Below are 141,940 nucleotides of genomic sequence, written 5' to 3'. Positions count from 1 at the left end.
TCATACAGTACCCCCCAATAATAGTGTCTGATCCTTATTTGGTGAGCACGTAACATGGTATTTAAACAGTGTGTTCAATGATCACATCAAAAACTCCTGGCCCAGAAAGAAAGGAACCGCCCTCCCTAAATCAGAACCTGCACAAAGTGTCACCACTCATTGGTTAAATGTTGAGAAATCCCCATGCTTATCTGAAATATTCATAGATGGTTCGATAATTGATTATTATTATGGTACTCTGCCAGGCTCTTGACAGATTTCAGTCACCTCGTTCCTCTGCACTTAAACGTGCATGTCTGTGACAAACAATGCACAGCGAGTGGCTGTTATTAATAATACTTATTAATTGACAAGATCACATCTTGGAATCATAAATGCACCATTCTGTGAGTTTACATGTTCGCCTTTCTCCTAAAAACTTCCATCTTTTTGTTTTGCCCAGTTCGGTGAGGTATTCCAATATGACGTCGGCGGTCAGCGGCGCTGTGATTGGTCGGCCGGTGTCAGGAAGTGAAGCGCTGGCTGTTGACAGCTCTCCGTTAAGATGGTGTAACCTCCCTGACTGCTGATGGCGTCGCTGTGAATCGTGCTGCTCTCTGCTCCAGCTTCGTGTGGTCTCGCCGGGACGCTGTGGGTAACACACAACGTTGGCAGTGGCTGATAAAGGCGCTGTGTGCCGCTGTACGCCGCTAACTAGCAGCTTAGCTCGCTAACTAGCTTAACGCTATTAGGTAACGGTGTCGAGTGAGCTCTTATCTTTGCTAACGTTTAGCAATAGTTTGACTGTTGGACAAATGTGTGTGTTTACAAAGCTAGGTCATTTCAGACTGCTAGCCTCCGTTAGCCATGACATGATCAACACAAGATTAAGCTAGTTAGTTTGTTATCTCTCTAGTTAACCTGCGGTAACCTCACGCGATGGAACTTGTTAAAACATGAATATAATTTACCTGAGATTAAAACAACTTCACCAATGGACTGCTTGACAACTCGGGTTCAGTTTGTCAAAAAAATGGACAGAACTTCATTTATCATTGACACATACTTGTTGAATCCAGAACTGTGTCTGTGTCATACAGCAGAGTCGTCAAACGGACATTTGTGTTAAAAACGTGAATCAATATGTGAATAGTACAAATGCTGAATAAAAGACTAACTCTTGTTTATTGATTTATACTGCATGTGAAATAATGTTCTGTTGTATATCCGTGTTCATGAAGCATCAATTCATTTTCTATGGAGTTTGGAGCAGCTTTTCTTATATGCAAAGAAGTTCTGATGAGGGTGGTCTACTAGTAGAACTAATGTGACCAATGATTTTTGGCCTGTTCACATTTAACTCCCACCTTTTATGATTCATCGACGTTTCTGTCTGTTCACTGGCAGCCTGGTTGTCTGTAATGGATAGTGGCGAGGAGGTGAGAGTGGAAACTCCTCCGTACTGCTGCTCCACCTGTGATGGAGGGGAGGTCGCCCGCCGCAATCTGGCTCGACGCAACAGGAAGGCCCGCAGCCTGAGCACCTCGTCGGCCAGCAGCTCCTCCGACCACAGGTGGGTTTGGGAGGGGGGCCCACACGTGGTGATAAACCTGTTATTGTGTGAAGCGTTAGATAACTACATGTTACTATATCCATCCTTACCGAGAGCATGATCCGAACCAGGACCACATGGACATTTTTACTGATGAGTCTGGTCTCACTGGTAGATTTGGAATCAGCCTTCAGTCAAATCTACGTATGGACTTAATGTGAACTAATCTTACAGCAAATATGTCTGTGTTTACATTTCAGTACCATGGTTTAATATCCATGTTAGAATATAGGACAAGATGGTGAATACGCCTCGTACATTTGATGGTCCTCTGCACAATTTAAGTTACTACTTGTTAACTACCAGTAGATGTTAGCAGGTGTTAGTGGCCACCAGCGGGTGTTATGGACATACCTTGAGTTGTGAACCTTAGCCTCATCAAGTGTTTTGGCCTTGTTATCAATGATACAGGCCAAACTTGAGGGTACACTGAGGCTAAAGGTAAATGAAAGCCCGCTCAGTAGATCAGACGCCATTACCTCTTTGCCTTTTTAAACCAAACGCTTTACCATTTTAGAACATAGGACAAGATGGAGAATATCCCTTAAACATTCTACCGCACTAATTAATACCAACCACGAGTAGATGTTAGGGACATGTCTTCAGTTGTGTACCAAATCAATAGGTCATGTCAGTTTTGCATTATGTGATGACAGGATAGTCAGACAACATAAATTCAACTCTTGGACCCTTTTATGTGAAATGTAAACAAACAAAAATGCCTTTATTCTCAAATTTCGATTTTCTTATTGACAAACACAGACGCCGATACTGATATGATATGATGTGTCTGTAAAGGAGTTTACTGTCGAGTGTCACACCCAGGTTCCTAGCAATCCGGGTGTGGTCTACCATGGAATTGTCAAAGGTAATAATCAGGTCATGTTGGGAGAGCCTTTCCCTGAAAGTAAAAGTAGCTCGGTCTTGAGGGCAGTCTCAGTTGAGTGGCCTGCCTGGACACCAGACTGGTGAGGATCAAGAAGAGAGTTGATTAAAGATAGCTCCAGAGCTTTGGAAAGAAAGGGAAGAAGAGAGACAGGTCTGTAGTTTATTTACTTCACAAATCCCTTCAAGGAAGTAGAAACTTTGAGGGTGAAATGTTTGTTCACTCTGGGTGTGGTTTGCAACACTGATAGAGTTTCTCACAAAGAGAAGTAAAAGAACAGGCACCTTTGTCAACAGCGTCAATAAACCACCACTCTGCTCTGTCCCCATTACCTATGAGGAACTGGGGAAATAAACAGCTACCCAGAAATTACATTTTTCCAGGATGTTGAAACACACGCCCACAAGTAATGTTGTGTTACGTTTTTCCCCCTTTGTTCATGACACTTCTTGTTGTTGTGACATTTGACAGAAAGGGTTGGCTGAAATCGGAATATGAAGTGAATGAATTCTCTATAGAGCAGATTTATGAACTGTTTTTAGTGACGGGATCAAGTCAGCACACACACACACACACAGCACAAACAGCACAAACCTGTCTTGGTTTATAACTGAGAAGTCAACAGTCAACACTTGCCAACAGCCTTTGTTAACAAAACATTTGTTTTGTCCAGCCTCATACATTTCATTCGCTCTTAATATGAAGATATCGATGAATGCAGCATTAAGGACCTGCACACAGCAGATGGTGAATTCACTGAATCAGACTGCTAAGAGGATTTGTCGGCCAAGTGTTGTGATGCGGCGCAAAAGCTTCTGTGGTCGTGGTCAGCCATTTTGTTTTGCTTGACAGCTCGGTGTCAGTGACCTGTGACACAGAGCAGCCCTCCTGTGGACATGTGATCCGATTGTGTTAATGGTTGTTAAAACTGTTGGGGTTTGTTTCATCATTGACTGACGCAGTGTTTGCTCCGCAGGTAGGACAGATAGAACTGTGTTTGTTTTTCAATATTTCACAATGGATTATTAACATTTGCTGACTATTGTGTAATACAGTCTGGTACAGTGTCTAATCCCAGACCCGTTGTTCACTATGAAAGGTCACAGACGGCTGCACAGTTGATTACATTCAAATGTTAGACTGGTGGTTTTGTTATAGCTGGGTAACCAGGGTTACCAACTCTCTCACAGCGTATGAACTCATTTCTTCACTTCTCTTTTTTTCTCCGTTTAAAAATGTGGGAATTTTAGAGACAGTAAATCAGCCAATAAGGATGCAGAACACAAACTGTGCAGCTCACAGTGAACACAGTCACTGTCTTATACATTGCACCTGAAATCAAATTGAACTTTCACTTCTTTTTTTTAAATAACATCCATTTTAAAGTCACTGTGTTTTTCTAAAATAAATGATGGTCTTCATTTATAAACTTGTCCAGAACTTTCTGTAAGTTAAACCTGTATGTCTGTCATGCCTTTGTGTCTTTTAGGAGAGCTCAGTCACTTCATGGACCAAGCCCTGTGACTACGTTTGGCCCAAAGGCATGCATGCTCCAGAATCCACACACAGTCATGTAAGTTGGACAAAAACAACTTAACAAAAACAATATATTAAGTGTTTCTACGGATGTGTTTTAATGTGTTGCAGTCATGATTCAATGTATGATTTTGCATTGTTGTGAGGGTTTAGTCTCTGCAATACTGAAACCTTTAGTTCTTGATGTCAACACCAGGGGCCTCAATCCTCATCAACAGTGCATAGGATTTATACTAAAAGTGTATGCACGCACCGAAAATGTAATACAGAAATTCACAAATTCCGATTAATAAAATGGTGCGCACGCACATCTAAAGGAAATGTTCACTTTATATATAACCATCCAACTGGAAACGTTTGTCCGTGGATCTGCCTCATATTCCGCCCTGTACATGACCACATTCAACCCTAAATGGTCAATGAAAAGCACCTCATGAATATTAAACTATCTTGGGGACCAATTGTTATCAATTGTAACTTCTTATGGAACATAAGCACGACTAACTCTGTTGGTTTTAATGTTAAATGATGAAATGGATCAATAATATGCTTCAGTTCACCCTCATACGTCTGCATCGTGATTTTCCCGTCTCCAAATGGTCTGCATGCTTCGGTCAGCGCTAGCGTACAAGTCTGCACATTCTCCCGTCAAGCTTGTTTTTCTAAATCCCAACATTTGAAGAGCACATACCTCTGCCAAGCTTAACTGCCCCCTTTATCATCATATTACATACATATTAATATAATTATTTAAATTAACTATTAATAGTGCATATTGAGGGTTTTTTCACCCGTTCAGTTGATCGTTGGCTCATTTCTGTTTGGTGTATTTTTATGTTGTAGCTAACCTATAAACCAGCACACATAATATCCTCTGAACTCTGAAAAGAACATGCATTATTTCTAACATGATTTTTTTTCATTGATTTCCACTCAGTTGTTCATGAGTGGTAGGTTGGCGTGTTAGTTATATACACATTGTGGACACAACCGTATGAACTGTTGTCATTATCTGGAGATTATTATTTCGCAACCAATTTTTTGAGCTATAAAAGTAAAAACAACATTTTGTTTTGTTATCCACAAATATATTAAAGGTTGAATGTTCATTCATAGTTTGTCAACACCGTCTTAACTCAAGGTTCACTTACTAGCTTTTTCCAAAATACCTCAAAGGATCAAGATGAGGTCAAAAACAGTAAGAACAATACAATCTGTATTGTTCAGTATAGAGCCTAAACCAAATATTTTGATATGAACCGATAGAACGGACATGTGTCATCATGACAGTTTCTGATAAATGGAAAAAGTAGCTAACATCAGGGAGCTAAATCCAAATTGTTTTAATTACCAGTAAGCAACATTGTGATCAACATTGTATCTGTTTATTAACTGACTAAAAAAATCATTAGCATCTGACGAGTCGTGTGCAATTTACCGCCAAGCTGAGGCTACACCAAAATCCGATGAGGAACTAGAAAGTTCATGTGTTTTTTGGGGTTCAGAATAAGAGGACACATGACAGACATTTTCCTAGATAAAACAAAAATTTTCCAATATGAAAAATTTCAGATTTGACGCAGATTGAATTGAAGCTGAGTAAAGTGTGACACCTAGTGGTGACATGCAGTACAGCGATTTATTTATATAAAGAGCACTCTCATGCCTCCACAAGGGCCCAACCAACCACCTATGAAACCCCATTCAAATTCACTACATCCAGATTTTTATTTAGATCTGCAACAAATCACATCCTGCCCCCGGTTTTGTGCTAATCCATCGCCTGCTAACAAACAAACAAACACGGAGGAAAACCCTGGTGGAGGTAAGTACAGTGTGGAGCGAACAACTTGCTGATCCTTTTAGATCTAATGTAAAGGGATTTATTTCAATAACCCTGCAAAATACCTTCATAAATCTCCTTACATTCACTAACAGATGTGTATGATCATGATCAAATTATCAGAGCTTTATCAGCACCATCCTGGCTGATCTACATAATCCATTAGTTGGCTGAGATATGAAAGACTCCGTGTTTTCCAATTAAAGCCTCATTAGACTACTGACCTTTGACTCCCGTCGTCACATAAGTGGCTGTTTGTCTTTAGGTGACAGTTGTTGAAGGATTATCTTCCTCAAAGCTGCTAGACAGGTTAAAAGTAGTAAACCAGGCTATACTTATTCCTAAATGAAATAGGGGAAGACCTAGGGCCGCAGAGAAATATGCACGTTTCTCACTGGCAGGCAAAACACATGATGTTTTAGTAAATTAAGCAAAGAAAGAGGTGACATGGGACCAAATATCAATGTAAAGTAGTTTCTGTTTTATCCTTTCAGAGTAGAAACTGTCATTGGACACTTGTTCTTTCTCTGTTGAAGGGTGTGGTTGTTTGTTTTTATGTATATCTTGGGACATTATTGTTGGAAAGCATTTGTTTTTCAACTTCAGAGAGACATTTGCACCTTTCACCGACGCCCTGAACTCAACAGAACCAAGCAATCACTGTTACGACACCAGATACTCTTTTATTTTGTCTGCTATATAAAGAAATGCTCTGACTGTCAGTGTTGTCATAGCAGACGAGGATCTAAGGGATCGACTATATGATCAGAGTGATCGCCTATAGGCCAATGTCAGGGCAATGTTAAGTTTATTTGTCCCTTCCCTGTTTCACATCTGCATCTTCTCCATACAACCAACTCTTTCTACACACAAATGTTCACACACACACACACACACACACACACACACACACACACACACACACACACACACACACACACACACACACACCGGCCAATGAGACTGATACTGGGCACTGCAACAAACAGCTGTTTCTATGTACCTCCCCCTGCGAAAGTGCACAAGAGCGAGAGAGACAAGTTTTACTCAACTTATGGAGCCACAAATGCATCTCGCTGTCTTGCTGAAGTAGTGTATACGTCATCTGACCCGGAAGTCAATGCTGATTGTATCCATTCCAATTGCAGACAATAGCCAGATGTTAGTGTTAGTGACCAGTGAAAAAGGGGCTTTATTACACTGTTACACAGTTCTTTCAGAACAGAGGATAACATATTATTCAGCTACTAAAGTTTATCTTCCTCAGATAAAGTAAATACATCATTAGGATCACAATAAAGAAACATCAGGAAGCTAAATCACTTCCTGTTGTATTCCCTTAATAAATAGTTACATAATTTAGTCACATATTCATGTTGTCACCCTGGACTTCCCCCTCCTGCAGGTCCCTAGACCTCAGCGTCTCTTCCTGAAAAGTGACGTGAAGCTCAGGGCCCTTTGTCTGTGTACAGTCAGTGAGTGTAATCATTGACATTATTATGTAACTGACAGATACTTACGAAGACCTACCCAGAACAATTTTGGAACAATACATCACTCACTGAGGTATACAATACCTTTCATCACCATGGATAAAGTAGTTTTAGGTACAGCCGTGTCATCATTGACGCTTCACGGAATCACACCTTGCCAATGAGGAAAGCCCTTCCCCCAGAGTGGGCGTGTTCAGATCAGCAGAGGGGGCGGAGGCTGGGATAAAGTCAACCTTAAGTTGAGCTAGAGCTTTAATTCAGCAGCGCACTGCACCGGGAAGGTTTAGTGTTGAGTCCTGACGGGAACGTATGTAAACAGAGGGAATCCAGCCTGAGGGTTATGAAGCTGACTCTGGAACCTGACCACGCTGCACAGAGAGACTCACTCAGTCTGTCACAGTCACAGCTTGGATGCAGAAAGGAAAGGGACTGCGCTCCTGGAACTTGTTAGAGGCACGATGAGTAGTTTTGTTTGACTGAGACTCCCTCCGAGAGAAACCCGAAGTCGCACCTGTGTTTCATGTGCGCATTCATGAAGTTCAACCAACTGCAGGACTTGTCTGCAAACCAGAGCGACAACAAAGTGTGGAAATGGTGAGAGCCGTGTCTTCCATCTTCCATGAATCTTTCTCAACACAGTGAGCTTGTTTCACAGGTGAAATATTAACTGGCAAACACAGACAGTGCAAGGATTACTGCCAACTAGAGTGTGCTGCCAAATTTGAACAGAGTACAGAATGTTGTTTTCCTTGTTTGGACTGTTTATATTCATTTATAATGGTGTATATGTCTCTGAGTTTGCAGGTGGGAGCAAGGTGGATTTTTTAAATTTAAGATACATACAATTATTTGGTTGTTGTAGGCCTTTAGAAGTGGCAGTGTTTGCATGTTTTCATATTTTGTCTGGTTCTGTTTGATCTGTGATCCGGCTGCGGATGCTTTGAGGTGGTCAGAGGAGAAAACATTGAATAGATCACAGGTCGTTGCCTTTTCAAATGCTAATGTTTGTCTCCTGTATTTGAGAATCGGCCTCTCACAGTTTCAGTTACCTTTAGTAATCAACCACGTTTGAGTCTTTCAGTCGATTTTGGAGATGTGTATACCCCCAACTTTAAAACGGTTCTTAACTTCTAGATACAATACAACCTGATGCCTGCTTTTGTTTATCATCTCTGGCATCATCTAAAGCTTTGGTTTTTGGTGTTTCTCTGCTTGATTGCATACATATAGATATTTTGTGGTGATATTCTACTGTTTCAATGAACAAAAATGAAAAAACAAGAACAGGATATGTGATAATGGTTCTTCCTTATGTGGTTTGTTTGCTTCGAAGACAAAGTTGTGTTTGTTCATGTAGTTTTTATATGAGTTGCATGTCGTTAAATCAGGTTCCCTGGACTCTGCAGGTTGTCATTTCCAAAAACTTGAGTCTCTAATTTGAAAGGATCCATTCACAGCTTACAGTGCTCAGATGGAGAGGAAACCTGCACCGTCATGTCACTATACCGTAGGTCATATCAGGAGACGTTAGAGAGGGAGGGATTATTTTTTTGTCGCTAAAAAATCATCTCAACTTTCATGTTGTTGCTCTCAACGTGTTTGTCTGATAATTCAAATATTTAATTATCATGGACTATCAAGGAGTGGAGATGCTAATATAACCAGCCGATGCTGACAAACTACAGCAAAAGTCATGGGAGAACGTATGTCTTGTTAGTCGTCTTATTCCCATAAAACTGACGTGGGATTTATTGACGCATCAAAATAACATGTTAAGGTACAAGATGGACAGTTCTTTGACAGAGAAGAAAAGAGGAGTGATGCTGCACAAACCCTGCATTAATGTACACATTTTTTTATAATTGCAAGATTGGGCATTTTTACAAATTTTCGTTGATTCTGGGTCTTGATGAAAAGAATCAGATATGTTTAGAGGACTGATATTTATGTGTGTGTTCACTTTGTTAAAGATCCGATCAATAATCCTGATCAAGTGAATTTATATGTTGTTTCATAAAGGGGACTGTTGGGCCTTGGCGGAGGTAGAGGCTCTCTTATGCTAGTTGAGATTTAGTAAAGTAAATTGGTAAATCATTCACTTTCATTGAAGTGACCAAGATGATGTTGTGTTTGCTATAGCTTGTGATTTTCTTGGATTTCCTCCTCACAAATGAATGAGAGGAGTATATTTCAGGGTTAGGGAACTTTACCTATCCGGGGCCTGTTCACAATTTTTTACATTCTTTTAGGGCCAAACTACATTATTCAAATCATATATCACTCTAAACTCTCTAATGAGATGGCTGGAACTACTTCTCTTTAATGAAGCATGTGATGCTAATTGTAGTGAAGATGACCATGATGATGCTATTCACAGGTGGTTATCCAGGTTTTTGTCAGTCTTGTTACAAACATCATCACATATCAGCAGAATGGGAAAAAGAGTTTGAAAACGTGGGAATGTAAGTTCAAGTTGTTGCACCTACTGTAGCTTTGAGCTTGTTGTTGCTTTGCAGCTCAGTGACTTTGTTGTAGTTTTTTCTGGTTCACCAGCTGATTCCAAGTTTAATAGCTTAACAACCACACTCTGGTCCTTTTTTTTACTTCACATTCCATGGATGCTCTCGACAAATACCTGGAGGTGTTTTTGCAAACTCAGTAGCATGTTCAGATGTCATTAGGATTTTTTTCGTCAAATTATTTGATTTAATTATTTTATATTTGTTCACCTACAAATGACAAGTATAACATTTTGGTACAAAATATTTTTTTTCCTCTTTGTTTGAGATGAATCTATCGTGCTTTCACCATTTCTTAATGACCCCCGAAAATTTTTCTGCAGTATCTGCATCACACGTTGTTGGATCTGTGGATATGATGTCTAATGTGTGCTGATATATTCAATTACCAACGACCTAGGCCCTTACTGGCGGGTATAATTGGTCGACTGATATAATGGTCGTGTTCTAGTGATGTCCACCGTGAAGGCAAAATGTTCTATCACTCCAATCCAGTTAATTTGTTTTATAGATCAGCCATGATCGGGGCTGCATCTGTCGCAGCTCACTAAACTGTTCAAATGATAAAATATTTAAAACATGTTCATTGTCAAAACAATTAGGTAAAACAATTTGGTAATGCCAATCTTGTTCTGCAAAGGCAGTAATTCCTTATTTATATTAAACTTTGCACTGATCCCACACTGGTATTTGTTACATCTATTATTCCATTACAGGCCAGAGAGAAAAGCCGGTAATTTCTTCAAGCACCTCAGTGTGTTTCCACTATCTAGTGCCATGTCAGTATTACGCTCTGTGATGGTTCTTTGGATCAAGTAGCTCCACAGCCACAACAATTCACTCAACTACAAATTCTCCTCCTGAATGAGGTTTCGTCTTCTTAGCTGTCAGCTTGCTCAACACAGAACTTGCCTGTGTAACTTTGTCTCTGTCAAATTGTGGTCTTGTGAAAGCTGCTTGTTGGCCACTCGACCAAAAAGAATGTTAACTTTGTTCAAATTAACATTCTTCATTTGTCCTTACAACTCATCCAGTTTATCTGCATGTTTCCAGCTCTAATGACACAGTTGTCTGTTTTCAACACAGTGAAATGACTGAGTTGTCTTTGACTTCACCAAAGATTAATCATTTGTTAATTTCTCTTGCAAAGTGCGACATTTTACTTCTCTTTTCTTGACAGTCACTATGATGCTTGTCAGCGATGATGTGTAACAGCTAAAGTTATTTTGTTCACCCTGACGTGATCTGCAGAGTCGAACTGGCGCATAGATTGTATACGACCAGGACACCAGATATGACCCATGTCTATTAGAATTACCTTTTTTACTTCTCGTTTTGACTAATCTTTGCATCACTATAGCTGTTTAATTGTGACACACGTGCAATAACGGATACTGACAATGAACCAATATAAATATGTGTGAATGCTTATTTCAGTTTATTTGGGAAACTCCTGCTCCCAAGCTGTTATCAGACATCACACAAATAAACCCTTGTGAAGCTGACTCTAGTACAATCTGTAACTATCTTATACTGTATGTAAGACTAAGCCATAACTAGCTTACGTCAACAGACTTCTGTGTTTATGGTCTTGTGAACCTTTGCCCTCCAAACCTGTGGCTCCCTGTCCATCCCAGAATCCATTCGGTTCATGTATGTCTCTCACATTTTTATCTCGCCTTTCGCTGATGTCTTTATTTGTAAAAACATTTTACGTTGTGCTATTAATATCCCACAGTGTCTGTCAGGAGTTAAGGTGACGGCCCTGCAGCTGACACATGGGGGTCAGCCATACAGTACACTATGTGGCAACAGAGTTAGACTTAAGCCGATGTCTCTAATTGGATCAGGACTAAGCAGGCCTGGTTATGACAGATCTTACATCAGCAGAATTCTGAGGCACAAGGCTCAGGTCTTACTTTGAATTGGATGGGTTTTTTCTCCTGGAGAATCACGACTTGACTGTTGATTCTGTTTTACCCTTCATTGAAAAAATGTTTGTTTTATGTGCTTGTCTGCTCAGGCACATTCAGGACCCCGCCAGCCAGAGACTGACGTGGAACAAGCCACCAAAAAGTGTCCTTGTCATCAAGAAGATCCGAGATGCCAGTCTGCTTCAGCCTTTCAAAGAGCTCTGCATATTCCTCACAGAGGTATGATCATAAACTGTTCTGCCCTTAACAGTCAACTGTCCCGGGCGTTAGGTTGAAATCCAGCTAAATTCTGTGCTTGCAACTGACCACATCTCCTGAATACACTCGTTCTACAACTATATTTTCTTTTCCCATCGGTGCTGCTAAGACTTGATTACACCGAAGACTTAACCGTAGATGTGCTATTATGGATAAAATATCTGTCATCCATTGAGAGTGAACTGTAAATATTCCCAGTTAAAAAGGACATTAGGTCAACCGACCACTTTATTCTTGGCATGGATATAGATATTGAAAAAAATTGCTGCAGAGGACATAACTAACCATGTATGATTTTGTGTTGCTCCAGGTGAAAGACATGATTGTTTACGTAGAAAACAAAGTTCTGGACGACCCGGCCATTTCAGGAGATGAAAACTTTGGGGCCATTACCAAGAAATTCTGCACTTTTAGAGAGGGTATGAAAACCAGCCTGTCTATATTGTGATTAACACACATATATATATATATATAACACTGTATATGAACAAAATCATATGTAGTTTTCTATAAGATATTTAAATGATTTATAGACTGTTTTCTGGGTTTTCTTTCCAAGATCTTGACGACATCTCAAACCGTGTAGACTTCATCATCTGTCTTGGTGGAGATGGAACGTTGCTGTATGCATCTTCGCTTTTCCAGGTATTTAACAGCTGACACTTAAACAACATCCCATGTGGTTTTGCACATTTACTGGTATAAAGTAACTTTTTGTACCTTATAATCTAAGCAGTTTACTGTCCTTACATTTTTATCCATGCTTGTGTTGTCTTTCTTTTCCATGATTGTAAATCACTTTAGCTCAACCACTGTTGTTTTTAATGTGCTGTATAAATAAATCTCTGTTCCTCTGTTATTTGAAGGAGAGCGTTCCACCAGTTATGGCCTTCCACCTGGGCTCCCTAGGCTTCCTGACACCTTTTAAATTCGACAGCTACCAGTCTCAGGTCACCCAAATTATTGAAGGTATTGAATCTTCAGCCTCCATCTTTCTTCAACATTAAACTGCCTGCTCAGCTTCCAAAACGTTTTTGTTGTGCTCCAGTTTTCCTTTACAGAAGAAAACACCATCTAAATACATGTGTATTCTTTACAGGTAACGCTGCCCTTGTCCTGCGAAGTCGCTTGAAAGTGAAGGTGCTTAAAGAGAACTGGGAGAAGAAGGCCAGAGTGGACGAAAAGGGCATCATCCTGACCAATGGGGACAATGAAAGTAGCCGCAAAGCCATTCAGTATCAGGTATTATGTTCATCCGTTCATGTTGGAGGATTTACAAACCACCACTAAGTGGAGTGGTTGGAGGCAAATAACATCCACGGTAACAACAACAGTAAAAAATATTTTCTCTGCAGACTATGAAAATGTCCCTGAGAAGAACAGCTCAAACATGTGATGTCATCATAATGACTTTGCTGTCGCCTGTGGGCTTTAAACCTGTTGTTCAAGACTTCCATGAGCAAACAGTCATTAGAGCTGCTTTCGAACATGCACTGAACTCTGCAGTTCCTCTCTACTTGCTCCTGGGGAGGTGCATGTGTAGGTTAGGAAGCGGACCAAAGACCTTTTGTGTTACATACGTACGTCCTGTCATTATCACCTGTGTGGACTGTGTCTGCCTATACGTGACATTAATTGTGTCGTAGATGGACGTTTGTCTGACATCTGTTTGATAAGCCTAACTGGATAAACCGGTTTATATCGTTATGGTTTTACTACCAGCATCACCAACTTTAAGCGCAGTTCTTCACACTGGTCTAATGAACAGAACCAAAAATGAACATCCTAATCTTTCAAACAATTCGAGCAATCCCGGGAGCTCCTTCCACTGCTTTTTCTTCTACTTAATGTTGTCTCAACTCACAGCAATTGGTCCAAACTATCCAAAATATCCAAAATATTATTTTAATGCTAGAAACAATCCAGACCAAAGGTTCATTTAATCCAGGCCGAGACCACCTCTTTGGTCCAGACCTTATTTTGGCCCCTTCGTCTGGACCATGATGCACCTTTCACCCCAAAGGCAAAGCCAAAATTGAAAGGCACTGCATTTGTTTTCTCACATTCTCATGCAAAACCTTCGTTATCAGCGATCGTTTCTCTTTCTTACTTAAGTTACTCTCCTTCACACTGTGTGTCAAGCAAGGTCTTCTGGTCCAAACTGGTTTCTGCAAAAGTAATTATGTGAATATGTTGTTTTCTGTGTGTGTGTGTGTGTGTATGACAGGTACTAAACGAGGTGGTGGTGGACAGAGGACCTTCCTCCTATCTCTCCAATGTCGACCTCTTCCTGGACGGACACCTCATTACCACAGTGCAGGCAGATGGTGAGTGGGCCGATCATCTGTCTTTCAGTTCAAGGGTCTGAGACAATGTAAACGCCTAAGACACAGAGATCAGATCAGATAGATCAGATCAGTGTTGTATGTTATTGAGGATGTCAAGGATGAACTCTCCTTTCCAGGAACCCTGTTCATTGTGAAATCCGACTCTAAACCAGATATGGATTCATACGGAATAGTAAACTTTTACATTCATGGACTAAACAATGAATCTGTCACTTAAAGAAATAATCAACAGATAATTTTGTATGTGTTAATAAGTATAGTCCTACCCAAGACTTATTGTAAGAGTGATATTTTGGAACTCTGACGTTGACACTGATACTAACAAATAAAAAGTATTTATAATATTGTAAATTACTTTTTTTGTGAAAAAAAACTCTCAATAACACTTTTGATGCCTCTAGTCGTGGTATTGTGTCTTCATACAGTTTTTGTTCGTGTGTCCTCAGGTGTGATAGTATCTACACCTACAGGAAGTACAGCGTATGCTGTGGCAGCCGGAGCCTCCATGATCCATCCCAATGTCCCAGCCATCATGATCACCCCCATCTGCCCCCACTCGCTCTCCTTCAGACCCATCGTGGTGCCTGCAGGGGTGGAACTCAAGGTATTTACACCCACTGAGTCTGACTGAGTCACAGAGGTGTAACTGTTTTCACTGAAATCTCAATTTGTGGCGGTTCTCCCTTAATAATTAGCATTTATAGTAACTTAGATGAAGATGCTACATATATGCCTTAGCTGCTTTCAGACTTGGGTCCGGATATTTTTCTGAAATTTTCTTTGGGGGCGCTGTATGTGAGAACTTAAAAGATGATTTTCGAGTGCGCCGCTGTAAGAATGCAGCAGAACATTTTCTGGACAAATCACAATATTTGCTTGTATATTTATTTCCAATGTAGATCATGTTGTCTCGTGAGGCCAGAAACACAGCCTGGGTGTCATTTGATGGAAGGAAGAGACAAGAGATCTGCCATGGAGACAGGTTAGTCCACATACACCACTCCATTAAAGAAAATGAACTGACATATTAGTAGCCATTGTTCCTTTCAGATTATGAAACATGGATTTATTTTAAGACCCGTTTGCTACTAGCTCTGTATAGTAGTAAAAGCAGTGCTGATGCCATCATTGTTGTTTGGCGTGGCCCAGGTTAAATCCTTTGAAAAACATATACAGAGAATGAATCTCACAGAACTTCTGTAATTATCCAGTTTGACAGGCGGAACTGAAAAACAACACAAATAAAACACAAGAATTGCAAATGAGATATTAGCAAATATCGGACATATAAGCTAGCTCTGTCTAAGTCTACAATCATGTCTTCCTCACCGCTCTAAAAACAGGACTTGCCACTGACAGTACAGAGCACCTGCTGTTTTCGAGCGGTGAAGAAGAAGTGATTTGTGGGAAAAGAAGGTTTTAGTTTTATGCTGGTAAAACTAACATACTCTAACGTGGTATCGGATCGATACATAGATTTGTGTATTCACTGATCCTGGTATTTTCGGCAGAATCAGAGGCATTTCAGATGCTGGTATCGGTATTGGAATATCTCTAGATATAATAGTTGAAGAAGAGTTGAGGGGAAAAATGGATATGTGATATGGATAATAAGTTTAAATCCCTCAGCACTTGCAGGCTTTGTTACGTAACCTCTTCAACCTGCTTAACGGGCTAAAGGCCTTTGTGAAACTCATCCACAGATAATCACCTTCCTGCTTTTTGTAAAACGTCTGCCTTTCATTTAGAGTTATTGAAGCATATTTCAACAAACAGCCAGTGTTGCTACAGGGGGAAGTTGTGTTGCTGCATCTGGTGTCGACACCTCCTTCTTTGTTCTCATGATTATGAATACCTGTACTTTCCTTTGGGTTTGGCCTTTGCAACACAAAAGCCCCCTCACACTTTTTTCCATCCCTCTTCCAGTATTACCATCACCACTTCCTGCTTCCCTGTGCCCTCCATCTGTTTCCGGGACCCGGTCAACGACTGGTTCGAGAGCCTGGCACAGTGTTTACACTGGAACGTGAGGAAGAAGCAGAACTACCTCAGCTCGGAGGACGAGGAGTTCTGAGGCCTGCTCCGGGATCTACAGGGTCTTTCCCAAGGTCTCCATGACTCCAAAGTCCTGTCTTAACTCGACCGCGCTCTGTGCCGTTTTAAAAGTCTCACCAAACTCAATTCAAATAGTCACTACGACGTCGCCCCTCATTCAAATTAATTTGACTCCATAAAGTGTTGTGTTATAATAATTGGTTAAAAATAACTTTGACTGCGGTTCATGTTTAAGTCTGGCAGAATGAAAGTGTGAGAAAAAACAGGAAAACTATGAAATCCCCAAAGTTTTCAGTGAAAATCAATCAAACTAGATAAATAAGGCATTTTAAAAATAAGAAATCATGGTTAAACTGAAACAATTCAAGATCATTACTGTACTATCAAATTTTCTTCCAGCATTCTTGTTTGTTTCGCCACGTTTAATGTAAATTATAATGAAGGTGTGTGCTAATTGCAATGTTGAGGCTGAGACCGGACACTTGTGATTGGCTGAAACTGCAACTTGGTTGTCTTGAAAAGTGACTTTCAAGTGAGTGACTAAGAACAAAATTTGGAAAATCGCTGAAGCAAAAATTGAATATAAACTTCATGAAAGTAAAATTATAAAGTATAATATAACAATTCATTTTTTAAATGTTATTTTAACTTACAAAACTATTTACAAAAACTATTTCTTGAACTCTTTGGGGCTCCATAGTAAACAAATCTGATCATTGAAAGTCAGAGACTCAGGATTGCACAGCCTGAATTTAGAAATATGCAGCGGTGATGAGGAGTCAAAAGTTCCCTAAAGGCTCAGGATCTGATGTGTGAGCTCATTAAAATAGTCTATTTTTTTGAATGGAGTTTGGAATCACTGTCAGTCCAGGATTGTCCCCAGTTGTGTTTTGAAAAAGTTTTGCCTTTTTTCTAATGGGATGATCTTGGACTGCAACACACCGGGACAGTTGAGGATGAGAGTTACTACGATGCTCCTGGGGGGCGTTATCAAGTCTGCTCTTGCACTTTCTAATCTTTGAGACAGACGGCAGGGACACAGCCACAACAACAGGATGTTCTCTCAGTAGAGGTGAAGGACGAGTTTCACTTTTGTGGAAAATTCTCTAAAAAGAATCAGTTAAAACCTGTTTTCTGTTCGTCAAATCAGGAAAAACTGAAAACTGTTTGTTTTACACAACATGTAGGTTTATCTTGATTCACACATCTACTTGCCAATCGTGGCCCAACTGTACAGACTGTGCCTTAAACACTGGTATCATTAATGTATAGAAATATAATTTTTCAAGGTTTACATCATGGTAATTTTTTAAGAATCACACGTGCACAGATTTGTGCATTTTCTCTCTGATGCTTCATGACGACTTTTGTCCTCGCTGTCTGCAGAATGTTTTTGTGTCGTCGAGTGTGTTGGACAAAATGTTGAGTGAGACTCATTCCAGGCAAAGAGACAATAGTTCAGGTGTCTTCAGCATCTTTTTAACATTTTTAAAAATGTCTTTTAAAGCCATAGCTGATCTCTGTGTAGTTTTTATAGATGGTGTCTGTGGGTTGTGGGTGGTGTTGTGTGTTTGTCCAGGGACTGATCATAACAGACTTTGGTGCATCCTTGCTTCTCAGTTTGCTACCTGTCTGCCTCAGCTGAGGTGGCCTACCTTTCATATCTTAACAGATATCATGTGTAGATGTTAATATATATATATTTACCAGTATATAGTCAATTGGCTCAACATAATGTGTTTGGTTAAAAAGATGAAACTGTGGAGTCGACCTGTTGAGACTATCCAGCGGACCAAGCGAGCTCTGAAAGGCAATCATTCCTTTAACTCCTGTACATACAGCCATGTTTCAATAAGATGTTTATTAACCAGTTTACAATGTGTATTTGCGGAAAATAAATCTATTTGGTACCTGCTTTTTTTTTCTTTTTTTTTTACATTAAAAAGCTATTTACATGTTACTGCTATGTTGATGAAGACAAGTTTTGATTCTATAACTACATTTTTCTGCCATTTGTAATTGGTCAGAAGAGTACTTGTTGTACCGTCAAGTACTGAAATAATCAAATAAAGCCAAAGTTACTCTAACAGTCTGGTTTTCACATGAAGTTAATTTAATGTGTGAGAGTGGAAACTGCCACAAGACCCGTTCTGATTCCAACGCTGCTCTGATCTGTTTGGTCCCAGTGAAACTTCTGGTTCTTCTCAGCTCTGGCAACTCTTCTCTGAAAGTGCTTTTCACTTCTGTAACTCTAAGAGCCTCTTTTGTATCAGTCGGTTTGTGAATGTTTCTAATATGAACTCTGCTATTTTGCCTTACAGAGCACTTGAATAAAACAGAGAGAAAGTGCTGTTTCTCACCTGAATCCATCCCGGTCCTTAGGCTTGTGTCAGTCAGTTCGTTGGCTCTGTCCTCTTAGTTGAGGAGAATTTAAATAATATTCAAAAATATAAATAAAACCAATTGTAAAAAATTTAAGAAACATTGGTTCTCTTGTGTTGCAGTGTTGTGTTGTTGTGGACAGTAGCACACTAAACCATTCACACTGATGTGTTTAACTCCAACACTGTGCTAATTGATCAGTGCCATGAATCCTGTATCTATATTTAGAAAGACATACACAGGTAGACGTTATCTTACTTGTAATATTTATTTCCAAGATTAAACATGTTTCCAATATTAAAATCATTAAAATATTTTGGACAAACCATTATCTTCACATCCCTCTCTTAGTCTTTCTTCTAGACCTTCACTGTCCCCAGATGCTGTTCCTCTCTCCTCCACATCCTCTCAACAATCTTCAGGTCTCTCTCTGTGTCACTGAGCTTTTTAAAGATCGAGTCTGCTGCAGCTTCACCTCCTGCCTCCTCTGTCCAACCTTCAGCAGGTCGACCTCCTTCAGAGCTGGGTATTCCTTGACAACCTCCTTCTCTCTACTCCAGCTCGTCTCTGCCTCCACCCCTCTGCAGCTCAGTCTCTCAGATCGAGTCTGCTGCAGCTTCAGCTCGAGCGTCTCGGCCCGACTCTTCTTCAGCTCATTTTCTTTAGCCTCGAGCAAGGCCAGGCAGTCAATGTAAGCGTTGCTTTGAGCTCTTTTTTCCTTAGTAGCACTCACAATGAGTTGGTTCTTGTGTATCAGCTCATCCTCCAGCCTCATCCTTCCGACCTTCAGCATGTCTACCTCCTCCTTCAGAGCCTGGTTCTCCTCCTCCACCTCCTCCTCTCTGCTCCAGCTCGTCTCAGCCTGAGGTGGCTCCTGGTGCAGACTTGCCTCAAGTCTCTCACACTTGGCCTGACACTCAGTGAGCTCGTACAGGCAGTCCACGCAGGCTTGGAAGCAATTATGTTTTCTCCTGGTCTCTTTTTTCATGAGGCCATCCTTTTCTCTCAGCTGCTCCTGCAGCTTCTCCACCTGCTCCTGCAGAGACGAGGTTCCATTTTTGAGAGCCTTTATCTCATCCATGGCTCGGATAAGTTTGGCTTTGAGGCTCGTCACAGTGTCTTGTTGCATATTTCACAACGGAGACAAGAACTTCTTCTTGATTAAGCACGGAAGAAACTCGAGTTCAAAGAATTGATCCACAGTTTCCTCTCGTCTGTTCGGTTGGTTGTTGACTTCTGCTCGAATAGTAGTTGTTGAGGATTTGTTCTCGCAAGAATATTCTGCTCTCGTATGGATCTTGGCTGCAAAAAACGATTGTCTGCAGGTAACAAAATTAAATAGTGTTTCAGATTTAGGTGAAATTGATCTATTGACAGACATTCAATACAAAATAATTGGCACAGAGAGAGAGACACACAGAGAGATGGCTGGTTTGTGAGAGATAGTATCACTTTACTAGACTAACAGATTTGTTCAGGTCAAAAACACTCTTTTCTCTCTTCAGACCGTATAAATCTTTCATCTTTGCATCTAAGACATTATAGGATTCTAACATCACTGACACTGTGACATTAAAGCAAACTGACAACAAAGAATGATTTGCTTAATGAATCCTGAAGTGTTCTTTTATATGTACAGCTCATTTCAGCTGTATACTGTAAAGCAACTAAGAGCAGTTCATCAAAGTTTGATACATGTCACTTCCTGTAGCCAGCAGGTGGTGCTGTAATGATGAGTCCATATTGACACATGGATCTGATCAGGGCAGGATTGTGAATGTGTGAATGAGGTTTCAGGCTGAAAGAACAATGCACAGAGGAGTTATAAGAAATCCCTCTTTTTTGGCGAATCATCAAAATGTCACGCCACGCCATGGTCACACCGTGAGATGAAATCATATATACCGAGGTAGTTTATATCTCCATCTTGTTGAGATTACATTCACAGAACTTGAAGTTGATCTAATGAAAGCCCAAGGACTAGTTCATCAGACTTATTTGTTTGTCATGAAAAGACAAATGTCCCTATATATTCTTGTAGACGTCGGCCAATCTTAGTGCCGGGGCTTCACTTGTATTTTGAGGGAGACTGAACCATGAACACTGAAGTTACAGCAATTTTGTGTTTAACAGCGAATTGATGAACTTTGACGCCGCGCCACTAATATGGAGTTTGACGAAAGGTCCCAATCTCATGCCATTATCAATGTCTTGACATATTTTTGACAGTTTGACATGGTTGCAGTCAACGATGAGGAGGAATACGTCCAAGTGTAAGATGTTCCAAAAACAAGACATTTCCTGTTGCCACCAGGGGGTGCTGTGATTTTAATTCATAATTTCTGTGCAGATGTCATCAGGCCGGGACTCTTGTCTTACATGTCTAGTTTGAGTCGATTGCACCAGGTATGTCTGAGATACAGAACATTGTGTTATGATGGTGTGTAATCAAACTTTTACGTCATGCCACGATCACATCGTGTGATGAAAACTTGAAATTCGGGGTGGTTTATGTCTCCATCTTGCTGTGATGACACTCATGTCCATATGAAGTTGATCCAATGAAAACCCTGGGACAAGTACGTGAAAGAAAACATTTAGAAAAGGGCCAAAATGGCCAATATATCCAAAATGGCGGGCTTCCTTTTGCGTTTTGTCCATTGCATCTTTAGACTTTTTTTTGTCTAGTCATGTTACCTGGACTACAATTTTTGTGAAGATCGGTGAAAGATGACTGAGGGAGGGGCTTTTTTACTTAAATAGATCTGTTGAGCCATTTTGCCACGCCCATTTCAAATTACTCCAGAATACAATTACTTTTTGGGGATTTGAATTTCCTGTAAACTTTGGTAAGAATTTGAGCATGTCTAGGCCCTGAAAAAGCCCAAAAGGGAAATACAAATCCTTCAAAAATACAATAGGGCCTCCCACCGTAAGTGCTCAGGCCCTAATAAAGAATTGTTTTGCTGGTTACTGGTTGTTTCTGAATACGTTTGTAAAACTGTTACGGCCAAATAACTTGCAACAACAACAAATCCAAACAATCAAGGTTTTTAATATGTTATCAAGAACCTTCAATAAAAAACACTGACAATTTGTTAAGGTGCAGAAGAAAGTTTAGAAAAAACAATAGAATAAAATAAATCAATAAAAATTTCCAGTGTGTAGACTCACAAGATATACGTTGCAATTTAAAAAAGCAACTTTGGCTTCAGCTCCATGAGCTGTTTTCAGACATGAACTCTGCAGGAGCTCCACACAGTGACTTTACCTTTCACACATGAGCAACGAAGCCGGAGATTCTACGCTCGGACACGTTAACAACACAGGAACTATCCTCTGGTTTTGTTTACATAGACCCGCGTCGGCTCTTTCATTAAAATCTCTCTTTGTTTTCTTTTTAGCTTTTTTAATCTGTTTTGACTCTCTCCCGTGTTAGAGACGTCATCAACACACCTTCTCACTCGCAGTGAATCCTCCAGAGGATCTCATGCATTCGGAGTGTTTACCAGGGGGCTGGGAGGAGAACCTTTGGAGAATGTCCGGAGGCGCTCACTCGGACATTAGCGTTCTCACATACAGCCAGTCCCGAGAATGTTCGGAGGTTATCCAGAGTTCAGTGCATGTACAAGCAAATTTTACCCTCTTGATTCTCGTTGTTCTGGGTTTGGAACCTCTTGGTTCATTGCACTTATTGTAAGTCACTTTGGATAAAAGCGTCAGCTAAATGAAATGTAATGTAATGTCTAAAAGCAGCTCTAGTAATAAGTTAAAAACCATTATGAGTCCAAGCTACAAACAAGTAACTTCATACAAATCCGTTTGCGGTCATAGAGCTGACGTGTGGGGTTTTACATTGTGTGCAACAGGCACAGTGACAAAAGAGATGTTAGCTAAATACAGTTAGATCTTCACATTAGGCTGAAAAATACAATTAAAAGATTATAAAATCACTGATTATTTGGTTGGAGTTAATGTTGAATAAAAATCTGCAGAGCTGATGCTTCATGATGTCATGCCCTCAGCTGATATTCTCCTCCTCGACCACTGGGGGTTTTCTCACTTGCTTGGTTCAAACACTGCAAATGAAAAAAAAAAAAAAAAATTAACTACAACACTCTGGTTTTCTGCTGCTTTCCAACCGACATAAGCAGCAGAAAGGTCAGTGATGTCCACGGTTCAAGTTCACCACATGGAGACAGAGGTAGCTGAGGAACCTCTGATGTCGTTCTCGTTTTGTCTTCGACTCAGAGAAACTCCTGAAGGACTCAAATGAAATGCGGCTGTCGGACTCACTTCTCTCCCTCAGACCTTGACCGAAGCTGTGCACGAGTCTGACGAGGCCCCAGATTAAAACCACTTTAATCACCAGTGAGATCAAAGCTCCGGTGACGGCGGCGGCCTCCAGCGTGTACGTCTTGTTCTCAAACCATTTCTCTACCACCTGGAATTAAAGCACACCATCAATTTCCTGCACAATGTTCAAATGATTTTTCAGTGACTTGTTTTGAACATTATTTCAGGATTTTTTTGTGTTTTAGTGGCATTTTACAGTGGTAATGTCAAGTAATGTGCATCAGTATGATTTCGAGGTACTTGGAACTTGCGGTACAATATTTATGTTACATGTTAATCTATATCTCTGCTAAAATAAAATACTCTACTGTTAATTTGACACTTACTAGTTTTCATGATGAAGTTTAGCTGTAAATGTTTATGTTTATATATATCATACTACTTTATAAAATAAGGTTATAAATAGGTTATATTGTGCTACCCTACATGTGGTTAGCTTAGCACAAAGACTGTAAACAGGAGAAAAAATCTGCCTTCAGAGGAAAAAAACTGCTGATATTCCTTTTTTTTTATCTAAATAAAAAAATTAATTTTTGCTTTTCTTGGTCTTATCGACAACTCAGAGCAATTTACAGTAAAAGTCACATTCACGTCATGTAATGTTCTCTTGAAAAATGGTGGAAATGTTGAAAAACTCAATCTTGCAATGTTAGATTGATAAATTCCTTGATCCCCTGATCTGTACCCACAACTAAATGTAATGTCTTCTTCCCTGACCCACCCTGCATCCTTCCACCAAATGTCATGGCAGACTGTTCAGTGGAGTCTTGTGGAATCTTGTAAATTAAACATAAACATACAAAACAACCAACAACAAAACAGAACTTGTTTGATGGAGGTAGTAAAGAAAAATCCTGTGAGGTCACTAGTAAAGTCACATTTGTGAATTGCAAGTGCACTTTAAAATAAATTGACGCTTTGCTTCTACAGCTCCTCAGAAACACACACACACCAATTTTTATTTCAACCTTCACACTGTAGCAGAGAAATGTAAACATGGACATTAACAAAGGAGAAGTCTTTTTCCTCTCACCGTGTACATCAGGTAAACAAAGAAGGCGACTTGAGGAAGGTTCTGCAGCATGAAAACCCAAACCAGAACCTTGGCTTCCTTCAAAACCTGCAAAAAACAATGTGTATACATCCTCAGATTCTTTCTGAATTTTAATAACAATAGTTTGGACTTCTTTCTCATCGTGTGAACAGACGGTGAGTATAGAGAACTCACTGCGACGGCGCCTACAGCAGCGGTGACACAGGCCCAGACCACTCCAACTCCCAGGATGATGCTGTTGCGAGCAGACATGGCCGAGTCCACTGTTGTGATGAGGATACACAGACACAGCTGAAACACAACAACAACACATTACTCATGAAGCCGTCAGCAGGTCCCTGACATCGGGATACTGGCGTTGGCATTCGTTTCTCTTTCAAACACACACCCAGGCTTTTATGCACAGTGGCCATTTTGTACCAACTACTGATCAACAGACGCAGGAGAGACAGACGCCAGTTCCTCCTCCAGCAGCCACAGCAACACCCCCGACCTGAATGTAAGCACAACACGTGCCGAGCTCTGGGTGCGAGGCATCTGACCTGACCAGAAAAACTCGCCCTCGTGTTGTTCTCGCTGTCGACACTCTGATCGTAACAACTCCAGCCACACGCAGCAGGTCTCTCATGCTCTCTGGAGACTGTTCAAAGCACCTCTGACACAGATGGGTTCATCTCTGACTGAGCCTGGAGGAGGAAAAACCAGCTCAACAGGCTGAGGATATATTTACCACACAAAAACATTTATGTATTCTTTTATAATACTTCTTTTAAAAAATCCTTGACGCACCAGAAACCACAAAAAAGCAGCAAACCGTTAAAGTTCAGTCATAAACCTTTAATTTACTCCAACAAAATCAATGTTCATGTCTTCTCACAGTGTTGTCACCAGGGTGTTAAGAATCGGAAAACACTAAATGTTATTCCTGGCCTTGGCAGTGTTGACGTGTTTGCAAAGAGGAATGTGTGCGTGTACCTGAGCTTGCAGGTCAAAGGTCACCATGGAGAAGCACAGGTTGAGCAGGAAGTACTGCTCCTGCAGACTCTCCAAGGCCCCGCCCACACGGAACGCCATCATGTTGGGCCTCCGGATGAGCAGCGATGTGCAGAAGACGTGAACAACGCCCAGACACATGATGCACACGAAACGCACCTGCAACACACACACAACCCAGCTGGTCACGCTTTTATGTGACGTGATGTGATGTTACACTGATCAATCAATCTGTCTGTCTCGGTGTCCGCCAGTCCCTCCCTCTATCAATGTGTCTGTCTGTCTATCTGTCTGTCTCATAATCTGTCTGCCTGCCTGTCTCTCCATCTGTCCATCTGTGTATATCTAGTATCAGTGAGTGAAAACTTTAAAAACAGTGACACCAAGTGGTGGAATCATGAATTCCTTCACAGGACTGAAGTGGGAGGAATCATCAGCTGGTGTGAATCACTGTGTGTCAGTGAGGTTAATGTATCAGAGCTTTTGCTCCTGTTGTAATCCTGATGTGGGTGATTTCTCTCTTAAACCCAGTGATGACCTTGTGTAACACTAAAACTACTATTAGTTTTACAAGTTAGTGTCAGCACTCATGTGTTTGCCTGTTTTACAAAGTTACTGATGTTGATTTTATATTTGACTGGAATCATTTCCACTCCGAACAAAACAGAAGCCAGCCGGAACAACCTCTGTCAAAAAGACAGGCCGACATTGTTGAATTTCAGTGAAGCCTGAGAAGAAAACTAGAGAAACTATGTAGGATGAAAGAATTATTCTATAATGACCGAATATTAGGCTTTTTGATTAAAAAATCAATCTGTCAAAGAATTAACAAAGTAGGTCATCAAAAGATCTCAAGAGAAGAATTTAGGGTGAGTACTTCTAAAGTTGTACTTGCAGGTATTTTTTATTATAATTATGAAAACCTTTTCTAACTTCTCTGCATCTTTTTGGTGATAAAGAATGACACATTTAAAACATGTGGATCTAAATTCTCTAAAATAAAACCTTGACACAAGCATCATAAAAGATCACGTCTCTGTCACTGACACCAAATATGATTACTAAATGTGAGACTATTTGTGTTTGTCTTGTAAATCCATAACAAAAGTCAATCAATCTGTCAAAGAAAAAAGGAAGTAGGTTATGAAATGATCTTAAAAGAAGAACTTAGCGTGAGCACTTCTATTTACAACTTCTCAGCTTGTTTCTCTTTTTGGAGGGGCGGGGGGAGCATATAAAAAATATGTTGGATATATATATATATATTCTCTAACAGAAAACCCACGCATGAACATCATATAACTTCACTTCTCTGTCACTGATATCAAACACGATGACTGGGACACTGAACTTTCTGAACTTTGATACTGGAGAACAAGTCAGCAGAAACTCTGGAGGATCTCCGGAGTTCAGTGCATGTCTGAGAGCAGCTGATTCTGGGTCTTTAATTATAAAACTATTATAAAAATAAATCTGTCAAAGAAAATGTATTCTTAAAAAAATCATTTAGTGTCAGTACTTCAAGCACTGTCTTTTCAGATATGTTGTAATCATAATTGTGTCCTGCAGAGGGCGACCTACCAGCAGCTCTTGCTTGCTCTTTGACCCCAACACAGAGAAGTTGACCACCGATCGGATCATGACGATCAACACGCTGAGCACGAACACCACCAGCTCCTGTCTGTTCTCCTGCAGCACGCCACGGCTGATGTAGTAGATGCAGAACACTGCAGGAGACACAACACTGATGATCAGACACACACACACACACAGTTAATGTTCTCATCCAACCCATCACCTCTGATTAGGATCCTGATTCTGGGTCAACTGCATTTGCTCCATTTGCTGTCTGTGTATGTTGCATGTGTTGGACTGCAGCTAACAATAACTCCCCCTACTGATCTAAAAGTCATGCAACACAAAAATGTATTGCTTATAGTTGAAGTGCAAAGTGAGTGGAGGTCAGCGGGGGAGAGGGGAGGGAGGACAATCATGGCACGGTACAAGGCAACCCGGCCTCATGCCGGCACCCTCATCCTAAAACTGTGGCTGCTACTACAACTACTCAACTTGTTTCATGAAACCAGATTATCATGTTTGCACGGACACTCCCGTAACCATCGGTAATGATGCAAACTCCTCCTTATCACAAGGAAGCTCGAGCACACGTGTACATGCATCTCATCCTGTGCTGTCGTCAGGCTGCGGGCACGAGCGATGACATCTCTCCCCACTCATGAGTCTGATGACAGTCAACTATTCTGTTAATGGATCGACAGAATATTTATAAAATTTTTGTATTTGTTTGAATAATTTTCCTGAAGCAAATATTTCAGTAGTTTTAGCTTCTAGCTCTACTTTTTAAGATAATACTGCTCTTCTTAGTTTTTAATAACTATATGTTGGTTTTAGCCAAACAGCTAAAAAAAACAAGAGATTTAAAGAAGTTACCTCTGTGAACTTGATTGTAATTTCCAGCTTTAATACTTTATAGATCAAATGAGAAAATAATCTTTAACGATAGTGATAGATTTACAAAATAATGTCAGGAAATTAATCTCCAGAAACACCCACAGCATGCATCATGGGATCTTTTCAACACAGAGTGGACACCACTCCACTGTTGTCTTCTCTTTCATCACATGATTACACCAGCAAACCTTGTGTAACCTTGACCTGACACAAGAGATGTAACTCACGTATTCCCACCATCTGGATGAGAGACACGGAGAAGTTGTCCTCATCGGACACGTCGGTTTCCGTGCGCTGCTTGTAGACGCTGGTCAGCGTGAGGCCAAGCAGCGCCAGCAGAGACGCTATGGTGAAACAGAAGTAAAGCTTCAGCAGACATGACAGCTCCGACCACCGCTTTATCTGCAAGAGGGTGGAGATGGAGAGAACGAGGATTGTGAAAATACTTGTCATCCAACTGTCGCCCAAACTGGCACATTAAGCAAGAAAAAGACTGATTTCACAACTGAAGACACAGTTGGGCGGAGAGAACAGGATTTCTAAAAGGTTCAGTGTGGAGGATTCACTGGATTCTGGCAGTGAAGTCTGCCTCATCCCTCTCTTCCAAATGTTTTAAAGAACCTGTGATAATATACAATATACAATAACAAAATTCGACTTGTCCATTGTGGGCTAGTGTAAAAATACAACATGGCGGCCTCCGTGGAAGAAGAGGCAGAACAGCTTCTGTTGAATTGGAGGGCTCGTACTAAGGTAACGAAAACACAAGGGTTCTCAGTTTCACGTGAAGTACATGTATACTCTAATAACTACATTATTATATCAGAATATATAATAAATAAAAAAACATAAAATGTCTTCTAATGGATCATTCTAATCCATCAGAAATATGAAACTCTCATGTCGGGCATCAATGGGGACGCAAATCGATCCCCTTTGATGTCTTTATCACTTTTTGGTCCCTGCTAACTGAAAGCAGTTAGGTTGTACTCCCACTCTACCAAGTACTGTTTTTAGATCAGCTGATTTCAGGAAGTGCAGCGTTGGCCAGAGTTAACAAAAATACCAGCAATTTGGTCATGGAACATGTACTATATGCAAGTCCTCAGTTTCGAGCTTTTTAAAAGGAAGGAGTTGTTGTTTACTCCTAGATGTATTTCTTTGTGTCTTTGTGCAGCTCTGAGTGTCATACTAGATAATAAAAGATGTTCTACATTATTCAACCTGAGCCAAGGCATACATACTTACATACAGGGTTAGCAGCATACAGCGGTTTAAATAGGTTAAGGTATTTTTCTAAATGCACTGATCAGTACTTGGTAGCAGCCAATACGCAAAGGTCCAGGTATTGGAATCAGTATCTGGGAGAGAAAATCTCATTAACTTAACACCTCTTTCTAAGCTTGTATTTAATGAGATACAGAATTCATTGAAAGATGATTTAGATTTGATATATTACTGCAGAATCTCAGTTTTTCCTGTTACACTTTTCCCTCCGCTTCATTACACGGTGTAAATAAAGCTGAAGTTGAACGGCAGACACACGGATGTTTCAGCATGGTTTTGTCATGACACTGGGATGCAGGCTCGAGCGTCTCACCGGTCCACATGGCGTTGGGATCAGTTGCTGGTGTCTCGGCTGCAGGTTCGGAGACGGAAGGTCTTGCCTCTCCTGGGGTCTGTTGCCCAACAGAGGACTGCAGTGTAAATTAAATAAAATTTAAAAAAAACAATTAAAAAGCACATGCAACAGTATTAATGGAGCCTTTAAACATTTTAAAGATCTCCACTTGAGTCGGCATGAACATGCAGAAACTGGCTGATCCAAATATGTACTCTCAGATAAAGTCACATGAAGATGAAGGGAAGAAATGAACATGAGGACGTGAAAATGAAAGTAAACCGGTTCCCACAGAGCAGAGGAGGCTGCAAAGAGACATCCAAACACAGAGTCAGGCAGGAAACTGTGGGAGTTTCACATTAAACTGTTCTGAGCAGGGAGGCAGAATAAAGCCCCCCCACATGACTGCAGCAAGCACATGACTGAGCAGCCAACAAGCCTCTGTGCTGTTACTGCTCCTCTGTTCTGCTCAGGCACACACTCTTATTTTTAAATTATTTATATTGGTATATAAAAATAAAAGACAAATCAGGACATGCCTCTGTGGGAAATCCTGAGCTGTAAATAAAACTAAACTTATATTATATATATTACAATATTCTATCTGCGGGATTAAGTCATGTGGCCATTGTTTATTATTGATCTATTTAGGGCCCGAGCACTGCCTGACAGGTGAGGCCCTATGGAAATTGTAAGGATTATTATTATTATTATTCAGGCAAATTAATTGACTTTTTGAGGGCTTTAACATGCCCAAATTCTTACCAAAATTTGCAGAAAGTTAGAAAGTGGTGAACATTTATGTATTCTGGAGGAATTTTCAATGGGCATCGCAAAATGTCTCAACCGTGCCCCCCGAGACCCCCGGAACGAGTTCACATTGACCGATCTTCACAAAATTCGATACACAGGTGTCTCATGACCAGACAAACAAAAACGTCTTAAGGTGCAATTGGAAAAACACAACAGGAAGCCAGATATATTGCATTTAATGGCCATTTTGGCCATATTCCACATTTTTACTTTGAGGTACTTGTACCAGGGCTTTCATCAGACCGATTTCAAATTGAGATGAGTGTCATCACAACATAACAAGACGGAGATTAAAAGTTATTCACAGATAGATTTTTCGTCACATGGTGTGACCGTGGCGTGGCGTCGAAGTTTGATTACATGCCAATAAAACACGATGTTCTGTAACGCGGACATACATGGACCATGAATCCTTCGATGCTGAGCCGTAAACAAACAACTCCACTCCTGCAGTGTCAGTCTTCATAGATCAAAGGAAACTTTATGTCTTGCAAAGGTCACGTCTCTTTCTCTCTCAGAACTGGGACATTTCCTCAAACCGTATCAACGGCGAAGGTTCATCCTTTGCCAAAGGAGACGATGTTGTCATAACTCCACTGTGCATTGTCCTATCACCACCAAACTTCTGTCTCATGATCAGAGTCAAAGCCTGAACAGCTGTATGTGTCAAAATTTCCTCAGTCATTATTTCTTTTTTTCAGGCAAAACGCATGCAACGCTTCAAAATGCATGTGCTCGGGCCCACCCAGTGCTGCTTTGCAGCTCTAGAAATTTTATTCTTATTAAAACACGATGGTCTAAATCTAAAATCAACACTGTGATAATCGAAGGATATTCAGCTTTTTACTAATTCTATTTTATCATAGTAATATTAAAACATTATAAGCATTATCCCATATTATTTCCTGTTAATATAATTTTATCTGTTTAGTATTAGTTTCACCTTTCAAAAAAAATCCCTATTTGACATTTAATTAGGAATGTTTCTTCATATCACTAGTTTGCATGAGCAGGTTAAGGTCCATTCAGTTATGTTTATGTGGATATGGAGACCAGTAGATGCCTAATGATCCGATCTCTAAAAGTCCACACAAAGTGTGTCTGTGCCCTGCATTTTGCATTTTAAGGCACTCTCTAACACCAAGCCCTTTTATAAGTTTTATCTTGCTGTGCGGGTAGTGTTAGTTAAACATTAGAGGAGTGAGGTCCCATGACATGAAAGAAGAAGCTGAAACAGGAACAGCTGAGCTGAATCTGCTTGGTTCACTAACCCAAGTGTGTCGTTAAAGGGTTTTTGTGTACTTTAAGAAGCCTTTGACAACTTGTAAGCAATGATGGCAGAGTTTTCCCTTCTGTACCTTCCAATATCATAACCAGGACTATAAGTTTGTTGCTGCTCTTGTTCTTAGGGTTTTTAAACTAAGCTTTTTCAATAGTTTAATAATTGTATCTTTTACAAAGAACATGCTCTAAAATAGAACCAATGAAAATCATTGTCACCCAGAAGCTGGCTATGATCAAGTATTTGTTAAGTCAGGAATCATCACTTCTGTAGTGTTGAGACACTGCCCTTTTATCACTCCGGTATAGGTAGATGATAGCGACACATAAAGATAGACGCAGGGATCAAACCCCACTGGAGGAAAACTATGGAGCAGCGGCGCCCCCTGTCCTGGAGACACCCTGCCCTGGAACCTGTCCAAACACCAGAGGGTCAGACGCTCTAAGTCGGCCTCAGGGGACGTCCTGGATCCAGCAGAGAGGGCTGTGATTCGCAAAGCAGGTAGGATAAATATACTCGTTTCGACTGTATCTAAAAGCAACTAATATTTGACCCCCAGTGGTTGAAGGTGTCACTTGTTGTGTGTAGTACAACTTGACCTCACTGTCTAGGCTAGAAAACACGTATTGTAAGTGTTAGTGCAAAATTATAAGGGACACAAAATTTAAGTAGAAATTAATAAATAAATGCAGGAATTAATAATTATATACATGAATAAATGTATAATAAATGGATCCACGCCTGCGAGCTAGTTCAGGCAGCTAACTCGAGCTGCGCTGCTCCAATCATGTGACATACCTCACTCTCCACAGTCATCTATAATACAAACCCAACTTATTATTCTGTTTAAGATGATGAATCACTCCCATCACTCCCTTTGCTTGAAATGAAAAAGGAAATGAAAATTTTTAATTTTTTTCTGTAATAAATCTTTTATTTATTTATTTCTACCTATGTCAATTTGTCCCTCTAACAAAAGAGGCAATGGTCAAGGCAAGATAATGTTGGGACTGTAGCTGGCGAGCTAAATGCTAGCATGGTGGGAACAAGCTAGCATCAGTCACAAATCTCTGTACTGTTAGCTCGCAACTTACAAGTTGTCCTCAGACTTGTACACCTTCAGAAGTTCCTTAAGAATGAAAAAGAAAATCTCTCTGAGCTGCTTACTTTCATGTAGCAAGCTCATTAGTGTAGTTATAAAAAAGAAAATAGGTTCACATTGTGTCCTGAAGAAAGCAAAAGATGAATCTTCTGTCAGATTCATTGTTTGTTTGTGTTGCAGTGAAGGAGGTAAGGATGAAATAAATGATTCTCCCTGACTATCCGTCACATCAAATTTAGCACTTTAAGATGGACTAGAGTCAACTCCACAAACTGGTATGTAAACGTTTGACTCAATGTGCAACATTTATTATTAATAATATTTCACCCATATTATATTTAAATTTTTGAATACAGGGGGATACGACATAAAGACCTAGAGATAACACAAAACACAATGTAAACCCACTGAATAAGAACAAATAAACAACAAACTAGTTAAACTAACTGTTATTTACACAAATGTGTAGTTTCAATAGTTCCTGTCAGGTTTAGAGCTGCACAGGCAACTTGGGGAGTTTTAAAAGAACATGAACTCAGTTCTCATATCCTGAGCTGTAGTTTGAAATGTTCGAGTCTTAGGCGACTTGTCACATGTCGAGAAACTGAGAAACATCTGTGAACACAGTCTGCTCCTTTTCTCACGACGCAGACAGGCTGGAAAACGAACATCAATAAGAGTTGAACAGAAGCTGCTGACCTGATCTCGTCCATTTCCTTGTGGAGCAGGAGCTCAAGTTTCTGTCTCACATTCTGACAGTCTGTCTGTGTCTCTGTCTGTCTCCCTGTCTGTGTCCACCTCCAGCTGACTGCACTCCAATGTAAACAGGATGTAACAGCTTCTCTTCTTCTGCTTCTGTGGCTCTCTGTTTTGTTCCTGCTCTTTTCCCTCCGCTGCTGTAAAGCGCTGCTGCCCCCTGCAGGACCAGAGACTGTGCTCAGTGATATTTCAATCCTGAGGGCCCCTGAGCGCTGACTCCAACTCTTCTATATTTGACTTTTCAGACATGAACTCCATGAAATTACTGTAAAGTATGTTCTGGACACAGCAGGAGATTTTTTGGGTCAGATAACAGGAGAATATCCGGAGCGTCCAGGGGAGGGAGGTGTCTTGGAGGAGGAAGCAGGACATGACATATACAATAAACTGTGGTAATCCCATTTTTATACAGATTTTATGCCTCTTTTTTCTTCGATTTCTTTTAATATAGTCTCTGTGTTATTTTAATGTTTGTGTACAGCACCTTGAGTCTACCTCTGTCTATAAAATGTTTTAAACTGCCTCACATCCACTTTTTCCTGCTGTATTGTCACTCTGCCACTTTTGATCACATGATTCTTCTTTAACTTGCAGTTAGTTTATATTACTTTGAAATTTCTTCACATCTACGGAAAACAAAGACAATATCTGTTTTGTTTCTTACAACTTATGCACATTTTTGTATAAAAATATAATTCAGCTCAGGATAGAAGGAGATTTCAAACCTAGGCGTGGTTTTTTTGCTTTGCAAGGGCATTGATTTGAATAATTCTTATTTCATATTTAACTATCAAAAATAATATCTGACCATATTTAATTTGATCAGATCATTTTTTGGGAGAGAGTTGTATTTTAAGAGGTCGCCTTAAATAAATGAGGCCCAATGTGAGTGTGTTACTACTGCAGGCTTAACTGTCAATCTTGCTTTACAAACATCTGTGTGATATCTTTAAAGTAGAGTTAACGATTCACTATTGTTTCACCCATGTACACACACACACACACACACACACCACTCAGACAAGGCAAACAATGGCAATGCAAACGAAAAGCAAAGCAGTGATAGAACAAATAACCAGAGGCCTAGATGTTATTTTTGAATTCACTTTGAACTTTGTCCCTCATCTCACAACCCTTCAGATTGAATTAGTCCTGGAGTGCAAATCACAAAATACAACAACAAATCACAAAACCCATAAAGGAAACACAACAGCTAATAAAAACAAAACAAAACAGCAGATGGGAATCACAAAGGCAAATAGTTTAACACAAAGCTAAATCACAAATCATGTTGTTATATTTCCATCCAGTTTGAATAGACCAACAATGCGTTCCTCCAGGCACCCAGCTTTTCCATTAGAAGTTAATGTTGCTGTATTTTGCCATCGGGTGCACAGAGCGACTGCGGTCAAGCCAGCCGACACTCAGGTCTATGTGGTCAAATCAGCCGACACAGAAATTCTACTGCGCGCATATACTGACATTTACGGTAAACTCACACCTTGTTAAAGACCTATGATACAAATTGTGATTTGTGAATATGGAATATACTAATAAAATTTGATTGATTGGCTGATAATGTGTTGTGTTGTTTGTAATGTGTTGTGTTCAGAGGTGTCAAAAGTATTCACATTCATTACTTAAGTAGAAGTATAGATACTAGGGTCAAAAAATACTTCTGTAGAAGTTGAAGTATCAACTCAAGCTTTTTACTTAAGTAAAAGTGTAAAAGTACTGGTTTCAAAACTACTTAAAGTATAAAAGTAAAAGTAATGTAAGGGGAATTTTTTCCCCATTAAGGACAAACTCTTAAGCCGCGTCTCAGGGGCCTAGTGCACTACCCCACCTCCTCCAAAAAAACATTTTTCTAAAGGCCATAATGACTACATGATAACTAGTTGCCAATAAGTATTGTAATAGTGCAAAAATTCAAACTTCAGCGGAATTTGCCGTATTAAACTTAAGTGATACCTGGCACACAGCTGGGAAGGACTTCAGTACATCTACTGTGTCTCCTGGGAACCCCAGGTACGCATCCAACTGCTGGGTCGTTTCAAGAGGGCCGGTCTTCTTCAAGGAGGAAAAGAAGTCCTCTTAAAAGGCAATTAAAAATGGATGGCGGGCCGCAGTTGGCCCGCGGGCCGTAGTTTGGACGCCTCTGCCGTAGGTAAACCTGCGGAAGGATCATTACCGGTACAACCTGATTCCCCTGATTGTGTGGCGGCCTCGGCCTGGCCGTCATGCTGCGTGTGCAGCGGGCTCCCAACTCAAACTCTCCTCTCTCCTCCGGAATGAAAACAAGCCAAAATGAAATAGGAGTAACAAGGCTATTTTTAAAATGTAAGGAGTAGAAAGTACAGATATTTGCGTGAAAATGTAAGGATTAGAAGTAAAATGTCGTCTGAAAAATAAATACTCCAGTAAAGTATAGATACCCAAAATTTCTTTTTAAGTAAGGTAACAAAGTATTTGTACTTCGTTACTTGACACCTCTGGTTGTGTTGTTTGTAATGAGGGTGGCAATACTGACAGATGCATAAATACTTTTGAAAGATTTGCACAAGGGACAGACTATCGCACACAGATTGATATTAGAATAGTTCCATTTCCAAACCTGCCTGTTTCGAATGTGCTGTTTGTCATAAGCAAATATACACAAAGTAATTGAAATTAACCAAGTATCTTTTGTTTATTCTCAGAGGCCACCTCCTCTTATAATTTGTCTCTGCACCACACATTTGAAAGAGGAACATTTGCAACCACGCGGCAGATCACCAGAATTTGAATTCCTCCTACAAGGGGGCGATGTCCTGGAAGTTGAGGTTAATGGCTCATATAGAAAGATGAGTCAGCAATATGGCTGAACCAATGTTCAGCTCTAAGGTTACATTTATAAATAAGTAAATCTCAATGTAAAATCTCAAATTACACATTTCTGACACTTTTTCAAGATGAAATCATAAAGAAAAAAGGAAGAAAACAATTACAAATACCAATAGAATCATTGAGCCTGAAGAATTATTAAGATGGGGAAAGTGAAAAAGTAAAGACGAGCTGTAGAACAACAGGCATGAGAGCGGCATCAATCATTTTATCTGAATCTGACAGAGAAAAGTAGCATTTCACACATTGCCAAATTATTTCTTTATTGAGAAGTGTACAGTGGAGTGGTATCAAAAAAACAGACATATCTTACTATTAAAGGAAATTAGCATATGCCATTACTGATTAAAGGTATCAGCCATTTATGATACATAAAGAGAATCGTTCTCAGAATCCTGTTCAGGACAAAGTCAGTAGTAATCTCTGTAGAGTACCTACCTCCTGTTACATTGTTTATTTTACTGCACCTTACTTAAACCAAATTAGAAAGATAGGTGAATAATATACCTTTCCTGTAACTACTGTAAATAAAAACACTAAATAACTATTTTATGAAGCCAAAAGACTTCTGTCTGCTGTGACATATTTTCTACAGTCAGCTACTGGCTAATAGTTTTAGTATAGTTCTGAATGAGACCTGCAAAGTACTGCTGTGTGTTTTTCTTGGGTTGGAAAATGATGATGTAACATTTTGGCAGGAAGTACCACAGCAGAAAGGAGTAGAGACTGGAGAGCACTGCCACAGCGTTAAGAGTTTGGATGTATCTTCCCCGGTAAAGCAAGTATGCAGTGACAAAGATGATCCAGGTGAAGATCAGCAGCAGCAGACAGAACGTTATCGCTTTGGCCTCGTTGTAATTTTTGGGGAGGTCTTTCCCCATGTAGGAGAAAATAAAGCAAAGACAGCATAGACATACAAGTAAAGATATAGGAGCAGAGAAGGATTCCAGACTGAAGTCACAACTGAGTATGATTTTATCTGGGTACCATACGGTTTCATTATAGGGCCTGGGGGATGTATAAGAATAGCCAATGGTAATAAACAGTGCCTGAGTGACAAATGCCGCAGTTATGACCAGCCACTGTCCATGATACTTCATCCACCAGCTGTGCAGCTTGGGAAACTTGGCAGCCATTTTGAAAACGCAAACAATTTGAAATGAGCGCACAACAAAACATGCCATACAAACAGTGTAGAACAAGAAGAACGGTAAGAGTCTCAAGATACAATAAGAAAGAGTTGGTTTGCCAAAGTAAAAGTAAATACTGAGACTACACAGACTGAGGCAGCCTAAGATTAGGAAGCACATAGGTCCCCCAGCAGATCTGACAACAGGGGTGTTGTAGTTCACGGCAAAGAGACCAGACATGGCGAGAGAGAGGCCCACCAAGGCCGAGGCCCCGAACATGATCAGTATAGCCCCACTGTCTGTGAATGGGATGTACTCCACCAGCCGCAGGGTGCATGAGGTGCTTCCTTCTGCAGACCACTCTGTCTCCTTACAGTCCATGCACTTATAGGGATCCTCTGTTAAACAAGAGAGAGGGACGATTTGTTAATAAAGTTTTGAAAAGATAGTCTGACTGTGGAGGAAGTTGTCTAACTCTTTGCATCTTTCATAATGTGTGTTATGCTAAGACAAGGTTTTGTTTAATTCAAAGTTGCTTAACATCTTCACCTTAATGAATATCTAAGAGTTGAGCAGGAAGCTTATACATGTGTCCATTTAAATGTTATAAAGCTTTATTTACCTGTGCTGTTAACATAAGTTCCATCGGGACACATTTGACAACTGAAGCAGCATTCGTGGCTTCCATCTGACTTTTGGGCATATCCCATAGGACACTCTGGGGAACACAGGGAAGTAGGCACCTGTACAGGATGCATATTTGACTTGAAAATATAATATAAGTGAATAAAATGTGAAGTGAAGCAAAACTAATGCAGTGACAGGTCCACACAAACATACACAGGAAAGTATAAATAAAATGTAACCATCCTAATAGGCACTTTCTAGACGTGCCTGTAGATTACACAATGACACAAACAGCTATTGTGAAATAAAGTTTGTACACATGTGCACACAATAATAAATACTGCACATACTAACCTAAGGATGTACAGTATACACATGTACACATCAATAGTGGAAAGAGCGAGTAACAAAACAGATATTTTGTGAAACAACATAGAACTTATTATCTTATTTTATCACACATGATCAGTTATTAAATCTACTTACATCTCCATCCTTGTACCACTCTATTTCAGTGCTGTTGATGAAAAAGTCGACTGATGGGTGGACACGATAAAAGCCGATCTCCTGCGCACTACCACTCTTGTTCCAGAAAACTATAGAATAGGATCCAAACTTGGGGTCACCGTACTCATCGAACTGAACACTTTGATTTAACAGCGTAAAGTTTGACTTCTTCAGCTCAGCGAGAACCTGATGTGGACACACAAAGATCAGATGAGCATCACTTGCACTGAAGCCTGCATAGCAGCTCCCAGTCTGACACTGTGGGCCTCCCCTCAGACAGCTGCCCATTTAATGCTATTTTACTTTATTCAACTTCTGCATCTATAATGTGATCATGATGAGAGAAGAGAACTGTGGGTGGAAATCACACAAAACAAATGTACAATGAGTTTTGATGGATATTAACAGATTACATTTTACAGGTGACAATAGATATAAGAGAAAGCCCCGACAAATATCTCTTTAAAGATTGAATAAATGGTTTCATCAAATTAGATTATTTTCCATCATATGTAGAGTGTGTGGATCTATTACTTGTGTAAAAAGGCCCTCTAGGGTCGGCTTTAGGTCTAAACGTTCTGTCTCATTGTCTGGACTGATCAGACTGCCCTCATTAGTTCTTTCAGTGTTTCACCAGAGCAGGAGGAACCAACACCTGGAGAACTGACAGAATCAGGTCAATCATCTGGTGTATATTACAAAACCACTGCTTCACCAGAAAACTGTACAGTGGAATTTTAATGTGGGTGGCAAATAAACAAGCTGGACTAAATATGAATCTGTGTGATTTTGACTGAGCTGTTGTAAACCATTTACATTGATTCAGCACATGGCGAAGAGGGAAACTTGATTTTACCCACACTTGATTTTGCAGTTTTTTACTATTACCATTTCCTAAATTATATTACTTTCAAAACAAACGTATTTCTTATCAATGACCAAAAACATAATTTATGAGATTAGTTGTATACTTACCATGTGAGGGTACACTGCAGTGCTGTCATTACATGTGCCGGCTCCACATTGTAAAACATTGTGTAAAGCATGTGCAATTGCGTACACAGCAGAATAAACAGTAAAAGAGAAAGTTGGGTCTGCTGTGATGACATCTTCTGCACTCAGGCTACTGCAGTTGCAAACCTGATTACAAAACGTCTGCTGTCCTTCATTTCCACAGTGAGTGTGGCTTTTAAAAGACGCGATGAAATCACTGAAACCAGGCATCCCGACGACTGTCTGAGACACTCCGAGCACAGTTCCAATATTTCTGATTCCTTTCTTCTTGGGGAGCTGCTGGTTCAAGGCCCATCCATCATCTGCTATCCACACCTTGTTGGAGATATGCAGATGTATCGCTGATTCAATGAGAGCTTCAACATGCACTTTTTGAGCAAAAACAATAATTACGTGTATATTCTGTTCCTCTATCTGTTTGAACATTTGGGAGTAATTCATTCCTTCAAGGATAACTTTGGTGTACGCCAGGCAGATCTCAGAGTCCTCAATCACATTTAAGAACGTTTCAAGTCCATCCATGCCAAAATCAGTTTGACTGTTAAGGAAGGCCACCCAGCGCCAGTTGAAGTGTTGCAGAATTCTAACAATTACAGTTATGGTGTCCTTGTTAGGATGGACTGTGCGTAGGAAAGAGGGAAATTTAGCTTTCTTTGAAAGGACAGAACTAGAAGATCCATAACTGACCTGCCAAAAGAGTAACAATGAAATAAATCAATTTCAGTTACAATAAAGCCTCAAATGTAATGTTCCATCAACTTTAGATTTAAACTTACCACAGGAACGAGATCCACCATGAACATTGGGGCCACAACTAAAGCCTGAGATGTTGTGAAAGGACCGACCACTGCGATCACGTCCGACACGTGGGACTCGTGTTTTTCACCCCAAGTTTCAATCACGCCACCGACTGACATGAGGTGAAAAATCGCTGGGAAATTCTGTGTATCTGAGCAGTGGTCAAAAATCTCATAGCCAAGAGACACATTCGGCAGCAGCTCAGTGGAGTTATTGATTTCCTCCACGGCGAATCTCATCATCTGAAACCTTCGATAATTTGGCAGAAGGAAGGGTTGACTGTGGACAGAGAAAGTACTGTAAAAACACTTTGCTCAATAAGTTCAGAGAGAGACTGATATGCCTGTGTTCCTCTCTGACTACCTACATACTGAATATCAAACATATTTACTATATAGATTAAGAGATTTTTCAAAGTAAAGTCCAACATTTTCCCTGTGGAATAGATCATTTCAGGATACTTCAAAGTACTGTAAAAACATTTTGCTCAATAATTTCAGAGAGAGACTGATATGCCTGTGTTCAGGACCTCTCTGACTACATACATACTGAATATCAAACAGTTTTACTGTATAGATTTGGAGATTTTTCAAAGTCCAAAATGTGCACAATCAAATCAGTTAATTTCTGGATATTTCAAAGTTCTATAAAAACACTTTGAAAATGTTGGACTTTACTTTGGAAAATCTCTATATTCAGTACATTGATGGTTTGAGAGGTCCTGAACACAGGCATATTAGTCTCTCTCTGGAATTATTGATCAAAGTGTTTTTACAGTACTTTGAAATATCCAGAAATTAGCTACTTGAAGCTAAATATGTGTTACTTTTATTTTGTAAAATCTCTAAATTGATACAGTCAAAATGCTATTCATAAAAATTACACGTGAGACTATATATACTTCTTGTGAATATAATACAATCCATTTCCTTTCAATTATGCATTTTGTATATGCTCCATGTCAGCAGTTTATTTTGAAAAACAATTTGGATGCGTTTACCATAAATGTCAGTATATGCGAGCAGTAGAATTTCTGTCGGCTGATTTTACCAAAGAGACGCGAGTGTCGGCTGGCTTGACCGCAGTCACAGAAAGCAGCTCCCTTAATGGGCCGGGTCGTATGAAACACGATCGATGATTTAACTCCGGAGAATTCGGTGTAAATGTCGAAATACAATCTCGCTCCTAATTTTAAAGAAAATATAGGATCCGCCTTAATGCTCGGTTCCGCTACAAAATTTTGTAAGTTCTTTCTTGACCTGTAATGCACCCTTCCACTAAATTTGGTGTAAATCCGTTCAGGAGTTTTTGTGTTATTCTGCTGACATACAAACAAGCCAAGCAGCAAACAAAACAGCAACAGGGCTGAACATATAATGTCCTTGGCGAAGGTAAGTTTATTTTACCCTGAACGTTCTCCATTAGTGTCAGTGTCGTAACATATTCATTCAAATTCATTGTAAAACTCACCTGGAGCAGTCGATGGCCTCTGGTCGGACATGATAATCAATGGTGCTGAGGTGATGAATATCAAAAAGTCCACCTATCACATAATCTCCTTCCAGCTGAAACTCCGAGGCTGGGACCGAACAATGAGTCGAGGCGGCGGGTAGAAGAGAGCCGAGCAGACATAGAGAAACAAGAACATCTTTCATGGTTGTACACATCATTTATCAATCTGAGTGATGAGACACTGGAGCTGTTTTAATGTGCCACTGATAATTTCCATGTGGCAAGGAAATGCATACCTATAAATGGTAGGAGGAAAATTTACAAATCAGTATGCAAAAGCTTTTATAGTGCTGCTGTACATACTTCCTGTATTGTATACACACAGGGTGTCACAACCAAGTGAGTGAAATGCTTCTACCGGGAATAGATAAATGGTAGATGGTAATTATTTAAAACAAGCTCCTTCCTATAGCAGTATGATATTATTGTTAGATATAAGTATGACAAAAATAATCTGTCTCGATTGTTATAATATTAGTCTATATCATCCCCAAGGTTTTTAAGGACTGATGCAAAAAGAGCACAACAAAGGTCATCAAGGAGTAAAAGTACATTGATTTAATTTTCACCTACAGATGTCATGGTGGAAATATCAAGACTAACACTGTGTGTACACGGGAGAGTTAGCGTGAGAAGCACATTAGCAGTGCAGCAGCAACTTTTTCAGTCTAACAGACATTGCAAGGTAGTGTCTAGATCGATTTTTGTTCCTTTATTCGCAGAAGAAATGAAAGAGAGAAATGTGTTGTGTTGTGTGTAATGATGTTCTCCATTACACGTGGCACCTATTGCACTTCTGTCCATCCTGGGAGAGGGATCCCTCACATGTGACTCAATCTGAGGTTTCTACGTTATTTTTACCCTGTTAAAAGTTTGACAGATTGCATAACTACTTTTGAAAGTTTATGTAGACTCAACATTTGCACAGGGGACAGACTATCGTACAGATTGATATTAGAATAGTTCCATTTCCAAACCTGCCTGTTTGGAATGTGATGTTTGCCTGGTTTGTGTAATGCTCCAGAGTAACATCAGAATTATTTAATATTATTCCTAAAACAGAATATTGCCATACGCAAATATACACAAAGTAATTGAAATTAACCCAGTATCTTTTGTTTATTCTCAGAGGCCATCTCCTCTTATAATTTGTCTCTGCACCACACATTTGAAAGAGGAACATTTGCAACCACGCGGCAGATCACCAGAATTTGAATTCCTCCTAGAAGAGGGCGATGTCCTGGAAGTTGAGGTTAATGGCTCATATAGAAAGATGAGTCAGCAATATGGCTGAACCAATTTTCAGCTCTAAGGTTAGATTTATATATAAGTCAATCTCAATGTAAAACTTACAACATTGAATACATGTATGTAAAGAAAAACTACATACGCATGGTGTGAGATGTTATTTACATAATAAGTAGCCTAGATTAAACAACACACTAAGACCAAATAAATCTCATAAGAGGATTATGGTTTATTTCTATCACATCAGTCAGGTTAAAATCTGTAATAATACAAATAACATGGGTACAGGTGGGCACATAACAATTGCTGCTTTGCTGGTTGCACATTGATTCAAGGGGTTTATTACAAAGTGTGTATGATACAGTCATGTTGTAACTCTTTGGATGTGACGATTAACTAATACAGATAAAGCTATTTCCGTATCTCAAATTACACATTTCTGACACTTTTTCAAGATGAAATCATAAAGAAAAAAGGAAGAAAAAAATTACAAATACCAATAGAATCATTGAGCATGAAGAATTATTAAGATGGGGAAGTGAAAAATTAAAGACGAGCTGTAGAACAACAGGCATGAGAGCGGCATCAATCATTTTTTCTGACTCTGACAGAGAAAAGTAGCATTCACACATTGCCAAATTATTTCTTTATTGAGAAGTGTACAGTGGAGTGGTATCACAAAAACAGACATATCTTTACTATTAAAGAAAATTAGCATTTGCCAATACTGATTAAAGGTATCAGCCATTTATGATACATAAAGAGAATCGTTCTCAGAATCCTGTTCAGGACAAAGTCAGTAGTAATCTCTGTAGAGTACCTACCTCCTGTTACATTGTTTATTTTTACTGCACCTTACTGAAGCAAAATTAGAAAGATAGGTGAATAATATACCTTTCCTGTAACTCCTGTAAATAAGAACAATACATCACAATTTTATGAAGCTAAAAGACTTCTGTCTGCTGTGACATATTTTCTACAGTCAGCTACTGGCTAATAGTTTTGGTATAGTTCTGAATGAGACCTGCGAAGTACTGCTGTGTGTTTTTCTTGGGTTGGAAAATGATGATGTAACATTTTGGCAGGAAGTACCACAGCAGAAAGGAGTAGAGACTGGAGAGCACTGCTACAGCGTTAAGGGTTTGGATGTATCTTCCCCGGTAAAGCAAGTATGCGGTGACAAAGAGGATCCAGGTGAAGATCAGCAGCAGCAGACAGAACGTTATCGCTTTGGCCTCGTTGTAATTTTTGGGGAGGTCTTTCCCCATGTAGGAGAAAATAAAGCAAAGACAGCATAGACATACAAGTAAAGATATAGGAGCAGAGAAGGATTCGAGACTGAAGTCACAACTGAGTATGATTTTATCTGGGTACCATACGGTTTCATTATAGGGCCTGGGGGGTGTATAAGAAAAGCCAATGGTAATAAACAGTGCCTGAGTGACAAATGCCGCAGTTATGACCAGCCACTGTCCATGATACTTCATCCACCAGCTGTGCAGCTTGGGAAACTTGGCAGCCATTTTGAAAACGCAAACAATTTGAAATGAGCGCACAACAAAACATGCTATACAAACAGTGTAGAACAAGGAGAACGGTAAGACCCTCAAGATACAATAAGAAAGAGTTGGCTTGCCAAAGTAAAAGTAAATACTGAGACTACACAGACTGAGGCAGCCTAAGATTAGGAAGCACATGGGTCCCCCAGCAGATCTGACAACAGGAGTGTTGTAGTTCACGGCAAAGAGACCAGACATGGCGATTGAGAGGCCCACCAAGGCCGAGGCCCCGAACATGATCAGTATAGCCCCACTGTCTGTGAATGGGATGTACTCCACCAGCCGCAGGGTGCATGAGGTGCTTCCTTCTGCAGACCACTCTGTCTCCTTACAGTCCATGCACTTGTAGGGATCCTCTGTTAGACAAGAGAGAGGGATGATTTGTAAATAAAGTTTTGGAAAGATAATCAGACAATAGAGGAAGCAGTTTTACTCTCTTCAGCTTTCATAAACCACCACTGCAATGCCTGCTCTTAACCCGTCTGTTTGGAATGTTAATGAAAATAATATACATTCACTTTTATTGTCAGTGTGTTGGATGTTGTGTTCAAAGCTTTATATAAACAGACTATAATGCAGAGTTACGTGAGAAAACCCTGTGATCATCTTACCTGGGTTATCTGCAATGAAGAGCTTTAATCCATGTTTTCCATTAAATGAAACTGAATTAGCTTTATAACTGTTCACTAATGTGCCTTATATATATACATTTGCTGATTTACTTAACTGGTGTTTTTTTTTTTGTGAAAACAGCTTTCCAAATGACAGGACTCATCTTATCAAAATAAAATGGCGGTAGTGTTTTTTTTAGAATTGTTCCTTATTTTCCGCCATAATAATTTACCTGTGCTGTTGACATAAGTTCCATTCCGACAGAGTTGACATGTGAAGCAACATTTGTGGATTCCATCTTGCTGTTTTGCATATCCAACTTCACATGGTGGGTTACACTGTGAAGTAGGCACCTGTATTGTTCAGCAGAAAGTCATTTAAGATAAGAAAATACCATTTGCACTTACAACAGTCTTTATATGCAGCTTTTAAAAATCTTGACATGTTTTGTAAAATATGAAAATCCTTTTTAGACACTGAGTAATTATTCCCTCGTATGCTACCGTGTTGTACCACCATCTGTTTGTGATAACAGTTTGTCTGCTCTTTCCACTGACGTTTAATATGTGCACAACTTTCTCAAACAACATAATGTACACAAAGCCTTGACATATTGTATTATACTAAAAATGATTAGGGAAAAAACATGACTTACTTCTTCACCTGAGTACCACTTTACTTTGGTGCCGTTAATAAAATAATGGACCATTGGGTAAAAATCGTAAAAGCCGATCTTCTGGGCGTCACCACTCTGGTTCCAGAAAACTATAGAATAGGATCCAAACCTGGGGTTGCCATTTTGATCAAACCGAATAGTTTGATTCATAAGCACGAAGTTTGACTTCTTCAGCTCTGCTAGAACCTGATGTGGACACACAAAGTTCAGAGGAGCGTTACTGCTTCTGGTGGTTGTAAAGTGGGTTGTATATGATGTGTATGTAATAAAACACACGTGAGACAAGTATTTTGGATCATGCTCAACTTATCTACAGGTGCTATCATCATAAAATATCAAATATAAACCCTCTTATCATTTTTATACTCACCATGTAAGGGGACAGTGTAATATTGTCATTACATTGACCAGCTTTACATTGTAAGGCATTGTGTAAGGCGTTGGCAAGAGCATGCACAGCACAATACACAGCAAAAGAGAAGGATGGGTCCATAGAAATTAGTTCCTCTGCAGTCAGATTGTCACAGTTGCAAAGCTGATTACACAACGTCGGTTGTTTTGCATTACCACATTGAATCCTGCTTTTGGAAGAATGGATAAAATCACTGAAACCAGGTACTGTCACTACTGACTGAGACACACCGAGCACAGTTCCAATATTGTGGATTCCTTTCTCCTTGGGAAGCATCTCGTTTAAGGACCAGGTGTCCCCTGCTATCCACACCTTGTTGGTGACATTCAATCGTATTGCTGATCTGATGAGATCTTCAGCGGTCAACTTAGGAGCAAAGACAACAATGATGTGTATCCTCTGTAGGTCTATCTGTTTGAACATTTGGGAGTGATTAGTTTCGTCAGTGAGCTTTTTGGTGAACGGCAAGCAGATCTCAGTGTATTTAATCCTCTTTATGAACGACGTCAGGCCGTCAATGCCAAAGTCGTCACCACTGTTGAGGAAAGCAACCCACGTCCATTTGAAATGTAGTAGGATGCTGACAATCACTTCTATGATTCCTTCATTGGAATGCACTGTTCGCAGGAACGAGGGATATTTCGCTTTCTCTGAAAATGCAGAGCTGGCAGCTCCATAGCTGACCTGTTAGAAGAGTAATAGAGAAATTGATAATATTTTCATTGGCAATAAAGAACAAATAAATTCACAATGTCATGACTAAGTCAAAATGTAAATTCATTGAAATTGTATGAGGGAAAAATATTTAAAAAGAAGACTGATTTACCATCGGGATGAGATCCGTCATGAACAGTTGGGCGACATTTACTGTCTCAGTGCTTGAGTAGGGGCCGACCACTCCTATCATCTTAGTCATTTTGAACATATTCTTATGTTTTTCATCCAAGACTTCGATTGAGCCCTTGAATGAGATGAGTTTGAAAATTCCTGGAAAATTCTGAATCTCAGAGCAGTGGTCAAAAATCTCATAACCAAGAGACACATTAGGCAGCAGGTTGGTGGAGTTATTGATTTGCTCCACAGCGTATCTCATCATCTGAAACCTCCGATAACTGGACACAATGAGGGGTTGACTGTGGACAGAGGAAAGACAACAGGAGAGCAGGAGCAACTTTAAATCAACATTAAGTCATCAGACGTCAACACTGATATGTTTACATGAAGAGAAATTAAAGATTGAGATCAGATGTTACACAGTCAACTTGATCATGTACAATTAACTGGAGTGAGTGAGAAGGGAAATGTCTTATGGAGCTTTAGTAACTGGCTTTACATTCGAGTATAATCCATTACACTAAGACCTGATCTTATACTTTCCACTTCATAAAATATCAATGCAAATGTATAATAAAAACTCACCTGGAGCAGTCGATGGCCTCTGGTCTGACTTGATGTACAGGCTCGCTGATATGATGAATATCAAAAAGTCCACCTATCAGATAGTCTCCTTCCAGCTGAAACTCCGAGGCTGGGACAGTGCACTGAGTCGAGGAGGCGCGTAGAAGAGAGCCCAGCAGACACACACAAAAGAGAAAATGTTTCATGGTTGTAGGAATCATTCATCAATCTGCTGTGATCTCTTTAGGGATGTAGCCTCTGCTTTTAATAAGCAATGTGTGGCTGGTAACGGCAAACCCCCAGTCTTTATTTCCATGCATCGGTATGCAAACAGTATCTGAGCTGCACTAACCCGTGTGATGGCTACACAATGAGGTGAGCGATAATTATGAGCAAGCAAGTTGCCTCTATGCTGAGTGTATGGCAAATGGTATATACATATGTGTATACACAATTACACACACACACATCGTGGTAATAAAACACACAGGTTTAGGCACAAAATGATTTTGTTAGTTTTAGGAAAACTTAATGCCTTGATACTTTCGGGGGGGGGGGGGGGGGGGGTGTCAATCTATGGACCTTGCAGTTTTGTGCATAATAAATAATTTCTCCTTAGTGCATAGTGGCTAAAACCTTTACACCTTTAACTGTAACGTTTTCTATTCTTATCAGGATCGCAGTATATAAGTCAACGTTGACCTTTTACTTTAGGTCCTTGTCTTACACCTGTTGCACCAATTGTGTGTTTGCTAGTTTCACACTGATGCAGTTGTCAGTTTCTCATCCAGCGGCCCCTTAATTTAAACAGCAAATGCTCTTTCACCTATCTGAGCACCCATGGGTGTGTTGGTCTAAAGATTTGTGGTCAGTGCAGTGTTCGCACATTGCCATTTTGAAGCATGGTTGTCTTTTTACTTTGTATACAAGTGAACTTGTTTCTTCAGCAAAGAAGCGTTGTCTCTAACCACCTGACACTTTCCCCATTTTAACATTTTAATTGCACTCCACCAAGGTACAAGACTTTGAATGTTCTGCTAAAACCCCACATCACATGGACACAACCTACATACTCTTGCACCATATGCTTGTAATTAATAATGGCTTTAACTAGTCACAACTGTTAAATCAGTCATTATAATGTAAAATGCTTTTGTAAGTTAAGATTCATATTGAATACAAGTGTTGCTATAGGGATGGTGTATGGATGACAGGGATGAAGTAAAGACGAGGCTGTGAGGTTGTGTGTGGTCTCAAGCAAATACAAACAAATTAATTAATTCAACCGGATATCTTTGGTTAATGCTAATAATGCTACATCCTCATACAAATGAGATCTGCATGAGTTAACCTTGGACCACACCGGTCATTTGGGAGCAGATTATTTGCAATCTGTCTGAGGATTGATGATGACTAAAGATCGTGAGCTGTACTCTCACGGAAACCAGACAAACTTGTAATGACACAGCTGAACCCCTTGTCTGTAGGTGATATTAAAGGGTGATGTAAAAGATAATTAAAGTATACATAAAATGGTTTGTGGGAGCCACATGAGGTGGATGAACTACTAAAGAGCAATTATTGCTGTCAAATGTTTGCACTTCCAAAAGATCATACATACCAACAATGTGCATGGTCGTTGTTTGTAACATTTTGTTTTCTTGTATGTTAACAGGAAATTCGAGTTTCCAAAGGCACTGGTTTTCTTTTTGTTTCCATCTCAGTCTTAAATTACAAACTGCCAATGCCACATTTAGTAAATAATTTCAACTTCATGTAACAGAGTTATCGTGATCTTGACACTATCTTCCTAAATACACTGTAAAAGTAATCAAGGTTAACTCAACTTCAAGATAAGCTTTGTTTCAACTCACAAAGTTACGGTGTACAAGTTGTTTAATTAATGATAATTTATTGTTTGAAATGTTTTTTTAATGAAGTTAAAACAAGTAACTATGTTACATTATCCATTCATGAAAACCTACTTTGACGATCCATGGCGAATCAATGATCTTGTTCAAGGTGGCAGCTGATATTGGATCGTTATGGAGGATCCTGAACATGGATAGTCGTGATGGATTGAGATGGTGGTGGTGGATCGTGATTGTGGATTGTGACTTTCTTTTGTCAATTCATACCCTTTCAACTCACATTTTCAAGTTAAGATAACTAACTATATTCATACAATTCCCTTTTCAGGTATTGCTAACTCTTGTTTTTAAGGCAACGATAGAACTTGAATTTTCCAATTAAGTAGACTAAAGTTTTGGGTTTTTAATCCTTATCTTCACTAATCAGGGCAAGTTTACTCATTTCCTTAAACATCACATTGAATCACCTCAAACATCTCACATAAACCTATAAATAGCTTACCAAGTACTGGTGCTGTAACTTTAAAGTAATCAGTGGTGACAGCTTTGTGAAATTGAAGTAAATGTGGTCAATGAACTTAACACATTAACAGGAGTGCAGAACTAAAACAAGTCACTATTTGTAAAGAGTTAAAAATTAAGAGAGAAAAAAATCCTCACCTACAAACACAAATCACGTCTGCCTTTGACATCTCTGATAGTCTCATAATGTTGTCGTTACAGCTGTAGAACTGTTCAGTGATGACATTGTTCAATACCACACTGATACTGTTGGAAAGAAATGAGGATATCTAAAATGTGAAAGTATGGGCGTGTTCGTAGAAATTATAAAATGAGGTGGACCAATAGAGTTAGAGATTGGACTTTATTTTCTTTATTGGAGATGAAAGAAAATATATATGACAAGCAATAGACACATAAGCAGAATCATTTGAATGCATAAAAAAAGTTCCCAGGTAAATTCAAGATATATCTGTAGTCTCGTCTATGAACAGCATCATAGTGAGTTGGTGTTTTCATGTTGTGAGAATAATGTAATAACCACAAAAACATTAAGCTGAAAAGAAAAAAACATTCCATTTATTATTATTTGTACATTTTCCTATTTCTGTTGTAAATGCAAACGTATACAATAAATCTCAATTGAGTCAGCTACATGTCATAAAACCTAATGATATTTCGAAATGTGTGTTTAGAATTCCTCGTAGGTGAGAACACAGAGGAAACAAGAGGTGTGAAACTGCAGAAAATGCACAGATGGTTGAATATGTCAGAGTCTGATACTGTGCTGGAAGATTGAATGATTATTGCAAGAATCAGTTGTATGAGTTATGTGTAATATTGTAGTACATCAACATTTTTGGAGACTTCAGATGTTAAAATATTTAGAGGACCTGAAGCACATATGGTCCATCAGATATTACAGTAAGCAGCTACTGGCTAATAGTTTTGGTATAGTTCTGAATGAGACCTTGGAAGTACTGCTGTGTGTTTTTCTTGGGTTGGAAAATGATGATGTAACATTTTGGCAGGAAGTACCACAACAGAAAGGAGTAGAGACTGGAGAGCACTGCCACAGCATTAAGAGTTTGGATGTATCTTCCCCTATAAAGAATGTATCCAGTGGCAAAGATGATCCAGGTGAGGATCAGCAGCAGCAGACAGAACGTTATCGCTTTGGCCTCGTTGTAATTTTTGGGGAGGTCTTTACCCATGTAGGAGAAAATAAAGCAAAGACAGCACAGACATAGAAGTAAAGATACAGGACCAGAGACGCATTCCAGACTGAAGTCACAACTGAGTATGATTTTATCTGGGTACCATACGGTTTCATTGTAGGGCCTGGGGGGAGCGTTAGAATAGCCAATTGTTATTAACAGTGCCTGAGTGACAAATGCCACAGTGATGACCAGCCACTGTCCATGATACTTCATCCACCAGCTGTGCAGCTTGGGAAACTTGGCAGCCATTTTGAAAACGCAAACAATTTGAAACGAGCGCACAACAAAACATGCCAAACAAACAGTGTAGAACAAGGAGAACGGTAAGAACCTCAAGATACAATAAGAAAGAGTTGGTTTGCCAAAGTAAAAGTAAATACTGAGACTACACAGACTGAGGCAGCCTAAGATTAGGAAGCACATGGGTCCCCCAGCAGATCTGACAACAGGGGTGTTGTAGTTCACGGCAAAGAGACCAGACATGGCGAGTGAGAGGCCCACCAAGGCCGAGGCCCCGAACATGATCAGTATAGCCCCACTGTCTGTGAATGGGATGTACTCCACCAGCCGCAGGGTGCATGAGGTGCTTCCTTCTGCAGACCACTCTGTCTCCTTACAGTCCATGCACTTGTAGGGATCCTCTGTTAAACAAGAGAGAGGGACGATTTGTTAATAAAGTTTTGAAAAGATAATCAGACAACGGAGGAAGCAGTTTTACTCTCTTCAGCTTTCATAATCCACCACTGCAGTGCCTGTTCTAAACCCTTCTGTTTGGAATGATCTGTTCTCTTGTCCTGTGTTAATCCTTCGAAGCTACTCCAGAATTATTCCTTGTCATTAGTGAGTCCTCCTCAAACAGTTCTATAATATACAGTCACTTTTATTGTTTGTGTGTTAGATGTTGTATACAGAGCTTTTTTGATAAACAGACTATAATGCAGAGTGATTATCTGGGTTATCTGCAATAAAGACCTTCAATCCATGTTTTTCATTAAATTAAACTGAATTAGCTTTATAATTGTTCACTTATATGCTTTATATATTTATATTTGTTGATTTACTTAACTGGTGTTTTTTTCATGCATGTCGGCTATTTCAAAAGTCAACACAATCTTCACACCAAAGGTCACAGCTCTGTAATTCTGCTCAGTATCAAGCAATACTGCAACAAAACATATAATTTTACTTTGAAGACTTGCCAAAGAGGAAGTGGTTCTATGATTGTTATTGCCATATAGGAGATCAGCACCTGTGAATGTCTGTCAGTCCGAAATGGTGAATTTAGTTTATTATCAAATTGATCTGGCGGCGATATTGTCGCCCCCACTGATTGCTAACGAGCGCTGGTCCCCTGTTTATTTAAATGTTATTAATATTGAACATATCATATGTATTAATCCCACCAAAATTGTCACTGCACTTTCCTGGGCCACAAACAATACAGATGCTTATTATGAAGCTTCTTAAAGGAACGGCTCAGGAGATATGCGTTCCACATACAAACAGACGTTTATGGTATTAGCAGGTAGATGTTCTGTCATGACGATATTCTATTAATTTAAATTTGCTTCAATTTTTATATATAAATATGTCTGAAAAGTTTAAGAAGAGTACATTGCATTGATAGAACGGGTTCAACGTGCAGCTGAAGACAACAGTTTATCTTTAAACCAAAACCAATTCATTTCACCCAAAAAGCTCTGGATTCATCGGCCACGTTCAGGGGTCAGAGTGAAAATGGAAGCTTGTAGGTGTCTGAATGTGAAACAGCTTTCCAAATGACAGGACTCATCTTATCAAAAATAAAATCGCAGTAGTGTTTTCTTGAGAAATGTTCCTTATTTTCCTCCATAATAATTTACCTGTGCTGTTGACATAAGTTCCATTCCGACAGAGTTGACATGTGAAGCAGCATTTGTGGATTCCATCTTGCCATTTTGCATATCCCACGTCACATGGTGGGCTACACTGTGAAGTAGGCACCTGAATTGTTCAGGGGCAAAGTAATTTAAGATAAGAAAATACCATTAAGGATGAAATTTGCACTTGCAACAGTCTTTATATGCAGCTTTTTAATATTTTGACATAAAATGGGAACATCCTTTTTAGACACTGAGTAATTTTCCCTTGTATGCCGCCGTGTCGTACCACCATCTGTTTGTGATAACAGTTTGTCTGCTCTTTCCACTGCCGTTTAATATGTGCACAACTTTCTCAAACAACATACTGTACACAAATCCTTGACATATTGTATTATACTACAAATGATTAGGGAAAAAACATGACTTACTTCTTCACCTGAGTACCACTTTACTTTGGTACCGTTAATAAAATAATGGACCGATGGGTAAAAATCGTAAAAGCCGATCTTCTGGGCATCACCACTCTGGTTCCAGAAAACTATAGAATAGGATCCAAACCTGGGGTTGCCATTTTGATCAAACCGAATAGTTTGATTCATAAGCACAAAGTTTGACTTCTTCAGCTCTGCTAGAACCTGATGTGGACATACAAAGTTCAGAGGAGCGTTACTACTTCTGGTAGTTGTAAAGTGGGTTGTATATGATGTGTATGTAATAAAACACACGTGAGACAAGTATATTGGATTATGGTCAACTTATCTACAGGTGCTATCATCATAAAAAATCTAATATAAACCCTCTCATCATTTTTAAACTCACCATGTAAGGGGACAGTGTAATATTGTCATTACATTGACCAGCTTCACATTGTAAGGCATTGTGTAAGGCGTTGGCAAGAGCATGCACAGCACAATACACAGCAAAAGAGAAGGATGGGTCCGCAGAAATGAGTTCCTCTGCAGTCAGATTGTCACAGTTGCAAACCTGATTACACAACGTCGGTTGTTTTGCATTACCACATTGAATCCTGCTTTTGGAAGAATGGATAAAATCACTGAAACCAGGTACTGTCACTACTGACTGAGACACGCCGAGCACAGTTCCAATATTGTGGATTCCTTTTTCCTTGGGAAGAATCTTGTTTAAGGACCAGGTGTCCCCTGCTATCCACACCTTGTTGGTGACATTTAGTCGTATTGCTGATCTAATGAGATCTCCAGCGGTCAACTTAGTAGCATAGGCAACAATGATGTGTATCCTCTGTAGGTCTATCTGTTTGAACATTTGGGAGTGATTCGTTTCGTCAGTGAGCGTTTTGGTGAACGGCAAGCAGATCTCAGTGTCTTTAATCCTCTTTATGAACAACCTCAGGCCATCAAAGCCAAAGTCGTCGTCACTGTTGAGGAAAGCAACCCACGTCCATTTGAAGTGCAGTAGGATGCTGACAATCACTTCTATGATTTCTCCGTTGGAATGCACTGTTCGTAGGAACGAGGGATATTTCGCTTTCTCTGAAAACTCAGAGCTGGAAGCTCCATAGTTGACCTGTTAGAAGAGTAATATAGAAATTGACAATATTTTCATTGGCAATAAAGAACAAATAAATTCACAATGTCATGAATAAGTCAGAATGTAAATTAATTGACATTGTACGAGGGAAAAATATTTAAAAAGAGGACACACTCACCATAGGGATGAGATCCGTCATGAACAGTTGGGCGATAGTTACTGTCTCAGTGCTTGAGTAGGGGCCGACCACTCCTATCATCTTAGTCATTTTGAACATATTCTTATGTTTTTCATCCAAGACTTCGATTGAGCCATTGAATGAGATGAGTTTGAAAATTCCTGGGAAATACTGAAATTCCGAGCAGTGGTCAAAAATCTCATAACCAAGAGACACATTAGGCAGCAGGTTGGTGGAGTTATTGATTTGCTCCACAGCGTATCTCATCATCTGAAACCTCCGATAACTGGACACAATGAAGGGTTGACTGTGGACAGAGGAAAGACAACAGGAGAGCAGGACCAACTTTAAATCAACATTAAGTCATCAGACGTCAACACTGATATGTTTACATGAAGAAAAATTAGGTATTTCATGGTACAAGGATTGAGATCAGATGTTACACAGTCAACTTGATCATGTTCAATTAACTGGAGTGAGTGAGAAGGGAAATGTCTTATGGAGCTTTACTAACTGGCTTTACATTTGAGTATAATCCATTACACTAGGACCTGATCTTATACTTTCAACTTCATAAAATATCCATGCAAATGTATAATAAAAACTCACCTGGAGCAGTCGATGGCCTCTGGTCTGACTTGATGTACAGGGTCGCTGATATGATGAATATCAAAAAGTCCACCTAACAGATAGTCTCCTTCCAGCTGAAACTCCGAGGCTGGGACAGTGCACTGAGTCGAGGAGGCGGGTAGAAGAGAGCCCAGCAGACACAAAGAAAAGAGAAAATGTTTCATGGTTGTAGGGATCATTCATCCATCTGCTGTGATCTCTTAAGGGATTCAGCCTCTGCTTTTAATAAGCAATGTGTGGCTTGTAATGGCAAACCCCCAGTCTTTATTTCCATGTAGCTCCCAGATTGGTATGCAAACAGTATCTGAGCTGCACTAACCCCTGTGATGGCTACACAATGAGGTGAGCGATAATTATGAGCAAGCAAGTTGCCTACATATATGCTGAGTATATGACAAATGGTATATACATATGTGTATACACAAAGACACACACACAAGTTGTCATGGTAATAAAACACACAGGTTTAAGCACAGAATGATTTTGTTAGGTTTAGGAAAAGTTAATTCCTTGATACTTTTAGGGGGGGGGGGGCGATCTATGGACCTTGCAGTTTTGTGGTACGTCTGATTAAATAATTTCTCCTTGTGCATAGAAGCTAAAAATCTTTACATTTTAACTGTAACTTTTTCTATTACATCAGGATTGCAGTATATAAGTCAACGTTGACCTTTTACTTTAGGGCCTTGTCTTACACCTGTTGCAACAATTGTGTTTTTGCTAGTTTCACACTGATGCAGTTGTCAGTTTCTCATCCAGCGGCCCCTTAATTTAAACAGAAAATGCTCTTTCACCTATCTGAGCACCCATGGGTGTGTTGGTCTAAAAATCTGTGGTCAGTGGATTGTTGGCACATTGCCATTTTGAAGCATGCATTTCTTTTTACTTTGTACACAAGTGCACTTGTTTCTTCAGCAAAGAAGCGTTGTCTCCTACCATCTGACACATTCCCCATTTTAACATTTGAATTGCACTCCACCAAGGTACAAGACTTTGGCTTATTGAAAGTTCTGCTAAAAACCCACATCACATGGACTCAACCTACATACACTTGCACCATATGCTTCAAATCATGTGCCTGTAATTAATAATGGCTTTAACTAGTCACAACTGTCAAATCAGTCATTGTAAAGTAAAATGCTTTTGTAAGTTAAGATTCATATTGAATTCAAGTGTTGCCATAGGGATGGTGTATGGATGACAGGGATGAAGTAAAGACGAGGCTGTGAGGCTGTGTGTGGTCTCAAGCAAATACAAACAAATTAATTAATTCAACCGGATATCTTTGGTTAATGCTAAAATTCTACATCCTCATACAAATGAGATCTGCATGAGTTGAACCTTGGACCACACCGGTCTTTTGGGAGCAGATAATTTGCAATCTGTCTGAGGATTGATGATGACCAAAGATCGTGAGCTGTACTCTCACGGAAACCAGACAAACTCGTAATGACACAGCTGAACCCCTTGTCTGTAGGTGATATTAAAGGGTGATGTAAAAGATAATTAAAGTATAAATAAAATGGTTTGTGGGGGCCACATGAGGTGGGTGAACTACTAAAGAGCAATTATTGCTGTCAAATGTTTGCACTTCCAAAAGATCATACATACCAACAATGTTCATGGTCATTGTTTGTAACATTTTGTTTTCTTGTATGTTAACAGGAAATTCGAGTTTCCAAAGGCACTGGTTTACTTTTTGTTTCCATCTCAGTCTTAAATTACAAACTCCCAATATGCCACATATAGTAAAATAATTTCAACTTCATGTAACCGAGTTATCAAAGGCAAATTAATGTGATCTTGAAGCTATCTTGATAAATACACTGTAAAAATGATCAAGGTTAACTCAACTTCAAGATAAGCTTTGTTTCAACTCACAAAGTTACGTTGTACAAGTTGTTTAATTAATGAGAATTTATTGTTTGAAATGTTTTTTTAATGAAGTTAAAAAAAGTAACTATGTTATATTATCCATTCGTGAAAACCTACTTTGACGAAGGATGGCGAAGCAATGATCGTGTTCAAGGAAATGAGGATATCTAAAATGTGACAGTATGGTTGTGTTCGTAGAAATTATAAAATGAGGTGGACCAATAGAGTTAGAGATTGGACTTTATTTTCTTTATTGGAGATGAAAGAAAATATATATTACAAGCAATAGACACAAAAGCAGAATCATTTGAATGCATTAACAAAAATTCCCAGGTAAATTCAAGATATGTCTGTAGTCTCGTCTGTGAACAGCATCATAGTGAGTTTGTGTTTTCATGTTGTGAGAATAATGTAATAACCACAAAAAAATGAAGCTGAAAAGAAAAAAAATTCCATTTATTTATTTTTTTACATTTTTCTATTTCTGTTGTAAATGCAAACGTGTACAATAAATTTCAATTGAGTTAGCTACATGTCATAAAACCTAATGATATTTCAAAATGTGTGTTTAGAATTTCTCGTAGGTGAGAACACAAAGGAAACAAGAGATGTGAAACTGTAGAAAATGCACAGATGGTTGAATATGTCAGAGTCTGATACTGCGCTGGAAGATTGAATGATTATGCAAGAATCAGTTGTATGAGTTTTGTGTAATATTGTAGTACATCAAATTTTTGGAGACTTCAGATGTTAAAATATTTAGAAGCCTGACGCACATCTGGTCCATCAGATATTACAGTAAGCAGCTATTGGCTCATAGTTTTGGTATAGTTCTGAATGAGACCTTGGAAGTACTGCTGTGTGTTTTTCTTGGGTTGGAAAATGATGATGTAACATTTTGGCAGGAAGTACCAAAACAGAAAGGAGTAGAGACTGGAGAGCACTGCCACAGCGTTAAGAGTTTGGATGTATCTTCCCCTGTAAAGCAGGTATGCAGTGACAAAGATGATCCAGGTGAGGATCAGCAGCAGCAGACAGAACGTTATCGCTTTGGCCTCGTTGTAATTTTTGGGGAGGTCTTTCCCCATGTAGGAGAAAATAAAGCAAAGAGTGCACAGACATACAAGTAAAGATACAGGACCAGAGACGGATTCCAGACTGAAGTCACAACTGAGTATGATTTTATCTGGGTACCATACAGTTTCATTGTAGGGCCTGGGGGGAGCGTTAGAATAGCCAATTGTTATTAACAGTGCTTGAGTGACAAATGCCACAGTGATGACCAGCCACTGTCCATGATACTTCATCCACCAGCTGTGCAGCTTGGGAAACTTGGCAGCCATTTTGAAAACGCAAACAATTTGAAACGAGCGCACAACAAAACATGCCAAACAAACAGTGTAGAACAAGGAGAACGGTAAGAACCTCAAGATACAATAAGAAAGAGTTGGCTTGCCAAAGTAAAAGTAAATACTGAGACTACACAGACTGAGGCAGCCTAAGATTAGGAAGCACATGGGTCCCCCAGCAGATCTGACAACAGGGGTGTTGTAGTTCACAGCAAAGAGACCAGACATGGCGAGTGAGAGGCCCACCAAGGCCGAGGCCCCGAACATGATCAGTATAGCCCCACTGTCTGTGAATGGGATGTACTCCACCAGCCGCAGGGTGCATGAGGTGCTTCCTTCTGCAGACCACTCTGTCTCCTTACAGTCCATGCACTTGTAGGGATCCTCTGTTAGACAAGAGAGAGGGATGATTTGTAAATAAAGTTTTGGAAAGATAATCAGACAATAGAGGAAGCAGTTTTACTCTCTTCAGCTTTCATAAACCACCACTGCAGTGCCTGCTCTAAACCCGTCTGTTAGGAATGTTAATGAAAATAATATACATTCACTTTTATTGTCAGTGTGTTGGATGTTGTGTTCAAAGCTTTATATAAACAGACTATAATGCAGAGTTACGTGAGAAAACCCTGTGATCATCTTACCTGGGTTATCTGCAATGAAGAGCTTTAATCCATGTTTTCCATTAAATGAAACTGAATTAGCTTTATAACTGTTCACTAATGTGCCTTATATATATACATTTGCTGATTTACTTAACTGGTGTTTTTTTTTTTGTGAAAACAGCTTTCCAAATGACAGGACTCATCTTATCAAAATAAAATGGCGGTAGTGTTTTTTTTAGAATTGTTCCTTATTTTCCGCCATAATAATTTACCTGTGCTGTTGACATAAGTTCCATTCCGACAGAGTTGACATGTGAAGCAACATTTGTGGATTCCATCTTGCTGTTTTGCATATCCCACTTCACATGGTGGGTTACACTGTGAAGTAGGCACCTGTATTGTTCAGCAGAAAGTCATTTAAGATAAGAAAATACAGTTTTCACTTACAACGGTCTTCATATGCAGCTTTGAAAAATCTTGACATGTTTTGTAAAATATGAAAATCCTTTTTAGACACTGAGTAATTATTCCCTCGTATGCCGCTGTGTCGTACCACCATCTGTTTGTGATAACAGTTTGTCTGCTCTTTCCAATGACGTTTAATATGTGCACAATTTTCTCAAACAACATACTGTACACAAAGTCTTGACATATTGTATTATACTACAAATGATTAGGGAAAAAACCTGACTTACTTCTTCACCTGAGTACCACTTTACTTTGGTACTGTTAATAAAATGATGGACCGATGGGTAAAAATCGTAAAAGCCGATCTTCTGGGCGTCACCACTCTGGTTCCAGAAAACTATAGTATAGGATCCAAACCTGGGGTTGCCATTTTGATCAAACCGAATAGTTTGATTCATAAGCACAAAGTTTGACTTCTTCAGCTCTGCTAGAACCTGATGTGGACACACAAAGTTCAGAGGAGTGTTACTGCTTCTGGTGGTTGTAAAGTGGATTGTATATGATGTGTATGTAATAAAACACGTGAGACAAGTATTTTGGATCATGGTCAACTTATCTACAGGTGCTATCATCATAAAATATCAAATATAAACCCTCTAATCATTTTTATACTCACCATGTAAGGGGACAGTGTAATATTGTCATTACATTGACCAGCTTCACATTGTAAGGCATTGTGTAAGGCGTTGGCAAGAGCATGCACAGCACAATACACAGCAAAAGAGAAGGATGGGTCCGTTGAAATGAGTTCCTCTGCAGTCAGATTGTCACAGTTGCAAACCTGATTACACAACGTCAGTTGTTTTGCATTACCACATTGAATCCTGCTTTTGGAAGAATGGATAAAATCACTGAAACCAGGTACGGTCACTACTGACTGAGACACGCCGAGCACAGTTCCAATATTGTGGATTCCTTTCTCCTTGGGAAGCATCTCGTTTAAGGACCAGGTGTCCCCTGCTATCCACACCTTGTTGGTGACATTCAGTCGTATTGCTGATCTAATGAGATCTTCGGCGGTCAACTTATTAGCATAGACTACAATGATGTGTATCCTCTGTAGGTCTATCTGTTTGAACATTTGGGAGTGATTAGTTTCGTCAGTGAGCATTTTTGTGAATGGCAAGCAGATCTCAGTGTCTTTAATCCTCTTTATGAACAACGTCAGGCCATCAATTCCAAAGTCGTCACCACTGTTGAGGAAAGCAACCCACGTCCATTTGAAGTGCAGTAGGATGCTGACAATCACTTCTATGATTTCTTCATTGGATTGCGCTGTTCGTAGGAACGAGGGATATTTTTCTTTCTCTGAAAACGCAGAGCTGGAAGCTCCATAGTTGACCTGTTAGAAGAGTAATAGAGAAATTGATAATATTTTCATTGGCAATAAAGAGCAAATAAATTCACAATGTCATAATTAAGTCAGAATGTAAATTAATTGACATTGTATGAGGGAAAAATATTTAAAAAGAGGAAAGATTTACCATAGGGATGAGATCCGTCATGAACAGTTGGGCGACAGTTACTGTCTCTGTGCTTGTGAAGGGGCCGACCACTCCTATCATCTTAGTCATTTTGAACATATTCTTATGTTTTTCATCCAAGACTTCAATTGAGCCATTGAATGAGATGAGTTTGAAAATTCCTGGGAAATTCTGAAACTCCGAGCAGTGGTCAAAAATCTCATAACCAAGAGACACATTAGGCAGCAGGTTGGTGGAGTTATTGATTTGCTCCACAGCGTATCTCATCATCTGAAACCTCCGATAACTGGACACAATGAAGGGTTGACTGTGGACAGAGAAAAGACAACAGGAGAGCAGGACCAACTTTAAATCAACATTAAGTCTTCAGACGTCAACACTGATATGTTTACATGAAGAGAAATTAGGTATTTCATGGTACAAGGATCGAGATCAGATGTTACACAGTCAACTTGATCATGTACAATTAACTGGAGTGAGTGAGAAGGGAAATGTCTTATGGAGCTTTAGTAACTGGCTTTACATTCAAGTATAATCCGTTACACTAAGACCTGATCTTATACTTTCCACTTCATAAAATATCCATGCAAATGTATAATAAAAACTCACCTGGAGCAGTCGATGGCCTCTGGTCTGACTTGATGTACAGGCTCGCTGACATGATGAATATCAAAAAGTCCACCTATCAGATAGTCTCCTTCCAGCTGAAACTCCGAGGCTGGGACAGTGCACTGAGTCGAGGAGGCGCGTAGAAGAGAGCCCAGCAGACACACACAAAAGAGAAAATGTTTCATGGTTGTAGGGATCATTCATCCATCTGCTGTGATCTCTTAAGGGATTCAGCCTCTGCTTTTAATAAGCAATGTGTGGCTTGTATTGGCAAACCCCCAGTCTTTATTTCCATGCAGCTCACAGATTGGTATGCAAACAGTATCTGAGCTGCACTAACCCCTGTGATGGCTACACAATGAGGTGAGTGATAATTATGAGCAAGCAAGTTGCCTCTATGCTGAGTATATGACAAATGGTATATACATATGTGTATACACACGTGTTTCTTCAGCAAAGAAGCGTTGTCTCTTACCATCTGACACATTCCCTATTTTAACATTTGATTGCACTCCACCAAGGTACAAGGTGGGTTTTAAAGGGAATGGGACTTTGGCTTATTGCATGTTCTGCTAAAAATCCACATCACATGGACACAACCTACATACACTTGCACCATATGCTTCAGATCATGTGCTTGTAATTAATAATGGCTTTAACAACTCACAACTGTTAAATCAGTCATTATAATGAAATTGCCTTTGTAAGATAAGTTTCATTTTGAATTCAAGTGTTGCCGTAGGGATGGTGTATGGATGACAAGGACGAAGTAAAGTCGAGGCTGTGAGGTTGTGTGTGGTCTCAAGCAAATACAAACAAATTAATTAATTCAACCGGATATCTTTGGTTAATGCTAAAATTCTACATCCTCATACAAATGAGATCTGCATGAGTTGAACCTTGAACCACACCGGTCTTTTGGGAGCAGATAATTTGCAATCTGTCTGAGGATTGATGATGACCAAAGATCGTGAGCTGTACTCTCACGGAAACCAGACAAACTCGTAATGACACAGCTGAACCCCTTGTCTGTAGGTGATATTAAAGGGTGATGTAAAAGATAATTAAAGTATAAATGAAATGGTTTGTGGGAGCCACATGAGGAGGGTGCACTACTAAAGAGCAATTATTGCTGTCAAATGTTTGCACTTCCAAAAGATCATACATACCAACAATGTGCATGGTCGTTGTTTGTAACATTTTGTTTTCTTGTATGTTAACAGGAAATTCGAGTTTCCAAAGGCACTGGTTTTCTTTTTGCTTCCATTTCAGTCTTAAATTACACACTCCCAATGCCACATTTAGTCAAATAATTTCAACTTCATGTAACCGAGTTATCGAAGGCAAATAAATGTGATCTTGAAGCTATCTTGAGAAATACACTGTAAAAATTAACAGGGTTAACTCAACTTCAAGATAAGCTTTGTTTCAACTCACAAAGTTACGTTGTACAAGTTGTTTAATTAATGATAATTTATTGTTTGAAATGTTTTTTTAATGAAGTTAAAACAAGTAACTATGTTACATTATCCAGTCATGATAACCTACTTTGAAGATCCATGGCGAATCAAGGATCGTGATCATGGTGGCAGCTGATCTTGGATTGTGATAGAGGATTGTGGATCGTGATGGAGGATCCTGAACATGGATAGTCGTGATGGATTGTGATGGTACTGGTGGATCGTGATGGTGGATAGTCTAGTGATGGATTGTGATTGTGGTGGTGGAGTGTGGTGCCGGCTTACCATGGACTATGATTACAACAAGACTGCTTAACTTACAATGTGCCCACTCACGTATTACTGGAAATAACTCCTCCATTTCATTTGTCAATGCTGCTCCCTTCATCTCCATCAGACATTTTCACATGCATAAATACTTACACACTTCTCTATTATGAAACAAACATTTCTTCTAATTAGTCATAATATTTGTAATTGTATTGAGCTACATACAGCATCTATTGCACATCTGTCCGTCCTGGGAGAGGGATCACTCACATGTGGCTCTCTTTGAAGTTTTTCTTTGCCTGTTAATAGGGGTTTTCCTTACTCTTGTTGAGGGTTAAGGACAGAGGATGTCACACTTTGTTAAAGCCTATAAGAAAAATTGTAATTTGTGAATATGGGCTATACAAATCAAATTTGATAGATTGATGATTGACTTTCTGGTTTGGTTCACAGCATTTGAAATTGAAGCAGATGTGGTCAATGAACTTAACACATTAACAGGAGTGCAGAACTAAAACAAGTCATTATTTGTAAAGAGTTAAAGATTAAGAGAGAAAAAAATCCTCACCTACAAATCGAAACCACATCTGTCCTGACATCTCTGATAGTCTCATAATGTTGTCTTTACAGCTGTTTAACTGTTCAGTGATGATATCATTCATTACCACACTGATACTGTTGGAAAGAAATGAGGATATCTAAAATGTGACAGTATGGGTGTGTACGGAGAAATATATAAAATGAGGTGGACCAATAGAGTTAGAGATTGAACTTTATTCTCTTTCTTGGAGATGCAAGAAAATAGTTTACAAGCAATAGACACAAAAGCAAAATCATTTGAACGCATACAAAAAGTTATCAAGTAAATTATAAGATCAAGATATTTCTATAGTCTCGTCTGTGAACCGCATCATAGTGAGTTGGTGTTTTCATGTTGTGAGAATAATGTAATAACCACAAAAACAAAAAGAAAAAAACATATTCCATTAATTAATTTTTTTACATACATTTTTCTATTACTGTAGTAAATGTAGACCTGTATAATAAATCTCAATTGAGTCAGCTACATGTCATAGAACATAACGTTATTTCAAAGAGTGTGTTTAAAATACCTTGTAGGTGAGAACACAGAGGAAAAACAAGAGGTGTGGCCCGATTAGGTTTTTCATTTTGTCCAAGATACTGGTGCTAGTCTCACATCTAGTGGCAGTGAATATCGCACATATAACCTTTGAACCAATGTGAAACTGCTGAAAATGCACAGATGGTTGAATATGTCAGAGTCTGATAATGCGCTGGAAGATAGAATGATTATTGCACAAATCAGTTGTATGAGTTATGTGTAATATTGTCGTATATCAAATTTCTGGATTCTCCAGATGTAGCCCTTGTACTCCAGGTATCTAAAGGTAAAATTCATTTCCACACTCAAAATTGTATTATTATAGGTTTAATCAAAGTGGTAGAACTCAACAAAAGATGTAGCAACTGCTTAAACTACATATATCAGCAGCAAGCTCTGGACAAGAATATGGTGCTAGATTAAAAAAACAGCACACATTTCTCATTTATAGCAACATGTTATACTTTCCCTTAAAATATTTAGAAGCCTGACGCACATCTCATCCATCAGATATTACAGTAAGCTGCTACTGGCTCATAGTTTTGGTATAGTTCTGAATGAGACCTTGGAAGTACTGCTGTGTGTTTTTCTTGGGTTGGAAAATGATGATATAACATTTTGGCAGGAAGTACCACAACAGAAAGGAGTAGAGACTGGAGAGCACTGCCACAGCGTTAAAAGTTTGGATGTATCTTCCCCTGTAAAGCAGGTATGCAGTGGCAAAGATGATCCAGGTGAAGATCAGCAGCAGCAGACAGAACGTTATCGCTTTGGCCTCGTTGTAATTTTTGGGGAGGTCTTTCCCCATGTAGGAGAAAATAAAGCAAAGAGTGCACAGACATAGAAGTAAACATACAGGAGCAGAGCAGGATTCCAGACTGAAGTCACAACTGAGTATGATTTTATCTGGGTACCATACGGTTTCATTGTAGGGCCTGGGGGATGTATAAGAATAGCCAATGGTTATTAACAGTGCCTGAGTGACAAATGCCACAGTGATGACCAGCCACTGTCCATGATACTTCATCCACCAGCTGTGCAGCTTGGGAAACTTGGCAGCCATTTTGAAGACGCAAACAATTTGAAATGAGCGCACAACAAAACATGCCATACAAACAGTGTAGAACAAGAAGAACGGTAAGAACCTCAAGATACAATAAGAAAGAGTTGGCTTGCCAAAGTAAAAGAAAATACTGAGACTACACAGACTGAGGCAGCCTAAGATTAGGAAGCACATGGGTCCCCCAGCAGATCTGACAACAGGGGTGTTGTAGTTTACAGCAAAGAGAGCAGACATGGCGAGTGAGAGGCCCACCAAGGCCGAGGCCCCGAACATGATCAGTATAGCCCCACTGTCTGTGAATGGGATGTACTCCACCAGCCGCAGGGTGCATGAGGTGCTTCCTTCTGCAGACCACTCTGTCTCCTTACAGTCCATGCACTTGTAGGGATCCTCTGTTAAACAAGAGAGAGGGCGATTTGTTAATACACTTAAGTTGAATTTTAAAAACTTAAAGACAAAACTAAAGGTAACAACGGCTGGACTATTCAGGCATAATAATTTACCTGTGCTGTTGACATAGGTTCCATTCGAACAGATTTGACAAGTGAAGCAGCATTTGTGGATTCCATCTGGGTTTTTTGCATATCCCACAGGACACTCTGGTGAACATACTGAAGTGGGCACCTGTGCAACGTAATCATTCAGCAAAAAAACAGAAAGTCATGATGGGGAAATGATAGATAAGTAGCAGTACCTGAGACTGGACATCTTTTTAAATGTCTAATTCAGTTTGTGTTGGACAATCACTTGCACCATGAACAACCACCACTGGTTGACTGTCAACACTTAACAATCACATACACTCATACACAACAATCCTTCAGAAATGGGAAAAGCTCTCCATACACAATAACAACTCTCTCCTGTAAGAAAAACAACTCACTTCTCTATTCTTGTACCACTGAATTTTGGTGCTGTTGATGACGAACTGGAACGATGGAGGAAAACTATAAAAGCCGATCTCCTGCGCATCACCGCTTTGATTCCAGTAAATTATAGAGTAGGATCCAAACTTGGGGTCACCGTTCTCATCAAACTGAATGCTTTGATTTAAAAGTGTAAAGTTGGACTTCTTCAGCTCAGCTAGAACCTGATGTGGATAAAGAACATCCAAATCACTTTCTGTGGACAATGGAGGAGTTGATTGAATCCTTTTTTAGGTTGTATCTCTCATAGGTAGAAACTGCAGCGTGATGACCGTCTTCAGAGGTTTTAGGAAACAGATTATCAGAATGTAAACTCTTCTATCTCTAAAATGTGTTGTGTCTGATATCAGTGCAATGTTCACAAGGTAATAAATGAGTGTTCATACATGTATGCAGAAATCAGACAAAACATCTGTACACTATAGTGGTTTCTCTCACTTAGATTGACTTTAGTAATGTTTAGACTTCTCAGAGGTTTAATCAGATTGAAATGTTTCACGAGATTAAATAAACCCTGACAAACAGCTCTGAGATTGCAATCTGTAGAAGTAGAAGTGATCAAATCAACACAACTTAGAGACTGTTTGCATTTGTAACATGGGATAATCAAATGAATCATATAATTATTGTACTTAAAGAGACTTACCATGTGAGGGTACACTGACGTGCTGTCATTACATGTGCCAGCTCCACACTGTAAAACATTGTGTAAAGCATATGCGATCGAGTACACAGCTGAATAAACAGGAAAAGAGAAAGATGGGTCTGCTGCGATGATATCTTCGGCACTCAGGCTACTGCAGTTGCAAACCTGATTACAAAACGTCTGCTGTCCTTCATCTCCACAGTGAGTGTGGGTTTTCAAAGACGAGATGAAATCACTGAAACCAGGTATTGCTTGCGCTGGTTCAGCGACTCCAAGCACAGTTCCAACATTTCTGATCCCCTTCATCTTGGGGAGCTTCTTGTTTAAAGACCATGCGTCCCCTGCTATCCACACCTTGTTGGTGATGTTCAGTTGTATCGCTGACTCAATGAGTTTTGCAGCTGTCCACTCAGGGGCAAAGACAATGAGTATGTTCACTCTCTGTGCCTCTATCTGTTTGAACACTTGGGTGTAATTTGTGTAATAATTGAGACCTTTGCTGTACGCCAGGCAGATCTGGCTGTCCTCAATCTTTCTCCTGAACTGTTCCTGACCGTCTTTGCCATAATCATTGTCAATGTTGAGGAAAGCAACCCAGCGCCAGTCGAAGTTCAGTAGGATGTTGAAGATTACTTCCACGACGTCCTTATTGGAATGAACCGTTCTGAAGAAGGACGGGAAATTGATGTGACTTGAAAAGATAGAGCTAGCTGCTCCATAACTGACCTGTTAGATGAGCAATAAAGAAAATGTAAATCCTCAAAAGTCAAATTGCTTTTTTAATTCAACAGACAATAGATGACAAATTTACCATAGGGATGAGATCCATCATGAGCAGTGGGGCTACAGACAGTGTCTCAGTGCTCGTATAAGTGCCGACCACTGCTGTCACCTTGGTCAGAGTCTTGTGTGATTCATCCCGACTTTGAACCGAGCCGTTGAATGAGATGAGGTCGAAAATCCCTGGAAAGTTACGTGTATCTGAGCAGTGGTCAAATATCTGATAGCCCAGAGACACATTAGGCAGCAGGTTGGTGGAGTTGTTTATTTGCTCCACAGCGAACCTCATCATTTGAAACCTCCGATAACTGGACAGAATTAAGGGTTGACTGTGGAGAGAGGGTGAGTATAAGTTATAGTTTCAAAGACTGTTCACATATGGGTAATTAAAAGTACTAAATGGAACAAAGACTGAGCTGAACAATGCAGACTTTATCTCCCTCAATAACTTTGATAATGCCGAAATTGTTTGGATTGGGTTTGGGGGTAATTAGCAACCACAAATAGCTCTTCACTCTAATTAAGAAAACCTTCGATGGTGCTGTAATCTGTTCAAATACACGTTCTTCAATAATTTCAATGTCCAAAGAAATCCATTCAGATCTGTTGTGAGACTCACCTGGAGCAGTGGATGGTGTCCGGTTTGACGTGATGAACAGGAGCATTGACATGATGAACATCAAAAAGTCCACCTATCAAATAATCTCCCTCCAGCTGAAACTCTGAGGCCGGGACAGTGCATTGAGTCGAGAAGGCGTGTTGAAGAGATTGAAGCAGACACAGATAAACCAGAAAATGTTTCATGGTTGAACTTTACTAATCTGATGCCACCTCTTATTTGTCTTTGCGCGTAGCAAGTTACGAGATACTGCCGACACTTCAGCCTCTGTGAGTATTTCCATGCATTTGTGATTTACTGAGGCGCAATAAATGGTTCAAGGAGAATTCACAAAGCAGTATGCAAAAATCATCGTACCTGCAGCGTCGAGCAGCTACTGGCATCAAGTTCCATGCCTCCGTCATGCATATATCTGGTCATTACGTAAATACATGTTTAAATCTAAGATATAATGTCAGACAGGTATAAAACGTATGAATAATAACTTTAGCATTTATGGGAGACACCGTTTGTTTTCCTCCATGGGAAGCACAGGGTTAAACAATAAGACTAATAATTGACGTATGTGCTTTTAGAGCAATTCAAGAAATGGGTTCTTATTGAGTGTCGAAAATGTCGAGTAAACTGTCAAAATTATCGAATAGATTTGAAGAGAGGAAATAGAAGTGTACTGACATCTTGGATCTAGTTTTTTTAACCATCAATACCCACAAAATATGAAGCCAAGACACCGACATACTGTTTGAAGGGACACATCTGCTTTAATGTTATTTGGAGTGAAAAAAAATTACACTTGAGCTATTAAAATCCTTTTTTTAATAACTGTTGCACAAGAAAACAAGAACATGCAATTCATGAGAAACATGTTTAATCAATCAAATTAAGAACCCAATTAACCAGTTCTGCTTTTGTCAATTTCAACCTAAATGGATAAAGAAAAAAAAACAGGAAACAGGAAACAGTATGGTGGTTGGAAGAAAAACAAAAATAATAATAATCTAAAAAAAAAAAATCTTATTTTAAAATATATATATATGTATATACAAATCCTCCAGACAATCATTTGAAACAAACTTTTTACAGGAAAATGTTTTGATCCCTTACTACAGTGCTGATCATAGTTTATTAATGACAGATTATCCCCAGCATTCTGATAAAAATGGGAAAAACAAAAAATCAACAGGTTTATAGAAAAAAAAAAAAAGTGTGATCGTCACCCACTTCATCCATTTGTTATAATAAAAGCTCTCAATCTCTGTTTTCTTATGTTTCCTCTGCAAAAGAAAGAGAACAACAGTTTGCTTGGAATGACTATTTACCAAAACGTTTTTTTAATCAAAGTAAACACAAATTATCAAGGACTACAACAGCTCGTCTATACAAATCGAATGAACCCCAGACTTTGAAACACAGATGGGTAAATGCTTCAAAGAGAGGTGGAATTGCTCTGTTATAATGTAAGATTAGACCTCGTTAGGAATTAAACTTGAATACTGGTTCTGAACATTGAAGACAATATGTTTAGACTAATTATTCACAAAATGGTGTAAAAATCTGAGGTAAAGCAAATTCATTGACTTGCCATTTCAATCTAAATGCCCCATATGATGAATTGAAAAATTTGGTTTACAGGGGTGCTCAATGACACAGTATCCCATCTGTTTAACTCTAACAAAAAAGTACTAAGAACTTAAGTAGACGTAAACTACACACTATAGGAAACAAGATGGGTTGGGGGTTAGACACATTTGCCTTGAAATATGCATTCAGCGTTGTGACATGTGGCTGAAGACTGATAATCATCCATATTGATCCCAGTGTAATCTGGGCTGTATAAAGAATCACATTGACGACCAATCCATGATTTATCAAAACCAAGAGAGATTAATGCAGACTATTATTTCAAGGGATGAAATATAATAAGTCCATTCTGTCCTGAATGCATTTTCAAGGGGAATGTTACTAATTTCTTCAAAGCGTCTGCATTTGGACATGAGGACAACTGGCCTACACAGTTAAACCAGCTGCACGTTTGTCGAAACAGATGAAATGATTCTAATTAAAAGACTGCTGCATTTCCTTCAGATTTTATATTACACATCTAATCGTGTTATTTTGCTATTAACACTTCTGGATTCTCAATATATAACTTGTTACAAATAAGTAGGAACTGATATATTATTTAAAAGTTGGCAAATTTATTTCTGTTGGGTATAAGGACATGGACTGGAATCACCATCATTAAGGAAAATAAACAAAAAAAACAATTCAACCAAATAAATTCACTGCAAATTTTTTTTAAATCAGTGTGGTTCCTTCTTTAAGAATTTTATACTTACCCCGTTGGGTTAAAAATACGAAAGGCAACACTGAGTCAGATCTTACCTACTAGTGAACAAAGGCAACCAAATCCTAAATTGAAGATCGGGGTCCTCAATAGAAAAAGAAAAAAAGGCTAAATTCCCAGGCTAATTCGATCCATATTGCCATATCCTCATCAAACACCTTGAACCATGGATTAAAACTAGTATTTTTCATGTTATGTTTTAATGAAACTGTTCCACTTACAAAAACAAACAAAAAATCTCTAACCCATGTCACTCCCCACCAGCTGTGAACTGCAGATTTCAAATGAGACGGAGGGGGAAGACTAAGTGGGAGTTATTAACTAGCAAAGGCTTTCCCTGTTTCGTCCTTGCCTTTGTATGTCCTCTTCCCGTGTGTGAAGGGTAGGTATCTGTACTTGACCATATGCTGGAGGAAGTGGAGAAGAGAACAAGGAGAATTAGTGACAGGTATTTGGGTTTGCGCACACATTTTTACAACACTTTTTTGTTGGTGCTTTAAACAAGATATTCAGGTCTTCAAAATAAAACACGCTGATTATTTAAGAGAGAGTTCACCCAGAAATGAAAACCCAGATCTACTCACCACTATCCCGATGGAGGGGTGGATAAAGTGTTTGAGTCCACAAAACACTTTAGGAGTGTCAGTGGTAAACATTGTTGCTGCAAAAATCCAACACAATTGACGTAAACCAGCAGCATGTTATGTTTTTCGATTGTATAATTACATCTGAAGCTTTGGTCACTAGTTACTACAATTGTATTGGATTCTGCTGCAAAGGTGTTTAGTGTTTTTTGGACTCAAACACTTCACCCACCCCTCCGTCGGCATAGTGGTGAGTAGATGAGTGAAGTTTCATTTTTGGGTGAACCATCTGTTGAGGCCTTGAGGGTGAACACAATAAAAAAAACACCTGTACAATATAATTAATTCAAAAAGATATCCTTTCAAAAAACATGACCCATCTGAATGTAACTTGTGTTGCATTTAGGGATGTTCATCATTAACTATTTAAACATGAACCAACTATTAGAATGTTGCCTGACTCAGTATCGGTGACGGTGTTCCTAGGACATCTATACCATCTGAGAAGGTATTCTCTACCGTGGGTGTCACAGTTAACAGACTGTGAACCAGACTGACCCCACAGCATGTGCACATGGTGCCATTTCTGAATAAGAACTAGTAGAGAAGCTGTATGCTGAGGACTGAGTAGGTCCTGCATGTTTATGAAGGCTGATTATTGTGATCTGGTGAATAAGAGAGGGCCCAGCAATGCTGCAGGTGTGTGATGAGTGAATCCTCATTTTTCTCCTGTTTATGCTGCCGTTTGTTCAAAATTAAACCCTTATTCAAAAAGCGATGCATTGGAATTTTTTAATGTGTCATCAATTATATAACATTTTAATCTTGTTGGGTAATGGCAAATAATCTGTTTCCGGGGCAATGATCAAATCATCATAGATTAGAAATTATAAATAAAAATGTAAATCCCTAATTGCATTGGGCAGTTGGTTTTTCTGACATTTTGAACAAGTAAGTTGCGAGAGCTAACAGCTATGGGGCATAATAAATAGACCTGAAGCCTCTCTCAACGGGTTATTTGACTTATCCTAAAAAAAACCTAAGATGAAAGGCACTGCTTGCGTAACACTGCTGTGACTCCATTACATCCAAAGTGTCAATGTAAACAGTTGCATGTACTGTATCTTTCAGTGAGTGAGTGTGTGTACACGATTTACCTTGATCTGCCTCTTCATGGTGATGCAGAAGAGCATGATGAAGTACATTACAAGTATAGGCCAGAACACTGGAACGTTGAAGGCCTCAAAAAATGTGCAGATCATGGCGATGACGATGCCCTTTGTCGCAGAATGCCTAGAAAAAAAAGAAAAATGACCTCAGTTAAAACTGTGTAATCTTTTTTTTCTCTGATCCCTTTGGACACGGAGAGTCAGCAAAGCCTTCATCCTTAACTGTTATTCACTAAATTCGTTCAGAACATGAAATAAATACATGATGGAAAATGAAGGAGACTTGGTGACTAAACTTAATATCTTCATATGCTTTATCATATTTTATTTAAATAAATAAATAATGAACAATAAATAACTTTAACCAGGATAATTTTAAAACAACCCGGTCATTTATATTTGTATGTTTAACATTTATGACAGCATAGCGACTAACCACATGGAAAGAGGAACCCTAGATTGTATTTTTATACACCAGACAAATTGCTTCTGCAGAATGACTGATGCAAAACCCTGCCACTCTCTTCCTGTAGTTGTACACAGCAGGATGCAGAATTTGCATAAACACATAACAAACAAAGTTTAACTGGTACAACACAATTTATATGGTTTTGTTGCTCTATTAATAGCACGTTTCTTAAACGTATAACTATTATATAACTTTTAGAATGGATTAAAACTGCCCAAAGAGGTTAAATTGTGCTGTAGAAGTCTGTCAAAACAAGTTGCTGATTATGTTTAAAAGACAGAAGTTTATCTATGGAGAATATGAATAAAATAGAACTGATACAAATACACAGATTTATTCCACCCCATGTCTGTGGTTTATGCTAAAGATTCTACGTCCTTTTACAAATGAGCTCTGCGTGACTTAACCATGTACCACACAAGTCATTTGAAAGAACATAATTTGCAATCTCTCTGTGGATGGAAAGAGATAGGTGCCCCGACCACGAGTTGGACTCTCACCAGAATTTGAATTCAGGCAACCTCCTGATGAAGGGGCGAAACTCCTCGTTCTGCTTGGTAGGAAGGGATGGGCCCTCATCTGCAGGAGATATGTTAACAGATGATGTGGTGGTTATTAAAAAGGATACATTCATGTCTGAGCATATAGACCATATATAAAAAAAAATGTAAGATAACATTTTTAAATCATTTTGCTTGAGTATTTTTTTTTTTTACTGTGGAACTGAAATTATTAATCCACATGTTTACATCAGAGTGTCTGGTGCTAAGACATAACATTTTCTGTATTCTGTTCCTTGGACAAATTTATAGACTATGAAAACATTTGCAATAAAAAAACAAAGTTCATGCATACCTGTAGAATATATGAGAACTTTGATGTTTTATGGACTGACATTTGAGATAAGTTTAACAAGTCAAAATACTGAATAAACAGACAGATAATATACCAAGTGCACAACATGACCAAAAATAAAAAATGATTTGATGCAACTTGCCTTCGTCAAGCATTGAGGGATCCACTTTTGGCGATAGAAAAGCAATGAAGAGGTTGAGATGGTAGATTCCCAAAGCATACGTTACTATATACCATCCCTGAAAAGCAGCAGAGGAACAGCAACACGTTAAAATGATTTCTGGGTAACTTGTGAACATGGAGGTGCACCCTTGTTACAGACAAATTTAAAACCTATTAGTGAGTCGTATAACAACTGTAAATCAAAATTTTAAAGCAAGGAGCATCAGCCCCCAGCAAAAAAAAATATAGATGTCAAGAGTTACTGTCCACTTGGAGCATCACCTAAGTAGGTGACAAGGTTACTACCATCAAGAACCTTTGCAATGTTTATAAAATCCATCAAGGAGCCTACTAAATAATTGCACACATACACTAACCTCTCTAATACAATGGCTGGAACTGCCTTCTTCTCTTTGGTGAGAGGTCTGATGTCAGTGATGATGATGCTACTTGCAGCAGGTTTTTAGCCCAAAGAAAACAACTACACCCAATCCTCACCTCTGTTAGTGGCATGCATGACATGCAGAAACAGTAATTCCTCCCTTGGGTCAAACTCAGCAGTGACCCCACAAACAAAGTTCCTGGTCGGAAAAACTGTCCTCAGAGTGTTTTTTGTAGCTTGTGCTGTATCTGTAATCTGCTCTGCAACAGTTCTTAGTAACAAACTGTGAATTTGGAGCAATTTTACTTGGTTGGGCTCTAGCAGCACAACACCAGCAACGAGGCTTTTTTATATACTCTCCTTCTGGAATTTGTTTAGCTATTAGCTCACTCACCACATAAATAGCATGATTAATTTTGTCTGTTTCTGAATGTGTTGTTAAATGCTGGTTGAGCCAAAACTCAGTCACTGAGCCGTAATTTATCCATAACATGTATTTCGATAACATAGTCCGTGCCCCAAAAGGCATATATAGCCAAAAGGGACCTAACTGGACATATAAGTCTACTATTTAATATTATTTACTTTCTTTAATTGCAAAACTTTAATTCCTTTCAAGATAATTTATTTGTAGTTTTTAAATCACATTTGGACAAAGGTCAGACATCAGTTGCAGTGATGCTGTCATCACGACTACTTACAATTCCCATGGCTTACATTTTCTTACTTTACCTGAGCAAATAACAATGTAGTAAATGAGGTAATAAACAGAAATGAAAGATTACCTGTAGTATGTACACTCTGATCATGTAGACAGCAGTAAGTAGTAGAGTGGATGCCCATCGGGCTGCATGGAATGGCGTTGACTTGTCTAGCCATGACTGATAGACCTGTTCCACGATACATACACAAAAGAAAACAAGGAGTAGTCATCAGGGGAAAACATCCATGAACAAGCAAGATATAACCTTAGAGAAACACAACATTTGTCTGTTTCACTTTTGCAGAAATATGACTAAAAGACATAACATCTGCAACCTGTCATCCTTATATCTACTGAATGTAAAGGAAAATATTCCCAAACCCTAGGCCCTTTGTCTCTGCCTGACTGCTGGAATACACATAGACAAACCAATTGACCACTTCTCACTTATGATAGCAAGTGACATTGTTTAAGAATTAATAACACCACTGAGTACAAAACTTGGGGGAAAAACTACTGAGTGGTTATTTTGATATTTAGCACCATATCAGAATTTTTAAACTTGTTATATCAAGTTAATAAGACTCACACATCACACGATCACTCACCTGTCCAATCCGTGTGAAGAAGGCACCAACTACAGATGGTTTCCCATGGATCGAATCCCCAACACTGTCCCCTTCTGACATTCTACAGACAAACAGAGCATATTGATTAGTGGTAGAAGAATATAACTTACCTGGCTAGTTTGACTGAAACTGGCCATTTGTCACTGCATAGATGGATTTGTATTTGAAGCTGCATAGCAGCTTCATTATCTAGGATCCACAACTCTAGTATCTCCACCACCCTTGGGTGTACAGAGGCTGGAATTTCAAGTTTGTAAACCAGCCAGTTGGAATTGTCTACACTCAACATACGTTTTTTTTATTAGGAGACTAGACGCACATTCCAACATTCACTGGCCTTATCTTAATCACAATCCAGTGCTTCGGCTATTATGAATAAATAGAAATGGCAATTTAAGGAGATTTTATTAAATAGCCTACCATATCTAACTGTATCTGGTGTTTGGATGTTCTACATTCCTGCAAGGCCTTCTAAAGATATACTGGACTCCTATGGGTCCCTGGATCCCCTGAATGGGATTATAGCAGTTTCAGATAAATATCACCATGGAGGCAGCAGCATGATTTGATGCTTGAAGCGATCACAAAGAGATGAAACAGCACAAAATGACATGGATGCGTCTGCCTGCATGCAACAGAACAGCAGGAGGTCTGTCACTTCCAAATCAGTGATTGGTTTTCACTGATCATACACACACATAATCCATTCATTGAGACGAGTTAAAAAGGAGACACACTTCTGAAATGTGTGACCAGCTTGTTGTGGTAGATGTGCGATATTCTCCGATGATCTAAATCTACAGGAGCTGCTCTCTAACGTGTGTCATCCTGGTTCACGCGAACCGTGTACGGAAATCCGAACGATCACTGGCAAAAGAAAACGAGAACACAATCTAATATCGTCCCTGTTAAAGTGAACACGCTAACTGGCCATGGCCACACATTTCAGCTACTTTCACACAGGAACGAGAGGTCCATTGATTTAGAAACGAGTTGGTCGTGAATCTCCTATGTAACGTGGACATTAGTAGACCACCAATCACAACGTGTGGTGTCATTACACATCCATTAACTCGGGAATTGTAATGATGTATTTCGACACGTAGCGTTAGCGGAATAAAGGCAAGACCGGGTTTAACTGTGCGTTATGGGGGCTAGCTAACGTTAGCTGCATAACTAGCTAACAGGCTGAGGCACTCCGGAAGGCAGCGAACAGGTAACATTTGCAGAAAGACACACACTGAGAAAATAGTGAAATCGCTACAATCGCTACAACTAAAGCGACAAATACTATCGTTTTATCGGTTGTAGTTTTTTTTTATCACGGACGTTAGCTGACAAATTAGCCCTAGGAATAGCTAACCAGCTATCTTGCCGTACATTGCCCTTTCGCCCAAATTACCTGTTAGTATGGGGGATGTAGTTTTAGACGAAGCTTCAGTTAACCCCATACGGCCCTTAAATCAATTCACATGACTACACTTCCCACAACTCACCAGTGGAGTCTATTAAAGCCGAGCCATTATAAAATGTAGTTCGTGACTCGCGTTCACTTCATTGCAACGTAGCTGTCTCCGGAAAACATCGAACTACAAGTCCCGGCAATGAGTTTGATAATCTGACAACTCACTTCCGGAGGTTCGGTACTACGCTGCCGACGGCTCCTCAGCTAGCCGTCCGGCTCGGGCAGAAATGAAACTCAACGTCAGTAAACCGCGTCACAGTTTACCCAACGACACCGTGTCTGTCCCGAGTGGCTCCTGGTTCCTATGTCTCTCTGTGTCTTTGGGTTGCGTTTGTAAATCAAGTGAGGATAATCAATGGCGCTCCTCTCTTACCTGATGCGGCCGCTGATGTCACTACCCGGCTCTACCTAGCTAGCTAAACTAGCCACCTCTCGAGTGAACACGTCAGTACTTCCGCTAGGACTCGAACACACGCCAGGCAGGAAGGTCGATCCCCGAGTACGACGAGCTACTGACACTGTGTTCGTGACGTATGTGGTGACGTTCAGAGCCTCGCGAGCCGGCCGTACCACGTGACTGAGTCAGGAAAAAGTTGTAATTTTTGAATAAAAATTAATAAAATCTTGTCTCTAGTAGCACATTCACATCACAAGCCTCTGCCCAATTTTTTTCCACTTTCCCTTTTGGCCCCGCCAGTGTATCAAAAAGACAGAAACAATATTAATAAGTTCATAATTTAAGTATTGGCATCACAAACATCGTTCATTAATTTATTCAATTCAAAGCTTCACACACCAAAGCCATGGTGTCATTATAACCACTCTGCTGTTTTACATGTATTGTCCACTTGATGGCGCACCATGAAGCTTTGGCCCATGAGTGAAACAATTGGATGGAAAGCTTCAGAGCTTCATGAAGCTTCATGTCGCCATCACTAGCTAATGACACTGATCACGCCACTGAGCAAATATAAAACGGTTAGGGTCACACCACAGACTATAAAAAGGGTTAAGGTCACACCACAGAGGAGAGGTGAAGGCTATGAACACAAACCATGGATGTATAATACACGATTGACTAATTACATTATTATTACGTTATCGTTTTTAAGACTTCATACTCTTTTGTTTTATTCACTGTTCTCTTATTTAATGGAATAATTGAGAATAATTGAGTTTAAATTTCCCTGTTTCTGTTTTCACATACCATATTGGTTTGTATGTTGCAAATTCTTTTTCACCATTTTCATTTTATGACTAGTTTGTTCTATTTTGTTGAGGATTTTATGACTTGTTGGTTTTATTTTGCTGCCAATGTAAAGCAATGTGGATTTTGAAAAGTGCTCAATAAATAAAGTTTGTAGTTATTATTATAATATAAACCAACACTTTGCTGGCATGAGGACTTGCCATCTCGGGACCTGATGAGCCCATTTCAAACTACTCCATCTCTACAGTGAATGACTTTCATCATTCACTACTTCAGGCATTCTCAAACTAACTTGTTTTTGGTCATCACAAATCCTTATTTTTATTTTTTCCTTTGTTACTTTTTTGAATAAATATGATTTTTGAATAGCTACCCTTCTAATGCATCACATGGGTAAAAATGACCCGTATTCATTCCCCGTGTTATTTTATGCATGAGTGTTTCTTTGCTATATGTTTGAAATAAATATTTTGTCATTTAATATTCGAAGTATTAATAAAATATCTTGTATTTGATAACCACAAATCAATATGTCCCTTTTTCCTTTCTGACTTTATAAACAAACGTAAATTTGCAAAAATGAGCCATACGGTTTTATTCACTTCAGAACACCTGCCATTCATTTCACATCTGTGCCTTTGCACATCTGATGCATTTAAGTCTTATTTTACAATCCATTACTCGTGAGAAAGACAACTATGTACAATACTAACTAGCTGTTAGGTAGCTTGCTTCTTTTCTGGCTAGCTAACCATAGCTAAATCAACAAAATAAAACTCAAAATATCACAGTATAAACTTAATAGACTGTTTGATTTGCATTTGAAAATATGCTTTTGATTTTCTTTATCCAGAGTGTTAGTATGGCTGGTCACAGTCATTTCAGACTTACGGTTTAAAGATGCTGTATGAAGAACAGGACGAGGAAAATGAGGAGGCAATTCTTAGTCTTGATTCCGAGTCTGAAATCTCTGATGCTGAGGACCAAGACACCAGACACACCCACAACTCCGGCTTGGAGTTACTACACACACAAGCCTCACCAATTCCAATCTTTTATCCTTATGTGCAATAATTCAGTGCATTTGGTTCAATATTTCAGTGAAGTCATTGTGCTTATATGCAATAACTCAGAACTGCATAGGTTATTTTTATATTATATTTAATTATTCTATATTTATATATATATGCATATATACAAATTTGATGTATGTATATTTTTTTTTTACCTGATACTTTCATATTTTGTCAATTTATTAATAGTTTAGTGTTGCTCTTTTACCTAATTGTCAATTTGGCTCTGTGTGCCGTGCATATGAATTCCAATGTGACTGTACTGTCTGTCTTTTATCTGTACAAATCGCACTTAACATCAAGCTATCATATCTATCTTGATCCAAATGCATGTGTTATCAAATGCTGCAGGCATTATTCCCACATGTGTGACAACTACCATAAACATCAATAAGAAAAAACTCAGAGCAGTGATTAGTCTTGAACATTTCTTGACTTCAATAAAGAGAGACATTAAAAGACGCCAAATATTTTAATATCCACGGTTTTAAGAAAAAAAAACACTGAACTTTACAACCTCAGAAACTAATAGACATTGATCAACAGCAATAGTTACAAACATCTTAATAATAATCTATATATATTTATAAAAAAAACTTACCAGGCATATCAAAACAAAGCACTATTTCTATTTACACTATGACAATGCATAATACTGATCATAAGCACAAATAATCACTAAATAATTTTACCTAAAGCATTAAAGTGCTCTGTCTTTGACCAGTTGGTGTTAGCCGGTGGAAGTGTGAACGTATGAGGGCCATGCAATAATTACTGCTTCTCAGGTAGAGATTATTGTCATGGTGCAAAGTCAGCTACTTACTAGAAACAAATTTGACACCATACTTAAATTGCACCATGATCAATCAGGTTGATGGCAATGGATTGAAATTGGAATGTTGTTAATGATTAAATATCCACAATCAAGTGCTATGAAGAAACACACAGCTAGTATGAGGACCCTGCCCTGCAAGGTTTTATTCAAAATTCACCAAAAAGTAGAAACATACTACTGTCTTGTCTAGTGTCGTAAACAGGGATGCCATTCTTGATGTATTTTCACAACTCTGATTGAATCCCTGCTATTAAAAGATATAATACTGTTTTTGATATTTTGCCTCTCAGCTGTTTTGTAGTGTGTTTCCATACTAGTATATATAAATACAACACCTCCCATAGTAAAAAAGTAATGGATGCAATGTTTTACTTTGGATTTTACTTGTTGACTTGGATGGGACTTCCCTTGAATACCAAATCCCATTTAATAAATTTGAACATTGAAATGATAAGGGCATACTGAACTAGAAGTCATCAAGTTATCTTTTCCATTATAATATACACAACTAGGTGATCCCATAACTGATTTACCAATCGCCTCTGTACATTTGGTTCAAACAGGAAACACAAGTTTTCATTTTGATTCTAAATACCCATTTTCAACCCAGCTAGTCTAAAACATTTACAAGTTACAGTATATACATTTGCACAAGTGAAGTAAAACTGAAAGAGCAATAAATAAGGCAGCTGAGAAGTAATTTTATGATAAAAGAAAATATGTAAATTAAAACTATTCAATGCTACAGTTGATGTTCACCATAAATGTCTGTACTGTTAGGAAAAATGTTGCATCTATTATTGCACTGTGAGACCAAACAACATCCCGCCTCCCAGAATATTTGATAGTCCGCACTTGTAATCTGCGATCATTAGAGTCGGAAAACTTACAGTTCAAACAATGTGTTCTTTCATTGGCATTGCCTTGACAGTTGTATTGTCGCAGTGGTGTACGGTGGGAGAACTTGAGACGTATTTTGTGGTATCTCATGTTCAAAGTCCTGGATGGAGCAAGTGTTCATGCACAAAATAAGGAAAGCACAGGAAATTGCATTCATACACTGTAAAACATTCCAAACAAAACTTGATTCTCTGCAAGATCACTGGTAGAAACACCTAACTGCACATTTAAAGACCCGATCCACATTTGAGAACTATGCAATTAGGCTGATTGTGACAATAACGCTGTCAAAACAGTCCCGAGATTCTTTTCAGCCTCAGTGAACGTCACTTTCCATGAACTCCTCCTTGATGGAGTGTTTGTTACGTGACATTCTGCAGTCGGGCATGTCGAAACCAAAGTCAGCCCACTCATCACCAGGTGCTGCCATACCTGACGTCCCAACGACACCTGCCCTGTTGGGGATGGTGATGGTGTGGCGGACGCGAAAGTGCACGGCCTCCATGACGCGCTGGCGTTGCAGTTCCCCACCAGAAGCACCGATGGCAGCCATCGCAGAGGCGGCCATGTTGCTACTGGAGCGAAGAAGCTGCTGCCCTTGGTAGTCATGGTGATGGTTAGAGGCTGGGAGCTGGATGGGAGCGCCATGTTTCATGTCCTGCAGACCTCTCCAGATTGTGTGGCGGGACTGCTCCGGTATCTTCAGCGCACCTAAATCCTGACAGAGGCACAAACAGACATTGGAGAAGTGTGAGTATGAAGTAGAAGACGAAGAAAAGAAGACAGATAATGATAAGAGTGTTGCTGCATCCTTGTGTATTTGCAGGTAGAAACTATTTGTGGTCTGATACTCTACAGGACACCTTTAATACGATTACACCAAAGTATTCCTTTTTTCCCGTGGGTTTCCAAAATGTTCACGTTCACTATTGTTTCCTCTCTCTTTTTTATGACCTAGCATTTGATATTGTAATGATTGTTGTCACTGTGAGGTAGTGAGTAAACAAACAGAGCAGTTACCTCCATGGTGAGAGTCTGAAGATGGTAGATCGACTGGAAGCCTTGGGAGGTGAAGTACTCGATGAAGTTCTGACAGCCGAGACTGGTCAGGAAACTGTACGGGGAGAAAAGCAGGGCTGCTTAGACTGTCATCAGACCACAGCTACAAAGCTTAAAGTAGGACTGAAATATAATAATCTATTTGACACAGATGAAAAGTGCAGCTGTGCTTGAGTACAACAAAGCATGTCCTAACTGTATTGTCAGGGGCAGTGAGTATGAATAGAAAAGCCTTTCAGTTCTGTTGTATCACATCATCATCTCACTATCATCTCAATCTAATATTAGTTTATTTTTAAACCGCGTTTAAGATTTAGGGCTTATATTAAGCCTCAAGTCCACAGAAACCATACATCTTGATAGATGCAATTGTGGTAGAACCATAAACATGCATTTATATTAATGATTCATAAGGCCACAATTGCTTTGGTGAAGAACCTTTATTATAAATACATAAAATGTTAATGTTTTGGTAACATACAATGTAATCCAAAAATACGCTAAACTGTACAATTCAAAATAAACATGATGATCTAGAAAATGAAAAGCTGGACAAAGTCTGATGTATCAAAAAAAAGTTAAATATGTGTCAGTCAAACAACTGCATTGACACATTTTCTTAGAAAAATAAGAAAGTAAACAGTTTTAAATTAAACAGAACGTAAACAACGAGAGATTCTTTAGAAGAAAAATCACTATAGTGCATTGCAAAGGTCTATGTAGGCTGTATACACAGTGACTGTGTGAATGTTTTTAGATGATGTGTATGACGCACAGTTTGGGCTTCATAACAAACCCCGACATCTGATTCAGACACTTAGCTCATGCAACTAGTTGCAGCGAATTAAGGTAAGAACACTAGTTGCTTGTAGACAGTCGACAAAGACATAGACAATTTTATCTTACACTGGTAACAGGACACAGCACAGTTTCTTTTTTTATTTTCCTTAACTTCACTCAAACATTAATTAACCTGTTGCTATAACACAACCTTTCCACTTAAAGTTAGTTTTAGGCTGTTTAATAAATAGTTTATTTATCAATTGCATGGAGCCAATTCCTCTTTGGGCTTTCATCGTGGCACCAGCCATGGTTGCTGGGAGATTTGTGATGTAATTGCGAGTCTTTGCAAAGCTATGATCCAATCAAACAGTCTGTATTACACAGATCCATCTTAACACATTTCACTGCAAAAAGGACCCCCCCTCCCAAAAAAAAGAAAAAACAAAGTTTGGCCAGATGATCAAGCATCAACGTGCCACTTGTTCGTATAAAATCCATAGAACCTTCAAAAGATGGATGACATGACATGATGACATGGTTGTATAAAAATTAGACTAAAATATCACACATACAGGTGCTGCCATCTTGCGCTTTAAAGAAATTTGATTTGATGTGTTTTTTTTAGTTTGGTCAATGTCCCATCCACTAACATGGAGTGGAGTGGGCAGGGTTTTTGAGCTATACTGCAGCCTGCCATCAGAGGGTGATTAACAATGGTTTGGCTTCACGTTTGGGAGCCGACATGCCGTCCACCTTTATATACAGTCTATGATTTTAAACCAACAAGTGCATGTGATTGTCTGCTGGCCTTTTACAGGAGAAGAGAGGAGTGGTGTCATTGGAGGGTGAGGTACCTGACGAGGCTGGGGTCAGGGTTATACGGAGGGGGCGGGCTGCAGTGGGAGGCAGACATTAGAGTCTGACTGCTGTGGCCCCCGTTCATATCACCGTTGGCCTGCATGTGGTGGCTGTTGAGCATGTTTGAGCCTGGGACAGAGGAAGGGGCAGTCAATACATAATCGGCAGCAGATGACATGTACTATAATGTACTACATACTACAATCGCATACAATTATTTGTATTAATATTTTCTAATCTGAAACCTTAATCAACATACTGGTTTTAAACATGCTACTTGTGATTTGATTTGAATCACACACACGAGGTATAAACTCACCCATATGAGCTATGGATGTGGGGGCAGTGGGGTGTTGCTGGGGCTGCTGCCCCACCAGATGGTTGACTGAGGGCGGTTTGCTCAGGCCTCCGTGGGCATGAAGCTTGTTCATGTTGGACATTGGAGAGTAAGAGGAGGGGGATGATACATGACTCCTAGAGAAACGAGGACAAAGAGGCAGAGTTCAGTGAGATACGTGGGATATGTGTGAAGGACTATTTGTTCAGCTTCTTGTGAAGGTTATTTCATTCTACTCTGAGTTGGTAACTTCAACTTCATCTGGAAAATGACTCTAGAGAAGTATGTCTGGGTGTGGATATATTTGTGTGTATGGCAAAGTGAGAGTCATTATATATGTTTTGTGTATTTGCATTTTACACACAGGTAGAGTAACTACAATTTAATACTGGAAGCATGTTTTTGTGTTTCTTTTTATCCCTGTTCATACCTGAGAGACACAATCTCAAATGTGTCCTCAATGCATCTTGGGTGCATCACACCTGTACTTCGAGCTGCCCACTTGTGATTGGGTCAGAGTGGATGTTAAAACCGGGTCTGAACAGGGTCCTTGTGTATAATTGAGTGTTTTTAAGCATGTTTACAGTATGTAAATTCATCGATGGTCCTCTGTGTGCTTCTGCATGTGTGTGTGAGTGACTCACGGTCTCTGCAGCAGTTGCTGCTGTGTTTGTTGTCTATAGGAGTCGACCAGCGGCTGCGGCACCAGCTCCACCAGCTCCAGACTGTCTTTAATCTTCATCAGCAGCTCGAAGTTCTCTCTGCCACGAACCTGCGGCCAACACGACACCGAACGCAATCAACAGCCATTTGAGCACATCTTTTGAACAATGGTTCATAGTTGAGTTTAGGGGTTGAAACCTGACACATCAGATGTAAAACTAATTACAACAAAGTGTGTAAATGACTTACAGGAATGTAGTAAATCTCTTCTTCTCCGTGTCGTCTCTTCCTCATGTTAATATTTGGACTCGGGATGTTCGGCGGACTCTGTTTGAGGTCTGTAGACGACAGAATCAAACTTCAGCAGGTTTCTCCAACATGCTTCATAATCTCATCCTTAGACAGTCACATGTCGTGAAAGTCTCAGAATTTCGACTCACTGCGCTTACTGGCACTGCCATTTTTGGCCACATTCTCATTCAGGGCCTGTTGTTCCCTGAAGTGGTCCTCATCGGCTTTGCGGTCTCTGCCAGGACACGCACATATCCGACCTTCAAACGACCTCCTGCCCAAGACTTGGCCACTGGAGTTAAAAGAAAAATGTACTTGTTTCTTTAAGATGAAACACTCATGAAATGCTCGGTAGCTTCTCGTACATTCACTATGACCGAAATCTGTACACAGGGTCACATTATGAGGACTTGTCTTCCTAATACAGACAAAAGATAGGTCCCCATGAGGTTTAGATAATGTGTGAAGGTTAAGTGTGAAGGTTAGGGTTAGCCATGTGTTTGACCTATGTATAGCTGACTTACTCCCTGGTCTCCAAAGTGATGATGATGAGGATGGGTCTTCTGTTCATGCCACCCACACAGCTGCTGTTGCACATGAAGTTATACAGGATGGTAGTAAACTCAGTCCCCACCTGCAGCAAACAACAATCAATGTTTAGGGGTTAAAGGTATTTTATGGATCAAACAATATCTCTCATTACGCACCATGTGCAGACAAGCAAACCTCCCATTTTCTCTGTAAGGGTGACCAATCCACCACCAGGGGGCAATGCTGTACTGCACTTTGATGTGAGGCAAGACAATTGATGCTTTTCATTAACCTCCCCTGATGGTTTCTCACTATTGTGATTATTTGATGACCTTCATCCTTATTTACAGATGCGATAAAGTATTTCACTAGAACTGACATCACCACAATGTAACGTGTGTCTCTATGATAACGAGCCACCAACCTGAGGAGACTCATAGGGCACGAAGACGCTCTGTCGGCCAGTGACAGGATCGTCCACATACTGAGAGAGGTTGTTCCCCTCCACCCGGATCAGGTGACTGGCTGGGGCTGCTTGACCTGTGGGAAGAATGATGGAAGAAAGGTGAGGATGCAGTTGGTTGCTCTAACTCGGAGCATCACACCCTTCATTCACCACACAGTCTGGTTTTTAAATATGTTACTGCACAAAATGTTTGTGCTTAAGGCCTAAATGACACCACAGTTGTGATTAATGAGTAATGCGTCTTATCTCCTATACTGTGTGATTTACCGTCATTGAAATCTCGTCCCAGTTCATGATTGGGACAGCGCTTGACCACCTCTGTGACGTGCTCCGCCTTCTTGTAAACAGGCATGGCTCTGAGGATGCTGCCATGTGGAGGAGAGGCGGACAGTTTGATCTGGATCGGACAGGTCTTTGCAATCTGACAGTAGAGCTTCTTCAGCAGGGGTGAGTACTGGATGGGAGAGGAACAGACACAGGGCCAGAGAGACTCAAGTCAGTGATCTGTGACTATGACGGTGTGCATATGGGAAAAAGTGAAAATGAAAGAGGCATCTCTCTAACATATTCTCAGAACATCAGCACAAGTGAAGCAAGACTTGAGCCAACAAAATGCCAAACAGTTGCTGTGTTCAAATGTGCATAACCAGGTTTCTTTCTATTTCTTGAATTTTACAGATGCATGTGAAGAATCAGATCTGTTCGTCATCAGTTCACTCCCTTATGTTTTTCGAATAACCTACAGAAATTTTAAGTTGTGAAAATAAAGAAATATAGAGTTGTTCCCTCAAGACATTGATATGAATAATAAGATAAAAGATAGGTAGATTCATCTCAAAGGATTTAGCACCATAGACATCAGGGTAAAATAATGTTGTAAGAGATGCTGCTGTATCTTAATGAGAAGAAAAAGTGATTTGAGCCATTACATTATCTATTAGTGCAGCAGGGATAAAAGGGATTCAATTGGACAGATCTAAATTAAGTAAAATATAATTTTATGATCAAATTGCGGGGCCCAGATAGGACACTGTAATTATGGTATAATGTTATTACTGAAGAACACATAGTGTCAGGAAAGGGAGCGTAAGTAAAGGGAACTGTAAAACAGTCAGCAGTAAATTTGAGTCGGTGTTATAAAAGTAAATACTGGGTTATTAGAATGAATAAATTATTATTATCCATCAGAGTGGGTTTGTGGGTAGTAATGCGAGATGCTGCAGGTGGTAGAGGAAAGGCATAAAAAGACAGATTAGAAAAGGTGAAAAAAATCTTTTTTCAATTCAATGAGATTGTGCTGAGCTGTGTTAGCTAAGTTTTCAATGACTCCTTGTTTATGAGCATTTACACATGCAAGTGTGTACTTGTATGTATGCGTGTGAATGCCTGTTCAGACACATTGCAAAGACACCGGGACAAAGGATGGAAGAGCCTTAACATGCCCGGACACAATCACCAAATCTCAAAAATCTTCCCAGTGGAAGTTGGGACCTTCCAGAAAAGAAAGAAGACGACAGTTGTCCTGTGTGGGCTTGCAACAGTGAGCTTGAATTCAGATGAAACAGTGAAATATGTGGCAGAAGTATACGCAGCTCAATATCTGCCACGTCACATTGGAAAAAACTTGTGTCATTTTTATTATTATTCTGTGAATTTGATAGGTGAGAGAAAGCACACACAACATGAGAGCTATTGAGAAAAGCTGGAACTGTAAACCAGGACCACATTAATGGTCTGCATCTCAAACCTCCTACCAGAATCCTCAATTACCATTTTAGAGTTTTTATCTGGTTGACTTTAATCATGTGGTAAATGGTGAATATTGTGACACCCTTCAACAGATGAGTGTGTTTGTAGGAGTTTGTATAAAGTATAAAGATCTGAAGGACATTTCTAAACTAAGACCTGATAATATGGTCAAGGTTATTTCCGTTTTTAACAAAAAGGTTATATTACAAATTGACATTTTGGGTCTAACAAAACATTTTCATAAAGATTTCTGCTGCATTGTGGGAAGTGTAGTATCCACTTGAACTAGAAAACCTATCTTTACCAAACTCAAATAGATCCACTCCACTTTCATTAAATAATTTGTTCTTATCATTCCGATTCTGGTTTGACTCTCCCTCCAAAAAGCATCTGGCCTGTTGACGACTGCCATAGAGTCATTCCTACGCCAGCAACTGCTTGGATTCCTTGTTGTGACACCGTTACTAAGCCTAACCCCCCCCCCCCCCCCCCACACACACACACACACACATACATACACACACATACACACACACACCCTTAGCCATGAGCACACCCTTGAGGGCAATGGAAATACCTGTGCACAACATTACCTTTTCCCACCTAACTTTCCCTGACAAGTCTGAACAGCCCATCCATACCATGAATAAATTATTTTTCTGAGATACAAAAGCCAGGCAGAGTTCCTATTTACAAAGCTAGGGACTATTCCGGTAGCATCAACCACTCACATCTAAAACAAAATACACATCCATTGATTTACCTTCCAGCATAGCAGACTTTGGACTGTTTTCGTATTTAAAAACAAAATTCTTGAAAAATTGGCAGGCAGCGTCAGAGAAAGTTTGATATTTGGTCATGCTGGTGGTTTTATGGCTTTCTGTTTGATAAAAGAGTTCCTTATCTGTTTACTTTTTTAATTGTAAATGTATGATCCACGATTTCGCAGGCTTTTTGAGTTTTTAGCTGTTTTTGTTATTTTTCTAAGCTATTTATCTTATTGCCTTCAAAGGAGGTAGTGTTTTCACCTCTGTCCATTTGTTTTTTGTCGTTGGTGTTTTTTGTAGGCACGATTATTCAAAAACGAATGGAAGGATTACCAGTATGGGTCAGAAAAGAACCCATTCAATTTTAGTGTGGATCTGGATCAGGGGGCGGATTTCAGAATATCACTTATTTTTACATTGTGAGATAGGGAGTTTTCTTTTTGTTTTTCTGTCTTTTGTTTCCTTGATTTCCAAGAGAATAATTAATGGATCTTGATGAACAAACCTGATTTGTTGAGATGACTGATCGTAATGAGTGTGCAATTTGGTGCAGATCCAAATAAAACTCTGGATCCAGTGGATTTAAATTTGTTTGTAAACTCTACTGAGTACCATTCTAGTTTCATTTATTTGCTTCTGTTCATGTTTTTTATTGCACAGCGCTTTCATGAATTTTGAATTCCAGTTCTTTCTGAAGTCCTGATGGCCGAGTGTTAAAAGTGTCCATTGGTTCTTGAGACATTGTGGAGACAGTAGGAATCAGTGGTTTGACGATATGGTTTTTAAAAATCTCAGAGTGCATGAAAAAGTCATAAATTACTTTTCGTGCAGATGCCATGGGAGACGTCTCAACTCGTCCAGCACATCATCTAGTATATACATGCACAGACAGGGAATCGGCCCGCACACACACATGCTTCACAGATTAGTCTGTGAGGTCAGCTCCTTGTGTCATCGACAGAAGCGCAGTATTAATGAAGGAACCACACTATCAGATGTGTTCAGACAAGAGATGCATATATTCAGACAAGTGATGAATAAGCTAGGCTTTGTTTCAGGACACAGGGTGGGATGAAAGGATGGAGAGGAAGGACAAAGAGTGACTGAGAGTGAGAACAAAGAACTACTGACTGAAGATTTGAGGTGGAAAAACTGTTATGTGTCGGTAAGAAAATAAAATGAAGAATTGAGGGAGTAAACCAATTTGGTTAAATAGGTGATCAGATTATTAGATAGAGAATTTGTAAATGTTCAAAAAAAGGAAAGATGTCAATTGCAGAAGGTTCACCCGGATGTTATGAAATCTGTTCAATCTGTTGATTTTAGTTGATGTAGACACTGTCCTTGTTGAGGGTAAAAACAACATTGACAATATAAGTACACTTTGGAATTCATGTTTAAGTTTTTATCACATAATTTCAAAAATAAGATATTTGAATATGTCAGAAGCTCATGTAACATTTAATCAAACGTGCCAACGTCCTAAACATCCAGCTTGTCATCCCAGAATGGTTAATGTGACCATGATGTGTCTGTTTGGATTTACAGTCAAATCCTCCATCTATCCATCCATCCATCCATCCATCCATCCATCCATCCATCCATCCATCCATCCATCCATCCATCCATCCATCCATCCATCCATCCATCCATCCATCCATCCATCCATTCATCCATCCATCCATCCATCCCTGCCTCTACACTGTGGACCAGCAGAGGCAGGTCCTGACAGGCTGCTGGAGACAGGGTGATGATTGCCAGACCGTCATCCATATACACAAGCAACAACTTGCCCGCTGCAAATTCACTTAACTGTCCAAGTATCGAATACATTTATGCACGCGCGCGTTCACAAACCCACACGCACACACACACACTGTAATTGCTGTTTGTCTCTAAGAGACTTTGGGAAAAAGATGTCATAACCTTAACAGACTGACTTTTTTAAGAATCGTTTCTTTCCTGTTAGAAATTCACTGCAAATGTTTTTCTTTGTTTCACCCTTATAAAGCATTATTGTTAAGAGAATTTCTTTGAGTCTATAAGGATATGAAAAAAATTATGATTTAACCTATTCAACCAACTGACAGATTACACAATACAAGAAGTAATAGAGTGAGTTGAATGGCTTCGTATTGATTGCACTACTGCCCGTCACTTGTGAAGTATGGATTGTAAAAGTTCTGTATTTATGACAGCATGGCATATACACAGTATTACACAGAATGAGTGTTAAGCGACACACAGCAGAATAGAGCAGTGTTAAACATACTCGTTTCCATGATTGATGACATGCTGCAGTCCAGATTTCCGCTGAGGATACTGGATAATGTTCACAGGGACGATATTAATTAAGATATCAATCCTGGAGCCTGTATTTTCTCTAATCTACCTGGTGACTATAAAAAAAGCACCTCTCATTTACAGATTCACACACACAAGATCATGTACTTGGCTGGCATCTGAGTATGTGTGAAAGACACCATCTTTATCCAGTGTGTTTTCCCAGATCCGGTGGTCGACAGGACAGGAAGGCCAGTGGTGATGTGGCCGCGGATGATGCATGGGGAGAGGAGGGGAAGGACGCATTGTGTTGGGCGTGTTGGGACCTGTGTCCTAACGGAGAGAAGCTAATAGCTGGGAAAAGCAGCTTCTGACAAGCCGCTGCGAAGTGCATGTTCAAGCCTGTGTACCCCCCCACCCCCCCATCCTCCCCCAAACATACTGTACGCACACACACACACACACACACACGCACAGGCACACATTCACATAAACTGAAGTCTGAGTGTATGGAAAGAAGTCTTATTATTTGACAAGGCAGAGGTGTTACATCTCATTTCCAGCCACAGTGACGCTTGCCGGCATCCACGCCAAGGAATCATCTTCTAGGGGCGAGATAGCGGCAGAGTTTCAGAGCTATTATCACTAATGCACGGCGTCTTGACGAGACAGGAGGGGGACTGGGGGATTACCAGGCGAGCTTAACATGGGCTTGGATGGATTTGCAGCATGTGGAAACATTATCATAGTTGAAAAAAAGCATTGTGTCTTCTCTTCTCTTCTCCTCTCCTCTCATTTCGTCTCCTCTCGTCTTTCCCTTGATACCCAGCTGTGTACAACCACAAACCTAACCTTTCTTTTAATATCCCGATGCCACCCACTCTAACTGGGAGGATGGGAACCAGGTAACTGATTACAGTCAATATGCTTCTATGGCGTTCGGCATTCCCCACTGCCTGAGGCCTTACAAATCTGCAGGAAACCCAGACTGTTAAACTTCATTCAAACAAGGTGATTCCGTCTGGTCCAGCTATCGTCATCCTTTTCTTTGAGCATGTTCAAACCAGGGCTTTCTACGGAATTTTTCACAAACACACAAACCCACATGTGCATGCACATTACACACAAACAAACACACACACACAAGCACACACAAAATCCTCATCCACAGTGTTATTTCTGGGGGAATCCCCTTCCATTCCAAGAGGCTTGACCATAATCTCTATTCTTTTCAAAACTAACACTTGAGAGACTTGACTTGCCCTTGATCTGATCCTTTAAACATATTTTCCCACTGAGCTCAAATGTAGCCTGGCACATGTTTATGTACACTTGTGTTTTTATACCTGTAAAAAAGGTAAAACTACTGCATGCGGTCATTTTTATTCAGAACAAAACATTGTTCTGCCGGCATTTTAAGCAAAACTTCAGCGGCATCAAGAAGTATCCCACATTAAACACAATCATACTGCGTCATTTCACACATGAAATGCTTGGTTGTTACTCTATAATAATCTTTAAGTACATCTTCTTATACAATCATATAATCAGGCGTGAAAGATGAAAAACAAAGCATTACAGTAAATTCCATAAAAGCTATGAGCAATCACCCTTTTCTCTCTCTCTCTCACTCTAATCCCTCCTGTTTAACTGCAGCAGAGGCATCTGAATAATCACAGGCTTCAGCACAGTCCTGTTTCTGCTGCCTCATCATCTGTATCGTAAGTCGTGTGCCAGTAACAAAACTCTTTTGTTTCTGCCGGTAAGACACACACACAAACAAAGCCATGATTTGAGTCGTTCAGGCAGGTACAATCAACGCTTTCTTCTTTGTTGATTCAATTGGGATCATTTTAAAGCTTTTATCCACGCAACCAAGGAGGATAAGAGGAGTTTATTTTGTTTGTCGCAAAAGGCAAGATGGGGCCGCAAGTTGGTGAAGTCAGTAGAAACACTAAATTATCTGTTGGCAGTTGCCCTTCAGTTAAAGCTCAAAAGATATTTAGAGATGATCAGGGATTATTGCTGATTTGATCAATTTTCTGGGATGAAACAGGTTTAAACTTAAATGACACAAAATAACATCATTGTCCATGTTTTTCTTGGATTCTATGAAAGCACTTTGGCCGTGAGAAAGACCTGAGTAAGAGAATGGACGAGAGAGAAAAGAGATGACAGGCGAATTTTAAGAGAGGAGCGGGAGAAAATTTAGGCGCCAGAGGTGACAGCCATGAGTGCGTGTTAAGATCGGAGGAAGAAAGAGACAGAGAAGAAAAGCAGCAGGTCAAAGACCACCACTCTAATGTCCAGTGGGGGATCTTCTTACATCAGTGAGGACTGAGTTAAACTGCCCGCACCATGCATGGTTACTCCCAGCAAACACAGCCACGCAGGAAAACCTCACTCTATCACGCCGAGACACTCACAGGCCTGAAGGCTCGCAGACACACACACACACACACACACACAAACACACACACACACACAGAGTGAAGGAAGTGCAGTTTGTCTCTCGTTACTCTTGTTTCAGGGAGGTCAACTGTGTGACAGTCGGAGGTGACACCTTTCCAGCAGTAGACCCCTCATTGGGTCATGAGGAATTACGCAGCTCCCATTTCACCTGTCTCTCAGCACCATCACATCACACGGCAGTTGTGTGTGTTGTTTCATTAGGTTTGGTCTAAGTCTTAGTTAGGACACCTCTGAGTTGTGTTCAACTAGGACTGCTGGTATTTTTTTGTAACCTGTAAATTGTATAATATATACAATATATGAAAAAGCAATGAATTGTCAAATAGTAAATATCAGTAGCACCTACTATGAATCAACAGGCAACACAAACAGTGTCAAGAATGGATTAAGACTTAACCTGTTATTAGTGTTACAGTCTTTCCGAATATATTAAATATTACTCTATTATTATTATCATAGATTGAACAATTCCTAAAGTTATATTATACATATTTTGTGACTAAACATTGTTATCTTTTAATAGATTGATTGATTGAATTGCCTTGAAGGACACTGGACATTGGACAAAAGGTGTCTCGGCCACAAACCAAACTTTGCCTGTTGCACTTGATTTGATTCCTAAGGGTGAGTGGAGGACACGATCAATTACTGAATGATGCACAACTTTCTCTTGCACGTGACACACCAGCACATGTGCTGGCTTGGATGACTGGGTGCGCATGTGAAGGAGTTGTGTCTATGTGTGGATGTTTACGTGTGTGCATGTGCAATACATGTGCAGATAAACACTAATCAACAGACACACACACACATTACACATCAAACAAGAAAGTGTGTTGTACTCACAGTCCATGTGGCAGACTTGGCGGTGCTGGACTGCTGGAAGGACACCTGGAAGGTGTGCGGTCCAGGGTAGTCGGTGTTGGAGGGGATGGCAGGGGCAGGCGACAGGCCCTCGAAGGTGGAGTTGGGTTGAGAGTAGGGTGAGGGGGTGGGCACGGCCGACGAGGAGGCGTTCTCGGAGCTGTAGGGGCTGGCGGAGGTCGCACGGCTCCCCAGGCTCTCCATGCTGCTGCTCAGCAGGTTGTACTGGGACTGGGGAGAAAGGAAGAGGGAAGAGCATGAGGAAGGCGGAGGAGGGAGGAGGGAGACGGAGGGAGGACACAGGTAGAGGTGCTGGAGAGACAGGGGCTTGGAAGCTAGCAGGGAGGTCGGGTTACACTGGGAAGCGAGAGTTGTGGGTAGTGTGGGTGTGTGTGTCTACATGAGTGTTGGCACACATGAAACTGTCTAGGTAGATGTCCATAATATTCAGTAAGCATTGTTTGTTTGATTTTTACACAAGAAATGACAGAGGGGAAAAAATCACCACAAGCTCAGGACAACAAACCTGAGTGATTGTGTGTGTGTTTGTGTGTGTGTGTGTGTGTGTGTGTGTGTGTGTGTGTGTGTGTGTGTGTGTGTGTGTGTGTGTGTGTGTGTGTGTGTGTGTGTGTGGCAGTTGCAGTGAGGTCCTCACAGGAGCCTCCTTGGGGCTATGTGAGGCAAGTTGTAAAACACAAGCTTAATCTGTGCTCTGCCTAATTGCCTGTCATTCCCCTGTTGTCCTCTGCGTTGTGTTTGAGAGGAGAGTGTGCAGCGACACTCTTGTTCATGCACTGTGTGAGGCCCATAAAGAGTTAATATACTGTACAGTAGGAAGAAAACTACTTTGTGACCCCCGTATTTCTTTTTACATGGACATTTGTCAATTCTTTGTCACACTACTTGAGCAAAAACAGAAGAATCTAAAATCATAAAGCAACAGTGAGTCCACCTGTTAAACTTCTGCTCATCAGTTACAACAATGAGTCCACGTTTCATATTTGTATCATATCCAACCCAGCAAAAGAAACCAACTTACAAGCAATGATAATGACAACAATTAAATTATATAGATTATTAAAGTAAAGATGAATGTCTAGTCCATATGCGTGTCACAAAACTGACAGAGACTGTAAAGTTCACACTGAATTTGCTATGACATTACACAACCACCCAATGAGCAGAAAAACATCAAATCTTTACCTTCTTTTTCAAGTAGTACATCCTTTACTGCTTTGGTCTCATTTGTTAAATCTTCAGTCAGAAATGTCCAGACACAGTAAAGCAAAGAGAGTGCAGGAGAGGTGTGCATCAGTGGACACACAGTCACACAGTCACTCACACACACACACCAAACACCACATACACAGACACATGTACAGCAAGGAAAGGGGACAGAAGGTGAGGACTGGCGTGGTGAGAGAGAAACGATAGACTGAGACGAGACGAGAGAAGGAGAGAGGCAAAGAAGGATGGGAACCCAAAAAATGGTACGACGTTCTAATTATGGCATGCCCGGACATAGACGGCAATGCCGGGGCGCATGTACACACATGCTCCAAAACACCTTGTGAAGGCCTGCACTAAGTAAACACTGTCTGGTCTGAGAGAGAGAGAGAGAGAGTGAGAGAGAGAGAGAGAGAGAGAGAGAGAGAGAGAGAGAGAGAGAGAGAGAGAGAGAGAGAGAGAGAGAGAGAGAGAGAGAGAGAGAGAGAGAGAGAGAGAGAGAGAGAGAGAGAGAGAGAGAGAGAGGTAAGAAGGAAAGCACATGAAAGAATAGTTCAAGGGTCAGACCCACGCACCCAGTATTGTATATCAATATAGCTTAATCTTTTAAAAACAGAGACTACTGAACACCAATGGACACACAGAAATCATTGATCCAGGATGATCTGAGTAAGTGGTTTATTAAATGGTTTAGTTTAACTGTAATCTTTTTTTATAATTCACATTCGGTTAGAATCTAAAACCCAACCAAGCCCAGAGAGTATCTATGATCACTTAATAAATAAACATGTGTTGAAAAATGTTTTAAATTTACATTTAATTACTCTAATTTGTGGGCAGAATTCCATTTAGACTGGACGTGCTGGTACTTGTCTTTATTTACCTATTTTTGGGAAGTTATAAAACCATAAGCTGAATTCATATCCTCAGTTCACCTGGACATCCTGTCCCTGAGCGCTGATATGTGTGTTTTTTTAAACCTCAGAAACTATAACAAAGTTTCACAAGGATATGTAAACTTCATGCTAGAGTTCATGAGCTGAAAGCAAAGGGACAGGTCAGTGTCCTCGACTTGACGCAAACAGTGTAGGTTAAATGTGGACGTATGCATCTGTGGGTGCTGAGAGTCCAAAAACTTCTAATGTATTATAGTTTTATGCTTTACTTTGTGGTGGTGCAGCCTAATATCAGTGACAACGCTAAATCACTCATCACATGCAGCGCCGAAACGATTAATCGATTAATCGTAAAGTTAATCAACTGAAGAGTGATTGGGGGAAAAAAATTGTCGCTTTATTAGGAAAAATGCCTCACTTGTTTAAAATGTTTAAATGATTTGCTTTCTTCGTAATGTATGTACATGTGTCTTAAATGTGTAATATGTGGTCGTGAAAGGTGGGATAACTGTAGAATTTTCTACATAAATACCACTATATGAAAAGTATGAGAGTGAGTTCCTCTGCTGAAGTTATTTTTCTGAGCAGTGTATAAATAGCCTATTCTGAGTGCTGCCTCAATTATATAACTTTTCACTCTTTACTACTTTTGAAGAAGAGCTATAGTAAAAGGGACTTTAAGGACAAATCTTAAGTCCAGGTGTGTTGAAACAGGGCTAAAAACCTCCGCTGCAACAGTGTGTGTGTGTGTGTGTGTGTGTGTGTGTGTGTGTGTGTGTGTGTGTGTGTGTGTGTGTGTGTGTGTGTGTGTGTGTGTGTGTGTGTGTGTGTGTGTGTGTGTGTGTGTGTGTGTGTGTGTGTGAGCGCTTAAGCTTCCCATCCCAACAGAGTCTGATGTCCCCTGTGGGCAGCCATCCTGGTAGCTGCCACTCAAGGCCGAGCTTTAAAGGCTAAAAAACATTTAGAAGTGTAGATAAGGGAGCAACAACAACCCTCACTTGTCAAGATGAGTGAAACATTATTGGCTGAGTTTAAAGAGCCAATAATCATGCAGTGTGAGAGCTAATGACCTCTGTTTAAAGCCACTTATTAAACTGAAGCCTATGGTTTAATGAAAACAGCACAGATACATTTTACCACCCAGACTCACATGTTATTGATGAAAATAAAGAAACGACCTGACCAAAACGAAGAGTGAGGCCACATAAATGAATGATATGGCATCATGAGAAAGCTGGTGCATGTCTAAACCTCGCCAGCTATGTTAAATGGAGGTGGGGATGAGAGGAGGTAAAATGTGGAGAGTTGTGGAAGAAGGTTGCCCCCTGTTGGGAATACTTGGAAAGGTGCAGCTACAGGATGCATCATTAAGTGTTCCACAACCTGAAGAAAATTATATTCTATAAAGTTCATGTGAATAGTTAGGGTTTAGAATAACATTATCAAAGTTCATTTATTATAACTTCATAATTAATGTCAAATGAAGTTAAAGCAGAGTGAACTAAAGCTGGACCAGAATGTGTCAGGGGCTTGTTTTAACGTCCATGTCTTCTTATAAACACACAATTTTATGTAGCAAGAAAAAGAAAAAGAACGCAATCCTGACTTTCAAACATCAACTCACTCTCACACTGCATGATAAGAGAACAGAAAATACATTTACCTGTATCACATGTTTGACGAGAAACAGTGACCATGAGCCAAAGCCAAGTTCATCAACATTACAAACAAAAGTCTACACTTCTCTGAAACATTAAACATCTTCACTATCAGACCACAACATTTTCAAAACCAGCCTGAATGTGCTACAACACAAACCATTCCCTCTTGTCCACTTACCACACCATACAGCATCTTAAGGCTCCTTACAGGTGAGATGGGGTGTATCTACGACGTCTCCGACCCGGCTCTCATAGGACTCAGTCTGTGCTGTGGTCAAACGTGGCTGAAGGAGTTGATCTCTCCACGGCCAAATGGCCTCAGTGTGGAGCGGCACATGATGGAGGATACAGAACACATCCAGCCTCCCTACTCCTTCACTTGTTTCCCCCGCCTGACTGGGCCTTCTACACTGGCCTCCAATCTAACAACAAATCCCCCCCACCTCCTCTCTTTTTCTGTCATGACTATTCATTAACCAAGTCAGGCAGGCCCAGACTTGCCCGCTTACAGATTAGATCCTACCAATATTACACATCAGTAGGGGAAGGAAACATAGGTGTGTTTGGTAGGGACCCAGGGATTTCTTATTTGACAACCAGAGATTGTATAGAGGTTCCGGAATCAAATGTGTATATCAGTGTGTTCCTGCCCAAGCTTTGTATCTGATTTTAGGCTCAGGAAAATACTTTGGTGTTAAATTTAAGAAAACAAAATGTAATTGCACCTATAGCAACAAAAAATTAGAAGGTGTATACACCTGCAAAAATGTGCGCATGTTTGTTAATGCGCACACACACACACACACACAAACACACACACAGATGGATCTACATTGAAGCAGCATGAAGTCCAAGCCTGGGGTTTAATTAGCCCTTCCCCAGCTCAAACACACACACTACCCTCTCAGTCCCTACAGGCCGCTCAGCAGGGAGACAGATGGAGGGAAAAGGCTGCAGATGAGAGGGAATCTACAGGGGAGGGAATCTCCTGCACACTGGAGGGAAAACAGTGGAAGGTTGCACCAAAATAATGTGAAAGAAAGAGGGATGTTTGTGTGTGTGTGTGTGTGTGCAAAGCTTGACCCACAAACTAAACCGCAATGGGAGCTCACGTTCTTACCATCACATTGTCGTTCAGGTCCCTCATATGGTAGACGTCCATGGAGACCTCGGCAGCGCTGCAGTGGCTCCCCGGGGTGCTGGTGGAGGGCACTGGCCGCTCACCTGGCTGGCTGCCTGGTGGGAGCTCAAAGTAGGTGCTGTCCGGCTCACTTTGAATACACAAACACCGTGGATACAAGATGGTCAAAAGGATGTTTCCAAAAAAGGATAGTAGCACAAAGGTGGGTCTTTGTGTCTGATTTGGCAATAAAAAATATCTTTTAAATATATTAATTTAATGCAAATCTATTTGTTTTGGGACTGTTTGGTTTTTCAGGCAGGCAAAGGGAAAATAAAAGTCTTTATACCACAAGATTTTTACATCCCTAAATCCTAGATGTTTGAGATTAACAAAAGTGGCTAAAGAAGCAAATATCTTTTCACATTGTGATTTTGACGATGTTTGCAGCACAGAAACACTGGTCTACTCTTCTATTAATGGAGTTTAGGCACTGAAATTATTCATCGTCTGGACTAGTATTGAGTTTGGAATAATCTGTTTGCTTATAAAATAATCTCTCAGGTGATGACAGAAGCATGTGTCTGACACATCTTACATTTTGATTAAAGAAACCATTGTGTCATGAGGGGAATAGGTTAATCACTGCATGGAAAGTACAACGGTGATCAGCAGATGTTGTTAACACTCACAGGGAACTCCACAGGTGCTCAAAGGTGCCTCCCTCTTCAGTGACAGTGGACTGGGACATCTTAAAGGATGGGTAGTCTGGTGAGGGACAGATCACTCTGCAGAGCACACACACACACACACACACACACACACACACACACACACACACACACACACACACACACAAAATAGTTTTTTTATTAATAAGCTAGTGAGACAAATAATTTTCTATAAAACGAACTCATCAGTGTTTTCATCAGTGCTCAAAAAGAATCATCTCACACGCACACACACACGCGCACACACAGACACGCGCACACACACACACCCAAACACGCACACACACACTCATCCAGGTGTGATCACACCAATGTAGTTCCAGTAAGGTGGCACAGGGTGTCAGGGGGCCTGGGCGTGCCCGGACCTGTCGGCCTCGCCACCGTCTCACTCCGAGGGGAAGCTCCCCCCCTTGTCTCTAAATAACACAGCACCTTCTGCGCAACTCAAGCAAAAGCAGCGAACATCCAGCAGCTTATTGCAACTCCATCTCCTGACAGAAAACATGTCAAAGATATGCACAGTCAAGAGATACATCTGCATTGAAAACATCCGGGGCCTCATCGTGGGGGATTCAATCCAAAACTTATCGGAAAAAATGGAGAATGAAAAAGGGCAGCAGGCCTACCGCGTAATGCCGATAAATTCACGTCCTCCACATGTCCCCGGTTGGAAGTGCTGATCGATAAGCAACACTAAACCCTGTCGGATACGCGGTTTTGTACTTGTGCGTATCAAAGTTTGTTATATTCAGAGTGGCGCAGCAGCATCTCCTTAGTAACCCCAGCGAAGGAGTGCGCCAGTTTGTGTGTGGTTTTAAAGACGCATCATCCCTAATTCAAAACACTTCCTTTATGTGATTTTCTGTCAATTCATCGTTACTCTAAGTGACCCCGCGAGTTCAAATGGTCCTCCATGAACCTCAATCTTATCTCTTACCGTTTCACTTTGGTCTGCATCGATTGGAGATATGCAGCTTTGTAAACATCTGAAGTGATGTTGACTGTTGAACAAAGGCTGTCAGGTTCATCTCAGTAAGTTTTCAGCCATGATCCATTGGACGTGCGGATCAGATAAATAGTTGGGACACACACCGCTTGGTTAAAGGGGCCTGCAGTACACCACTCAAGCCACGTGGTTCCCGCTGTTCCCCTGCTGCCTGCCGCCGCACAAATCAGAACCTGATTCCCAGCTCGTCCCATGGTGCCGCCTCGTCAGACCCCAGAGGAGCTCCAGTGTTAACGCAGGGGATCTGACCTCAGCAGCTTCACTGAGATTTCAACCTGCACCACAGGACTGTCCTCTGGCTCTCATACACTGACCACACATAACCACAAGCCTTGTGATCTATATCTAAAATAAATTAAAAAATTTGAATATACAGGAAGGAAATCCACGAATATTATCCACAAGTGGTACCTTTAGGTCCACATATATATATATAGATAGATATATAAATAGATAGATAGATAGATAGATAGATAGATAGATAGATAGATAGATAGATAGATAGATAGATAGATAGATAGATAGATAGATAGATAGATAGATAGATAGATAGATAGATAGATAGATAGATAGATAGATAGATAGATAGATAGATAGATAGATAGATAGATAGATAGAACGATAGATAGATAGATAGATATATAGATAGATAGATAGATAGATAGATAGATAGATAGATAGATAGATAGATAGATAGATAGATAGATAGATAGATAGATAGATAGATAGATAGATAGATAGATAGATAGATAGATAGATAGATAGATAGATAGATAGATAGATAGATAGATAGATAGATAGATAGATAGATAGATAGATAGATAGATAGATAGATAGATAGATAGATAGATAGATAGATAGATAGATAGATAGATAGATAGACGGATATACGGATAGACAGATAGACAGAGAGATAGTTAGTTAGAAAGACAGACAGACATATAGATAATTCTGACCCTGATTTCTGAGTAAAATCGAGTAAAATAATCTATTTCAGTTTCAACCAGAGCTTGCATGGTGCCACATAGTCAAAGATAAAAAAAAACACATTGAAACACTCTGATGTAAATTTCAATTAAGTATTTATTTACAACACCTCCTCTTTAGGTTCCTCTGATGTTCACCTGTCTCTACTTTGTGTCTCCACTCCCAGGTTACGGCACCCATGACAACACACACACACACACGCATACACACACACACAACACGCACATTGCCTCCGAGGGCCAGTTTATGAAAGAGAATATATAGTCCCGAGCGAGTAGAAATTAATTTAAAAATTGTTTTAGTTCGATCCTCCTCAGCCCCAAGTGATATATTTAATAAGAGGTTTGTAGTTATTGATGTATCATTGGATGTCGCTCGTTAACCCTAAACACACAGCATCGAAATGTATTAAATAAAGACAAATAACGCAAAAGGGAAAGCATTATAAGATCATCTTAATTACTCAGCATTTTACAAATGTTAATCAATAGATGTTATGATTTTGAAAACTGGCTACATGTTAACATAAACAATAACAAGCTTGAAAAAATGGGAAAAAATTTAAATCTTTACGAATCTTTATAGGGACGGTTTCTAAGGCCTACATTATTATTTAGACATTTTCATAGAATTGTATATATAATAACCTACTGTTTTTTATATACTATTAAGAACAGACCAGAAACGTTCATAAACAATTACCCTTAACTCGATCTGCTGCAAAGGCAAATCAATTAAATAACCAGAGCGATTTTAAAATGAAATACAGTTTTAAAAAAATTGAGTCTTAAATGGATTTGGCAAGTTCTAAAATTTAGCTTGTTTAGAATATATTTTTAGATCAGTGTATTTTTTGAGAAACAAATGCTGACAAACTAGGCCCGCTTCAAAACCTAAATAAAAAAAACCCTATAACATCAGATAATAAATCCCCACATCGCCACCATCAGTCATTTAGGAACAAATCAACGTACCTGAAGGTTATTACGACTCCAATCCAAATGCACAGGAATTATGTTGCGCCGAGCACCTGCCTGTTTATCATGGAACGTGCCAAGAGAGTGACCCTCCATAAAAAAATAAAAACGATAACAACAAAAAACAGCAACAAAAACAAAAAAGAATCGACCGTATTCAGAGTGTGATAACAGTGGTTGGAGGTGATTGACTTTTCAGAGAAGCAGAAGCTGAAGTGCGAGGGAAGCGCAGCAGCAGCGGAGGGAAGCTGTGAGCTCTGCGGAGGAGGAGGAGGTGAAGCTGGGAGGCGGCAGCGCGGTTTGGACGCACACAAGCGGGAAACACCGAGATAATGATGGGGGGTATGACAAGTAATACAAAATGCCCTGTAGCCTACACTGACATCAAGTTTATATGAATAAAACACAAGCCTCTTTCTAGGGTCTGCACTGCAGGACTGTGTAAGAATAACAGATGATCAAGTTAGGATTGTGGGGAAAAAACGAAAGAAAAATAATCAGAAAATGGCAGAATTCCAAGCTGATAAAACAGTTTTCTATTCGGGTGTATATTAAAAGCACACACGCAGACGTCTACACGCGCAGAAAAAGAAGCGAAAACATAATAGTGAACTGCATTTCCCAGAAGGCCCAGCGCAGCAGACAGATGCTGATTGGACAGCGGCGGTGTGTCGTCATGTCCTCAAACAAACAAACTAGCAACAGTTGGAGGGAGCAACAGAGGGAAACTGCGCTGGAGACATGAGCAGAAAAGCACTGTTATAAAGTCGTACTGGGAGGTTTGCGTCCGTGCAGGTGGTCGACCCGGTCAAACCAGAGCTGAGGCCGGAGGTGAGACTCACCAGTGTTTGTGAATAAGACCGTCACGGTTAGCTAGTGCAGCTGATAGGATGCTAGCAGCGCATTAGCGTTCAGTGACAGGTAACAGCTAACATCACCGTGAGCATCTTATCTACCTGTCTGTCGACTGGGTTAAAGTTATCTCTAGTAAGAGAATAACATGTCGATGAAGTCGTGATTGGGACTCGTTGCATTTGTCGCGTTGCTTAATACGAACTGTTTATTTCAAGTGTGTTACCTAAGTTAACATAACTAGTTAGCGACTAGTAGCTCTCGCTGCTGAGCTTGTTTTGAAATTAGATGAATCCAGTGCTACTCCGGTCCTTACATCCCGTTCATTATAACTCCTCTTGCATTAGATTAGAGCTGTGTGTCTGATGTGGAGCTCACTGTGTGCTGTGCAGGGTTTATTGACTGAGCTTATGGCGCCACCGCGTGTCAATATTCGTGCACTGCGGACTTCTCAGTTAGAACTGCTCTTCTCTCATCAAGTGGATTGTTTGAAGAAACTCACTGAGGCTTTGATTTAAAAAACTAATATAACTTTTTATACATTTATATTAACTTTTCCCTGTGCAGGAACAGCTGTGATCACAAGATGAATTTCTCTGAGGTCTTCAAGCAATCCAACCAACTTTGTAAAGTTTCCCCAGATGGGAAATATTTGGTAAGTTGTTGTTGTTGTTGTTGATGAAGACGTTTAAGACGTTTAAGACATACTCATTTGCAGTTTTTTTTAGTGTGTGCATTAAACTCTCATCTAAGGTATTTAAGTAATGACACAGCAGAAATTAAAGTCTTATTTGTTCTAACATGTGTGTTTTGTTGAACACCTCAGGCGACCTGTGTGCAGTACAGACTGGTGGTGCGAGATGTTAGCACCCTGCAGATCCTGCAGCTCTACACCTGCCTGGACCAGATATCCCACATGGACTGGTCTTCTGACTCTCTCTTTATTCTCTGCGCTATGTACAAGAGAGGACTGGTACAGGTACGTTAGAAGTGGGCAGTAATGTGAGTAACTCAACTCACAACTGATAGATTGCTGTATTCATCTGATAAATTGGTTGTTGTTTTGAATGACATAAAATGTCATATTTTTGCAAATCATATGTACGGCTATAGATTTAATACTTTGTTGGACAATTTAAGGGATATGCATATCTATCGAAGCTCCAGCAGCGTGGGGTAGTCACGCACCAACAATGTTTGTGTAATTTGATAAAAATAACAACTAAGAGGTTAATCACGGGCAAAAATTATTTGCCACATCCTTAAAATACTATACTTATAACACAGCATTGCCCATGTTAAGTATTTATGCTGCTTTCTAGTGTGTTCAAAATGAGACAACATAAACATGTTAAGTGGTTTTAAAACAAATGATAAATCAAAAATAATCATCCTTTAACTTTGTTTGTAAATTTTGATAAGTTAGTAGAGAGAATAAATTGACCGTGCATTACATTGTTTTGATTTCTGTACTACATTAATAAACTTCTAAGTACAGACATACAGACACAGAGTTTTGTCTGACAAACACAAAACCTTGCTGAAATAGGCAGAAATGATTTACACCAAATTCATAGCACCGCACAACTAAGAGGTCCCTAATTGTCAACATCCTGTTTTGACAATATTGCGAAATTAGTTAAAATGCCAAAAAAATTCTTCCTCAGAAAATGTTATTTACTTTGATATAATGTAGCCACTTCGGACATGCCCTGTTGCAGTTAGTAAAACTCACATTTTGTGCTGTTTTATAATTTGCATTTAATTTGGTTTAACAGTTAACATTCATTTTCACATCTTGTTCAATGTATTGTATACATGGACATGTGTCATCCAGTGTCACATGTCCATCTATACATCGTAGAAAATTCCAATTTTTGTTTTCTCTTTTTGAACTCCTCTTACACCAGGAGCCTGTCACAGCTCAGAACAACAAATCTCTGTTAATTAATCACTCATTTTCAGAAAATAGGGATGCGACTTTTGTAATTAAAAAACTTTTTTCAAATTCTGCATGCTAGTGTAATGTTAGTTTTGTGTGTATCGCAGTAAAAGTATCTTACCTTTGAAAGGGTATCCAGCGCCAGTCCTTCATGGTTAGTGATGGTCAAGTGCTTCTCACTGATGGAAATCGGTTTGAGGGAGGTACAGGATGTGTGCGAGGGATGTAATCAGTAGTGGCTGATCCCAGTACTTCTGTCTCTCCCTCTCCTCTCTGTCTTGCTCCTCAGGTATGGTCTCTCGAACAGCCGGACTGGCACTGCAAGATTGATGAGGGCTCAATAGGTTTAGTCTCCTCGCGCTGGAGTCCAGACGGACGTCAAATTCTCAACACCACTGAGTTCCATGTAAGTGTGAAGTTGCTGTGTGCATGTGTGCATGCATCTATGCACACAGAAGTGTGTTTATGCATATGCTTGTCTGGTTTCAACTGTTGCTGGCCTACAAGTGAGGGGGACCTGAAAATAGCCAGACACCAGAGCTTTTCTTAACTGCCACTACACCCCCCACCTGCTACATGTATTCAGCCGGATTTCATAGCTCCCCTCCTGTTAGCGTCCTGTCATACATGGGTCTCAAGTACCTCTGGACATGGGTGCATGCTGTATGTTGCCTTCCGATGTAGTTTTGGTATGTTCTTTGACAGCAAGTCTGTTAAATGATGTTCTAACACGAATAGACTAAAAGTTTCAAAAGTGATCAGCCAGCCTGAGGCAAATTGTTCCGTAAATCCACTACCATTGAATCAAATGGTGTTATCTTTCTACTTCTCTATCTGAGTCAATACAGTGATATCAAACCACAGGTTGCACTTTGAAAGCAACTAAATTATGAAAAGGAGCTTATTTCTGAGTTGTTTGTTTTTTCACACAAGGGAATAGCACTGTATATAGCTGTATGACAACAGTTTGATCAATGTAAGGGCCAAATTAAAGTCAAAAGAATCTTAGGGTTTACAAAAGTCAGCAAAATTAAGCACTGATCAATAATGATGCATTAAGCTCCATTCTATTCCACACGATCTTATTTATATCCACTCTACAGACTGAGGCAATGTAGCTGCGACTGTCTGGCCATGTGGTGTATGATGGGGCACCGTGGTCGGCAAATACTGTAATGCAGAACCTGACTCCAGGAATCATTTGACAGGTGTTGTGGTCTAGGGGGGGGGGGGGGGGGGGGGAGTTTTGTTGACACATTACTATCTTGAAGCAGTGGAAAGCAATTGCATGCTTGTCAAACAAAAACCTGCTCTGGTGTTTCGTGGCGTAGTATTTTACTCATTATTAGGGCACGTTATAAAGAAAGCTAATCAGCAATATGTTACTATATAGGCAGGTACACAATGCACGTACACTCTGGTTGTTGAACTCTCGGATGGTCTGCTGATGTACTTTCACTTCAGGCACTAGCAGATCCATTTCCTCTGCCGTGTTCTCTCGGACTACCAGGCAAATCGGACATTTTAATAGTTTAGACAATTCTCCACCAAGGTAAAAGTTCACCTCGTGTTTAAAGAGAATGAGAAATGGCACTCTGAGTGGTTTCTTTTTTATTATTTGTTTTGCCCAAAACCCATCCATGATTAATAAAGTATAAATCTATGCACCTGAAATGATTAGTCGTGTACCAAAGAAATAAACAAATCTTATGATCATGTATAGGTTCTTAAAAAATTACAATAATTTCTTTGTTCCCGCTTCTCAGTTGTGAGCATTTAGTTATTGTGTTTAACTTTTTTAGGGTAAAGTTGATTTTTGGAGTCTTGCATGGACAAAGCAAGCAGATTGATGACCTCTGGCTTTAAACAAAGAGAAATGAAGATGAATCAATAATGCAAATTATGTTTTCTCCTTTTGAGACATCTGCTTGTTATTGTAAACTTGAACTCACACAGAAGTGAAGGTCTCTTGAGGTAACTAATCCTTCACCTTGACGTCAAACTGGGAAGGGTGGGTGAATTCTCTTCAAGCAAGACACTCCAAATTGGTATTTATGGTCAAGTGCTTTACGAGCACCAGGCAGACCAGACAAGTCCTGTCAATATAGGTATTTAAATGCCTGGTACCTCCTAGTCACGTGGCATTGAGGGAGCCCTTCGGGTGAGAGGTTCAACTTCTTCAAGAACTTTGTATAGCACTTTAAAATGCCATGACATGGATGACTGAGAATCTTGAAAGACACGACTAGAAAATAGCTTGTCAGAACCTGATTAACCAGTTAGGACGTATCCTAACATCCACTCATCTGTACTCACTGACTGCCTTTATCAGCTGACTAGATATGAGCCCCAAGTCCTGCTTGCTGTTGCTTTCTGTTGAGCGTCCTTATGTAGTTGAAGTTGCAATTGCCAATTTAACAGAGGGACCAGGGGCTACCACATTGCCAAGGGGCCCAGTGAACTTACCTTCACCCTGGCCCAAGATTTCATTAAGGCTGTGCCAGACGGGGGTTCGTGTCAGGCTTAGATTTCAGCCTGACTCATAAACAGTCTGCTATATTAACTTGTTTATGGACAGCTGCCTGTGGTGTTGATCGTGCCTCTGTCTGTGTGTGCGTTTGAGTGTTTGTCTGTCTGTATATCAGTTAATCTGCTTAGTTGGCTATGTATATTTGTGTGTTTGCGTGTGTTTGTGTTTCACAGTGTTTGCTTATCAGTAGGAGAATGACTACATGTTCTGGTCACAGGGGCTTCATAGGCAGCCCTACAAAGAATACAGGTGAGCACTGCTATCCCAGGCAGCTAGAAATGCTCTTTAGCCAATCTTTAAAGTCTGTCCTGTAGAACTATATTGATTATGGAAGAGTACATGTTTAAAAAAAACGGCAGTTTTAAATTTTAGCACGGCGCCAGGTCACAGATTTAATAGAGAGTCACATTGCTGAAACCTAGCCTATGTATTGTGAGACTTCATGCAAGTTGTCTCCCATTTGAATTCCGATCGTTTATCTTAGGACCTCACAAAATGTCACTAGCACATCCATGTTAATCCACCTTTACCAGCTGAGGGGTGATAAACCGAGGGTGGAAAAACTCCAGCCAAGGACATCATTGAGCTTGACCCCTCTAATGGTTTTTACATTGTTGGGATCGGATTAGCAATTGCATTCTTGGCCAGTACCGCTGGAGCCTTGCTAACATGTAGCATTGTTGGCAACAGTGCTACCGGACTAAACTACAAATGTAGGCAGCTGCTGCACTGAATCAGGGGACAATACCTTAGCCATACCTATGTGTGGGCTGCGAGAAGCTCCAGTTCCTTGATAGAATCATGAGGCTGTAACAAGAGAAATAAGCTATATTGGTTTGAGATGGCTTCATATGTGGAATGCCTACAGTCTAATCCTCTGCTGACAGATAGGACTATATGGCATCAAATACACCCACCCATTCTCTCGCACTCGCCTAGGCGTGCAACAAGAATGGCTGATAGATGGTTTTATTCCAGGTTGCTGTCAGTGACTTAAGTCTGTAATTTACAGTAGACATCATGTTGCCCCCAGGCCGTCCTGTTGGGAATGTGGGAATTCTGTGGTTTTCTTGTTAGTAATACTTTCAAATATATACAAAATGCATGTGCTACTAGTAATTAGCCACTCTTGTGTCATTATGGTTTATTTTTACAATTACATTCTCAAAGGGCCTTAAACCAGCCATCTTATGAAACAATAAGTGGCACACTATTTTGTAAAAGATTTGAAGAAATCTGAGGCAGCATCTCTTCATGATGAATGTTTGTGCTTGATACTGAAACAATTTACAGAGCTAGTCTGTAATTTCACATAGTACTAAACCATTTGCATTTATGCTAACCCAGACACAGTCGTGATTTTTTCTGATGGATAGACAGCAGCTGTTTGCCCTTTTTCACCGACCTTAGTCCGTAGCCCCGATCCACTTGCTGCTGCTCACCTTTGGTGAGGATACTTCATCTAAAGTATTGCTTTACCAAGTTGGGATCTTGTTGCATTCAACCCGACACAGAGAAGCATTTCCCACCTATTTTCCTCATGGTACTCTCCCCCCACCCCGTTTAAAGTTACACTGACTTTCGGGGGTTGATCTCCCTGCATCCACCATGTGGTGGGTTGGAGGCATCTAAGAAGTGCTAGTGTGTTTGTGTTTGAGCCGTGTTGACACTGGTTGCCATGGCACCAGTCTGCGGGGATGTCCATGAAGAGTGCAGTGATTTGTTATTACAGGGCTTACACAACTGGATGTTGCGACCAAACAGGAGGGTTGACACTTCAGCTCGGTTACGTGTCAGACATGGCCCAGTCTGGACACTGTGATGAAAGCCTTGTCACTTCAAAAGTTTTAGCTTTGCACACTCTCAAATATGAAATATTGGGTGAAGGCAAAAATGTATTGCCCCAAATAACCTTTTGAAGAATTGTTAATTATTGTTATTTATTTATCTTCAGGGTTCCTTCCAGGGTGGGATGGGTCTAAGAATTGCAAAGTAGTATAAGATTCTTACAAGATTAAATTGTGCAAGAATACTGAGCACCTTTTATTTGGAAGTGAAATGTCAGCACACAAATTGAATGTGGTAGTGCAGTGCCATATTGGTCATTCATGTCTGCAGACAATAAAAGTAAATTTAACATTTTTATTAAACCCTTGATTTGTGATTTATGTTGATTTGATATTTTATTTGCATAACTTAAAACACACATATATAAACAGTTCAGAAGGATGCAGAAAGCCCACTGGCCTTATTTTAAAGCCTCTACCTTTTATTAATGTTAAAAATATTATGGTCTGTCATTATTTACCTTAACACACAGACAACTACACAATCTAACTGTCGATTTTTCAACAGTGTCTCAAAGATTATCTTGAAGTGCTAGAAACTGCAATTCATACTATTTGGGTCAAACTACGCTGATGCTGCTGGCTGAGGGCCACCTGCTTTGATGACACCAGTCTTGCTGAAGCGAGACTGGTAGGTATTTGAGTGACTGCAGTCAAAACTAAACATTAACACGTGTGGTCTCTTTGTTATCCCGGCTTGTTGCCAGATAGTTATTCTCTGGCACTGCTGCTCCTCTGTGGGAATGCACGCAACCTGCTGGCTACAAGACTTACTGTTAATTTGTCACACTTGTCGCAAACATGTCTAACATTACATCGCGGCCACTAAAGGGATGGGCACTATTTTCCCACTTGTTGCTTTGGGTCTGTTTATTTAATATATCCTCAACTTCTAATTGAATCGTCATGATCTCTTTTGATCTGTTTCAGTGACTGCACCACTTATGTGGTCATGTAGTACAACACTCCACTCACAGTCCGACAGCACTACCCATCTAATTATGGATGAGCTCCGTGTCAGTGTCCAGTATCCCTCACAGATATTTATCACAGACCTAATCAAAGACATAAAGACACTGTCGGCAGACATTAAAGTGCATGGTGGACCACGCTAATGTGGACTGTAATCTCGATCTGCCCAGCTGATAGACGAGGGTGTAGAGGAGCACTTAGAGGTCTCATTAGTCTAGTGGTCTGGTTGATTGAGCTTTAAATAATAGGCTGCTTTTAGCACCCAGTCATTATGCGCATATATTAGATCACAGCCTCATATATGCTGTGATCTACTATATGCCTATACCAACTGGGTGACTTGTTGTCGAATAGATATCATATAAACTCTCCGATGACAGTAGAGAGGAGATCTGGTCCTAATGGTGTGGCTTGTAAAACATCTTTACTTCATAACCCAATCTCTAATGGGATGCTTGGAGTCAGTCTGATGAAGAAAAACTCATATTCATGTCTAATCTTCTGATGTTCGGTCTGTAATAGAGAGCACCGATAAACAACTACAACTTTCTACTTAAAAATTTCACATATAGCACCTTTCCTTAAATTATCTAATTGTTATTGTTGTTTGTACTATGCACATGTTGAAAATGAACACTGGCCAAAAAACTCCCAGTCATTTATAGCTGTATCAGTCTCAAACATTTTATATATCTCAGTGAGCAGCTTGTGATTGGATTTACGAATGCCCTTTGTGCTGCCTGACGTTATTGTGTTCTTGCTTATCATACTTTACAGCTGAGAGTCACCGTCTGGTCCCTGTGCAGTAAAGCTGTGTCTTACATCAAGTATCCCAAAGCATGTCAGAAGGGTGAGTAGGAGAGTTTTATTGTTTAATTTATTTCTTCATGGCTTATGAGTGTATCAGTATTACCAGGAGTACCTGAGGACAGCACCAGCGGTATGAGTGCCTCAGCACGTCCCGTGAATCACATGCCGTTCTTTATCTTGTGGCATGACCCTGGGTATGTGGCCAAACTATGGACCTCTCCACTGACAGCTGTGCCTCTCTTCAGTAAATGGGGCATGCTCTTCATAACAGGCCTGTCAGCAACTAGGGGAAGAATGATTGTCTATGACTCTCCCCATTTTTCCACATGCAATACTATGCCCCTCTGCAACCCACATATTCTCACAGCCGTTATATAGATAATATGACCGTGATAGTTACATACCACCGACCTGATGGTGCCAAAGTGTTGGATTGTTGGAAAAAACCGACTATATTTTCAATTATCAGAATGTCTTTTTACACATTCACCTAACCCTAACCCAAAATATGGTGTTTTGATAAGATGCAAATAATAATTTTTTCCAATGTTTTTTTTTCTCCGTGCCTTTCTGCTGCTCGGGTCTCAATTAATGGGTAAAACCCTGACTGATATAGATTATTTGGGGTGGCAGATTCCAATACCTATATACTAATACTAATTAGTATATTGATATATTGGCTTTTGTATAGGATTGATATTTTACATTTAGTTTAAAACTGTTATAAATAACCATACATAAAAAGAAAATACAATTACAACCAAATGTATATAATTTTTAATAACATGCATCTTGAATCATCTGCCAAGCAATACATTAAGTTTGGCTCTACTTTTTAGTGTAGATCATTGCCCGATACCTGCTTTAGAAGGTCTTCACTACACTACTATCTCCAGTGATAGTAACCCAGTTCATTCTGTCTAGGTTGAGTTTTACTACATTTTTTTTTTGTAACCATATTTTTCAGTTCAGATTCATAGTCATTATAAATAAGACCTTTTCTTACTTGTGATTATATGTCGCAACTGGTTCATCCATCATCTTTCATTCACAGGTATAGATTTTAGTAAAGATGGCTGCTATTTGGCCTTGGCTGAACGCCGTGACTGCAAAGACTATGTCAGTGTTTTTGTGTGTGACGACTGGCATTTACTCAGGGTGAGTAGGACATTAGGATTTCACTTGAATTTAACATCCATTTATATATGTTATGTCGTAAATGAATTCAATAAAACTATGTTCCAGCATTTTGAGACTGAGACGCAGGACCTGGCAGGGTTGGAGTGGTCTCCAAACGGCTGTGTGCTGGCAGTGTGGGACAGCTGTCTGGAGGTGAGGTAGCTGCTTTACAGACTTAATATTCAACCATAGAGTGATGAACTTTAACCTTACTTACAGCTTTGTTGAGCCGAAACCTTTTCGTTCACTCGATTAGATCACCCTGTTAATTTTTAGTTTAAAAAACGACTTCTAACGGAGGCCACTGTTCTGCACTTAGACAGAGTATGTAACTGTGCAGACAAGGGCCTTCATTAAAGGAGACCACCTCATTTTCAATAGTTTGTCTTTTGAGGCCTGTTTTACATTTAACATTTGTTGACATCTTATCATCATATATTATATGATAAGTTCACAAGTAAGGTGTCCTTGCATACACATAGATGTAAGATTAGACTTTGTTGAAGCCCAGAGGGGAAATTCACCTCAGCAGAATAACAATGTGAAGAGGACAGTATATTCTAAAGCTTAACACACCCAGCATTCTGACTCTGGGATTTATGATATGCGTTATTATAAAAGGATCCCAGTAAAACAAATGCTGCTGAGCAGAAAGATTCCTTACAGATATTATTAATATACATGTATATATATATCCATCTATGTTGATTTGTATTAACCAGTCTGCACAAATTGTCTGTCTCCCATTTAACCAAGCCTGGATACATAACTTTCCATTTTAGGAAATAACTTTTTTGATTGCTTCCTCTCAAAGCTGGAGTCTGAAGAAAATATGCATCACTTTAAAAGTACAAACAAAAAAGTAGCCATTCATAGCCTCTTTAGTTTTATTGTGTCATTGAACGAATCACTTGTTATTGGGAAACAATCCTTATTGTCATAATGCAGTAGTTATTTAAATCCAGTGGTGGCAGCCACAGAATGAAAGAACTGATGTTTTGTGTGTTTGTTTCCTCTGCGTAGTACAAAGTGCTGCTCTATTCTCTGGATGGCCGATTGCTGTCTATGTATAGTGCCTATGAGTGGTCGTTGGGCATCAAGTCAGTGACCTGGAGCCCCAGCAGCCAGTTCCTGGCCATCGGCAGCTATGATGAAAAAGTATGGAAAAACTCTTATTTTAAGAATCTTTTATCGTCCCCACAGTAATGCTTGGCACAACACAAGTTAAACGTATTATTTTAAGGCCACAAGCTTATAGGAATACTACCAATTAAGCATTTTGCTTTTCTAACACTGACCTTGTTCAGACCTGGTATTAACATGAGTGATCCGATCACAAGTGGTCCGCACCAGGTTCAAGTGTTGATGCACTCAGATCTGATCACTCAGACCACATTGGTAGGTGGCCTGGGACACATGAGACTACATTCTTTTTGCTGTGAATTCAAATGAGTCAGACGGATCATCTACTCAGCTGACAATTTCTAAACTGCTTCGGTTTCCCAGTGAATCAAACATAAAACACATACATACACACTCATCAACAATGAACACATCTGTGCACTTAAACTGAGTAAAACAACACGAGTTGTTCTCTAAGAACAGTGATAACATATGTGTGTATTTGAGTATGGTGGAGCAAAGTGGGATCATGCTCACACAAGAAAAATTTGAATGGCTGGTGTGAACAGACAAAGTTCTCCACTTGTGATCAACACTCACTCTAAAGTGATGTCACTTGAGGCTCTTAGTCAAATACACAAAATACATTCATGAAAGGTTTTTGTTTATAATCTCTAGTGCTCTGCAAGAGCTGTAAACAAAGTTTGATGTGTGAAATTGGTAGAGTTCTCCCTTTAAGAAACCGGTTCATTTATTGTAACTAAAAAGTTAGATAATTTGTTGTGTGCAGTTATCAATATTATTACAAAATCATTTCAGGTGCGTATCCTCAATCACATCACATGGAAGAAAATCACACAGTTTGACCACCCTGTAACCATCAACAGTACTAAAGCTGTGAGTAGTTCTTTCTGTATTTCTTCATGATGAACATTGAAGGCATTAGAGTTCAATAATTTACTGTTGTTTTTCTAGGTTGTGTATAAGGAAGTGCAAAAAACGCCAGCAGTTGGAAGTGATGACCTGTCGATACACAACATCACAATTGGCAGCACCCTATTTAACACCCAGAGCAAATGTATGTCTGCGTCTCCATTTTTTTTTCAAAGGTGACATCAAGTTACCAACTTTGGTGAAAGACAAACTAAAATTAATTTTTTGCTCTTCCAGATGAGATCTGCCCACTGCCTGTCCAAATTCCTGTGGTCAAACCAGACCCAGACCGAGCCAACCCCAAGATCGGAGTCTCTTCCTTGGCATTCAGCTCAGACAGTCGATATCTAGCTACCAAAAATGGTAAGACTTCACCGCTGTTCTGTTTGACCCTCACAGTCTTGACAACTCGATAGGCAAAGAGTGGTTGAATTTGCTTCTCTGTTTGTAGATAATATGGCCAGTGTTGTCTGGGTGTGGGACATGCAGAGGATGAGCCTGGAGGCCGTGCTGGAGCAGACAGCAGCCGTGCGCTGCTTCCAGTGGGACCCTCGACGCCCCCGACTGGCACTGTGTACAGCCAACACCAAACTCTATCTCTGGTCACCATCAGGCTGCGTTTCTGTCCAAGTCCCCACAGAAGGTAACATGCTCTGTCACTCACAACAGAAACTGTGAAGCAGCTGGAAGACACAGCTGCATTATATTGTTCTTAGATGTAGTAGAGGGCCAGTGAATAATAATGACCTTTCCACCAGAGGTCACTGTTTCAGTTGTTAAGACTCGTACACATTAAAATCCTGTCATATGATATAAGACTGATCCCAGTGAATTGCTGGCCATCGTTTTCAGTATTATTCTCCAATCTCCAATTATTTCCTCCTGTTATTTATACACAGTGGTACAATTAGAGCCATTCTCTCTTGCAGGGTACCCTGTGTATATAGGTCTATCTATCTATCTATATATATATATATTTGTTTAATGAAGGTGGTTGTGGTCTATTGCCTGGTTGGACTAGAGCTGCTTTAATTTCAATAAAAACTATATAACTGGGCTGTTCTGTGCTTGTACAATTGACTTGTTGTGTGTATGTAGGTGTGTTGTCATCACAGTTGCCTCTCTATTGCTCCCACCAGGTGGTTTCCAGGTCCATTCCCTGAGCTGGCACTGCAGTGGAGACTCTCTGATCCTGCTAGGAAAGGAGCAGCTGTGTTTGTGCTTCATGGACACTGACCAGGAAGACAAGTAAATCACAGGGATAAAGAATGACTGACTGGATCACAGTTCAGACTTATGTTGCCACAAGCACTTGTCCGGGAATGTGTTATGGTGATGACCAAAAGACTGTTAAAAACACTCCTCTAAATCATACTTTCCCTTTTTTTAACTGTACCAGCTCACCAAGCTCTTAAGGCTCTCGGTGCAGGTTACTGAGATGTTCCTTTTCTTGTTGAGTTGAAAATATTTTGGATACATTTTTTAAATGGATACATTTGTACTGAAGCACTAGTTCCAGCCACTGTGAGAAGATAGATGTTTATAATGTTTAATAGCTTTCTCTATACTTTTAGTTTGACCTATTTTGTATGAAAGTCTTAACTATTTTCAATAAATTTTCATAAGCAATAAACCTTAAAGTGAGATAATAAAATGTTGTGCATCATAACCATGTGTGTGTTCTGTTCCACATAATAGTGCACGTCAAAAAGATTTCAAACTGATAACACCTCACAACACAGTTTACAACGCACACAGTCCCCAATGCTTTTTTTTTTATGACATTTTTTATGTTTTGTCTGCTCGGAGGAACAAAGACATGAGACTGGTTTTTCAATGCGTCATTTTAAATTAGTTCTTTATGACATGAGTTACATAATCTTTAATCTGCAAATACGGCATCATTACTGGTATAATTTAATTGTTATTACCCGCAACGACCAAACTGAAATGTCAGCAACAATCCAAACATCATATTAACAGGCGGGACTAAATATTTTATGACCGTATTACTTGGCTTCAAGGCCTCATCTGTCTGAATGCTGTTCCATTTATAAAAGCCAACCCCGGACAGCCTCTTGAACTCTAATCACATTGTTGCAGTAAGAACTCAATGTAAATAGATTTCTTTACAACAAACAGAGATTAGGCCCTGACAAGAACATTAACTATTCTCCATTGTGCTCCAAATATCTAGGACAAAAGTAACTTTCCTCATGTTTGTGACAATAAGTTAATCCCTCTCAAAATCCCTGAACAAAATTCTTCAGAACTGGCTATGAAATATGAACTGCTAATGTGTTAACGTTAACATAACTTCACATAAATAAAATCTTATTAGTATATACACATTTCATTTTGGATTTACTTTTAAAAAACATCTGTCATGCAAACTCAACGTGCAAGAAACATGCACAAGTTAAGACCAGTGAAAGGCATTTTGGGACACAATAGATCATTGGCATTGTTGAGCATGAAAATATGGTCTGTTACCTTTGGTAGCACAAAGATGTACAATAGGGTTCAGCTTAAGAAAAAAAATCACCTAAATTCTATTAACAAGAATCACAGCGTGTAGTTAAGTAACTGTTACATAGCTCTATTTGCATGTCATTCATTTTGTGCAGACGTCAATGCATCTGAATGCCTAACACGAATGCATGTTGAAGAACCATGAAGGCAGCTTACAAACACAAAGACATGGTTTACAAGTTCATTTTGCATAAAACATTCGGAACGTACAAGACAATTTAGCTATAATAGCTAGTGCAGCTCATCAAGTGGTACAGCAGCTCCCTAGTCACAGGGAAAGACATAATTCAGGCAAATGTATACGTGGTGATGTAAAGACGCTCACACTGACCAATTCAAGAGAAGAAGGTGATTCATCATTTCTACTGCACATGTTTCATAAATACTTAAAAGTGTAACTTGGAGCTCTTCAGTGTAGAAGTGCAGATCTTTGAGCAGTTTCCATATTAGTAACATTTATTACAGTAATCATGTGATGAGACCATTAAATGCAATCCACCAGCTGCTGCTCCTTTCCAAGAAGCTACGCTATGGCCACATTGTCGGAATAATGCAGTCCTCCAGAATAACACCATAGCAAATGTGGAAGATATTCTTGGCTGATGTTTCACTTTGAATGCTCTCTTCTTTGTGTATTTTTTTTCTTTTTTAACAAAGCTAATCTTTAACCCTGACGTCAGTACTCTTATACCAAAATCTGACCATCATAATAAGACAGTCTGTCAGTTAGTGGTTACAAAAGGAGCATGAGGCAGCATGAAGCTCAATCTAGAACAAGAACCAAGGTGATAAATTGATGCAAGTGCTGTCTCCTCTTTCCAACTCATCTCCCTCAATCTCACTGCTGATGATGGATGTGTGAGCAGCTCCCTGATAGAAAGGAACTGTAGCGACTAAAAAACAAACGAGTAGACACTCCATGCAGTGCTGCACATCATTTACCTACATTAGGCTGACCTCTTGTCTGTGACACCGACATAAGGAGGTGTGGAAATCTCATGGGCTCAACTTACAAACACTGATTGTTGCTCTTTACACTGCAGCGGAGCGACAGCTTCTCTCAGACAGTGCAGTGTAACACAGACACATGGGTTGGAACTTTTGTTGTAATTTGGAGAAATTGCAGCTTTTAGAAGCCAATCTTTCCTCGGGTCATGGAGTAGCCCAACTTGGCCTCATTGTTGATGAAGGACATAATACCTAGATAAGTCTCAATGAGCAGGGGTCTTTCCAGGATAAGCACGCCGTTAGCCCGACCAGGGATGGGGTGATCCTTATGGGCTTTCTTCACTGCCTGCACTAGCTGGGTCCTGAAATTATCCAACTTTGCATGAAAGAAGAAAAACAACATGAGCCATATCATAAAACTTGCATCAAATACATTTAAATAAACAAAAAATGTTTGTATAAAAATTAAAATATATCTGCATAAAACATAGAAGTTTAGAATGAAAGCCACATGTCCTTGACTTGTTTGAATAATGGATGTGATTGAGACTGAACAACCATGTGAAGCTGTTTACTACATAAAGCAATGCTGAATGAGAACATTTAGTCATACCCCTAGAAAACAGCCCCTGGTGCAGATGTTGCCATGACAATAAGTAAAAAAAACAAGCAGTTTTGGAAATAGCTGTTCATAAACAAAGTCAGGACTTCTCTCAAGGCATGAGTTTCATCTGTGACACTGCAATCAGTCCATTGTTTCAGTTGGGCTGTGACTGCTAGAGCTGTGTTAGCCGCTCTCTGTGCCTGAATGAACTGCGGCACCAGTGGTCACCATTGTTTGTCTCGTAAAATAAGGCCAACACAAAAATATAGCATGTCATATTTTGAGCTTTGAATCCTCAAATAATGAAATCAAATAATGCATTGGCTTAACACCTTGAAGTGAATTTTTGGTCTTAGTAGTAGTAGTAGTTAAGGGATCATACCTGGCACAGAGAGGCGACCTTCTCGTCAGCATGGGACATGGGGTGGTCCGTGAAGGTGGAGTATGGCATGTCTGTGGACCAGGGGTTCCAGCGGTTTAAGAACGAGGCCCGGGGACGTCTGTCCCACTGCACGCGAATCCCATAACCCTCTCTCCTGTAAAAACAAAACAAAAACAGCAGTGTTGGAGTGGTGTGACTAACAATTTGATCAGCCAGCTACAAGGCAAACAATACAACTTGCTGTGGATTCACTGTTTTTGTTTTTTAATCTCTTCAAGTTCTTTACTGTACACCTTTACCTTCGAGGAGGCTAAGTTTTCACCCATGTCCATTTTTGTAGTTTTTTTATCTAAGCAAGAATATGCAACAACTGTGGGATAGATTACCATGAAACTTGGTGGAAGGATGCGTTATGGGTCGAAGAAGATCCCATAAAATATTTCGTGCAGATTCGCATCAGGGGGTGGATCTAAGAATTTGTATTACTTTCCTTAATGTTGCCATACATTTCCACTGATTTGCCAAGGAATAGTTCATGGATCTTGATGAAAAACATAAGGCACATTCAGGGAAGTGAAATATGTAAATGTGTGTTTTCTTTGGTGCCTATCGATAGGGCCTTGGCTGAGGTATACGTTCTAATTCTATAAGTGATACATAAAGTGATTTTCAATCACCTTTCACTTGGCAATATATACAACATTAACATTACCAACAACACCAAACATGGACTGCTTACAACAACTTTAACACCATCAAAGCTGCAAAATTTCACTGATAATACATTGCCCCTTGCATGGCTGGAGTCTAACTCATTACATGAATATAATTAATACCAATTTCATTTAGGCAGACTTGAATGTGTACTCTTACTTGTTCAGGGATTTGGGTGGAAACTCAAATTCTCCGACTGAGAGGGTGTCTACAGCGTTGAGAGAGATCCTGACGACCTGCTGACACAACAGGTTGATGAAGTCGTACTTGCACACCAGCAGCGACCTGCACACGCAGCCAAAAGGTGACAAAATTGAGGAAACAGCTGTCAAATGCCCTACGCAATGTGATTTCATCTCTTCGATAAATAACTCAGCAAAATACACATCTTTGACTCACCTTTCAGTTATCAGCACAAGTCTCTCCTTCTCATTGTTCCAGTGGTCGACTCTGTTTAAGTCCCACAGAAAACAGTTGGCAGTTTAGCTCAATATAGGTAAACTTTATGGTCAATTCTGCCACATGTACAGGACATAGACGGGATTGAAAAGTTGTTTATCTTTGATCCCTGGTGTAAACATATAAGTAGACAGAACATATAAGTTCGCATGAAAAGTACAACATAGTACACATGTAGTATGCAGGCATAAGTCACAAGGTGGATGGGATGAGAGTAGTTCAAACTGAAAGAATGCAAAAAAGGATTGAGAGTGCAGAAAAATACTTTGGCAGTAGTGCTCTTTAAATCCACAGGATGTAGATATATATAATATAAAACCTTGCTTTAATGATTTTAACATTACTGAGTGGCGCAATTATTTAACAGGTATATATAATAACAACCTCAAGATGAGGAGTAAAACTGTAATAAATCAGTAGTAGCTTTACTAAATGTCCTGCTGAAGTGTCTGAGAGTATATGTATTTTTTTTTACAATAAACCCTGCAGCACTCCCAGCAGCTCTTCATACAGATGCCTGATGTTTCAGTCGCATGCTGCCGGGACACTTACTCTGCCAGCAGCCACACACTGAGCACCTCTCCATCCTCAGAGGGCAGAGCCACGGTCCTGATGTCGCTCACAGCCTGCTCGATGGTACCTGGCTGAGATCAGCATCACACAACAGCATCATAACACTGAGGACAGTTCCCCCCTCCCAACCCCTGTGGTGTCCATAGATTCACACTGCATTGATTTACATGTGGGCTGAATCGCAAGCACCTCTAGAAGCATTAGGTGTCTCACATGTACATCTCTAAACATACGTGGGCCTCGGGGAGCCCATGGAGCAACTCACCCTGAACACGAAGTAGTCCTTCACCTTGGCCTGCACTGTGGGGTTGTGCACGATGAAAGGTGTCAGCGTCTGCAGCGGGGGGCAGCAGGCCACGGAGGCTCCGTGGCCCAGGCTCCGGTCGGCCTCCGGCGGCGTGAAGGCGACCTCCACCCCATCCTCGGTGTCCGCGGGGTGGAGGATGGCAGCGCCGGGACTCTCCGGCTCCATCGAGTCGTTGAGCTGCAGCATGGCGGTGCAGCGAGTGGCTGTTCGAGGAGGAGCTTCCCGACGAGGTGTTAGATCAGAAAGTCTCCATCCCTGGATGCAGACTCGCCCATTGCGCACCAATGTTTTGATTGTGAGAGCTACGAGGAAGTGGAGCCTCTTGCTTCACTTCCCCTCTTTCATTTCCTTCCTCTTAAAGAGACATCACGTCTTTAAACCCAGAATCCTGGCGTCTCTAGGTGGATGAAGGCGATTTTCACAATTATCTGAGCCATGATTATTAGATCATCACCGGCGTTAGTTTGCTGATGAGCATCCTAATGAAAAAAATGTCTTATTGTTATTGGCCTATTTGTTTGCATTGGCTCTAATGTACTGTCAGTTTGAATTCTGATGCTAATGCACACTTTATATACAGTCTTTATGAACAACGGATATTTTTTTCAACCATTGAAACCTCTACTGAGAGTTTGCTTGTAATCTAAATTCCAGCATCTGGTAGATAACGTCCTTGAAGACCCTGATCATTTCCCATGAGGTGATAGAAATAACATAAGTACTAAACTGAAGGAAAGTATTTTATTCAAACCTTAAAGCACTGACAGACAGCAGAGCAAATTGTATTAAAGGTCCAGTGTGTAAGATTTAAGTGAAAGGGATCTATTGGCAGAAATTTAATATAAAATCCTAATGATGTTTTCACTAGTGTGTTTCATCTAAATTGTACAACTAGTTTTCTTTACCCTAGAATGGGCCCCTTATATAGAAATTATTTATATATATATAGGGAGCGGGTCCTCTCTATGGGGGACACCATGTTTTTTACAGTAGCCCAGACTGGACAAACTAAACACCATTTGGGGTTTTATGACAACAATTAGTAGTCAAATTTGTTATTATTAGTAACAAAAACTAAATTTGACTAAACAGGTATTTTTCTCACACCAAAAAAACATAAAGAAGCATGCAAGGTTCCCGGTCGCAATCTCACATAATAGTGAAAACACATTAGAACTACAAAAGATGGGAACAACACACACACCTACGGGAACGCCATTCAATTTGTAGTTCTCTGTATTGTTCTTCCGGGTTGAAATTAGGGTTGTGAAAATAGGGTTTAGAAAACATATTAGCAGTATGTTTTTTTAACCATGAATGAAAATATTGAAACTGAAACACACTTATCTCGCCATAAATATCATCAAAATACTTTTTTTTTAAGAAACATTGCTAAAATATAGCGTTTTCCAACAAGAATAGAGCAATCTCCGCCATCTTGCTTGATCAGAGCGCGGCAGAGGTCTGCGCAGGCGCACTTGTCATTTGGAGAATTTCGTAGGATTCTCTACGTAAATGGAGCGCTATTCATTTCGTAGAAAAATTTGGACATAACTTTTCTCGTTTCATGAGACCACATTGATTGGCTTCAGTGGTTATGTTTGAGGTAACAAGCCAATAGGAGTGGCTGAGAGGTAGAGTGGTTGTCCTTGGACCAGAACCTTAGCGGTTCAATCCACAGTCTTCCGCAACTGCATGCCGAAGTGTCCTTGGGCAGCAGCAGTTACGAGTAAATTAAACTGCAGCAGTTATGAGAACTCGTATAATTTCTAAATCTAGCCTCCACTAAATTTGTTTCTAGCACTGTTTTGTTGCCTTTCAAAAACCAGACTTTACCCCACTGTTCAATTTAATGAGGAAGTGGAGAGAAAAAAATTATCTTTATTACACTCAGAGCATTGTTTTCTCCTAAGTGTTGGTTTATCTCAGCCAATACACGACCCTTGGATTTAGATATGACCTTATGACATTAATGTTTAATCCGGTGGAGAGGGAAGTTCAGTCTGTCAGTATCTACAGTCTTAAGAGAATAACAAGTAATGACTCAAGCCTGTCTGTGGAGGCATCATATATGAACCTTAGATAAACTGCATTGTAGTAAAAATGTATTAACAAACCCTAAAGTAACACAGTGAAATATCTAAGGCCCTCACAACATTGAAAATATGCCCTGTTAGAATTTTAATAAACTTTGTATTCAAAGGATTTGGCCAGTACATCCTACACACGGGTAAATTATTACCATTTATGTGCTGTGCTTATAAGTAAGAAGTATAATCTTAGCTGTCACCTTCACGTATTACTGATTAACAACTCCTGGCAATGATTGATCAGGAAAAGACATTACTTAAGGATGGGGTTAGTACAGATGCTACAAAGTATGATACTGTATTATTACAAAAATGATAAGAAGTAATTATAACAATATTATATTTCAAAATAACCATTTGAATAAAGTATAGATATATTGCAGTGATATTTGGGGACATTTCTTTAACGTAAACAAACATGTTATCAATTATTGGTAGAAAATCAAATAAACCCTTCACAGCTGTTTAAGAAATGCCATGTTGTCTGTTAGATGTTGTTGTTGTTGTATTAACCTCATGGCAACTCATGTATTTGTGGTTTAAATGTGTATTAGATGGATGTGAATGAGAACAAGGTGTTAAAAAGATGATTTGGTCCGATAGAAGGTCCAGGAACAAACTGTATTTGATTTACTATAATGTTAAATATGGAAACCCTCACATTTGATGAACTGGAACTAGACTTTTCCTGATAAACAATGTCAATGATAAATATACCGACCACTTGTCTTTTTGATCGATTCGTTGTCTTCTTTGTTTACCGCTTGACTTGCAGCTCATGAATACACAGTGGAATCCTCATGTAAAAGCACACAGGTTTTATTGCATATCAATTTCATGTTTAAATTCTTCATAGCATTGGAAAGATTACATTTGGTATACATCGCTATTCTACAGGATTATCATCAGTCATATCTTTTCAATGAAATTTCTCTAAGTACATCTTCAATAATCACAAGCATCAAAAGAACTGCAATTTCAGAATTGTTCAATATTATTCTACAATCCTTTATTGTTTTTCATTATGTCTTCTCCCACAAGTCTTTACTTCCGTCTTTCAGAGCCGCCTGCCCAGACGTCTGTAAGGCCGTTTGAGAACTTGAAGTCAAACCTACTAAACCTAACCACATGTACAATAAGTGCATCTACGGATTTATTTTTTTCTTTCCTTTTTTTTGTGTCATTTTTTGATTTGATACACATTTCACAAATGGACATCATTATAACCACTGTTTGGCTGTAGAAAGGCCATGTTGTCTGTTAGATGTTGTTGTTGTATTAACCTCATGGCAACTCTCTTGGTTCAAAAAGGTAATTGTGGCTTGTTTTGATGTATTTGTGGATTAAATGTTTGGTAGATGGATGTGAATGTAAACAGTGAAAAATCAGTTTTCCAGAGAACAAGGTGTTAAATCTACATTTATCTACAGTAAATGACCCATGACCTCCGTGGCACAGGGCCTCCTTTTTTTTGTAAGATCTCAGAAAGTTCAGGGAATATACTCATAATCGAGCGTTTGGGTTTTTCCCCGTCCAGACTCAACCAGAGTTTGTATTTCATGTGTTGCAGGGGCTGACCAGCAGAAATATAATACTATCTGTGTCTTGGTCTACTCTCTCTGTTTTTTTGGGGTTTCACAAGAGCTCGTCTGCCTTCTTGCATGACCAGATGTTCATGCAGATGTGACTTTATGTAATATAGGACATGATGATGATTTTTTTAAAAGTGTTTTTGTTGGATAAACTAAATTCTAGCGTCAGATTTAATATTGTGTCAAGGTGTTTCATTCATGACATTCAGAGTGAAGGTCGTGTCACTCTGCTCCACCCAATGCTTCAACTAATTTGAGCAAGACCACGTTCAGGGTTAAAATGGTTTAACTAAAACAAGAAAAAAAATCACTGCAGGACGTTACAATGCCAAAAAGGGTCTACGATTAACTACGGCTATCTTTGACTATAAATAAAAACAATTAATCTTGAGGGTTTCTTGTTCCTTCAGTGAGGGGTGTTCAACTGCAACATTCAACCTCAACACTATATGTCACTAAATTCTACACTGAAGCTTTTATGAGTTTACGATATTTTCAAATAGACCAAGGCCTTGATTATTACAGAGATTTGAGCTGTAAACCAAGATATATGACTGTTCTTTTCTTAAACAGATTAATGCTGGTTTTAATATCATATTCATGACCACATTTATAAAAAGAAAACATTAACATTTTTGCGTTGAACTTGGCTCATAACACCAGCCAGTGTTTTAAACCCTCTTGGACCTTGCAGGGTCAATGCTTTCGTAGAGTCGACCGTTTGGGACTCATCTACATCATGACATTTATGTATTTGATAAAGTTAACATGTGATTAAAGGTTGGCTCCAAGAATCTCTGTGGCACACAGTACAATGCTATTGTAGGCGTTGGTACAGACAATACACGTAAGTTGAATCAAATCATCAATGGTGTCCGTCTTCATTGGCTTCATATATAATCCCTAGAGTCCCTCTGCTTTGACTCAGGTTCATTTTTACATTGTAATAGATTACCTTGGTGTGTCTTGACGTGGTCACGACAGGGCTTGGGTAACCAGTGGGGGGGCAGTGGCTGAGGGGTAGAGTGGTCGTCCTCTGATCAGAACGTTGGTGGTTCAATCCACAGTCTTCCGCATCTGCATGCCGAAGTGTCCTTGGGCAGCAGCAGTTACGAGTAAATTATATAGCTGCCACTAGATTTGTTTCCAGCATTGTTTTGTTGCCTTACAAAAAGCAGACTTTATCTCACTGATCAATTTATTGAGGAAGCGGAGAGAGAAAATGTTTCTTTATTACACTCAGAACATTGTTTTCTCCTAAGGGTTGGTTTATCTCAGCCAATTGACGACCCTTAGATTTAGGTGGAGAGGGAAGTTCAGTCTGTCAGTATCTACAGTCTTAAGAGAATAACAAGTAATGACTCAAGCCTGTCTGTGGAGGCATCATATATGAACTTTTGATAATCTGCATTGAAATTAAAATGTATTTACAAACCATAAAGTTACACAGTAAGATATCTTTGGCCCTCACAACATTGAAAATATGCCCTGTTAGAATTTTAATAAACTTTGTATTCAAAAGATTTGGCCTCTACATCCTACACACAGGTAAATTATTACCATTTATGTGATGTGTTTATAAGTAAGAAGTATAATCCTATCTATCACCTTTACGTGTTTCATATTAACGCCTCCTGGCAATGATTGATCAGGATAAGACATTACTTAAGGATGGGGTTAGTACAGATGCTACAAAGCTGAACTGGACAATCTGCCAGTCTGAGGATGGAGGTGACAATGTTTTTTCCACTGTTGCTGCTGATCTGCTCTCGCTCCACAGCTCAGCCTCAACCAGAGTCTGACAATGAAATTACTCGTCTTGGAGATAACCAGATGAGGCAACCTGCAAATGTCTCTCTGCCCCAACCCACCTGCCCACAGGACATCCATGCCGTGCTGAGAGAGATGAGCGGCTTGTTGGCTGAGCAGAGGGTGGAGCTGAGGCACCTACAGCGAGAGAATGACGGTCAGTGGGTCAGATACAAACAAAACAAGCACCATCCATTTAAACCCATATTTTTCATTGATTTATTTTTCTTCAGACAAATGCACCATTGTTTTTCATTCTTTAAAATACTGTACAGTCAAAAAGAAACATTACTTTTTTTAGCACAAGCAGCAAAGCTGAGGGAGCTGGAGAAATTGCAGAGGGAATGGAGATATTGAACCAACAGGACAAAGGTACATGTATATCTACAGTCAAAAAGAAACAATATGTATATTTTTACTTCTCCTGTAACAGTGGGGGAAAAAACAACAACCATGTTCTTTTATGCTGAAATATAATTCAGCGACCATCTGCCAGAATACTTTGTGAAGTTGAATACTTCAATGCCTTCGATGCCTTTGCTTCACAAAGCTTACAGTAGTCCATGACATGAATTATTACATCTAGTCACCCAAAAAAACTTAGGAGATTTTACACTAACTTGTAAAAGATGATATTTTATATCAGTTGCCGGACAGACATGTGGCAGGACTCTACTCATTTAATCTTTTCTTTTTTTAAGCACAAGCAGCAAAGCTGAGGGAGCTGGAGAAATTGAACCAAGGTGGATATATATAATTTTAATAAAGCATGTTATTCAGTTTCTCAGTTGAACAGTATGGTGTAAAAAATTTGGAATATTTTGATTCAACATGTATTAAGTTTGTAGTTGCCAAAATAAACTTTTGGAGAAAAAGAAGTTACGATTAAATACTATGTCAAATACTTTGTTTTTGTTTATTTCTCATTGCCTGTTTTTTGCTGAATTACATTTCAGAACAGGCAGGAGAACTGACGGCCATTAAAGCAAGGACAAACGTGACTGAAAACCAGGTGGAGGCTCTGAGGAGAGACACGGGAGGTTTGTGAATTTATAAACTTGTTCTAATAGCCACCTCATCTCTTCTGTATAACATCAGCTGCCCTCTACAATGATCACTTGTCTGTTTTTCAGTCAAACGCGTGGCCTTCACCGCCGCTCTGTCTTCAGGTACAACATATATTGGACCATTTAATACACACACTAATCTGGTCTTCAGACAAATCATTACAAATATTGGAAATGCCTACAACCCGAACACAGGTACCCAAATTCACAAACTTTCATATTTATTTTCATTCTTGGAAATGTTGACTTCGACCTGTTACAACAGACAATTCTCTTCTTACTAATGCTGATAAAAACATGTGTCCACAGGTTTTTTCATTGCACAGGTGAAAGGAGCCTACCACTTTGAGCTCTACATAATTTCACCTGGACATCCTTCATATCCTTCAGGTGTTTGGTTGGTCAGAAATGGACACAATATTTGTATGGCATATGAGCATCAGCCATCCCATTATGGGACTGCTGCTAATGGCGCCACGCTGCTGTTAGACGTCGGAGATGTTGTGTTTTTGCGTCTGTACGCTAACGCAAGGGTATATAACGATGCAGATAACCAAAGCACCTTCAGTGGTCATCTGCTTTTCACCATGTGAGGGAAAAAGTCCTGTTTCTTCAGCTGTATGTTACTGTATTATTACAAAATATGATAAGAAGTAATTATAACAAAGTCTTATATTTCAAAATATCTATTTGAATAAAAGTATAGATATATTGCATTGATATTTGGGGACATTTCTTTAACATTTGATTAAAGTAGTTTTAAAAACAAAGATGTTATTAATTATTGATAGAAAATCAAATAAACCCATCACAGCTGTTTTGTTGTAGAAATGCCATGTTGTCTGTTAGATGTAGTTGTTGAATTAACCTCATGGCAACTCTGTTGTTTTAAAAAGGTAATTGGGACTTGTTTTCATATATTTGTGGTTTAAATGTTTGTTCGATGCATGTGAATGTAAACAGTGAAAAATCAGTTTTCCAGAGAACAAGGTGTTAAAAATATGATTTGGTCGATAGAAGGTCCAAGAACAAACTGTATTTGATTGAATAGACTTTGCCTAACAAACAATGTCAATGATTATTAAACAGACCACTTTTCTTTTTGACGATTCGTTATCTTCTTTGTTTACCGCTTGACTTGCAGCTCATGAATACACAGTGGAATCCTCGTATAAAAGCACACAGGTTTTATTGCATATCAATTTCATGTATAAATTCTTCATAGCATTCGAAAGATTACATTTGGTTTACATCGCTATTCGACAGAATTATCATCAGTCATACGTTTTCAAGGAAATTTCTCTAAAGTACATCTTCAATAATCACAAGCATCAAAAGAACTGCAATTTCAGAATTGTTCAATATTATTCTACAATCCTTTATTGTTTTTCATTATGTCTTCTCCCACAAGTCTTTACTTCCGTCTATCAGAGCCGCCTGCCCAGACGCCTGTAAGGCCGTTCGAGAACTTGAAGTCAAACCTACTAAACCTAACCACATGTACAATAAGTGCATCTATGGATTTATTTTTTTCTTTCCTTTTTTTTCAAATTTTTTGATTTGATACACATTTCACAAATGGACATCATAATGACCGCTAAACACGTCATGCACAATATCTTTTTTTTGTTTGTTTTCAATAAACATAACAGGGGAGATATACAAACAGATCCAAACAAAACAAGCACCATCCATTTAAACCCATATTATTGATTTTTTTTCTTCAGACGAATGCACCATTGTTTTTCACTCTTTAAAATAATATACAGTCAAAAAGAAACAATATGTATATTTTTACTTCTCCTGTAACAGTGGGGGAAAAAACAGCAACCATGTTCTATTATGCTGAAACATATTTCAGCGACCATTTGCCAGAATACTTTCTGAAGTTAGCAAAATGGAATACTTCAATGCCTTCGATGCCTTTGCTTCACACAGCGCGTGCTTATTACAGTAGTCCATGACATGAATTATTACATCTAGTCAAGCAAAAAAACGTAGCAACCCAAGTCTTTACATTTTATAACCACATGTTGGAAAACATTATGTGTTTCCCATGAATGAGATCTCATTCAGCAGAATTATAAAAAGACTCCTGTCTATAGGAAAATGAGATGATGCAGCAGTCCTAGCATCACACTGCCACCTGCTGTCGTGAAGAAAAATTACAGTGCTTCCGTTAATGATTTTTTTTTTCTTTCTCTCCATGTTGAGCACAAGTGGCTCGTCTACTGAAAGTGGAACTAGTCAGAGAGTTGATCTGTGTTCTGAGCTCTAGAGACGTACGCCTTTATCAATGAATGGCTTGGACCCACGTGATTTAGGTGCTAGTTTGACAATACAGCATCAGGCCAAGTTCTCAAAGTCCCAGTAAACGCAGGATGGGGCCAAGGCAACAATCAACAACAACACTCACCCCCACCCGGCCCTGCCTCCTGCAGCTATCTACAGTTATCTACAGTAAATGACCCATGACCTCCGTGGCACAGGGCCTCCCTGTTTTTGTAAGATCTTCGAAAGTTCAGGGAATATACTCATAATCGAGTGTTTGGGTTTTTTTCCCCGTCCAGACTTAACCAGAGTTTGTATTTTATGTGTTTGAGGGGCTGACCAGCAGAAATATAATACTATCTGTGGCCTTGTCTACTCTCTCTGTTTTTTGGGGTTTCACAAGAGCTTGTCTGCCTTCTTGCATGACCAGATGTTCATGCAGATGTGACTGTGGGTGACTTTATGTAATATAGGACATGATGATGATTTTTTTTAAGTGTTTTTGTTGGATAAACTAAATTCTAACGTCAGATTTAATATTGTGTCACAGGTTTAATTCATGACATTCAGAGTGAAGGCCGTCTCACTCTGCTCCACCCAATGCTTCAACTAATTTGAACAAGACTACATTAAGGGTTAAAATGGTTTAACTAAAACAAGAAAAAAAAATCACTGCAGGGCGTTACAATGCCAAAAAGGGTCTACGATTAACTCCGGCTATCTTTGACTATAAATAAAAACAAATAATTTTGATGGGTTCTTTCCATTTTGGCACACTAACGCATCAAACGCAGCAGAGATTCAGAATCTCCCCCACGTGGTGATCAGCGTTCATTCCTTCAGCAACGAAAAGAGGGATACAATGACTCTCCTTCATTTTCACTCCTCCAGTCATGATAAAACAACCAGAAATAAATACATACACACACTTCTGAAATCAAATACATAAGAGCGTAATAGGAGAACAAAAGAAACCAACTATGACAGCAAATGCAAGCCCCTTGGACATGAAATGATTGTCAGAGAACAAAACATTTTCTATGGGTTATTTGGCACATACCACTCTTGCTATGAACATCTAGGTTATTTTGTACATCATATGCCAATATCATATAATTTTGGTCCTTCTCTAATAAATAATTATATTAACAATTTAGCACTGTGGTGCCTACAAAGAATCATTACCGTGGTATCTAAGAGGAAAGTGTGTAAATAAAAATCGAACAAAACAAATGACGATGAAATAAACAAGCACAGAGAGACTTCCTCTGTTTTTCTTTTTGAGTGTGATTTGAATTAATTTTCAACGTGATCAAAGTGGGTAACCAGTTAGGTGGCTGGTGTTCCCATGACAGCTCATTAAAATCACCCGTTGCTGGGGGTTGGGGGAACCTGGAGACTATAGTGCACACGCCCACTATGTTCCCGGGGAAACAACACCACCCTGTGGACATGCAGTGCTAATGCATTGCTGATGCTGCAGTGCTTGTAGTAGCAGACTTTAGAGACTTAAGGCTCCATTATGCTTCTACGTATCCGTGTCGCGGAGAGGGACGCACGGGTACCAGGGAGTCTTTTGGATTTTTGCTTCTCCGACGGCTGTCCGTCTGAAAACAATTCACCGCCAAACAGTAGGTGGCGCAACGGAAGACAAGCTTGGAGAAGCCTACCTCACGAGTAATCAGAAGAAGTCCATGCTGTTTATTTACTTAGCCTACTCCCCTCTTTCCTCACACACAGTTTAGGCTACGATGGCAACTAAATAAAATAAAGTGACACCCAACAGGTCAAAATGCTGATGTAATCGTTTCTTAGCACAGTGGTTCCCCGGTCTTGTTTCTGAACTGTGTTGCTAATCCCACAGCTTGAAGCTGCTTGAGGCTACACGGAGCTAGCTAGCTTCCCCCAAGCTAGCTCCCCCCCAGCTTCAAAACACAGTCAGCAGGGACTCCCGACACTAACTACTACCCAGTGTTATTGTAGAAATTGTACACGGTATTGTAGAAACAGTGTCATGATAGAAGTGGAATTCAAGTCGTGACAGCGGGTTTTTGCACTGTTACCACCGCAGTTAGCATGGTGGCTAGCCTAGCCCGCTAGCGATGTTATGAAAGCTTGTTATACCCGTATGTGACGGTGCACACATGCCGTCAGTGCTCTCACCAGCTACCGTCAGCCGGACAACTCCGCTGGCTTAACACACTTGTCACATTAATCGTAGAATCATAGTTTTGTTTGGGTTTGTTGTGACACAGAAAGAAGCAGGAAGTTTGAGGTCCGGAAATGACGTCGTACGGAAATGACGTCGTTAGCGGACCAATCACAGCCAAGGGCTGTCCGTAGGCTAACCTAAATAAACACGGACAGTTAGAAAAATCAGATGTGCACAAAAAGCTGTCCTTATCCAAAAAAACTGAGAAGCATAAAGGAGCCTTTACAGTGTTGTGCAAGTTCACACCTCTCATGAACTAGTTAAAGTTCAGTTCATACAAGTAAACATGAATCGTTCACGGTCATAGTTCACCATTTAAATTGTGAACGAGTTCATAGTTCAGTTCATTTCATAGTTTTAAGGTGGAAAGTAAGAATGAAAGACTTAACCTGTTTTCTAAGGTCTGTATCCATCGCTACCCCTTGCCTTTACTCTGGAATCTTTATCAGACAGTGTGTAAAAATCCCTCAGATAATAATAAGGTGCATCGGACGTAGTCGCTAAGTCTGCGTCTCTCTTTTCTCTTGCCATTTGTATATGAGACCGAGAGCTGTTGTGTTGCAGGTATGGCCTGCCCCTTTAAGGAAAGTGTGTTGTGTGCAAGGGGCAACATCCTGGCCTGAGCGATGAAGCCGATGCGGAAGTGAAAAAAGCTGCAGTTCCATGGGAAGCCGCTACGCCTGGCTGCAGTAGCAAAAAAGTCCCATTGACTCCCATGTTAAAAAGCCCGATTTTAGAGCAGAATTAAACCTGTTTACAGCATGGTTCAAAATTTGGTTTTAGTCTCAATCGCGAGGTTCTTCCTTCAAGATAACTCTGAGGGGGGTGAATTTAATTCTAACTCCCTCGTTTAAGCGAAATAGAGGTTTGAAATTCACGTGACGTCACAGTAAAGTCGACAGACTGTCACTCTTAGCCTGGTGCCTGCTCGGCTACACCGGAGCTAACAGGCTAACTGTTGAACACAGGCTGAGACCATGGAGAGGCTTCCACCCACTCATCGGAGGAGTAACACGTTTTGAAGAGCTGCTGGTTCACCTGACGGAGCAACTAGAGGTGTCTGCGCTCCCGTTTCTGTGGTAAGTGAAGTTTAGTCTTTTATTTAGTTGTGTAATGAGTTATTCCCAGGTACCGATGTCTCTGTAGCAGGCTCGCTAGCTTAGCTACGCTAACCAGCAGTCAAGAGACCACCAGTAATAGGATGCTAACCGGGCTAACCGGACCGGACGGGAGTTTTTATCTACACACACCGGGATGCGCCGATCCCCCAGCACAGAGAAGCGGTAGAGTTTGGTGATGAATCTTTAAGACTGAGAGAGGAGACTGTGTGTGTCCGGAGCTAACGTGTCCGGAGAATTAGCTTCACCACGTATCATAACTAATGTTATAAAGCTGGTTCACTCACCGTCCCATTTGACTTGACTGTGTGACACAGATTCTTATTCTGCATCAACAGATTTACTGTGATCAACTGAACCCTGAGTATTTTAAGTCACATCTGCATTGTAAGAGCAGCTGTTGAAAGTAGCATAACGTCTCCTAAAGCTCTTTATTCAGAGTATTGGTGTTGATGTGTTGTAACGTGTTACAGTGAAAACTAAACGTGTCTGCTACCTTCTGTTTCTACATCGTTAATCTTAGGCAGACTTCACTGAATTATTGTTTTAATTATAAATAAATTATAGGAAGTGTAACTTTACTAGAATAGTCACATAGAGAAGCTCAGGCTGATGTACACAACCTATTTCCTAAGCTGAAATGATTATGATCTGATGAACTTTGAAGTAATAAACTTTTTATTTTTACCATGTAAAAGTTGTTAAGGAGTTAACCTGGCACATGTATGACTTAACATATGTGTATTTGTGTTGAATGTTCATCTAGTGTTTTCATTACTTACAGTCAAAGCAAAGTATTGCACATAATACATAATGTATTAAATAATATATGCAATACTTTTAATGTGAATGAGCTCCATACTGTGCATTCATTGTCTTGGTAGTGCATAGTTTAATCCAAAAGCATATTCAAATACATAGTTGAATATCCATAGAAAATAAGGACACAAACTTTGTTCATAAGTATCACTTCCTCGACAATAATACTAATACTTTTTTGTTTCCTATCATTTTATTAGGGACGGACGAGCCTGAAGGACACAGCTGTGCTGACCGTGTTCTGTCTCTAATGGCAGAGAAGAAAAAGAAAACACTGGGCTCTTATCTAAAGTGTATCAAATCAGAAAGCAAAAGATAAACATTGTTCTAATAAGTGTTCATTTTTTTATCCAACCATAATGAATATAGAAATGAACTCCATTATCCATGACACTTAGCAATGAGCCAACTCTAAACAGGTGCAGGCCATCTTTAGTTAAGGTAAGGAAACATGAAGCTGGTGCAGTTGTCCTCGTGTTGACCAGCCTGAAGCTGCAGATCTCCAGCATGTTGCTGCTGCCACAGGAAATGCTGAGGACATCAGGGGCTGCAGTGCTGGGTTTGTACCCTGATGGTTAAATGCACATATTGTAAGTCGCTTTGGATAAAAGTACTGAAAGAATAAAAACATTTTACAAACAGATAAAATGTCTTTGTACCTCATCTGTAATATTCAAGGTGATAATCTCCCACAGAGCTGTTGATAACACTCCACATCCTATTCTTAATATGAGAACTGTTTACAACGTTGGTGTTATATTAACTTATTAAAATAAAAAATCAAGCCACAACAAACACACGACTGAAGTTAACTTGCTTCAATCTATTCATTAGACTTGTTAAATAAACGGTAACTTATACAAATTACACATTAAAAACCACTTGAGGCATGTAAGCATATGATTATGATGATGTATAAATAAATAGGTTTTGTTGTTGTATAGTTTCAAGGTTACTTACTGCTCGTTCATGGTAAAGTTTGCGACCATCTGGTCACAGCACAGTGCTAGACGTTAGCTCCGCCGTTAGCATGTCTCGGCTAGCCGTTAGCATGTCTCGGCTAGCCGTTAGCTCCCCGGTTAGCATGACACGAGTAGCCTGTTAGCCGTAGCCTGAGCTAACCAGGAAACTAGAGCTCGTCTGCCGTCGCTAAGCTGTGAGTCAGCACTCACGCTGCTCGTCCTTGCCCATTGATTGGTTAGCGAGGAACGAGGAGTAGTCAGCACCGGCAAGATGGCGCAGGAGGAACGCCTCCTACTAGCCTCATTCACCCTCTGCAGAAACCAATGGGTGACGTCACGGACGCTTCGTCCATTTATATATACAGTCTATGGTTGTGTGTGACGTAGCGGTAGGCCTATGTGTAATAGGTTGAAAATGCCATGCAATTAGTTTTTAGTTTAACAGATACCCACCCTATTTTTGCAATACAACTGAACCATTCTCACAGTTTGTCATGACAGTTGTGCTCCACGTCAGTGGGTGGCGCTGTTGTGCAGCGGTGGATCGGAGGGGCTTCTGGGAACTCAGAACGTGCGCATCTCATATTAAATCTGAGTTTGTTTGAAGCAAGACGTGTTTAACTCGTCTCCTTCTGTAATCCACAGGTTAGACAAAAGTCAGCTTCATAACTAGTTTAGTGTCAGAGTTAAGTGTGGATGTTATGTTAGATGAGTGCTGATGACAGTGAAAAGTGTGGGGAAAGTACTTAAATGTATAGTTTAGTGACTCGACGGGCGCCGTCAGCGGGTACACGTACTTTTCCTTTGAAGTTTCAATCACTAGTCGGTAGCACAAATACTGCGGTTCAGTAATGTAAAAAGGTTCGGAAATGTGTTCAAAGTATTTGTAGCCAGCTCTTGGCATATGTGCACAGGTTAAATGTTATATATTATATGAGTTTGTTTGAAGCAAGACGTGTTTAACGCGTTATCTTCTGTAATCCACAGAGTTATTTATCTATTGGTTACACAGCGCTCCCTAGCCTGTGTAAAGGCCGGCGCATGCTTCTGCGTTTTCACGGGCCCGGAGACGCAGGAGCCCTTCCGGGCCCCTCACGGCCCTTCCTACGTCCTTACGTGCGTCGGCCAATTTTTCTAACTAGACGGCAAAGCCCCGCAAGCGTCACCCGCCTGCAAGGGCTGTGATTGGTCTGCTAACTACATCATTTCCGGAGTTGCATTTCCGGTTCATGCCCGGAAACCACGGAAGATTTAGAAGAACGAATATGGACCAAATAGAAGAGCACTTGGCAGAAGAGATCCGAAACTATGACCACTAGTATAACCCGTCACTAAACGGCGGATTTTTCCGCCAGTAAAAGGCTCAGAGGATCCGCCGTGGCGATGTAAATATATCGCTCTTCTTCGTGCCACACACGAAGAAGAGCCGACTTCGACAAAAAACATTACTCCGCCTAGTGTTCTGGCGGGGAATTGCATGGCAACCCGCGCAACGGTTGGAAAACCATGAATGAGAACGAGTCCTGCGTTACAGCTGCGTGCCTGCGGGCCCCTGACAACGCAGAAGCATGCGCCGGCCTTAACACTTGCTGCTGGTCCAGATAACCCCTAGGTCTGGTGCCGGTAACATATGTGCAAATATACTTGGCAATTAAAAGAATTCTGATTCTGATTCTGAAGTGTCCTTGGGCAGCAGCAGTTACGAGTAGGGATGGGCATTCGATTAAATTGTCTTAATCGATCGTCGGGAGAATTAATGACGAATCTTCGATTAATCATTCATATTTTTATATTCAAAAATTCACTATTTATAGGCTATATAAAAATGCAGTGAAAATAAAAAAAAAACAAGCGTGTTTCCTCATTCAGATCTTTATTAACAAGATGAACAAAATGACGTGAACGCAGCCTGGTGACCGTCAGTCCAGCTGCTGAGACAACTCGCTCTGAGAGGACTGACGTCGCAGTGATACACAGGTAGCTCCGTGCTAACTTGGCTAGCCTGGGGAACGTTATTCTCTGCTCGTTGTGCATCGCAGATCCCCCGTGCTAACACCGAGTTGATGCTAGGTTGAGAGTGAGACCGAGAGCATGACGCGCCGCCATTAACCAGCGTCGGATGTGCGTTCTTCAAGTGGTACATCATTTGAGTCGTGGCCGAGTTGTACTTAAACACAGCTTCGCAGTGTTTGCAGTGAACCAAGTCATTGTTTAATTCTAAATGGTCCCAAGCTAAACTTCGCCGTGACTTCTTCGTGTTTACTTTGGAAATGGTAACACGGTAACTCGCAGGTAACTGAGTAGGTCTGTGGCGTTTTTTTCAAACACTGCCCCCCGTGGTCAAATGTGTAATTACCGAATTAATCGATGAAAAAATTATTTAATCGAGGAAATTCTTAATGATCAATTAATCGATCGTCGATTAATTATGCCCATCCCTAGTTACGAGTAAATTACACTGCAGCAGTTACGAGAACTCGTATAATTTATAAATCTAGCCTCCACTAGATTTGTTTCTAGCATTATTTTGTTGCCTTTCCCTCAACCAGACTTTATCTCACTGATCAATTTATTGAGGAAGCGGAGAGAGAAAAATTATCTTTATTACACTCAGAACATTGTTTTCTCCGAAGGGTTGGTTTATCGTAGCCAATCAAAGTCCTTTAGATTTAGATATGACATTATGACATTAATGCTTAATCTGGTGGAGAGGGAAATTCAGTCTGTTAGTATCTACAGTCTTAAGAGAATAACAAGTAATGACTCAAGCCTGTCTGTGGAGGCATCATATATGAACTTTTGATAATCTTCATTGTAGTAAAAATCTATTTACAAACCATAAAGTAACACAGTGAGATATCTTAGGCCCTCACAACATTGAAAATATGCCCTGTTAGAATTTTAATAAACTTTGTATTCAAAGGATTTGGCCTCTACATCCTACACACAGGTCAATTATTACCATTTATGTGATGTGTTTACTTAAGGATGGGGTGAGTACAGATGCTACAAAGCTGAACTGGACAATCTGCCAGTCTGAGGATGGAGGTGACAATGTTTTTTCCACTGTTGCTTCTGATCTGCTCTCACTCCACAGCTCAGCCTCAACCAGAGTCTGACAATGAAATCACTTCTCTTGGAGATAACCAGACGAGGCAACCTACAAACGTCTCTCTGCCCCCACCCACCTGCCCACAGGACATCCATGCCGTGCTGAGAGAGATGAGCGGCTTGTTGGGTGAGCAGAGGGTGGAGCTGAGGCACCTACAGCGAGAGAATGACGGTCAGTGGGTCAGATACAAACAAAACAAGCACCATCCATTTAAACCCATATTTTTCATTGATTTATTTTTCTTCAGACAAATGCACCATTGTTTTTCATTCTTTAAAATACTGTACAGTCAAAAAGAAACATTACTTTTTTTAGCACAAGCAGCAAAGCTGAGGGAGCTGGAGAAATTGCCGAGGGAGCTGGAGATATTGAACCAACAGGACAAAGGTACATGTATATCTACAGTCAAAAAGAAACAATATGTATATTTTTACTAATCCTGTTACACTGGTGGAAAAAATAACAACCATGTGCTTTTATGCTGAAACATATTTCAGCGACCATCTGCCAGAATACTTTCTGAAGTTGGCAAAATGGAATACTTCAATGCCTTCGATGCCTTTGCTTATTTCAGTAGATCATTACATGAATCATTACATCTAGTCAACCATAAAAACTTAGGAGAGTTTACACTAAATTGTAAAAGAAGATTTTTTACATAATTTGCCGGACAGATATGTGGCAGGACTCTCATCATTTCATTTTTTTTTTTTAGCACAAGCAGCAAAGCTGAGGGAGCTGGAGGAATTGCCGAGGGAGCTGGAGATATTGAACCAACAGGACAAAGGTACATGTATATATACAGTCAAAAAGAAACAATATGTATATTTTTACTTATCCTGTAACAGTGGGGGAAAATACAACAACCATGTTCTTTTATGCTGAAATATAATTCAGCGACCATCTGCCAGAATACTTTCTGAAGTTGGAAAATTGGCAAAATGGAATACTTCAATGCCTTTGCTTCACAAAGCTTATTACAGTAGTCCATGACATGAATTGTTACATCTAGTCACCCAAAAAAACTTAGGAGATTTTACACTAACTTGTAAAAGATGATATTTTATATCAGTTACCGGACAGACATGTGGCAGGACTCTACTCATTTAATCTTTTCTTTTTTTAGCACAAGCAGCAAAGCTGAGGGAGCTGGAGAAATCTAACCAAGGTACATGGATATATATAATTTTAATAAAGCATGTTATTCAGTTTCTCAGTTGGACAGTATTGTGTAAAAAATTTGGAATATTTTGATTCAACATGTATTAAGTTTGTAGTTGCCAAAATAAACTTTTGGAGAAAAAGAAGTTACGATTAAATACTATGTCAAATACTTTGTTTTTGTTTATTTCTCATTGCCTGTTTTTTGCTGAATTACATTTCAGAACAGGCAGGAGAACTGATGGCCATTAAAGCAAGGACAAACGTGACCAAAAACCAGGTGGAGGCTCTGAGGAAAGACACAGAAGGTTTGTGAATTAAGAAACTTGTTCTAATAGCCACCACATTTCTCCTGTATAACATCAGCTGCACTCTAAAATGATCACTTGTCTGTTTTTCAGTCAAACGCGTGGCCTTCACTGCCGCTCTGTCTTCAGGTCATACAACTATCGGACCATTCAATACATTAACTAATCTGGTCTTCACACAAGTCATTACAAATATTGGAAATGCCTACAACCCGAACACAGGTACTCAAATTCACAAACTTTCATATTTATTTTCATTCTTGAAAATGTTGACTTCGACCTGTTACAGCAGACAATTCTGTTCTTACTAATGCTGATAAAAACATGTGTACACAGGTTTTTCATCGCGCCGGTGAAAGGAGCCTACCACTTTGAGCTCCATATAGGTGCAGAGGGAGATTCTTTACTTGGGCCAGGTGCTTGGTTGGTCAGAAATGGACACAATATTTGTATGGCATATGAGCATCAGCCACCCGGTTATGGGAGTTCTTCTAATGGTGCCACGCTGCTGTTAGAGGTCGGAGATGTTTTGTTTGTGCGTCTGGATATTAACGCAAGGGTATTTGACAATGAAAATCACCACCTTCAGTGGTCATCTGCTTTTCACCATGTGAGGGGGAAAAGTCCTGTTTCTTCAGCTGTATGATACTGTATTATCACAATCTAGATCTAAAAATGATTTTAACTGAATCTTATATTTCAAAATAACCATTTGAATAAAAGCATAAATATATTGCAGTGATATTTGGGGACATTTCTTTAACTTAAACAAAAATGTTAGCAATTATTGGTATAAAATCAAATAAACCCTTCACAGCTGTTTGGGTGTAAGAAATGCCATGTTGTCTGTTAGATGTTGTTGTTGTGTTAACCTCATGGCAACTCTTATTTTAAAAAGGTAATTGTGGCTTGTTTTCATGTATTTGTGGTTTAAATGTGTGTTAGATGGATGTGAATGTAAACAGTGAAAAATCATTTTTCCAGAGAAAAGGTGTTAAAAAGATGATTTGGTCCAATAGAAGGTCCAAGAACAAACTGTATTTGATTAACTTTTATGTAAAATATGGAAACCCTCACATTTGATGAACATGAACTAGACTTTTCCTGATACACAATGTCAATGATTAATATACAGACCACTTGTCTTTTTGATAGATTCGTTTTTTTTTTTGTTTATTGCTTGACTTGCAGCTCATGAATACACAGTGGAATGCTCATGTAAAAAGCACACAGGTTTTATTGCATATCTTGAAGTCAAACCTACTAAATCTAACCACATGTACAATAAGTGCATCTACGGATTTATTTTTCTCTCATTTTTTGAGAGCCGCCTGCCCAGACGTCTGTAAGGCCGTTCGAGAACTTGAAGTCAAACCTACTAAACCTAACCACACAATAAGTGCATCTACGGATTTATTTTTTTCTTTCCTTTTTTTTCCTCATTTTATGATTTGATACACATTTCACAAATGGACATCATTATG

General features: G+C 39.7%; 11 protein-coding genes across 17 annotated transcripts; 2 read left to right on the top strand and 9 right to left on the bottom strand.

Moving 5' to 3' along the window:
- The first annotated feature begins 507 nt into the window (after positions 1–507).
- On the top strand, positions 508–18,832 carry nadka (NAD kinase a). Of its 2 annotated transcripts, XM_061074120.1 has the most exons (12): positions 508–630; positions 1,387–1,552; positions 3,967–4,050; positions 11,892–12,021; positions 12,371–12,479; positions 12,620–12,705; positions 12,927–13,029; positions 13,160–13,302; positions 14,288–14,387; positions 14,855–15,012; positions 15,308–15,390; positions 16,335–18,832. In XM_061074120.1, exons 2-12 carry the CDS (start codon positions 1,401–1,403, stop codon positions 16,480–16,482), a joined length of 1,296 nt encoding a protein of 431 aa, XP_060930103.1. In that variant the 5' UTR covers positions 508–630; positions 1,387–1,400; the 3' UTR covers positions 16,483–18,832. The 2 variants fall into 2 exon arrangements, with proteins under 2 accessions (XP_060930103.1, XP_060930104.1); XM_061074121.1 differs by lacking the exons at positions 508–630; positions 1,387–1,552; positions 3,967–4,050 and adding an exon at positions 7,606–7,943.
- Positions 18,833–21,884: 3,052 nt separating this feature from the next.
- LOC133004941 (uncharacterized) lies at positions 21,885–33,342 on the bottom strand. 2 transcript variants are annotated; one of them, XM_061074503.1, is made up of 9 exons: positions 33,238–33,342; positions 29,321–29,417; positions 27,948–28,122; positions 26,830–26,975; positions 25,231–25,407; positions 24,430–24,546; positions 24,235–24,321; positions 23,142–23,289; positions 21,885–22,924 (listed from the first exon to the last, which is right to left on the bottom strand). In XM_061074503.1, the coding sequence occupies exons 1-9, from the start codon at positions 33,249–33,251 to the stop codon at positions 22,905–22,907; spliced, it is 981 nt and encodes a 326-aa protein (XP_060930486.1). In that variant the 5' UTR covers positions 33,252–33,342; the 3' UTR covers positions 21,885–22,904. The 2 variants fall into 2 exon arrangements, with proteins under 2 accessions (XP_060930486.1, XP_060930487.1); XM_061074504.1 differs by having other exon boundaries at positions 29,321–29,399.
- Positions 33,343–36,779: 3,437 nt separating this feature from the next.
- On the bottom strand, positions 36,780–41,911 carry LOC133005051 (taste receptor type 1 member 1-like). The gene is made up of 6 exons (XM_061074640.1): positions 41,727–41,911; positions 40,235–40,535; positions 39,420–40,145; positions 38,424–38,630; positions 37,933–38,053; positions 36,780–37,708 (listed from the first exon to the last, which is right to left on the bottom strand). The coding sequence occupies exons 1-6, from the start codon at positions 41,909–41,911 to the stop codon at positions 36,780–36,782; spliced, it is 2,469 nt and encodes an 822-aa protein (XP_060930623.1).
- A 2,091-nt stretch (positions 41,912–44,002) lies between these two features.
- Positions 44,003–47,879, bottom strand: LOC133005050 (taste receptor type 1 member 1-like). Its single transcript, XM_061074638.1, has 6 exons — positions 47,695–47,879; positions 47,102–47,408; positions 46,234–46,959; positions 45,843–46,049; positions 45,420–45,540; positions 44,003–44,931 (listed from the first exon to the last, which is right to left on the bottom strand). Exons 1-6 carry the CDS (start codon positions 47,877–47,879, stop codon positions 44,003–44,005), a joined length of 2,475 nt encoding a protein of 824 aa, XP_060930621.1.
- A 3,098-nt stretch (positions 47,880–50,977) lies between these two features.
- On the bottom strand, positions 50,978–55,608 carry LOC133005689 (taste receptor type 1 member 1-like). The gene is made up of 6 exons (XM_061075447.1): positions 55,424–55,608; positions 54,815–55,121; positions 53,947–54,672; positions 53,556–53,762; positions 53,128–53,248; positions 50,978–51,906 (listed from the first exon to the last, which is right to left on the bottom strand). Exons 1-6 carry the CDS (start codon positions 55,606–55,608, stop codon positions 50,978–50,980), a joined length of 2,475 nt encoding a protein of 824 aa, XP_060931430.1.
- A 2,517-nt stretch (positions 55,609–58,125) lies between these two features.
- On the bottom strand, positions 58,126–62,016 carry LOC133005049 (taste receptor type 1 member 1-like). Its single transcript, XM_061074637.1, has 6 exons — positions 61,832–62,016; positions 61,223–61,529; positions 60,355–61,080; positions 59,966–60,172; positions 59,543–59,663; positions 58,126–59,054 (listed from the first exon to the last, which is right to left on the bottom strand). The coding sequence occupies exons 1-6, from the start codon at positions 62,014–62,016 to the stop codon at positions 58,126–58,128; spliced, it is 2,475 nt and encodes an 824-aa protein (XP_060930620.1).
- A 3,194-nt stretch (positions 62,017–65,210) lies between these two features.
- Positions 65,211–68,903, bottom strand: LOC133005048 (taste receptor type 1 member 1-like). Its single transcript, XM_061074636.1, has 6 exons — positions 68,719–68,903; positions 68,131–68,428; positions 67,320–68,045; positions 66,631–66,837; positions 66,251–66,371; positions 65,211–66,139 (listed from the first exon to the last, which is right to left on the bottom strand). The coding sequence occupies exons 1-6, from the start codon at positions 68,901–68,903 to the stop codon at positions 65,211–65,213; spliced, it is 2,466 nt and encodes an 821-aa protein (XP_060930619.1).
- A 551-nt stretch (positions 68,904–69,454) lies between these two features.
- On the bottom strand, positions 69,455–77,977 carry rer1 (retention in endoplasmic reticulum sorting receptor 1). 2 transcript variants are annotated; one of them, XM_061074759.1, is made up of 8 exons: positions 77,857–77,977; positions 75,998–76,079; positions 75,472–75,576; positions 74,285–74,381; positions 73,788–73,866; positions 72,807–72,942; positions 71,418–71,472; positions 69,455–69,992 (listed from the first exon to the last, which is right to left on the bottom strand). In XM_061074759.1, the coding sequence occupies exons 2-8, from the start codon at positions 76,076–76,078 to the stop codon at positions 69,982–69,984; spliced, it is 564 nt and encodes a 187-aa protein (XP_060930742.1). In that variant the 5' UTR covers position 76,079; positions 77,857–77,977; the 3' UTR covers positions 69,455–69,981. The 2 variants fall into 2 exon arrangements, with proteins under 2 accessions (XP_060930742.1, XP_060930741.1); XM_061074758.1 differs by having other exon boundaries at positions 69,455–71,472; positions 77,857–77,976.
- A 3,840-nt stretch (positions 77,978–81,817) lies between these two features.
- On the bottom strand, positions 81,818–106,176 carry tp73 (tumor protein p73). 4 transcript variants are annotated; one of them, XM_061074491.1, is made up of 14 exons: positions 106,145–106,176; positions 100,221–100,316; positions 99,529–99,679; positions 94,607–94,855; positions 86,757–86,943; positions 86,448–86,563; positions 86,017–86,126; positions 85,642–85,784; positions 85,451–85,539; positions 85,183–85,310; positions 84,521–84,675; positions 84,198–84,330; positions 82,522–82,615; positions 81,818–82,219 (listed from the first exon to the last, which is right to left on the bottom strand). In XM_061074491.1, exons 1-14 carry the CDS (start codon positions 106,174–106,176, stop codon positions 81,818–81,820), a joined length of 2,085 nt encoding a protein of 694 aa, XP_060930474.1. The 4 variants fall into 4 exon arrangements, with proteins under 4 accessions (XP_060930474.1, XP_060930475.1, XP_060930476.1 ...); XM_061074492.1 differs by lacking the exons at positions 99,529–99,679; positions 100,221–100,316; positions 106,145–106,176 and adding an exon at positions 95,828–95,848; XM_061074493.1 differs by lacking the exons at positions 84,198–84,330; positions 84,521–84,675; positions 106,145–106,176 and having other exon boundaries at positions 100,221–100,279.
- wrap73 (WD repeat containing, antisense to TP73) lies at positions 103,934–117,055 on the top strand. Its single transcript, XM_061074496.1, has 13 exons — positions 103,934–104,060; positions 104,649–104,736; positions 104,908–105,060; positions 106,313–106,429; positions 112,150–112,222; positions 113,237–113,340; positions 113,428–113,514; positions 114,385–114,519; positions 115,303–115,380; positions 115,459–115,561; positions 115,654–115,779; positions 115,868–116,059; positions 116,556–117,055. Exons 2-13 carry the CDS (start codon positions 104,668–104,670, stop codon positions 116,666–116,668), a joined length of 1,350 nt encoding a protein of 449 aa, XP_060930479.1. The 5' UTR covers positions 103,934–104,060; positions 104,649–104,667; the 3' UTR covers positions 116,669–117,055.
- A 202-nt stretch (positions 117,056–117,257) lies between these two features.
- tprg1l (tumor protein p63 regulated 1-like) lies at positions 117,258–122,189 on the bottom strand. The gene is made up of 6 exons (XM_061075122.1): positions 121,894–122,189; positions 121,608–121,699; positions 120,996–121,046; positions 120,756–120,881; positions 119,883–120,036; positions 117,258–119,272 (listed from the first exon to the last, which is right to left on the bottom strand). Exons 1-6 carry the CDS (start codon positions 122,119–122,121, stop codon positions 119,078–119,080), a joined length of 846 nt encoding a protein of 281 aa, XP_060931105.1. The 5' UTR covers positions 122,122–122,189; the 3' UTR covers positions 117,258–119,077.
- Positions 122,190–141,940: the final 19,751 nt, after the last annotated feature.

The sequence above is a fragment of the Limanda limanda genome, chromosome 7 (genome assembly GCF_963576545.1).
Source record: "Limanda limanda chromosome 7, fLimLim1.1, whole genome shotgun sequence".
In the NCBI taxonomy this organism is placed as follows: Eukaryota; Metazoa; Chordata; class Actinopteri; order Pleuronectiformes; family Pleuronectidae; genus Limanda; species Limanda limanda.
This window is presented reverse-complemented; position numbering and strand designations above follow the sequence as displayed.

Excerpts from the sequence above, each read along its gene's own strand:
- LOC133005049 (XM_061074637.1), bottom strand. The coding sequence starts at position 62,016 with ATGAAACATTTTCTCTTTTGTGTGTGTCTGCTGGGCTCTCTTCTACGC. Across the intron at positions 61,081-61,222 it reads TGACGGATCTCATCCCTATG|GTCAACTATGGAGCTTCCAG; the intron begins GTAAATCTTTCC and ends CTCTTCTAACAG. Across the intron at positions 59,664-59,965 it reads AGTGGTACTCAGGTGAAGAA|GTGCCTACTTCACAGTGTAA; the intron begins GTAAGTCAGGTT and ends TGAACAATACAG.
- rer1 (XM_061074758.1), bottom strand. The coding sequence starts at position 76,078 with ATGTCAGAAGGGGACAGTGTTGGGGATTCGATCCATGGGAAACCATCT. Across the intron at positions 75,577-75,997 it reads TCTTCACACGGATTGGACAG|GTCTATCAGTCATGGCTAGA; the intron begins GTGAGTGATCGT and ends ATCGTGGAACAG. Across the intron at positions 74,382-75,471 it reads TCAGAGTGTACATACTACAG|GGATGGTATATAGTAACGTA; the intron begins GTAATCTTTCAT and ends GCTGCTTTTCAG.
- LOC133005048 (XM_061074636.1), bottom strand. The coding sequence starts at position 68,903 with ATGAAACATTTTCTGGTTTATCTGTGTCTGCTTCAATCTCTTCAACAC. Across the intron at positions 66,838-67,319 it reads CGTCAGTGTACCCTCACATG|GTTCTAGCTGAGCTGAAGAA; the intron begins GTAAGTCTCTTT and ends TATCCACATCAG. Across the intron at positions 66,140-66,250 it reads AACCTATGTCAACAGCACAG|AGGATCCCTACAAGTGCATG; the intron begins GTAAATTATTAT and ends CTTGTTTAACAG.
- LOC133005051 (XM_061074640.1), bottom strand. The coding sequence starts at position 41,911 with ATGAAAGATGTTCTTGTTTCTCTATGTCTGCTCGGCTCTCTTCTACCC. Across the intron at positions 40,536-41,726 it reads GAGGCCATCGACTGCTCCAG|TCAACCCTTCCTTCTGCCAA; the intron begins GTGAGTTTTACA and ends CTCTGTCCACAG. Across the intron at positions 37,709-37,932 it reads AACTTATGTTAACAGCACAG|AGGATCCCTATAAGTGCATG; the intron begins GTAAATAAAGCT and ends CTTGTTTAACAG.
- LOC133005689 (XM_061075447.1), bottom strand. The coding sequence starts at position 55,608 with ATGAAACATTTTCTCTTTTCTTTGTGTCTGCTGGGCTCTCTTCTACCC. Across the intron at positions 53,763-53,946 it reads TTACACTGTCCCCTTACATG|GTTCTAGCAGAGCTGAAGAA; the intron begins GTGAGTTTAAAA and ends TGTCCACATCAG. Across the intron at positions 51,907-53,127 it reads AACTTATGTCAACAGCACAG|AGGATCCCTACAAGTGCATG; the intron begins GTAAATTATTAT and ends CTTGTTTAACAG.
- LOC133005050 (XM_061074638.1), bottom strand. The coding sequence starts at position 47,879 with ATGAAACATTTTCTCTTTTGTGTGTGTCTGCTGGGCTCTCTTCTACGC. Across the intron at positions 47,409-47,694 it reads GAGGCCATCGACTGCTCCAG|TCAACCCCTCATTGTGTCCA; the intron begins GTGAGTTTTTAT and ends CTCTGTCCACAG. Across the intron at positions 45,541-45,842 it reads AGTGGTACTCAGGTGAAGAA|GTGCCTACTTCACAGTGTAA; the intron begins GTAAGTCATGTT and ends TGAACAATACAG.
- wrap73 (XM_061074496.1), top strand. The coding sequence starts at position 104,668 with ATGAATTTCTCTGAGGTCTTCAAGCAATCCAACCAACTTTGTAAAGTT. Across the intron at positions 105,061-106,312 it reads ACAAGAGAGGACTGGTACAG|GTATGGTCTCTCGAACAGCC; the intron begins GTACGTTAGAAG and ends CTTGCTCCTCAG. Across the intron at positions 114,520-115,302 it reads TCGGCAGCTATGATGAAAAA|GTGCGTATCCTCAATCACAT; the intron begins GTATGGAAAAAC and ends AAATCATTTCAG.
- tprg1l (XM_061075122.1), bottom strand. The coding sequence starts at position 122,121 with ATGCTGCAGCTCAACGACTCGATGGAGCCGGAGAGTCCCGGCGCTGCC. Across the intron at positions 121,047-121,607 it reads AGTGTGTGGCTGCTGGCAGA|AGTCGACCACTGGAACAATG; the intron begins GTAAGTGTCCCG and ends GGACTTAAACAG. Across the intron at positions 119,273-119,882 it reads AGGTCGCCTCTCTGTGCCAG|TTGGATAATTTCAGGACCCA; the intron begins GTATGATCCCTT and ends TTTCATGCAAAG.
- nadka (XM_061074120.1), top strand. The coding sequence starts at position 1,401 with ATGGATAGTGGCGAGGAGGTGAGAGTGGAAACTCCTCCGTACTGCTGC. Across the intron at positions 1,553-3,966 it reads AGCAGCTCCTCCGACCACAG|GAGAGCTCAGTCACTTCATG; the intron begins GTGGGTTTGGGA and ends TGTGTCTTTTAG. Across the intron at positions 15,013-15,307 it reads CTGCAGGGGTGGAACTCAAG|ATCATGTTGTCTCGTGAGGC; the intron begins GTATTTACACCC and ends TTTCCAATGTAG.
- LOC133004941 (XM_061074503.1), bottom strand. Across the intron at positions 28,123-29,320 it reads TCCCAACGCCATGTGGACCG|ATAAAGCGGTGGTCGGAGCT; the intron begins GTGAGACGCTCG and ends ACCCTCTTGCAG. Across the intron at positions 26,976-27,947 it reads CATCCAGATGGTGGGAATAC|TGTTCTGCATCTACTACATC; the intron begins GTGAGTTACATC and ends TGTCTCCTGCAG.
- tp73 (XM_061074491.1), bottom strand. The coding sequence starts at position 106,176 with ATGAAGGACTGGCGCTGGATACCCTTTCAAAG. Across the intron at positions 86,564-86,756 it reads GGGACGAGATTTCAATGACG|GTCAAGCAGCCCCAGCCAGT; the intron begins GTAAATCACACA and ends TTCTTCCCACAG. Across the intron at positions 85,311-85,450 it reads AAGAGATTTACTACATTCCT|GTTCGTGGCAGAGAGAACTT; the intron begins GTAAGTCATTTA and ends TGTTGGCCGCAG.